At 38.7% G+C, this 144,179-nt stretch overlaps 1 protein-coding gene across 1 annotated transcript; it reads left to right on the top strand.

Annotated features, from left to right (window-relative positions):
- The first annotated feature begins 33,598 nt into the window (after positions 1-33,598).
- Rasef (RAS and EF-hand domain containing) lies at positions 33,599-105,759 on the top strand. The gene is made up of 17 exons (XM_006981407.4): positions 33,599-34,108; positions 53,867-54,013; positions 54,970-55,060; positions 64,188-64,283; positions 68,345-68,422; positions 72,986-73,101; positions 74,402-74,470; positions 75,963-76,047; positions 76,908-76,996; positions 79,447-79,681; positions 79,960-80,097; positions 80,189-80,333; positions 86,169-86,250; positions 87,457-87,571; positions 90,868-90,987; positions 95,296-95,372; positions 102,170-105,759. Exons 1-17 carry the CDS (start codon positions 33,768-33,770, stop codon positions 102,273-102,275), a joined length of 2,130 nt encoding a protein of 709 aa, XP_006981469.1. The 5' UTR covers positions 33,599-33,767; the 3' UTR covers positions 102,276-105,759.
- The last annotated feature ends 38,420 nt before the right edge of the window (positions 105,760-144,179 follow it).

The raw sequence follows: 144,179 nt of genomic DNA, 5'->3' as shown, positions 1-144,179 counted from the left end.
ATTTAGATGATAATTACTTGAGAAGCTGAAAGTAAGGCACATTCATTTGTGTTTGGGCAATTTTTCCCAAACTTTTCTGTAAATATCTGTAAGATAAATTTGGTTTATGATGTCACTTAGCTCCAGCTTTTTTCTGTTTAGTTATTGTTTGCATGACATGTCTATTGGCAAGAGTGGGGTATTGAAGTCATCCACAATTATTGGGTCATGGTCAGTATGTGATTTTATATGTAATACTGTTTCTTTTATAAACTTGGATACCCTTGTGTTTGGTGCATAAATGTTAAGAATTGCAATGTCCTCTTGGTGGCTTTTAAATTTAATGAGTATATAGTGTCTTTCCCTATATCTTCTGATTAGTTTTGCTTTGAAGTCTGTTTTGTCAGATGTTAATATGGCTACACTGGCTTTTTTCTTGGGTCATTTGCTTGGAGTATTTTTTCCATACCTTTCCCCTTAGGCAATGTCTATCCTTGAGGTAAGGTGTGTTTATTGGATGCTACAGAAGGGTGGATCTTGGTTTTGTACCCAATCTCTTAATCTGTGTCTTGGGAATTTTACTGGGGAATTGAAACCACTGATCTTGAAAATTATCAATGAACAGTTTTTGCTACTTCCTATTTTTGTGAAGCTTGTTTTTTCCCCCTCTTTGGATTTGCTGGTTTGAAATTATTTATTCTGTATCTTTTCTTGGGTGTGGTTAACCTCTTCATGTTGAAGTCTTTATTCTAGTGCCTTTTGTAGAGATGAATTTGTAAATAGATACTGTTTAAATTCAGCTTAGGGTAAAATGTCTTTCTTCTTCTGTTGTTGTTTGTTTTTGCTCTTTTGAGGGTCCTGCCACCGATCTCCCAAATAAATGCACATGGAGGCTTATTATTACTTATGAATGCTTGGCCTTAGCTTGGCATTTCCTTAACTTTAAATTAGCCTCATCTATCTTTTGCCTTGGGGGTTTTCCATTCTCTTACTTCTGAAAATCTTACTCTTACTCCATGTCTTGCTGTGTAGCTGGGTGGCTGGCTTCTAGAGTCCTCCTCCTTCTCTGGCTACTTATTCTTTCACTTCTCCATTTCTTTCTTCTTTTCTTCCCAGCTTTCTCTTCTATATATTTTCTCTGTCTGCCAGACCGGCCTATCTCTCTCTCCTGCCTTGCTATTGGCCACTCAGTTCTTTATTAGACTAGTCAGATGTTTTAGATAGGCAAAGTAACACAGATTCACAGAGCTAAACAAATGCAACATAAACAAAAGTAACACACCTTAAAATAATAGTCTACAACATTTTCCCATCTTTTGTGATTCAAAGTTTTGCTGGATGTAATAGCCTTGGATGGCATCTGTGGTCTCTTAGAGGATATAGAACATCTGTTAAGACCCCTCTATCTCTAACAGTCTCCATTGAAGTCAGGTGTTATTCTCTAAGGTCTGCCTTTACATGTTACTTGGTCTTTTTCCCTTGTAGCTTTTAATATTTCTTCTTTGTTCTGCATGTTTAGTGTTTTGGTATATATATATACATATATATATACATATATATATATACATATATACATATATATATATATACATATATATATATACTGTGGGGAATTTCTTTTCTGGTCTAGTCTTTTGGGTGTTCTGTATGCTTTTTGTTTCTTATTACACACTTCCTTATTTAGGTTAAGGAAATTTTTTTTTCTGTTTTTCTTGAAAACATTCTCTGTGCCTTTCACCTGTTTTTTTTTCTTCTTCCTGTATTCCTATTTTTCTAAAATTTATTCTTTTCATACTGTCCCTGATTACTTGGATTTTTTTGTGCCTGGTTCTTTTTTGGGGAAATGGCAATTAAAATTTTCTTTCCCCAAGGTATCCACTTCTTTACCTTGTTTTCCATGCCCGAGATTCTCTTTTCCGTGTCTTGTATTTGGTTGATGAGGCTTGTCTCTGAAGTTCCTGTTCAAGTTCTTATATTCTTCATTTACAGTTTAACATAGTTTGGTTTTCTTTATTGATTCTTTTCCCACTTTCTTGTCTTGAACAATTTTCTTCATTTCCCTCCACTGTTGGTTTTTGTTTTTATAGACTTCAACTTTATACAGTCTATTGGTGAAACTTTCATCTGAGTTTTCTATTCAACTTTCTGAAGGTTTTTTTTTTTTGGTGGGGGGTGCAGCATTTTGCTTTAGTGGTTCTATCTTTCCATTAAATTCTATTTTTACATCTTGAATTGTTTTCATTATTTTGTTTAACTGTGTCTGCAGTTTTATTTTGTGATTCATTCAAATCCTTTTTGGGATTCTTGAACATGTTTACAGCTACCATTTTGAAATCACCATCTTGTTTACTAGATAAGTTGCTTTTCTCAGGGAACATTACATTGTGGTTACTAATTTTGGGAGAAGATATGTTGTCTTGGTTATTCATGTTTGCTCTTTGCAATGGGACCTAGTATGGGTATCTAACCTCACCTGTGTTGAATGCATCTTTAGATCATTGTTTATTGTTAGTCCAACTTGTCAGATTACAGACCATCAGAATGACGTGTCGGGTTTAGTCATAGGCTACTTTGTATTGATGCACACATCGGGTATAAGTAATGGTCCCCACTGAGTTAAGGATAGGTGCAACTTCTGAACATAGGAATAAAACTTTTGTAGGGATAGATGATTCTCACTACTGATTGATCTGAGGTCTGTGAATGGCTCATTCCATTCTACAGATAGTACTTCTATGGCAGAGGTGTTGGCAATGCTCTGTGGCTATTGGACAAAGGAAGCCACATAGCCCTCAGGCTAAGGTGGGTGAGGTGGATGCTAGGTTGGGAGTTCCTATCTGGTGTCAGGTCTCTAAAATGTAACACAAGTCTGGGCAGGGCAGTCTGTACAGTGTCATTATGGATGGGGTGGCTGGTAGTCTGGTAGGCATATGCAGTGGCCCTGGTGGTTGTTTCCTTAGATGGTTATCACAGGATGTCCCACTGCTTTAGATGGTGTGTTATGTGGGATGACTGGTAGAACAGGGGGTGAGTGTACTGGTTCTGGGGGTCATTTTCTGGGGGTCAGAGTCACAAGTTGTTACGTGGTCCCAGGTAGCTTGGGTTCATGTGGTTGACTACCAGAGTTGCTAGTGGGTAGACTAGCTCTGGAGCCCTTATTTGGCATCATGTTTGCAAAGGGCCATGCAGTCTCTAGTGTCTGAGGTGTATGGCAGGTGGATAGGGAAGACCTTCCATCCTGAAAACATAGAGCCTAACTCAATAATTGGTAAGCACTAAGAGAGTGGTTATCAAATTTTTTCTGTTCCTTTAGTTATAGACAAGATGGCTCTCCACTAGATCATTGCCATCATGGCATGAGTCATGGCCAACTAAAGTGCTGGGAAGGATCAGTTCTCAGGTACAAGGCAAGCAAGTGCCTGTGGATTTATGGATGATACCACCTGCTCTATCACCTGAACATCAAAGGCCCAGTATGAGAAGGTGATGTACTATTGGAGTCAGAAAGAGAATCTTGGAGGTTGTGTTGACTTGCGGCTGGGTTGTGGATATCCACCACTTGGTCCATGGGATGACCTGTTAAGGTTAAATAAAGCATTTGGATTTTTAAAAATTAGACAAGGTAAGAACCTTAAAGCATATTTAAAGAAGAATCTATATAAGCTATAGGTTTTACTTCTTTATATAATGGCTATAAGTTAAAATTTATCTTAGAAATGGGAGATGCTAGTTTGTATAATATTAAGACTTAATAATATAGCCATTTCTATTCTATAGAGAGTAAGCTTATATAGATTTTGAGTAACTGTTGGTATTGTATTTTTGCATCAAAATGTTACATATAAGTGTACAAGTTCCTGAATGCAAAATAGGAAAATATGATAAGTATGTAATAAAAATACCCTAAAATTATTAAGTTGGAGAAAACTTTCAAAAGCTGTGAAATATATGTATCAAAAATTAATCCTGAAAAAAATATTGGTGGTTAACCTTACATTAAGATACAGGAAAGATCCTGTAGTAGTGGAGCATCATTTGCTAAACAGAAATCAGTGAAGTGGAGAAAGTTGAGAAAAATATTGAGAACCAGAAGAAGCAAGGTAGTAGCAAATAGGTTCCTACTGGAAGTCAGCAAATCCAAGTGATGGAGTTAGTTATTGGAAAGTATGCTTATTGCACTTAGAACATGGATTAGCTTGGGTAGGGACTGGAAGTTGTTTTTGTCAGGATGTCATGAAAAGGTTGTTCAGGCACAGTGTGATGCCAGACACGTTGGAGGTTGGACAACAAGGAACAATCACACAGATTTTCACATACGAAAATAATGTAAATGAATGGGTGAAAAGTAGTGAATTCTGAGCCAGGTGGCAGGTTACAGGACAAACCCACAAATGCCAAGTTCATAACACTTCCTAGACATGTTCCTCTTCTACTTGTATCTATTGTGCAAATAATGCCAGCAATTTATTGTTCTTTATATCTGCTTAAAATTTGTGTGTGTGTGTGTGTGTGTGTGTGTGTGTGTGTGTGTGTACGCACGCGTGCGCGAGCACATGCACATATCCCCCTCCTCGACCACACATGATGTGCATGTGGAGGACAGAAGACAACCTATGGGGATTCTCTTTCTGTCGTATAGGTTCTGAGAGTCAGACTCAGGTTACCAGACTTTATATCAAGTGCCCCCACCTCACAAACCTAGCCATTCTTTCTTTGATGTGAGGCTTCAGTTTACTTTTTAGGTATTTCCAGCTAAAGGCTTTGTAACCCTTAAGTTCAACATAACTTATAAACTGAAATTCTCAATAATGAAGACAATTTGGGGGGTCAACATAATTGAGGCACTGGGCAAAGGTTAGAAAATAATTAGTATAAGTAGGAATAGTTGATAAAAAAGCAGACTTATGAACTCTGATTTGATTTTGATAGCGTGAAATGCTCAAATTAGCAATAAAAAACTACAATGAAATCTCTTGCATTACTAATCCAGCCATTTTAGAATAGTGCCAGTCTTTCACAAATGGGGTCATTCACTATATTTTCCTACTGTTCCAAGCACATACTTGACTATTTTTTTTAAAATATTTTTTTAGCTTTGCGAAAATAATATAATTGAATCATCTCTCTCTTTCTTTTTCCTCTCTCGAAACCTTCCATCTATTCCTCCATGCTCTTTCTCAAATTCATGTCCTCTTTAGAATCATTTCTCACTTATTGTCTGTGCATGGCTTGTGTCCTGAGATGAAAGTCTTGCTGAAATGGATGAGAAGACACTTCTTTCCTTCCACCAGATCCAAAACTTGTCAGCAGTTTCACTTCTTGTCTTCCTGAGGAGAAGAATTCACACCAGGACACAGGTAGAATAAGCAGGTTGCCAAGGTTCATTTTTATCAGGAGGTAATCAAAAGCAAAGTACAGCCTCCAGAGTGGAGAGTGGATGGAACTGAGGAGCAGCAGCATGACTTGTTTCTAGTGTCTACCATTTATCTTCTAGGGCTGTCCAGAATGATCTACTTCCTGGAATAGAAATGGAATTTCATGGTTAAGTGTTCTTATTTGCAGTATAGTCTGTTACAATTAGATACAAGCACATGTATAAATATGTAACTGTTTGTAACAGTTGAGAAGTTTACTACTGAAAAGGGCAATGATATATCATATCATACATTGGTACCTACTAGAACCTGTTGGGAGCAGGTTTTTTTTTTTTTTTTTTTTTTTTTTTTTTCTCCCAATGCTTTCTCTTTACCATTATCTGGCCAGGGGTCAGGTTAGTTATCTTGTACCTAGCTGAAAGCCTTCTTATTTATTTTCCCCAGTGTTCCTGACCTCCCTGTTTTGACCCTAACATTTGTTTTAACTGTGACATTATCATTATCTGTGGTTGCCACCTCCTTGCTCTAACAATATCCTCCTGGATAAAAAGGCCATAAGTATGTGAGTATGAAGTGACACATAATTATTGCCAGAGGAGTCACTGGGTCACTGTTTCTGCTTTGAGGGCAGAGCTCACAAAACACAAGGTTCTCAGTGAGCCTGGCAACATCAGTGGTGTAACATGTTACCAATTTAAACACTTCCTGAATAGCAATCAAAATAAGAGCAAACTGAACTTCAACTAATCAAGCCAGCACACGCCCTTCACACACATTCCTCCTAACAGCAGTGTCACCATCACTGGGGAACTTTTTAGAAATTCAGTACATGTATCTTAGAAAGCTCACTCGGATATCTGTTCATGTTTGAGAAACGCTATACAAATGCTATACACTCAAAATTGAGATCAGAGCTCTAGCACACACTCTTCCTGGGTATTTCTTTTTTCACAAATCAGGGTAGAAAGTGGACTTTTCTGAAATTTATATGGAAACTATTGAGTCATTTCCACTCTCCCATTTTAAAGTCCTGAAGTGGTGGAGAAATCAAAACAGCAATAGATACTAAGACCAAACATCAATTATATTAATGATTTTGATTCATTTTACTTTAATCTCTTCTCTTCTCTCTCTCTCTCTCTCTCTCTCTCTCTCTCTCTCTCTCTCTCTCTCTCTCTCTCTCTCTATCTCGTGTGTGTGTGTGTGTGTGTGTGTGTGTGTGTGTGTGATGTATGTTGTGTAAGTGCAGTGTGCATGTGCATAGCATATGGAGTCAGGAAGACAACTTTTATGAGTTGGTTCTCTTCTTCTACCATTGTGTCCCTGGAATTGAATTGTGGCTAGCAGTCTTGAAGAGTGATTGTTTTAGCCCTCTTATTTTAGTCATTTGGAGGAATTTCTCTGACCACAATGTACTGTCATACTAAAAAAATAATTAGCAGTGACTAGGCTTGTAAATGGAAGTCCCTGTCTCCCCATAAAAGCTGCACTTTCTGCTGAACTTTTTTCTTTTTTTACTTATAATGTTCAAATAATGTTACTATTTAATAAACATGTTCACAAATTTGCATTCACTTCTTATTTTTCCCTTTTTATTAAAAATAAATTATTTTCTTTTTTCTTTTCTTTTTTTTTTTTCTGTTTTTCGAGACAGGGTTTCTCTGTGTAGCTTTGCGCCTTTCCTGGAACTTGCTTTGGAGACCAGGCTGGCCTCGAACTCACAGAGATCCGCCTGCCTCTGCCTCCCAAGTGCTGGAATTAAAGGCGTGCGCCACCACCGCCCAGCTAATAAATTATTTTCTTGTGATGATATTGTGTTTCCCAATATATTGTGAACCCTAATAAACTTATCTGGGATCAGAGAACAGAACAGCCAGAACAGACATAGAGGCCAGAAAATGGTGGCACACACACCTTTAATCCTAGCATTGGAAGCAGAGATCCATCTGGATCCCTGTGATTTCAAGGCCATACTGGAAACTGAGCCAGGCATGGCGGCACACACCTTTAATCCCAGGAAGTGATGGCAGGAAGCAGAAAGTTATATAAGGCATGAAAACCAGCAACTAGAGGTCTGGTTAAGCTTTTAGGCTTTTAGCAGCAGTTCAGCTGAGATCCATTTGGACAGTGGCTTCCAGTTTGAAGAAACAAGATCAGCTGAGAAGTTGGCAAGATGAGGCTAGCTGTGGCTTGTTCTGCTTCTTTGATCTTCTAACATTCACCCCAATAACTGGCACTGGGTTTGTTTTTATTAATAAGACCCTTTAAGATTCATGCTACATTTTCTCATACAATGCATCCTACTTATTAATTGATTAGAAAATTAATGATAGTGGAGAGGTTGGAATGTTGCAGTTCTGAAACCTATTTTCAGTTTATCTTGGCCTGTCTTCATCCCTCTTATTAACCATTCCTTGCCCACCTCTGTGTCTAACCTAACATTCATGTGACTGAAAGGTAAAACCCCTTGATATGTGTTAATTTTAACAGAACACCAGCTTCCACCATTCAAAAAGCTAAGAATATTTTCTAAGTACAGCATCCGAGGCCTGTGGCAGAAGTTTCCCTTCTTTGCTTTAACCAATCTACCTAATGCTTCCACCAATTTTTTTTTTTTTTTGGTTTTTTTCGAGACAGGGTTTTTCTGCATAGCTTTGTGCCTTTCCTAAACTCACTTGGTAGCCCAGGCTGGCCTTGAACTCACAGAAATCCGCCTGCCTCTGCCTCCCGAGTGCTGGGATTAAAGGTGTGCGCCACCACCGCCCGGCTCCACCAATGTATTTTTAAAATACATTAATTTATGAATTTTTTGTTCTGTCACTATAAAAACATCAAACTGTTACCATGTTGAAACATGGAATTTGGGTTGACCTGAATTTGTGTTTCTGGGCCATAGTCATTCATATATGATGCCAGAAAAAACTCTCCTTTATCCCTTGGTTAGTAAGAGTTGTGTTTTTGCGTCAACAGCTCATTTATAGGAGTCTAAGTGCCACATAGCCACAAGAAGTTACCATGACATTAAACATTGCTCCTGGGGTAATCTTTTACCCCGAAAACTCTTCAGAGTCCACCAATACCTAATCTCTCATCTTGAGTGTGAGATCAAGGGCTCTACACTGTAATAGTGTCAGGTACCTGGTGATACCAAGTTACTGTGTTTGGAGAACAGGAACAGGAAACAATATACTTCAGAGTTTAAATACTGACATGCTCTATTTCTGTAGTTGTATTGTTTTGATCTTTTTCCAAATAATACATTAGCAAAATACTATCTCACCAGGCTAAGGCTCATCCCTGTCACACATTTCACATCTCACATTGGGAGAGCTGTTTCCTGATTCAAAGCATGCATTCCTAAATACTGTAGCTCACAGTTAGAAAAGTAGTGTTTGTTTGTTTTTGTTGGTTTCATTTGATAAAGAAGTTTGAATTGGAAAAATGTCTTTCAAATATAGGAATTCACAATTTTTTTGTACTAGATTTTAGCTTGAACTCTTATACTATCTTGGTGGACAGTGAGAGAGTCCAACAAGAGTACATGGGTTCTAATAGTTAGCAAATGTCAGTTTTCCTTATTCAAGGTTAAGGATGCACAAATTTTATGTAAATGTAGTACTGGGAAGTCAAATGTTTACCATCCAAACATGCAAACAATATATAATTCTGAATACAATGTTATCAGAAAAAAAGCTGAGAGGCACTTCTATTTTCAAAAACTGCAAGAACACCAAAAAATTAAGAAAAATATATTTTAAGTGCACTTAATTGAAGTGCAAGGATATTAAAGATAGCAATTTCCCAGGTCAAGTGAAAGGGATACCATAAAAATCAATTGCATAAGCAATAAAGGGAGTCAGACTGAAGCCTTGTGATAGAGCACTAGCCTAGCATGTGGAGTTCCATGTACGATTTTCATTGCTTCCAAAACAAAAGGAAAAATTCAAAGAAGGGAGGACTGTAGCAAACCCGAACAGAGTAAGTGAAATTTTAAGTCTTCTTGAAAACTTCTATGAAAATCATAGATGAGGACAATCAGATAAAAGGAGAAAGTACAATGTTACAGGGCACAGAGGCCCGAGTAACTGGCCAGGGACATCCTTGGAAAGACACTGGAAGAATTAGAATTAAGGGAGAAAAAATCCTAATATGTGCATATGTAAGACTTCTGACTATGCTGGAGAGGAAATCAGCAAAGCCTTTTTTTCATATGTGTGTGTATGTGTGTGTGTATGTATGTATATGTGTGTGTGTGTATTTGTATTGAAAATAATTTTCATACAATATATTCAGATTATAGTTCCCTGCCCATTATTTTCCTTTAAATGGTGGTAAATTATATTCTGAAAATCATTTATGTTTTAAAAAACTGAATGCGAAATAAGAAGAACAGGGGACCAAGACATCTCTGCCTGGACTGCTCCAACTGCCCAACACTTCCATTCTCTAGTTAATAGACACAAGGTTTTAGAAGACAGGCTGTGAAAATGGGTTGCTATTGGATTTGGCATGTTGACATTGCCCACAGTCAGTGGCACTGTCTCAGGAATGATGACTATGGTTAACCTTAATGCTGCTCTTGATACCAGCTTCTGCCTCAGGAAAGCTGTAGCCAATGATGAAAACCACGGCAGATAAAGATTTCTGGAAGATAGACAATTTAAAGAAATTGAGCTTAAAATGGACACCTAATGTTTCTATATTAAACAAAAATCATTCACTTGAAAATAAAGTGGTTTTTAATACATAATTTGTGACTTATATGTTGTTTTATGCTGTAAAATTCTTAAAACTACATTCTTCATGGGTCAAAAACTGTGAAAAAGATCAAGATTATCTTTTAAATCCACCAGGGTTTGCTATGATTTTAATGGGATTTTGGATAAAGGTTGCAGAAAAAAAATAATGGTTTATTATGCAGCCCATTGTGGTACTTAATTTTATGTTAGTGTAATTTACTAATTTATGCCAAACATTTATTACATGACCATTAAGAACTAGCTTTCAAGAATAAATCATTCATTCAATTATGTATTCTGAAAGGGACATAGAGCTAGCCTGATACAGAAATAAATGGAAAATCATAAGTATTGGATTATATAGAAGACATACACACACATAGAGATTTTTACATAAATGTACTACCATGGGTATGATTTTTCATAAGCATTTCTAGTATTAATTCCTAACCTTCTAGGTTTAAAACCTATAAAGTCATAAAAGCTCTTTAATCACCCAAAACAACTTTGAAACTACCTTTTAAAATAATCCTTGGGCTTATTATTCCAGACTTCTTGAAATAAAAATCCTAAATCCTCACAAAGATTGGTTGGAACACAGAATGGACTTTTGTTGAAATCATAGACTGGATGGTGATGTGTCACACTATTCCAGGGAAGATATGAACAAAAATCTACTCTGTATCAAAAAGGGAACTGAGAAGAGACAAAAGTACAGGTAACACCTAGGTCTAACTTGGTAAACCAGTGAAATTTATTGGGGTAACTAAAAGGAACAGAAATGACTCAAAGACAACTGCATTACCAAAGCCAACCCAAAACATAGGTGATAGTTCACAAAAGATTTCTGCTAAATCAATGGGGTTGAGAGTGTCCTGCCCAGGCATTTCAGCTGTTTTCTGCTTCTTCCAAGGTAGTTTGGTTGATTTCTTTATGGTGATATTTTAATTGTACTGAAATGTGATTTTATTTGTATATTAATAAATAAAGTTGCCTGGGGGTCAGAGCTAATAGCAAGCCATAGCAGAAACTGGGTGGTGGTGGTGGTGGTGGTGGTGGTGCACGCCTTTAATCCCAGCTCTTGGGAGGCAGAGCTAGGCGGATCTCTGTGTGTTCAAGGATACAGCCAGCATGGAGACACACACCTTTAATCACAATACCAACCATAGAAGACCTGGAGGTCTGTACAGACTGGCAGTGACGAGGAGGTCATGTGGTTGGATTTACAACCAATGAGAAGGCAGAATAGAAAGTCTATAAAAAAGACAGACAGGAAGTAGCTCTCTTGTTGAAGAGGACAACAGCAGCAGTGACCTCTTGGGCTTTCATTTCTGCATTGGCTCTGTGTTTCTTATTTAACAAGACTGTTTATCTACATTTCTCAGTTACTTTTCTATTGCTGTGAAGAGACACAATGGCCAAAGCAACTTATAAAAGAACTAGTTTATTGGGGCTTGCTCATTGTTTTAGAGTGGTAAGTCCATGACCATCATGGTGGGGATCATGGCAGCAGGCAGACAGACATGATGCTGGAGGAGTAGCTGAGAGCTTAAATGTTGAGACAAAACTGTGAGACTGGGAAAGAAATAACTAGGAATGTCCTGGGCTTTTGAAGCCTCAAAACCTACCCTCAGTAACGTACCTCCTCCAACAAAGACACATCTCCTTATCCTTCCCTAACAGTTCCACACACTGTAGACTGAAGCGTTAATCTAATTAATCTCAGCAATAAAAAAATCAGGAGTCAGTTATTGAGGTAAGAACCTGAAAAATCAGAGAACACAGAGCATCTTTCAGTTGCTTCCTACCTCTTCCATTCCTCATTCCAAAATGGCTGAGATCCTCTCTCAGTCCCAACTTAGCACTTCCTGTCTCCTTTCTGTCTACAGTCCTACAAACCTCTATGGTCAGCTTGTGGCTAGCTCTGCCCTCTCACTCCAAGTAAGCTTTTATTTATTTATTTATTTATTTATTTATTTATTTATTTATTTATTTATTTATTTATTTATTTATTTATTCATTCATACATACATACATACATACATACATACATACATACAGGGTTTCTCCGCATAATTTTGGTGCCTGTCCTAGATCATGCTCTGTAGACCAGGCTGGCCTCAAACTCTGAGATCTGTCTGGCTCCGCCTCCTGAGTGCTGAGATTAAAGGCGTGTGCCACCACTGCGAGGCCCCAAGTAAGCTTTATTTGTCAGAACACAATCAAAATAGCAGGCAACAGTGGACCAAACATTCAAATATATGAGGCTATGAGGACCATTCTCATTCAAGCTACTACAGTTTTGATATCTGCTTGTTCCAAGCTGCTCAGCTTCTCTGAGAGGGTCTCTCACCAGTCCTTACCACTTATATATACTTCAGAAGGGATGGGACTAGTAAATCTGATCAGTTTTAGGTAGTTCCTAAAAGTATTTTGTTTGCTTCTTGGGATTAATGAGCAGGATGGGATACTGCACTTCCCCTTAGATCATCCTGTTGTTACATCTCACCTTTCACACACTGTATCTTTTTTTTTTTTTTAATTATTTTGAGACAGGGTTTTTCTGTGTAGCCCTGGCTGTTCTTGAGCTCACTTTGTAGACCAGACAGGCATTGAACATAGAGATCCACCTGCTTCTTCCTCCCAAGTGCTGGGATTAAAGGCATGTACCACTACCACCAGGCTAAAACCCTGTACCTTAATGAGCTTACTTCCAAGGTAGACTGTTTTATCTCATAGTATATTGCTACACAAAAGTCAGATCTGGCCCACTCCAAGTGTGTGTGTGTGTGTGTGTGTGTGTGTGTGTGTGTGTGTGTGTGTGTGTGTGTATTAGAGATTTTTTTTTAAAAAGTCAACTCATGTTTGATGTTCTTTTGGGAGTACCTAGAAGACAAAGTGAATGTATGTTTCTCTAGCAAAGGTTTGCTTTATTGTCTTGTCCTTTAATCACTAGCAACAAATAACCATGTTCAAAGAAATTCCTGACTAAGGATTTTTTCAGACTAAAGAGGTATTATATAAGACACAAAACCAAATGAAAACCAATATCTTTGTTAATAATTGGTAAAGAGAAGACAAATAATTCTGTGATGCTTTCCCATTGGGTTTTAAGCATGCTTTATTGTTTTCCTGAAGGTGGATCATTGAACAAACCCTTCCCTTCTTTGAACAAACCCAAGGTTCTAGTCTCTGACACTCTCAAAATACAAAGTGAGAAATATTCCATCACTTTTAATCTAAATCAAGGTGTTAAATCATGCAAATGGGAATTTCAAAAGTTTGTTGTGATAGTATGGGGCAGAATTGACAATCTCCTATTTTCAGCCTGTATGTGATGGTAGACATTCAACAATTTGGACAGAGTATGATTTGAGATATGTCATTGGTAGTCTGTTAGAGGAGTAAAATAAGTGCTTGACTTCAAATCAAGAGGCAAGGAGTGATAAGAACTATGAAGGGATGTTGTCCCACACTCCCAACTGATTATTAACCATGGGGAACTGTGTCTACTTTCAATTATTTTGATTGCTGTGAAATATAGTTGCTGTGATAGTCAATATCTTTCTACACTAGATGTCCTCTTTGCATAAGCTTATGTATGATGAGAATTTAATAATGTTAATTGCTAAAAACCAATGCCAACAGCAATTTGAATCACATAATCTTCTTTTAACATATAGTTATCCAAATAATGAAATTCTTCCAAGATGGTTGGTGAGTTCATTGTCAATAGGGATTTGTGGGTTCATAAAAAATGTTCATAATCCTGCCATACAAAATGGGCAGGAATATGGTGCAGGGAACACCACAAGGCTGACTTTGGAAGTTGATTTCTTGGAACTAAAGAGATTTAGTCTATTGAAGAAGCCTTAAACCTATTTTAGCATGAAGCAGAAAAACATTAAATCTCATTTCATGGGGAATTTATAGTGTTTCATCTGAGAACAAATGCCCAGAAATTTTATAAAGTGTTCTGAAGCTTTTATAGTGGTAGAAATGATCATTTTTGGTTAACAGATTACAGTCATGAGATATTGCCTTTAATTTTCAGAAATTTGAAATTCATCACTAATAAACTTTTTATAGAATGCTAACTAACTATTGTGTATAACAATAAGAAAAGCAAAAATGAAGAATTGTACAATTAATGTAAATTATTTTTATTTTGTATGAAGTTTCATTTCTTAATTAAGAAAGTGATCAAAACTTAGAGTATCTTCATAAAATCTCTCCCACAGGTGCTTTCTTTTAGAACAATAAATGAAAAATCATATTCTGTCAGAAATACCACCAAACAGATCTGTAATATGTGTCAAGTGTATGTAAGTTGGGGAGTATAGGCATTATTTGTTATATGCTTCCACATTACTGTTCATCATCCAAGGAAGTCAGAGAAGAAAGTCAAAAAGGACAGGAATCTGGAGGCAAGAGCTAATGAAGAAGCTATGAAGGTGTTTTTATTACTATAGCTCTATAGCAGAACTTGAGGTCAGGGATGGTAATGCCTCCAGAAGTTGCTTTATTGTACAGGATTATTTTAGCTATCCTGGGTTTTTTGTTTTTCCATATGAAGTTGAATATTTTTCTTTCAAGACCTGTGAAGAATTGTGTTGGGATTTTGATAGAAATTGCATTGAATCTATAGTTTGCTTTTGGTAAGATTGCCATTTTTACTATGTTAATCCTACCTATCCACGAGCATGGGTGATCTTTCATTTTCTGATATCTTCTTCTATTTCTTTCTTCAGATACTTGAAGTTCTTGTCATACACGTCTTTCACTTGCTTAGTTAGAGTTACCTGGGCTACAGAGCTTAAACAGAGAGTTCTCAACAGAAGAATTTCAAATGGCTGAAAGACATTCAAGGAATTCCTCAATATCCTTAGTCATCAGGGAAATATAAATAAAAAATGAGTCTGGGATACCATTTTACACCTGTCAGAATTGTTAAGATCAAAAACACTGATAACAGCTTATGTTGGAAAGGATGTGGAGCAAGGAGAACACTCCTCCACTGTTGGTGGGAATGCAAACTTGTACAGCCACTTTGGAAATCAGTATGGCGGTTTCTCAGAAAACTGGGAATCAATTTACCTCAAGACCCAGTGATACCACTCTTGAGCATATACCCAAGGTATGCTCAATCATACCACAAGGACACTTGACAACTATGTTCATAGCAGCATTATTTGTAATAGCTAGAACCTGGAAACAACCTCGATACCTCTCGCCTGAAGAATAGATAAAGAAAGCGTGGTACATATACATAATGGAGTACTACACAGCAGTAAAAAAAACAATGACATCAAGAAATTTTCAGGCAAATGGATAGAACTAGAAAAAAAATCATCCTGAATGAGGCAACCCAGACTCAGAAAGACAAACATTGTTATGTATTCACTCATAAGTGGATACTAGATGTAAAGCAAAGAATAACCAAACTACATCTCATGGCTCCAGAGAAGCTAGTTAACAAGGAGGACCCTATGGGGGATGCATGGATTAACTTGGGAAGGGAGAATAAATGAGATCTCCATGAGGAAACTGGGGATGTTAGGGGGGGAGCAATAGAGGGTAGGGGATGGGGGATAAGAACATAAGGGAGTGGAATGGTCGAGCTGGAACAGGGACAAAGTGGGAGAGCAATGAAGGAAATACCTTGATAGCGGGAGACTTCATGGGGATAGGGAGAAACCTGGTGCTAGGGAAGTTATCAGGAATCCAGAAGGATGACTCTAGCCTCAACTACTAGCAATAGTGGGGAGGGTACCTTAGCTGGCTTACCCCACTAATCATTTTGGTAAATACTCTAACTGTCATCATAGAGCCTTCATCCAGCAACTGACAGAAGCAGATTTAGAGATCCACAGCCAAGTACCAGGCTGAGCTCCAGAAGTCCAGTCGAAGAGAGGGAAGAGGGATTATATGAGCAAGGGACATCAAAATTATGATGAGGAAACTTAGAGATACAACCAAACCAAGCTAGTGGGAACTCATGAACTTTAGACCAACATCTGTGAAGCCTTCATGGGAATGGACTAGGCCCTCTGCATAATCAAGACAGTTGTTTAGCTTGATCTGCTTAAGGGAGCCCCTGGCAGTAGGACCAGTATCCATCCCTGGTGCATGAGCTGGCTGTTTTGGAGCCCATTACCTATTGGGGGGGCACCTTGCACAGCCTTGATGAAGAGGGAAAGGCTTGAACCTGCCTCAACTGAATGTAATAGGCCTTACCTTTTTGGAAGAGGGAATGGGGGGTGGGGGGGGGAGAGGAGGGAAGAGAAGGGAATCTGTGATTGGTATGTAAAATTATTTTAAAAATTCTTAATTAAAAAAAAAACAAAGAAGCCATTGAAACAATGCTGTTTATTAGCTTGCTCCATATGGCTTCCTTAGTCTGCATTCCTATAGCACCCAGGACCACAAGTCCAGGGGTGTTATCATCTACACTGGGCTGGGCCCTCCCACATCAGTCACTAATTAAGAAAAATACCCTACAGGATTTTCTACAACCCCATCTTATAGAGGTATTTTTTTTTTCAGTTGAGGTTCCTTCCTGTCAGATGACTTAAGCTTGTGCCAAGATGACATAAAACTAGCCAGTATTATGTACAATAGCAAATTAAGAAAGTAGCACCAACCTCAACAAAGGTGAAACCAGATGTCTACACCAACTTCAAACATTATAAGCTGCAAGTGCCTAAGTCCCAGTGCAAAAATAACATGATCAACCTAGATCAGATGTCAGCAAACCTATTGTGATAGGCACTGAGAGAAGGAATATATCTGAAACACAAGACTAAGACTTCAAAATAGTAATTATGAATATGTTCAAGAACATTAAAGATGATATGAATAAAGCACCTTAATGAAGGCCATGAAAACATAAACAGTTGAATGTCATATGAAAACAACTCAAGGCAAGAAAGTAGAATTTGTTTTGTTTTGTGTTGAGACAGAATCTATATAATTCTAACTGTCTATGTATATAGACCAGGCTGGCCTCAAACTTGCTGAAATCTGCCTGCTTCTGCAGTGCCTCTCATGAGTGCTAGGATTAAAGGCATGCACCATCACTGCCAGTGAAGGTACTGTTTAACAAAATGGAATCACTAAAGAAAACCTAAACTGAAATAAAGCTGGAAATGACAAACTTTGGAACTCAAACAAAAAGTTAAGAGGTAAACTTAATAACACATTAAAAGACATATAAGAGAGAATCTCAAGTCTTGAAGACAGGGTAGAGTAAATAGTGCAGTCGAAGAAAATGTTAAATTGAAAAAAAAAATGCAGGTAAAAACATCCAGGAAACCTGGGACACTGTAAAAGGCACAAATCTACAAAAATATAGGTACAGAGAAAGGAAAATAATCCCAGGTGAAAGACACAGAATATATTTTTAACACAATCGTAGAAGAAAATTTTCCCAATCTAGAGAAAGTGATACCTATCAGGGTAAAGAGTCATACAGAACATCAAATAAGAAGGAACAAAAAAGAAACTCTCCATGACACCTAATAATCAAATATAGGTAACAAAGAAACTATATTAAAAGCAGACCTATTACAACAACGCCTGACTTCCGTAGAGACTCTTAAAAATAGAAGGGCCAGGATGGATGCTCTATAAGCTCTGAGAGATCATAGATACCAGCTCAGACTACTATACCACCCAACATAGTTATCAATTACAATTAATGGAGAGAAAAATATTACACTGTAATAACAAATTTGATCAATTTTTACCAATCAATCAACCTCTATAAAAGACACTAACTATAAGGGAAACTTCAGGCTGAAGAGAAGCTTAACAACATAGAAGATGATAAGAGGAATAAATCTCAGAAAGTGAATCAAAAGAGAAAGAAAGTCAGAGGTGGATGGTAAGTCCATATTTCTGAATACACCATGGACAAATTTTAGAAACAGGCCTAGAGGCCTGTGAGCTGTATCTAACCCAAAAGCCACTAGCTTTCATGGTACCAGAAAACACCATAGAAGCTTCCATAAGAGGGAGAAAACAAATAGCCCTACTCAGTTATTATGGGTATGATAACTCGGTGCACCTTGGCAAACAACCAACAACTTTCTAATTGGACTTAAGACATGCTTAAGAAGAGGGAAATCATGTATAGTACTGGAGACCTAGTGAAGTACCCAGGGCTAGTAGAGTCATGGGTCTTAGACAAGAGCTTACAACTTCTATATTACTAAATCAGTCTAGTTCCAAATTCATTGTAAATATTTGTACTTACAGATAAGCACAGTTTTTAGCTCTCATCAAGAAAAATTCTCTTTTCAACAGACAAAAACTATTGTAGAAATCTTCAGCTGATCAAAATGTGGAGAAATAATCATTTAACTGATATGTCTTAACACCAATTGGCATGGGGAGAAAAACCTGACAGATTTCTAGATTTACTATCAATACTTCTCTCTCCTACAAACCCAGTTGGAATTTTTTTTTAAATGGAGTCCCTCAACTTTTAATTGGATTACCCTAATGGGACCAAGGTTCAGACCTAGTAGCCCTCTGACACCAGCAATACAGAAAACATAGAGTTACTATGATCTTTTCAGTACTTCCCATAAATATTGTAATTATGGTATCTCACTGAATTCCAGTGAGTCATTTGTCTCATGCCATCTAGGAAATTGAACCAATTATAAAAATTAAAATTCTTCTTAGTAAGCTTAAACTAAATTTTGCTGGATATTTTTGTTCTAACTTTTAATTAGAGGAAGTGATAATAACTTTTTCTTGGAATCTTAAATAAACATGATTATATTTATAATGATTATTCCATATTTTGGTGATAAAAACATCAGTAGAGCTACCAATTAGTACAAATGTCTAACATACATTGCTTTCTATTTACCAGTTTCTAATTATTTTACTATACTAGGCCACTAAATCCCAGCAGTCCTAAGATAGGTGTTGTTAGCATCATCTTCATGATGCTGACTAGAAACAACCTCCACATCAACCATACTTCTCAAAGGAAATAAAACAAACATTTCAGACTACTTGGATAAGCATGAAGGAATGTTTTCTGAGAAGTTTTACTTAGAAGTCTTACTCTTGCACATAGAAAAACCTTCCTGTTCTCATTCTTCATAGTCTATTGGAATAGTAGTGGATTTGACTTTAATTTTATCTATTTGTTCCTATTCATTTCCAACCCATACCTAAACAAAATATAAACCTCTGTGATTACACCAGAGACACAGACATACATTTCTGTGGCATGTGGATTTTCAGGACAAAAAAGAAGTGGTGATCTGTTTTCTTTTATGAAAGCAAAGTCAGTTATGTGAAGATCACATATAGGCAGATTGCATAGTTTTATACCATGTTGCTCTCAAGGTAGTCAGTTACCACAGCAAGTTTTCATCATTTCTAGATTAGATTATTATTCTCTGAAAGGAGCAGATCATGCTAAAATCACCTAGTTCTACTCAAGAGGGACCATGGCTTCAAGAGTTGTAGTAAAACAATGAGCCATGAGAGTGTGGTATCTGTCATACATTTACCAACTTGATCACTTTTCTATACATTTAACTATTAAAACATTACAGTTAGAACTACAAGGTATCTTACTTTGAATTCCCACTTGAGGTCATGGAGTGTTTCATTCAAGACGTGGAAATAAAGCATAAATGAATGGGACTAGGAGGGATGAACTAGATGATCCCTAAGAGAGTATGGTAGGGAAGGTGGTGTTGACATAGATTCAAGAAAATGGCCTAGATTTCAATGCCAGAATGATAGTGAGCACATGACAAAATAAATACTTAAGGCTAGATCATACTCACTTTTGTACATTAATTAGTGTGAGCTTGTACTTTAGAACCAAACCAAAATGGAAAAAAAACCTGCTTTACCTTTTAGCAGCATACTATTTTAAAAAAAGTTTTCCCTCTGAATATACTCTGCTGCATACCAGTGAAATCACATGCTGAGCTGGCTTACAAATTGATGGCAAGTTTTTTTAAAAAAAATTGTTTTTAGGACTTTATATCTTTATTTTTGAGATTGCATTTTAATTACAAAATTTCTACTTGACCTTTCCTCTTGTATACCCCTCCCCAATCTCCTTCAAATTTATAGCCTCTTTTTCATCAATTGCTGTTGCATATATGTGCATGTGTGTGCATGTATGTTCTTAAATATAAGCTGTTGAGTCCATATTATGTTACTTGTATTTATGTTTTCAGGGCTGTTTGGCACTTGCCAACCAATTGGTGTGCTCTTTCTTGGAGAGGGTCACCTCTCCCATTCCCAGTATTATTCAGTTGCCTATAGTTCTTTGTGTAGGACCCATGGGTTTTTCTCCATGAATTTGGAGTGTTTGTTGATGTTCTCCTTGTTCAGTCTTTGAGCAGTCATGTTGGTGAGACTTTAAGGGTATAGGATCTGATATTATCAGAAGACACAGTCTCACAGTAACCACCCTAACCCTCTGGCTTTTACAGTCTTTCTGCCCCCTCTTCTTCAATGTTCAGTGAGCTTTACATGTAGTTGTGTTTTGTAGATATAATACTGGGCTCTATAATTCTACATTTTGTTTGTGGTTTTCTGTAGTGGTCTCCATCTATTGCAAAGAGAAGTTTCCTTAATGAGGAGCAAAGACTATACTTATCTGTGGGCATAAGGACAAATGTTTATAGACTGTTGTTAGGAATTATGCTGGTTTAGTAAATTCGAAGTTTTAGATTCTCCTCCAATAACCATAATTTCACCAGCATTAATTATGACTGCCTTTTCACTACCAGGCATGGTATCCCTCTTGTGGAGCAGGTCTTAAGTCCAATTAGAGAGCAGCTGGCTACCATCAATGTATGTGTGCCACTACTGTACCCACAGGGTTATTGTGCTGAGCTTGTCATTGATGTGGTTCAAAGACATCATAGCTGTGCAAGACTGTTGGTGGCCTCCCTCCTTTGGAAGCTTGCACACCTCTGTCTTTTACTATAAAAGCCAGGCGGAGGTGGAACATGCCTTTAATCCCAGCACTAGGGAGGCAGAGCCAGGCAGATCTCTGTGAGTTCCAGACCAGCCTAGGCTACAGAATGAGTTTCAGGAAAAGTCTCAAAGCTACACAAAAAAACCCTGCCTCAAAGGGGGGGGGGAAGCTAGCCCTCAGCTAAGAAGTTTCAGCTGAGGGTCCTCTAGGTCCTTTTCTGAAGTGTATGGTGTGAAGACAAGTTTTTTCTGTTTTCTTTTTCTTTCTTTCTTTTTCTTTTTTTCCAAGACAGGGTTTCTCTGTATAGTTTTGGCACCTGCCCTGAATCTCGCTCTGTAGACCAGGCTGGCCTGGAATTCACAGAGATTCGCCTGGGTCTGCCTCGGGAGTGCTGGGATTAAAGGCGTGCGCCGCCGCCGCCGCCGCCGCCGCCGCCGCCGCCGCCGCCGCCGCCGCCGCCGCCGCCGCCGCCGCCGCCGCCGCCGCCGCCGCCACCGGCAACAAGTTCTTCTTCTTTCTTCTTCTTCTTCTTCTTCTTCTTCTTCTTCTTCTTCTTCTTCTTCTTCTTCTTCTTCTTCTTCTTCTTCTTCTTCTTCTTCTTCTTCTTCTTCTTCTTCTTCTTCTTCTTCTTCTTCTTCTTCTTCTTCTTCTTCTTCTTCTTTCTTCTTTAATTGAAAATAGATTCTTCTCTCATACAATACATCCTGATGAAAGTTTTCTCACCCTCCACTCATCCCATTCCCTCTACCTCCCCTCCCCTCTGGATCCACACTCTTCCATCTCTCTTCAGAAAACAGCAGGCCTCAAAGAGACAATAATCAAACAGGACAAAACAAAATACAGTAAGACAAGGCAAAAGCCCTCACACTAAGGCTAAACAAGGCAACTCAACAGAAGCAAAAGAGTCCCAAGAACAGGCTAATGAGTCAGACACACCTGTTCCCACAGTTAGGAGTCCCACAGAAAACACCAAGCTAACAGCCACAACACATATTCAGAGGACCTGCGGCAGACCCCTTCAGTCTCTGTGCTTGCTGCTTCAGTCTCTGGAAGCCAATATGTGCCCTGTTTAGTTGATTCTGCAGGCCATATTTTCTTGGTGTTCTCCATCCCCTCTGGTTCCTACAGACTTTCTTCCTACTCTCTCATGAGATTCCCTGAGTATCTTATTTCTTAGGGATGTAGGAGTGTTCTTGGAGCTATTGCTGGGGTGAATGGCAAAATTTATGTCAGTTTTGGAGAGAACATCCTTTCCTAGTAAGGGAATAGGACATAAGGGAAATAGGAGAAAGGAGTGGGAAAAGGAAAATCCTTGAAAGGAGCAAATGAAGGGTGGAGTTTGGAGAGGTAGGGTCAAGGTTTGTGTAAGGCATCAGAGGAACTGAGAGGGATTTTTAGAGTGGTCTTTAATTAGTTTTTAGATTTACACACCTTAAACTACTTTCTTGGACCCATAAATTATTTTCTCTAACTCTTATTACTTAATCTCTTATATTTTCAGATCTTCATATACTTTAAATTGCTTTCTTAGAACTGCATAATTTGGATCATTTATTTTTCCTTGACCTATAGAACTTACTTATCTGTTTCTCATAACCTTTAGAAACTCAGATCTTTCTTAGCGTAAAGCCTGCCATTGAGGTAAATGTTACATCTGAAATGGACTGACCAGGCAGCTGAGTGTTATTCTTAAAGCTACAGTTAGCCATCAACATCATCTGAGATCTGTGAAGGATAAATTTGAGTAGGAAGTATAATTTAAATGTTTTTTATAACAATTAAAATAACAAAGACTTACTTGACACTTGTTTGTGGCTTACATGGTTCACTGGGTGCATAACTCGTCAGTCTTTAGTTGTCAGATAAGAGCAGCTTTTAATCTTCAGTTGTCAGACAGAGCAGGGGGCCTTCACCTGTCAGAGCCAGTTTCAAGGAATTTTTCCTATCGAGGAAGAACTTGTGAAAATTGCCCTTTCTTTGATGACGCAGAGCACTTCAGTCATCCCAAGAGTGTCCACAGTTTGTGCAGGTTCCTGGCAGCAGGTGAGGCAAGGGGCAGTTCTGTCCAGTGGTTAGCATTACCACTGTCCAGCTGGAGTTCTCGGTGCAGTGTCCCATCTGTCTTCTTTGGAGACCTTAAAGTTTTATTGTTAGAAAGGGGTCTCTGTTTATGATGGGAAGTTTATATTTAATATTTTAAATGCCATATTAAGCAGGTTTCTGAAGAGTTTGAGGATGGAGTATTTATTAAGTATCCCTGGTTTTAGGTTTAACCTTGAAAACACATACAGAAGGCTAAGTAAAGCTTATTTTGGTAATTAATTATGATGATTAGAATACTTCTGAACACATTAAAGAACCTGATTATTTATTACATGGCTGACTAACTTGTGTGCCTTAATGATCTTTAGCAGTTTATAATAAGTTAGTGCAGTTTTATCCTTGTTAAGTTTGAGCCTTAAAAACTGATTTGAATTGGAGATCCTTTAACATCAAAATAAACCATAAATACACTACACTTTTACCATGACAAAATATACAGTTTTTATTTATTTATTTATTTTTTTATTATTATATGATTCAAGCTGAATGAAGTTTCATGACAGGAAAGGGTTAAGTTGGGAAAGTGGCTGTTGAGGAGGGAGAGAGCAGAGGGTGGTGTTAGATAACAAGGCCATAAAGTGTATTGTAGCTTTCTCGGTAATCAAAACTGGAGAATTTGTCTTCAGGAAGCGAAGCCTGAGGCAGAAGCCGCTGTTGACTGTGGCTATGACTGTGTAACCGTGGAGGCTGGGCTGACAGGAGCAAGCACACAAATCTGTAAGCCCATATGGGGACATTCTCGTGCAAACCGTCAGTGCAAAGGAGAAAGGACAAGAAATAAAATAAAGGCACATAGACCGGAAACAGAAAGGTATCTATCTTATCTTTAGATGACATGACTATACAAAGGAAAAATTTCCAATTTTCCTGAATTTTTGTAAGGATATAAGTGTGTCATTATAAAACAAGCAACTGAATTTTTATCCACTAGCAGCAGAAAATAAAATTTATGTTAAATGTTTAATGTCTCTTTATAGTGGCATTAAAATACCAGATATAATTAGAGATACATTTAGAAGGTCTACATCATAACCTACAGAGAACTGTTAAAGGGAAATAAAAAAATATTTAATGAACAAAATGGGTAATCCTTCTCACTGATTGGCAAACTTAATAGTACGATATCAATCCCCAAGCAATCTACAATGTTCAGGACAATCGGCAATACCAAGAAGATGTGTTTCATAGGAATCAGCAAAAATTTACCTCAAAAATTAAAAATAAGTACCTAGGGCCAGGGATATTCAAAACCACATTGTTCTCAGTGTGCACTTCATTCTCCTACTGCATGCAGATTCTCTTCAAAACCCACTCAATTTGCTGATGTACTGCAGTTGTGGGAGCGGTCACACTTGTGACTGCCAGTCTCGGTCCTCGTCACCACTGTCATTCACTGGTCTGAGCTGTGTCTTTGTCCTAGCACAGTAGCTCCCTTCTCCTAAGGCAACAGGGAAAAGGACTCTTCCATAGTCTAGTGAAATCACAGAACAGAAATGAGGTCCATGTACTTTCCACTGTATTTGGTTTCTCGCTCTCTTTTTTTTTCCATCCATGATTCATAACGTAAAATACGAATTCCTGACTCAACTGTGAAGGACAATTCTTTTTGCTACCATGGGGAAAAATCACACATTAACTCTGCATTATCATCACAAAATGCCATCAGAAGTTTGAATCTACCACTCCTGCTTCAGTTCCTTTAGTTCTAGTGATGAGTGTTATGCTTGTTGTGGTGGAGATGTGAAATGCTATTTAATACTGTTTGGAACATTGTAAAACTATCCATCACTAACATTTTCTACTTAACTTACTATCATTGTGTGTTTGTGCTGGTGGAGATAGACAAACCTATAGGCCACAGCATACATGTGGGGGTCAAGAGACAACTTTCAGGACCTACTTCAGTTTTTCCTTCCACTGTAGGATCTGGGGATCAAATATGGATTATCAGGCTTGTACAGCAAGAGCTTTTACCTGCTGAGCCATTTTATTACCCCAATACATATGTTGCTATACTACTAAGAGGTTTACTAAAGTTTTGCAATTGCTAACACACTCACAAACAATGTTAATATATTAATTACAGAAACAGAATGCTATCAAATGGAAAGGTCTATAATGTTTTATTTGAAAACTAGACCAGAAGCAAATGTCATGTAATTTTCATATTTGATAATTCTCAGCAGGGGTATAGTAGTATTAATTATTTTTCATGCTTTTAAACATATATACTTAAGCATGCATTCGTCTTTGTACATCTTCAACATTTTTCCTTTCAGTTCCTGGGAATGTTAAGTCATGAGCATATATTCTTGAGAAGTAAAACCCATACAGTGATGCAATTATTTCTGAGTATCCCTGGACTTACTGAGTAGTCTTTCCATGGTGGAGCATTTGTGGGATATTTAGTTTCATCTTAATTGGCATATTGGATCTTTCTAGGGCAGAGCTAGTGCAGAATTAAGTCCTTGTGTGAGAAAGGCTATTGTGACTAATGGAAACCCTACACTGTAGATTACAATGCATTTTCATTAAAAGCTTTTCCCACTTAGCAGCTAAAAAGCAGGTTTCCAGGGTGGTGTTCACTTCTGTTATGGGAAAGTGGGCTAATGTACCACAATGAATCACTTATTGTGACTCCCTACTTTTACTAACATAAACCTTCACAAAATACATTTTTAAGAACATTTATTCCATAGGAATTTATTTAAATAAAGACCAAATCAAACCCCAAACTAAAGGTTTTGGTAATAAAGTACAACTAGGAAATGTTAATAGTTTTATCTCATTCCAGAAAGGATTCAGTATAACTATTTTCCAAAATCTTTTGTGTTTACAGCATATTCTACCACAAAACTCTTTTTTCCCCAAGGGAATCTTTAAGAAACTTACTTTAAGTTTATTTCTGATTTGTTAATTCCTCCAACAGCCAGGGAGCAGGCTGTCCCTATAAATCACGGAGGTGACTTTGGCTGTCAAGGGGTCCTGTGTTACCTCCTATTCTTGGCTCATTGTTTTTGTTTGTAATACAGTAATAGAAAAACTTCTGTATCTTACTTGGCTTTCCTCACAGAGCACTGCTAGTAAAGTTCCAAGAGTTCCTGCAGCCTGTTACATGATATGACAAAAGAGGATGATAAACCTTGAACTTTTAAGAGACAGATTGCAATGAAACTGTGGGAACTGGATCGATCCTATTCCACTGACACTGATAAAGAGTGTAATGTAGTGAGAGAGAGAAGAAGCCAGATTTATCCTCCTAATAAAGGGCTAATAATTTAGTTACATGATAAATATGGCTAAGGGAGAAAGATTTGGATTTATACAGTAGGACTAGATTGCTGAGGACCTGGAATACCCATCTGAAGTGTTCCCTTGGTTCTCTATAATTAGAATACAATGGGATAAGTTTTGAGGTGAGGTGCCTTTTAAACCTTTGTATTATTGATATTTTCACCAGACGATTTTATGATGGGCTCAAGTTACTCTGAGCATTACAGAATATTCAGAGTACTTCTAGCCTATCTACTAGATTCTGGTATCATTTTCCTCTTCTCAAATTAAGACAAATATCAAAACTACTTCCAGGTAGTGCCAAATGTGCCAGGAAGAATAACACTGCCACATGATTGGGAACCATTAGTTGGTGAATAACAATAGCAAGTGCTTAAAAATGACTGTTCAGCTGTGGTAGTGTAATGACCTACAAGCCAAGCTGGATAAGATGGAGAATATATGTTAGTGGTTGTCACAGTGTCCTTGATATAAGCTGTTGTACAGTAATGGGCTACTGAGTAACACGTATCTTAATATCCATGACTTTGTGTGGTTCCATTTCACATTAACTTAGGTATTTCTTACATGACTTGTTCTGGTTTATGGAACAGCACCAACTATGACACATGCTGAAATGTAGAAAGCACTTGTGCATAGGGACTTACTGTTTTGGAATACTGCCACCGTGTGAATCAGCCAGTGCCAGCCTTCCAAAGGCACGGGCCAGCCACCACCCCATAATTCTCTCCACCTTACAGAAGTTTGGTAAATGACCAGAGACAACAAACACTAAAACCACCTTGCTAAACCCTTCCCACAAGGGTGACAAAGAATTTATGTACAAATAAATGGCTACTGTTTAAAATGACTATGTATTGGCTATGTTACTAGGAAATGATAAAAAACAAAACAAAACAAAACAAAAACTCATCTAGTTGGTCTGGAGGAGTAGGTTAATATTAGTGGAAACAAGATATTTGCACGTGACATTTGTGACAACACATTTTTTTTTAAAGATTTATTTATTTATTATGTATACAGTGTTTGTCTGCATGTATGCCTGCAGGCCAGAAGGGGGCGCCAGATGTCATTACAGATGGTTGTGAGCCACCATGTGGTTGCTGGGAATTGAACTCAGGACCTCTGGAAGAACAAGCAGTGCTCTTAACCTCTGATCCATCTCACCAGCCCTGGATGTGACATTTGTAATATATGTGTTTCTTGATGACTTTTTCATGAAAAGGCTGGGGGCAGGGAGAACAGGTCAAAGAAGACATGAAATACTGGGTGCTAATCATAAATGAAGTTCTCTGAACAATCTTTCATTAAACACTTCAACCTAAGCAGTGCAAAAACAACTCACTTGTCTTGAAAACACATCCATTGTTGAGTTTACAAAGAGTCAATTTACTCATCATAGGTGTAAAAGTTAAAAAGCATTACCAAGAGAGTCAGTTTTTACATTACATGGAAAAAAAATCAATTTTTAGAATAAACAGGAAAGTTCATGATATCAGTGCTTATGATAAAGCCCACTGCAACAATTATAACGCTCATTGATATATTAGGCTTCTGATCACATGTCACTACATTCAGTTAGAAAGGAGGCTGCTGAGACCAAACTTCTGATAGAATGGCTATCATCATTTATTAGCTACATTTGTGCATGACTGTATAATTCTTACACCTCAGGCAGTTCTTTGAGTGTGCACATAGCCAGTCTACCATTCAAAGAGGATCAATCCCTTTGAGTGTGGCTACACTCAGTGCACCAATTAAGGAAGAAGACTCTCTTAGAAGTCTAGCCTTGAGCTTTATGTTTAATCGTCTTTGTCCAGAAGGAATGTGCCAGCAGACCTCTCCACAATCTCCATGCTTTAAAAAAGTCCAGTGATAAATAATAAATTAATCCATCCTGAGCAAAAAACTTAAATACTGCGTATGATGGCTCACACTGACAACTTGATAGGATCTTGGTTCCTGAAGAGACAAGCCTCTGGCCATATCTGTGAGGGATTATCTAGATCAGATTAATTGAGGTGGGAAGATCCATTTTAAATATGGGTGGTACCATTCCATGGGCTGAAATCCTGCTTCTGGACTGAATGAAAAGGAGAGACAAGCAGAGCACAAGCGTGCATCTGTCTTTGATTCCTGACTGCAGATGCAGTCATGAACAGCTGCTTCAGGCTCTTACTGCTGTGCCCTCTCTACCATGATCGCCTGTGTCCCTTTGACCTGTAAACCATGAAAAATCCATCCTTCCTTAATTAGATTTTGTAAGGCATTCTGTTTGGCAATGCTGTGTAGCAGTTTCCTCTGAGACAGAAAAACTGCATCCTGCAGGGAAGCGCCTTAAAACAGAAAGTGAACAACTCAAAATAACTCTGGGACATTCCTAAAACTGATCATGTTTGCTAGGAACCTCCTAATGCAAGAAATCCATGGAATCTATTTAAAGGGTTGTGGTGACATTGTGGTCCCCAAAATATCGTGTACTCTAATAAACTTATCTGGGGTCAGAGAACGGAACAGCCTCTAGATAGACATAGAGGCCAGAAAATGGTGGCACTCACACCTTTAATCCTAGCATTCCAGAGGCAGAGGTCTGTCTGGATCTCTGTGAGTTCAAAGCCACACTGGAAACAGCCAGGCATGTTGACTTATGTCTTTAATCCCAGGAAGTGAGCCTTTAATCCCAGGAAGTGATGGCAGGAAGCAGAAAGGTATTTAAGGCATGAAGACAAGGAACTAGAGCCTGGTTAAGCTTTTAGGCTTTTAGCAGCAGTGCAGCTGAGATCCATTTGGATGAGGAAACAGGAGTTTTCAGTCTGAGGAAACAGGATCAGCTGAGGAATTGGCAAGGTGAGGTGGCTGTGGCTTGTTCTGCTTCTCTGATCTTCCAGCGTTCACCCCAATATCTGGCTTTGGGTTTGTTCTTATTAATAAGACCATTTAAGATTCGTGTTACAAAGGGTGATGGAATTTATTAGGGAAGAAAACTCGCTGAAGCATGGGAGATTTATCCTAGGGTCCTGGAAAGCTGAGTTATAGTCCCATGCTATATTCTTCCGCCTGGTCCGTCTCAGCCCACAAACCCATGAGGGAGAGAAAACAGCAGCATATGTGCATCTCAGGTCTTAAGGATAGCCAAGAGGCCATGCCCCAGGGTCATAGGCAGGTAGAGCAGTTACCTGCTATGTCTCTAGGGCTGTACTTCAGGATCATGGAACAGATATTCACTACAACCACCCTCCCAAGAGTAAACAATAGAGATAAATGAGAGTCATTCTCACGCAAGTCAAGCTATAAAAAGAAGCAGGCACCAGCCAAGTCTCCAGGAAGAGGGGTAGATAGCTGAGCCACCTGGTAGGAACACTCTCCAACCTAATGATTGCCTGTAGTTTTGCAATGTGATCCAGGTTTCCAATTCGGTGAGATGTCACTATTGCTAGAGTGAGCTTTGTTGATACAACTGTCTTTGAGCCATTTCTGCTCTTGTAAGCAACCCCTCATCCATGGTCTTAGTTAAGGTTTCTAATGCTGTGAAGAGACATCATGACCATGGCAAATCTCATAAAAGAAAATATTTAATTGGGGCTAGCTTACAGTTTAGTGGTTTAGTCCATTATCATCATGGAGAGTGACATGCAGGCAGACGTGATGCTGGCAAAGGAGACGGGAGTTCTACATCTTGACCCACAGGCAGCAGAAGCACCCAAGTGGCACACTATGAGAAGCATAGATCTCAAAGCCCACCACACAGTGACACACTTTGTCCAAGAAGGCCACACCTCCTAATAGTGCCACTCCCTTTAGGGGCCATTTTCTTTAAAACCACCACATTCATATTCCTATAAATAATCCCAATAAAACTCACTTGTTCACGAAGTTGAACTTTGTTGGTATCTATATTTTGGTCTGTTATGGGCTCCCTGTCTGGGGGTGAGTCAATGAGTGTGTTGTATTTCCCCAGGAAAAGTTATATGACTGGGAACATATCAAGTAACTAATCGAGAAAATTGGTACTGTTGCTGTGACCACGTTCATAGGGCTTTTGAAATGGCTTGTGAGTTGAATGTGAAAGAATTCGGAAGTATGGACTAGAAGAGCCCTTGAGTATAGCTTAGTGGATATTCTGGTGAAAGGTCATAAGACTAGAATACCAAGAGAACTGCAAACAGTGGAAGCCCACCTCAGGAGGTTTCACAAGAAACAGATTCTATCAGGAACTGAGCTAAGAGCCATTTATGTAATATTCTGGCAAAAAATCTGGCTGCCTTTTGCCTTTGCCTTGAGCACTTGATTGGAGAAAAATTACAGGCAAGGGACTAATCATTTGATAATGTCATGGCTATTGCTCAACATTTCCAGCTAAATCTCCAGCAGGAGAGCAAAAAGATAAGAAAAATGTGAATTTTGGAGTGGAAAGTTGTATGAGCTGGTTTAAAAGAGAGTGCAGATGACAAAACATCTGTCGTACTGAGGAGTTCAGCATCACGGAAAAGAAAGCCTGTGTCTGCAACGGAGCCATAGTAAAGGTCCCTGAGGGCCAGACCTTACCCAAGAAAGGTCCATATTATAAAGGAGAGAGAGCCTAAACTGAAACTATGACTTGAAGGAGTTCCCTGTTCATAAGCAACCACCTAAGGAAGTATTGTTGCTCATTGTTGGTGCACAGAAGCCCACACAGCTATGGCCTTAGGGATCCATGATCCAACCAGAGCTGGTAGTAGCACTTAGCATTGTCATCCACATTGTATGGATTCTACGGGCATGAAAGATGTAGGATTGAGATTGAGTCCAGTCCTGAATAGAAAAAAAGAAAGGAAGCTAAGTAGAAGCATTTACCTTTGTCTGCTTCCTAATAGTGGATGCAATAGAACCAGACCCATCCTGCTCCCGGTGCTACATCTACTCCGTCATGTTGGAATGTATACTCAGAAACTGTTAGCCAATAAACCCTTCTTTCCTTAACTCGCTTTTGTAAGTCACTTTGTCATGGTAACAGATAACTAATATACAGCATCACAATGAAAAGAGATGGTGATAAAATACAACCCTAACAGTAGAGGAAATTAATAACATGACTACTATGAAAGTAATCCAAATGTATTTTCATAGACCAGGAGCTTGAGAAACCTTTCAATGAGCCTTATGACAGACTGAGGGTTTCCTGGAAGTGGAAACCCAAGGAGAGTTTTTCTTTGTTGTTGTTATTATTATTATTTATTATGTGACTAGGTCTTGCTATGCAGCCAAAACTGGCCTTGAATTCATGGAAATCCTCCTTCTTCAGAATCCCTGGTGTTGGGATTAGAGGCTTGAGTAATTGCTTATCTGGGCAATAATGAAATGGCACAGTTTTAAAGACATGATGCATAAAGGAGTCAGTGTCAAGGAAACAACATTGTCAGTACAAATGTTTAAAACCAAAGGAATATGTAATATTCATATGTTTTGTTTAGAGAAAAAAAGGACAAAACCAAAATGGTTCTGCTCTTTGTTTAACCCTGTGACCTATAACAGTTGGTATAGTCCTGGCTCAAACATTAGGGGAGTAACCAGCCACCGTTTGATTGGATTTAAGGACCGCTCCATGAGATAGAACCCATACCTGACACTGCTAAAGGTGCCTAGAACCTACAACTACATAAAGCATGGGCTTAGGGAAACACCCACTACTCTTATTCTGCTAAAGGACATAACAATAAAATGACTCCTAATGATAAATTGCTATACTCACAGATCAGTGCTTTGCTCAGTCATCAGAGCAGCTGCATCTTGCAGTCGATAGTAATAACACAAGGACCCACAACTGAACAATGCACAGAGGGTGACTCTGGAGCATTCAGCCCTACATGGGATGACATTATTAAACCCCTCTCTTCAAGGTTTCCAGGAATCTATGTGGAGGTGGTGGCACAAATATTGTAAGGGGTAGTAGATGACTCCAAGGCAACAATGTGTTCCAGACACAATAGGACTAATGCGCAAATGAACTAACAAGACTGTGGCAGCCATGTTTATGCCCCATGAAATCGCAACACTGTAAAGCGGAAGTGGGTGCAAAGTCCCACCCCTAATCAAGAAACCATATGCAATTGCTAGCTGGTGGCAGATGGAAACTCAGTTTGCACCAATGGAGTGTCACTGGGTATATCAACCACACTGCAGTGCAGGCCACATGCCCAGGAGTACTTGGTCAGCACCAAACAAACTCCATGCCCCCCTGCCCTGCCCCGGGCTTTTTGTTGTGTTTTAGTATTTTTTCCTTACTATTTTTTGTTCCTTTGTTTGAGTATTTTGTTTGGTTGCTTTGTTTCTTGAGAAACACAGAGAGAAAGCATAAAGTTGGTGTGGAAGGTGGTGAGGAGGGGAGAGTAGGGAGAAGTTGGGGTATAATCAAAAATATATTATATAACTTTTTTTTCAATACAAACTTAAAAAGAAACCGGTCGTGGTGGCCCATGCCTTTAATCCCAGAACTTGGGAGGCAGAGGCAGGTGGATCTCTGTGAGTTCGAGGCCACCTGGTCTACAAATCAAGTTCCAGGACATCTAAGACTTAACGGAGAGATTCTCGAAAAGCAAAAAAGAAAGTAATAAAGTAAGGAAAAAAAACAGAATCCTAGTTCTAAGTGATTTGGGTATTAGTTTTCTCTAAAGCCGAGGAGTCACGGAATGACAAAAATTGTTTCAATTTAGGTATATGGAAGATCAATGTGACAATTCCAATTTCCGTAAAATTAGAGAAAGGTCTTATGGTCCTTTCTTCTTTAATTTTTAAAAAGTAAAGTTGTGTATAGGCAAAGTTATCATGTGTCTGGAATTAAGAGAAAATAAATACAATGCCAATAACTTTGGCCAGTTTGGAACTTATCCTTATCCACCTTTTCCCCTTTTGTCAGGGAGTTAGCACTCCATAGGCAGGCAGGCAGCATCCGTATTCAGGGTTCAGAAAAGGAGAAATTGCCTAACAGGCCTTTAAGATCTGGGCAGAGTGCCCCTAGTTTCTGCTAAGTCTCCAAAAGTCCCGAGGCCGAACAGAGAGACCGTCCAGCTGCTGCAGATGAAAGCCTGGGAGCCAAGCTGTGTCTTTGCTCCACCATAGGTGGAGCCGACCGGTTGGGAGGTGCCAAGTGGCACTCAGTAGCTCGGGGCAGCAATCTGGCGGCTGCAGCTGGAGGCAAGCGCCTCTCTCTGCCTGTGCCCCGCCTCATCCGGACATCCCCGCCCGCGGCAGGTGGGCAGGTGGCAGAACCGGCCCGACCTGCTCCTCTGGCCGAGCCCTGGAGCCCGGAGCCCGGCGGTGGCCAGCAGCGCCATGGAGGCGGACGCGGACCCCGAGGAGCTGGCCCGGCTGCGCTCGGTCTTCGCCGCCTACGACACGAAGGGCTCCGGGCGCCTGGAGCGTGCCGAGTTCGGCGCGCTGTGCGCCGAGCTGCACGTGGCTGAGGCCGAAGCGGAGGCGGTGTTCCTGGGGCTCGACACCGACCGCGATGGTGCCATCACCTTCCCGGAGTTCGCGCGCGGCTTCCGCGGAGCGTTCGGCCGGGACAGTGCCGAGTCCCAGGGCTTCTGGGACGCGGCAGAACCCGAGAGCCCGGGTCCGGCTTGGCGGGACTTCCACGAGCGCCTAGGAGACGAGGCCCGACTCATTCCCAGGTACGTGGTCCTGCGAGCGCTGGAGGCGGGCTCTATGCAATTGGGATACCCAATCTGTGAGTTGCTTTTTCTGTTCAACAACTGGTGGTGACTTTTCCGAAAAGGAAAAGAGATCTGGTGTTACTGGTAGGGAAGAAGTTCCCTGAGTGAGGTTTGAGCACTTCCTGAAAGGACCCTGGTGACTGACACCTGTAGCCTCCCTCTGAAGCGGCCAAGGCTGGCACACTCTTGGTGGCTCACCTGGCCTGACGGGTCACCCTACTGCTGCTTCCCAGCTGCACTCAGAGGCTAGCCTAGGCAGTTTGCCAGCTTGGCATACTAGACAAAAGTTGTGCATTTGTTGTTTGCTAAGGCCGAAAACGAAGCTGCAGTACCACTGGATACACATTCTCATTGATGTGCACTACATCACTCGTTTTATTTTAAGGATACCTTGGGAAGTAGGTTTATCTGTTTCTGACTGAACAAGAAAGAAACCTAGAAATTTAAATTCAGGAGCCTCAAGGGCCTTGCCGAGTTAATTAAAGTCAGAAAATTGATCCCAGGACTTCTCTGCTGAAAATTGTTTTTATTCAGTAAGTAAAATGAGACAGTCACACCATATATTCTCTGACTTTAATAAGAATAACTGATTTTCAAGTTATTAACTTTATTCTCAACGAGGGGAGGACTACAGGGCGATTTTAGGATCAGACCTTCACTCTCCTCTCGCTGTGTTTCTGCTTTTCTCTGGAAGTTTTTCTGCGTTGTGTTTATAATTTAGCTGCAGTCTTACTGAGCACTGGATGCTGTTAAGACCTGAAAGGCTGCATTTTAAGTGTCAGTTTCTGTATCTAAGACTTAGGTCTCAGAGAAAGGAGGCGTCGTGCTCCTTCAGATTGCTCCACAACACATGCTTTGTCATCCCAGTTTCTCTGGTTGATAAGGGAATTTTGTGCAGGGAGGCTGAGTGACTCACTGTGACATTATTTGAGAAACTGGGTGTGAGGGCTAATCCCTTGCATACACGTGGGGGAAAAACAAACTCCACAGTGTCTCACCCGGGGAAGGAGAAAAAAGAAAAACACTGTTGCTGCAGACTATGGCTTTTCTTTTAGCTGTCTTTCCAGCACATCTGGTTGTTTATTTATTTATTTTTATTAACGATTTAAGAACGAAGTAGGGAGAGATACTGTCTGTGTGTAGGTATGATCATGTTCCCCTTTTCCTGATTAGATTTCATCAGCAGACATATGACACTTAACCTCTCAATGATTATATTGACTTTTCTACAGTCAGTTGACAAACCAGGACTTAACTTAACTGGTGGATGATTATCATCATCCTTTCCAAAGGCTGTCAAAGGTCACTAAAGGTATCAGTGTCACCTGACAGACTTCTGTCCTAAGCCCTTCTTATGGAAAGTTAACAAGTACAATGTTTGCCTTTCTGTGCTGTTCACGGGAAAAAGAACCAAACTGAGTTGAGCCACCTGATTGTTGCCATGGCAGCAATAAACTGTTTTGGTAAGTTGGAGTGCTGGCACTCAACTTCCTCATACAGTGGTTCACTTTTTTCCTTTCTTCCATCTATTCTTGATTGAAAAACACAACAAAACAAAAACCTCACAGCTTTTTGTTATTGAAATTCTGCTGGATTAATATGGGCAAATTCATGCTACAAATGCTTTTGGGTGCCCCATAGATGCCAATGCTACCTTCGGCATTGTTTCACACCCCTGGAGAAAAAGAAAAGGAAGGATAACAAGTTCATATAGATATTTCTTTAAATTATTCAATGTCTTAAATATTTCTTTAAATAGTATGTAAAGACCGCTGGGCTATTTGCAGGAAACACAAATTGTTGACTGCTGTATCTGAGAATTTTCTTTGTTTTCTTTAGGATTAAAAAAATGATTTATTTTATTTTTAGTTATTTGTATCTGTCTGTGGGTATGTGCAGGTCTCCTCAGAGACTTGAGGTGTGTTAGAGATAGTTGTAAGCTGCCTGATGTGGGTGCTGGGAACCAAATTCAGTTCTTCTGGAAGAGCAGCCAGTGCTCTTATCTGCTGAGCCATCTCTCCAGCCCCAAAGTCTTGAATTTTCTAATCTTTAAGAAAAATGGTACTTGTTCATTTTACTATGTGACATATTGGAGTTGATTTGATATAAAATACTGTTTTCTTCTGCAGGAATAATGAACCCTCCAGGAAGATGTGGCATTCTAGCTTGTTCCCAAAATAATACTCTGTCTTATTTGATGGTGTACGCCCCCATGCCTGTCTTATAACAAAAATACACTAGATACAAGAATGTCCTTCCTATAGAGGTAAAACATGGTAGTACTGACTACTTTTACATTTCAGCAAATGCTTACTGATTTTACATTTACAAATGTTTTACATTCAGGCAAAATATTAAGTCATTTTTGGTTTAAACTCCACAATCCACAATAATTTTGAGGTTAGAAAAGAAATTAAATTGTACTGTTAAGGAATGTAAATGGCCTTTGTGATGTGGGTTAATACATGCATGAGTTTGTTTCCTCTTAGGAAACTGAGGAACTGTTTCCCTTACGCTCTGGAAGTTTGTGACCTGTAACCTTGCATCTGGCAGATATAAAGATAGAATATGGTCTCATAGCAGTGAAACCAGAACAGGAAGCAAAGTGAAGCAAGCACTTATGAAAGAGTTTAGTAGGTAGAGCGGTGCTAGGTCAAGGGAGGTTCTAGAGGTAGGGAGAGAAATGGCTGGGATGTGATGTCCAGGTATAGAGCAGACTTAGAATGCAGCCTAGAAAATTCCTGGAGCCTAGGTCATTATATTGGCGAAAAGGAGTTTTGTTGATTGAGTTCTTGGCTCTTGCATATGTAAAGAGAAATGATCCCAGGCTAGTTTTCACCATTCTTTGGGTAGAGCCCACCACTGCTTTTCAAACTTCTTGTGATACTGGTCCATACTGAATGAAGTAGACACCTCAGGAAGATTCTCGATTCCTGTTTCCCAGAGAAAGGAATTGACCAGAGATAGGTAGGTAGTAGCAGAAACAGAAAGAGTTTATTAGAAAAAGACATACTTCCAGGGGAGGAAAGTTTAGAAACTCAGTGACTGTTATGTAAAGAACTGAGGCTTTTATCTTAGATTTTTTGGGCTTTGGGAGTCATTAGCACAGGTTAAGCTTTCTTGTTCAAGCTGTGTTACATGTCCTTTTTGTTTAAATTGACTGATTCTTTGACAAATTCATACATTTATATAATACACTCTAGTCACATTATTTCCTCTAACCTGTCTTATCCTCCCCCACTCATCCTCTCCCCCTCCTATCACATCTCCATACCACTTTCAGGTATTTATTTTTGCTTTGTGATCCACTCGGTTTAACCAGGGATACTCATCTGGGAATGGATGTGAAGCTATGGCCTTTTCTGTTTGTTTGGATAAAAATCCAAAAGTAACTTAGGGAGGAAAGGTTCATTTCATCTTACACTTCTTAGGCTACAGTCCATCACTGAGGCAAACCAGGGAAGGAGCTCAAGGCAGTAACTGGACCAGGAGCCATGGAAGAGTGCTGCTTACTGGCTCACTCTACTGGCTTGCTCAGCCTGCTTTCATGTACACTTCAAACCCTAGGGGTGACACCCTCCACAGAGGGCTGGACTCTCCCACATCAATTGCCGGTTAAGAAAATGCCCCACTGTCTTTCCTATAGGCTAGTCTATGGAAGCATTTTCTTCTGTGATTTCCTCTTCTTAGTTAGCTGTGGATTGTGTCAAGTTGACAAAAACAAAAACCAACCAACCTAACAAACAAACAAACCAAAATTAAACCAGGACAAAAAAAAATCACCTACCAGGACAGCTCTCCACCGGAGCATGAGTAACTTACCAGTGGCTATATCACTGAAGACAATGATGTATTGTCTCCTCTTATTCCCCTGCCCCTCCCCCATAACCCTCAACTGTCATTGGTCCCCTAGTCAGAGTGAAGTCCTATAAACCCCTACGAGTCCCTTTGCACCTATGACTATATGTTTACTGGCCAGTATTGTGTAGAAACTATGCTGCTGTGAATTTGAGTGCCATAACCATGTCATGCCCATAAAACACTACTCTGTGACCCATTTTCCTATAGTTAAACTCTTATATTCTTTTGTCTTCTTTTAAGTGATGTGTACTGAACTTTGGAAGGGGAAATGCTGGTGTCTCATTTAATGCTGAGTACTCAGCACTCGCTATTCTTAGCACCTTGACCAAGTGTGAACTACATTAACAACTAGTCACTGCATAGAGAAGCTTCTTTAATCAAGGCTGAGGACAGCACTAATCTATGAATATAAAGATAAATATTTGAGAGGCAGTTTGACAATACGTCCATTTAACAAAATGTATTTGTAACTTTGGTGGTTTGATTAAGATGCCCCATTATCTTGGTCTCTGAATACTTGGTCCTCAGTTGGTGGTGCTGGTTGGGAGGTTTAGGAAGTATGACCTTGTTGAAGAAGGTATGTCATTGGAGGCAGCTTTGAGAGTTTGGAGACCCTTGCCATTTTGAGTTTATTCTTGAGGCTTCCTGCTTGGGCTTCAAGATGTGAGTTTTCAGCAGGTTGTTCCAGCTGCCTTGCCTTCCTCTTCTGCTCTGACATCATGAACTCTAACCCTCTGAAATCACATGCACAAATAAACTCTTCCATCTATAAAATGTCTTGGGCATGGTGCTCTAGTACAACAATAGAAAAGTAACAGGAATGAGTCAAGACTTTATCTGGGGAAGGAGGAGGACAGTACTTACAAAGAGAGGGAGGAAGATAACTGTATTGGTTACTTTTCTATTATAGTGATAAAGCACTCCATGACTAAGGTGACTTATAGAAGAAAGTGTGACCTGGACCAGCAGGTTGTTCTTCAGGGACAAGTTCCTAAGGGAGAGGGCTGGTGATGAGAAAATAAAGAAGATAAGAAAGTTGTGACCAGGAGATCTTGCATAAGTTGATGGCTTATACCAAGCAAGTTTATTAAGAAATAAAGCAACTTCTATATAGTTTTCAGGGGAAAAACTAGGATAGACTCACAGGAAGCTAGTCAAGCAATACTGTACAAAAGGAACACAGGATCTCAAGTGCATCACCAAATCAGGAACACAATGGCTTTGGAACCAATAACTTCATTCTCATCAGGGGAAAAATTCAGGTTCCCAGAACTGAAACCGTAACTCCTTTGAGGCCCTGGCCCCAGCCCCATTCTAGATATTGCTAAGTCTGCCCCTGGGCAAGAACACAGAACTAGCGCTCTCTTTGTTCTTTTATCAATGCCTCTGAGAAAGACTTGGATCAGCCCGGCTCCCAACAGAAGGGATTATTTAGTTCCAGAGTCTATCATGGCTGCAAAGCAAGCAGCAGACATGGTAGCCAGGGTAAAAGCTGAGGCCCCTTGTCTTGAACCAACCAGAGAAAGGACAACTGGTAATGGTGGGTAGATTTGAAACCACAAAGTTGGTCCTGAGTGACCTACTTTCTCCAGCAAGACCACACCTCTTAAACCTACTCAAACAGTACTACCAACTGGGGACCAATTATTCAAATAGCTGATCCTATAGGAACTTATCATTCAAACCACTACACAGAACAACAGAAGTAGGTTCGCCCCTAGTACCTATCACCTCTCCAGCTGTGGGCCTTTGACCATGTACACAGCTGTTTGAACACTTGGTCTCCAGCTGGGGGTGCTGTCTGAGTAGGTTTAGGGCGTTGATTCTTTTATTAGGGATGGGCTTCAGGTCTGATCAGAAATCAGTTGCTGATTCCCTTCAAATAGTTGTGCCATTGTTTCACCAATGAGCATCTCTTGCAAGCAAGTTGATATTCTAGACCACAGGGCATAAATCTGGGGAAGACTATTGCTGACTTTTCTCCCCCAGGGCCCGGGATAGTGACTTCCTACACTATGAAATCTGTAGAAAGTTTTCAGGTCAGTTCTAGCATGATTTCTTTGTATTCTGTGACCAAATGTGTGTTGTCTTCAACAACAGGATCACCCAGTTATGGTGAGCAACCAGTAGCAATGGCTATAACCTCCAAAGTTTGAGGGACCTCTATGGTATCATCTCATTAGCATCATACATCTCCATGGAGACATGTTAATTTTACTGCTGTAAGGAACTATAGTCACCTTCAGACAGTTTGGAGTGCCTTGCTCTTGAATTGCTTGTATTATTTCCTTCAACTGTTTGTTTTCACAGGCCTTATTTAGGCATTTGTTCATATCCTCTTTCATAGTATTGAATACTGTTTTTACCATTTCTCTCTTTTTAATTATTTTATTGAAATTTTTTATGCAATATATTTTGATCATTCCTCTTCCCTAATTCCCCCCAGATCTTTTCCACCTTCCTACCTACACAACTTTCTCTTTCTCTCTAAAAAGCAAAAAAGAAACAGAACAGCAAGAAAAAAATCAAGAAACATTAAAAAACTCTATAAAATCAAAATCAAAATAAATAAATAAAAGATCCATAAGATAAAAAACAATGTGAAAACAAAGGAAAATAAAACAAAAAACCCATAAAAATACCACTGGATTCATTTTTGGCCAACTACTCATGGACGTGGGGCCTTTCCTTGAAGTGTGGCTAATATATTCCGTGAGACTCCATTGGAGAAAACTAATTTTCCTTTTGCCAGTGGGTATGGATTGTAGATAGCTTCTTGGTTAGGGGTTGGACCCTGTGCCCACATACCACTCTCAGTACTGGGACCCTGTCTAGGAGGTCTTGTCCATGCTGCCACAGTCTCTGAGTTTGTATGTCAGTCCTGTTGTGTCCAGAAGACATCTTTTGCTTGGCTCTTACTGTCTTTCTGCCTCCTCTTCTTCATGGCTCCCTAGACCTTGAAGGGAGGGATTTGATGAAACCATCCCATTTAAGACTGGATGTTTCAAAGTTGCTCACTCTGTACATTGGCTTGTTGTGGCTGTCTGTGTTAATCCTCATCTATGTAAGAAGAAGCTTCTCTGATGTGGGTTGAGCAAGGCACTGATTTATGAGTCTAGCAGTGTGTCATTAAGAGTCATCTTTTTGCTATGCTCCTTTAATGGAGTAATTGTAGTAGTAGGTTTTCCATTAGGCACCAGTTACCTGCCAAAGTCTCAGATTCTTGGCCATTTTGGCAGTGCCAGGTAGGGGCTACATCTTAAGGAGTGGGCCTTAAGTCTAATAAAAAAAAGTGCTTGTGCCACTATTGCACTAGTATATCTTGCCGGCAGGTCACCGTTGTAGGTCACAGGGCTTGCAGCTGGGTGATACTGATAATTACTGTTTTCCTCTGGTAACATGTGGTATATTGTACCATAAATGCTCGTCAGTTGGGGTGATGCTTCTAGTTAGGCTTCAGTTGGAGTCTATGTCTTTGTACATATTAATAGTCACTGTCTTGTAATAATTGTTCTAGAAGTAATAATTATCTAGAAGTTCCTTTTTTTTCCAGAGAATATTTTAATGAGGTTGCTAGTTTGTGGAGGAGATATGTTGTCTTGTTTATTCATGTTGTTTGACTTTTTGTGATGGGTCTTAGGCATCTAGCATTTGGTTATTGATAGTGTTTTCTGGTCTGGATGTCTAGTCTCACATTTGTTGAGTGCTTGTTTGGATTCTTGTTTGCAGTTACTCCATATTGTCAGTTCGTGGTCCAACAAAATTGTGTTTGTTGTTCATTCTTCTGGCCACTGTGCATTGGTGTGGGAATGGGGTATCAGAAATCATCTCAGCATGGTGAGGGATAGGTACGAAATCTGAACCCAGGTTTAAACCTTCTGTGGGCTTAGAAGATTTCTGTAAATATCTTCAGAAGTTTGTGTGGGGCTTATCAGATTTTGTGGGTGATTCTGGAATTCATGATCCGCCAGCTCTGGGAGCTATCGTGGGTCTATGCTTTTATCCAAGCAGCGTGTAGCCCAGAAACCTCTTTTTTTGTTTTGTACTAGCAAAGGCTAAATCCACCATGCAGCTTAATGTGCCACTTGGAGCTCCATGAAATGCTGATGCAGGGCAGGTAGTAGATAGGGTAATCTGCTTTGGACTTTCTGATTCTCAGGTAATGAGAGACTTCAACCAGACTCCAAGATGAGGAGCTCCTTTTCGTTCCCTGTCTCAATGTTTTCTCCTGTTTTTCTATCCTACCTCTGCCTCAGGCTGTGTCTGTACACTTCTGTAACCAGAATACTCAAATAAACGGTGACAATCTAAAAGAAAGACTACACGATAAAAAGTCATGTTAGTTGCTTAAAATTCAAAATTCAGTATTCTAAAAACCTATAGATGTTTGAATAAAAATGAAAATATAAGATTTTGCTGTCTATTTTCTTTTTTTTTTTTTTAAGGTGAAGAAAGATTGAAGGAAGGAGGTGTGGGATTGTGGCTGCTTATTCATGGCAAGTAGAAAACTATGGCTCAAAAGGTGTCATCCAGTGTGACCTTCATCCATATACTACTACTTATGTGGCTTGCTTTCTGTGGATGCCACTCCAGGCATAAAAACCTTAACAGCCAGAATCTTTCTTTCTCTCTCCTCCTCCTTCCACACCCCCTCTGTGTGTGTATGTGTGTCACACACTTCAGCAAAGAGTTAAGTGATGTCAAAGGACCATGCATGCATGCATGCATTACCGCAGAGTAGTCCTAAGATTGGATATAGACTCATATGAGGCTTGAAATTGGGCTTACAGACAGCATTCGATTGATTCTGAGTGAAAATGTGAAGGTTTTGTGTTGATGTAAAAGGACAATGCATCACCTCTCTCTTGCAAGGTTACAGTGAGGTGACTTTAGGTTAAAGGTTGCAAACCTGTTATCCGGTTGGTAGAGTGGCTAAAATTAAAATAGGAACCCTTGAAAACTGAGGTTTGATTCCAGTTCCTGTGGTTAATATAACCATGCCCCAAGAAGCTGGTGAATTTGTTTCTGTGTAGTTAAGCCCCAGACAGCATTCAGTGACGTATGCTACTTTAAGATTAGTCTTTAGGGAGAAGTAGAACCTGTGTATGAGTAAATATACACTTGTCTACATTTCCTGTTCTGGCCTAGTGAGGAGTCTGGATGATTTTCAAGAATTCACTTGTTATAGAAGCAGGTCCAAACTGCTTGAGTCGGGGCGGAAGGCTGGAGACCCGGAAGGAGACTCTGGGAGGAGTGAAGGTCAACAGTGTGATTCTGTCTTATCTGGAGGTCAGCAGAGTGTGTTAAAGGCTTTGGCTGTTTGGTTGAGGTCCACCTCTCCACCATACGGGCAGAACCCGGTTTATTCAAAACCTGATCATGTGGTACAGAAATTATGTTTGCTTGCTGTCACTGTGGCAAGATACTGAAAATGAGGATATTTAATATACTTTAAATAATATGATTTTATTGGAATACTGTTTCCTAATCTGACAAATTTTTCTTATTGTAGGCAGTTTTATAAAATGGTTCTATTCAAAGTGTTTCTTAAAAGAATGTTATTTCTGACATATGTAAAGATATCCAAGGTAGTGCAGGTGTGTGTAATCCCAGGTGCTCAGGACGGAGGCATCTCAGCCATGTAAACTCTGGATGTCCTTCCCCATGTTTGAGTCTCATTCTCTGTGGAGGAGGGTCTTCTTCAGTGTGATCCTGTTCTGCTGTGCTGTTTTCATAGTACTGCTTGCAGTGTTGATAGCTACATAATTATGATTATTACTGTTACTGTGATTATTAAATTAAAATTTGCAGACATTAGCAGTTGACTGCTCTCTGCAGATGAGACTGTTTTTGACTAAAGAGCACTCCTGTTGAAGTGTAATTGCAGAAGGAATGAGCATGCTCTTAGCACTTTTTTTCTTTTGGTCTGAAAACCTGTGGTGACATGTACGTGCACAGGAACCCCTGGTTGCCACTACGGCAATCTTTGCTGTCCTTCAAAGTCCTTTTGTGATAAACACTTACTTATTTTAACTTCTGTAAGAAAAGACTTGTTAAAGAAAGTGTCTTCATTTATTATTCTTAGGTTTAATCATACTTAGATTCTTCAAAATTGTTGATACCTTAGGTTCATTCTAGTCTGTTATGGAATATAACTGAATATAAATCAAATCAGTGAAAAATAAGGAGACCCATCAAAACATCAGTTGAGATATGTTCAATTTTAAAGAGTGAACTTCAGAATTAAATTTCATCAATAAGCTCCCCTCATTAGTATGTTTAGTTCTTTACTCTCTTTTTGTTTCCAATTTGCTCAAGATTTTTAAATTGATTAATGCTTTTCAACTACTTTTGAAAAAATATAATAAAGCTTAGGAGACTCTACAGAAATAGATGCTATCTGAGCTGGTTTACTGGGTTATTCTGCAAAGATGTAAATAGACCCAAAAAAAGGTCAGTCCAGTGACTAAAAAAGGGTCACACTTTGATCCTATTATTGTGTGTGAAGAGTAAAAACTCTGTGAGTCTGTGTTCTCATTGGGTACAATATCCAGACTGCTTGGTCACAGCTTTTACCGCATCACCTCCAGGTACATTTCTGCTTCACAGAGATCTTGTCTTCATTAGTAATTTTGTTAATTGGATGCATTTATGGGGTAAAGCCTGCTAACGTAGAACACATAAAACATATGTATAGTATATAATGATCAAATCAGAGAGTTAATAATTCAGCCTCCTTAAATATTAGAAGAGTTGATCAACACTCAGAGGTGTGATAATTTTAACACACGCATACTCTGTGTGCTGATCAAATTATAGAGAGCATTTCCATCTTCTTTTCATTACTTTGTGTCGGGAGCCTTCACGTTCCTCTTTTCAGGTTACTCATAAATTCCCTAACAATTTGTCCTGAGCTATAACCTCCTGTTTTGCTATAGAACATTAGAAATTTCCATTTTTATCTATGTGAGTACCAGTTTTTCAATCATCTTCTGGCACTCACTTTTTGCACCCTCCTCAACCTGTGTTTATTATTATACTATCTATAATATCAGGGGTTTTTAATGAACCTAGATGTCCATCAATCTCTAGCTAATGTAAAAATATGGTATGTATATGTAGTGGAGTACTATCAATTTATGAAAATGAATGTAGTCCTGTCTTTTGAAAAATAAGGATACAGATAAAGACTATATGTTTCCCCATTGATTTCTTAATTTACTAAAAATATTTTATTCATTATTATTATTATTATTATATTAGTGTGTGTGTGTGTATGTGTGTGTGTGTGTGTGTGTGTGTGTGTGTGTAGATGAGAGGACAGCTTTGGGAGTCAGTTCTTTCCTTCAACTATGAGCCATCTATCACCATAGCAGCATTTTTCATGAAGTTGGATGTTTCACTTTGGCATAATGAACTTCTGAACACTTTGCTTTAATTCCATTCAGTGGATGGAATAGATAAATCCATTTTGGAATTAGCACACATGAGTTTTTGAAACATCTTATGCCCCCAGAAAACCAGCTCATTGACTTCTGTGAAGTTTTGTCTCTTTCTGGAGAGCACATTAATAGTTTTCACCTCATTCTTTACATCTGTACAAGAACATCTGAAACCAGAAATGCATGGAATTGAGAGTGGCAGTCCCTTGATCTTGTGAAATAGTCACACTTTGTAGGGAGTTTATCAGTGAACCTCTAAGACTTAGATAATATTGTTTCTTCAGATTTACATTTCTACTTTTCATGTCATTAAAGATACCACCACAGGACACTGTTGTGGAGAATAAGTGTTGACTGAAGTTTTGTTTTAAAATACATTTTGTTTCTGGGAGTCTTCAGGCATAGCAAAATCATAGCACACATCTGCTTTCCCTTCTATTTATCCTGCTTGGACTTAATATGTTCCATTTGATGAGTGGTATTCATCTGTCTGTTACTATCGACTAAGTCTGTATTGTTTTTCTAGCTGTCCTCAATGACCCTTTTTGGCACCAGCATTACGTTCATGATTTATTTAATCATTCCATCCTCTTCTTTGTTGTGACAGTAAAGCTGATGAGCAGTTAGGACTTTATCAATTTTTTGGAAAAAGGGAAATTTGATGATGGTTATTTGTTTGTTTGTTTGTTTATTTATTTATTTATTTATTTATTTATTTTTATTAAAAGATTGTCTTGGTTAAAGTTTCTATTCCTGCAACAAAACACCATGACTAACAAGCAAGTTGGGGAGGAAAGAGTTACGTGGGCTTACACTTTAGCATTGCTGTTCATCACTGAAGGAAGTCAGGACAAGAACTCAAACAGGCCAGGATTCCGGAGGCAAAAGCTGATATAGAGGCTATGCAGGGGTGTTGCTTACTGGCTTGCTTCCCAAGGTTTGCTGAGCCCACCTTCTTATAGAACTCAGGCCCAGAGGCCCAGAGATGGCACCACCCACCTCGGCTGGATCCTCCCCCATTGATCACTAAATGAGAAAATGCCTTACAGCTGGATCTCAAGGAGGCCTTTCTTCAACTGAGACTAATTCCTCTGATGACTCTAACTCATGTCAAGTTGACACACAAAACCAGCCAGTAAAGAGATTAAACTTTTTGTTTGTTTTAGTTAGTCTTTTGGTATTAGAAGGGTTTATTGCAGAATATAAATGCATTACCACTTAATTAAAACATAACTTGTAAATTTAAACAGTGTGAGTACTGACTGAATCACTGAAGGCAGAGCACTGAATACTCAGTTGCTCAGGGTCAGGACAGCCTCTTCCTGCCTTCTGTGCTTGATACCTATAATGTCCCAGCTTTTCTGGACATTACTTGAGTCCTGAAGGAGCTGTCTGTCTCCTTCTTTTGTTTAAATCTAGTTATTTTATTAACCAGGAGCAGGAAACAATATTTACACTGTGAACTTCAGTCAAGGCTTGACTGTACAGCACACATAAGCGTCAGTTCTACTGTTAAACCCACTGTCCCACTGTGTGGTTGAGGGAGCTGAAGTAAGAGAGGTTAGGTGTTGGCTCTTGCTCATAAAGCTATGATGGTGGAGGATGAATTCAAGTCTCCCTGAGCTCTATTGCACATGCTGCATACTGTTCATCATGACGTCAGAAGATACCAGTGCCTCCTCTAAACCTGTAGCATATTGCCTTCTGTTCTTTCTATTTTACTGTTTTCATTGGCAAACTCACCAATATTAAAGTCAGTGGTTTTGAATAGGAAGCCATTTACAATCTGAATTCTTCCTACTTCAGTGACTCTAGTTAATTTTCTTATCTTCCAGTAACTTTGCATATTAAAACTTTTTGGAGAATGAGACCCAGATAAGTACTTAGGTATTTAAAATGTGTCACAACACATCTGGAATTTTAACTGCCAGAGATATATCTGGGCAAGGGGCCCTGGATGAGACCTTGGCTTAATACTTGGTTTAATACAAAACAAAGCCAGGGAAGCCCAACTCCCTGGAGTGGCTCATCTTGGTGGGCCATGTAATTAATGGTCTTTGGGTTTATATTAATTTCTGCTTCAAACAGAACTATATGAAGGTAGGTATACAGATTGTTTTTGTGGTTCAACTTGAAACAAGCTAGTCAAGAGAGAGGAAGGCGCTTAAATTGAAGAATTGCCTCCATGAGATACAGCTGTGTTGTGGGATGGTCTGTATGTCAAATTGCTCTGATTGGTCAATAAATAAAACACTGATTGGCCAGTGGCCAGGCAGGAAGTAGGTGAGACAAGGAGAGAGGAGAATTCTGAGAAGCGGAAGGCTGAGGCAGGGAGACACTGCAGCCACCGCCAGGACAAGCAGCATGTAAAGACGCCGGTAAGCCACCAGCCACGTGGCACGGTATAGATTTATAGAAATGGGTTAGTTTAAGATGTAAGAACAGTTAGCAAGAAGCCTGCCACGGCCATACAGTTTATAAGTAATATAAGCATCTGAGTGATTATTTTATACGTGGATTGTGGGACTGCGGGGTTTGGTGGAACCTGGAGAGAAGCCCTCCAGCAACACAGCTGTAAGGCATTTTTCTCATTTAGTGATCAATGAGGGAGGGCCCAGCTGATGGTGGGTGGTACCATCCCTGGGCTGCTAGTCCTGGGTTCTATAAGAAGGTGGGTTGAGCAGGCCAGGGGAAGCAAGCCAGTAGGCAGCACCTCTCCACAACCTCTGCGTCAGCTCCTGTCTCCAGGATCTTGCCCTGTTTGAGTTCCTGTCTTGACATCCTTCAGTGATGAACAGCAATGTTGAAGTGTAAGCCAAATGAATCCTTTCCTCCCTGACTTGCTTTTTGCTCACTGTGTTTGGTTGCAGCAGGAGAAACCCTAACTAAGACAATGGCAGTAGTTAACAGACTATTCTGATCATGCTGTCTCTCCCACTGCTTCTTTCAGTGGCTTCTGGTACTCTTAGAACTCTATCCTCCATCTCTGTCTTTGGGGTGCATTCTGGTTGTGTGTGCTCTGGTTCCTGCTAACTCCTCTATTCCTTATTTGATGCTGAAGGATGGACATCTCTCTTGCCTCCACACTCTTTCCCTGAAGCATTGGACTCACTCTTTTCTAGAGGGATGAGGTACTTTTTTCTTTCTGTGATGTAAAGACCTAGTTCCTGCTTGGAGAACAACACTCTGGAGCCAAACAGACTGAGCTGGAAACTTTTTTTTTCTTTATTTTTTGAGACTATATCATATAAAACCCAGTCTGGCTCCTAACTAATTATATAGTCCAGGATGCCTTGACTTTCTGATCCTATTTTCACCTCCTAAGTGTTGGAATTATTGGTGTGTGTTACCACATCCAGTTTATGTGGTGCTGAGGATTGAACCCATAGCTTTGTACACCTTTGACAAATCCCTGACATAAGAAGTAGGGTAGATGAGGATCCAGGCCATTCTTATATAATAGATGATTGTATAACATACACATTTTCTATCAGTGGTGGATTTTTTTTATAATCTATGTATATATCTCACTATAAATTTTTCCTAGAACTTTAAGGCATGAATCAGAAAATAACCCAATGGGATTCATGTTACTATAATTTGTTCCCACTTTAGACATTTACAGAAAGTGAAGGACCTGTTGAGACTTCTGCAATGGAATGTTTCACTGTTGTGCAGTTAGCTGGTAAATGACTCCAGAGAATGATTTCTCTGACAGATTACTACCACATAGTATATTTTTAGATTTTTGTACTCCACTAGTGTAAATGATACAAGTAAAGACATGAATTGTCCTGTTCTGTAATGGAGTTACTTAGGATGATCACATAGAAGAAGAGATTTTTGTTGTTGATTTACTATTCTTGAATAATGTGGATCATTCTTGCAACCAGAATTTGTCCTGAGCTCTAATGGGAGGAGTGATGACAGGTTTGAGTATCTTAAATCATCATATAAAGTGACTTACTATTATGAGTTCATTAATAATACTTGAACAGTTTTTTTTTTTTTTTTTTTTGAGACAGGGTTTCTCTGTGTAGCTTTTCCTGGAACTCACTCGGTAGCCCAGGCTGGCCTCAAACTCACAGAGATCTGCCTGGCTGGGATTAAAGGCGTGTGCCACCACCACCCAGCACTTGAACAGTTTTTAAGAATCAAGATTAGCTTCTGAATGGATTGAGCAATGGATTTCTTCTTTATTTAGAAGAAAAAGTCCTAAGAAATTTAACAGAAACAGGGATATATATATATATTTGGCTATGCCTAATTAAGCAGCATAGTTAAGTTGTAACTCGTGTCATACAGTGTTTTAAAGTTCTATCGATTAATTTTGAATCCCATTTCTTCTGCCAAAGTTCAGGTATTTAGCAGAACTGAGAAGCAGTAGGAGGTTAGTGGTTAATTATGAGGTCTCTAACACAAAACAGAATTTCAATTCTGTCATTTAATCTCTGTGTCCTTGGGTCTTATGGGATGCCCAGGCATTTGTAGCATCAAGCACCACACTTAGTTTAAACAACAGGACATTCTCATAATTATAGATTCTAAAATTTGACACCAGGGGACCAGTAGGGTCAGTTTGTCCTGGGCCTTTATTCTGGACTTAGAGCTGCCATCTTCCCTTAAGTCTTCATGCAGTCTTCTCTTTATATATGTCGGTATCTAATCTCCTCTTTCTATAAGATCACCAGTAAGACTGGGTTAGAACTCATCATAATGATTCATTTTTAACTTAATTCCTTCCTTAAAGACTCTTTAAGTATAATTATATTAGAGTCTGAATTCCTGGTAGTAGGGTTTCAGTACATGAATTTGGGGCATTGGGACGATGATTTATCTCATAACAGGCCCCTATCTCTGCCTGATTTGTAAAATGAGTTAATAAAAATACTTTTTGTGGGTGTTGTGAACATTCCAATAGATGATGTACTCACGTTATGTGGCAATAAATTGGGATCTGCTGGGTAGGCATAAAGAGACCCACTTCTTCTGCACCATAGCCAAAGCTCATCTTGATTGATGGGTTGCATCCTTTGACATTAACATCAGGAACAATGCAGTTTGGCTCCCCTTCTAGCACAAGTGGAGAGTCAGGCCTTCTGGTTTTATCACAGTATGTGGCTGGGTAGGACAGTAGCAGAGGTTTTTTTTTTTTTTTTGCTTTGAAGAACATTTATTCTAATTCTTCCTGCTTGCCTTTCTACTTTGCTGCATTCCTGCCTGTTGTAGATAATGGTGGCTTTGTAGAAAGAAGGCAGAGATTAATTACTTCTCAGATAAGCTTTATTAGAAGAATTTCAGCATCACAGCCTGTAGTGGAAGGACACACATTCAGGTCCAGATAAAAGCTTCATTATGAAAGACAGCTGTCAAGGATAGTGTTGATGGGATCCTGAAGGGAAAGAGCCTTCATTTCTCTCCAGGTCTAAAGAACAAGGAGAATTATAGCACAGTGGGATCTTGAAGGAAAAGGTAGACCTTCAGGTCCAAAGAACAAAAGGGGATTTCTTGCTTTCACAGGATTTCAAGGGCAGGTGGGGAGATGGATAAGTTCCATACCATGTAACCCAGCCTAGATGTAAAAGTCACAAGATGCTGATAAAGTAAAGTAATAATGCAAGTTTGTCTTGGGTCTAGGAGCAGATGGTCTGCAGCTGCCCGAGGGAGAGAATGAACTCTGTGAGAACTGTAAGGTCACTGAACACCTTGTTCTCAGCCCTGTCTAGGGAGAGAGCCTGTAACCTGACCCACTGTTCCTGTCTCTCCCCCCCACCAATCAACCTTCAGTCCTTGTCCTTCTTTTGTTTCCCTTTAACTAAAATAATAATAATTTACAATTGAGCTAGAATGGCCTTGATTGAACTCATGATCCTTCTGCATTAGCTTCCAAAGTTGTTCTTCTGACCTCTGTGAGCACCAGGCATGCATGGATGAGAGCAAAACATTCATATACATAAAATAATAAATAAGAACATCTAAAACAAACATGAAAACAGACTGCCCTTGAGAGACTCTTGCCAAAATGAATGGAGAAGATGGTGTGAGTTCTGTGTTCAGGGTATTTGAATGATATGTGATCATCACACCGGGTACTGTGGATGGCTGTGAAAGGATTATGAGCTTCCTGGTTTCTTGTCCTGCCCAGTAGTGTTTCTAGTGTAAGATGTGCTCATCAAGAGTAATCTCTCTATATTAGGGTCAGGAGACAGTGGATCTTTCACATTGTTGAGAGAGTGACTATCAAATCACAGTGGAAGATCATCAAGTATAAGAAATAACCAAGTGCTGCTGCTGATTATTCAATAATATAGTGTATATGAAAGGATCTACCTTTTTTGAGTACTCTCTATCCCTAGCATTTTTAATCTTGATGAAAATTGATAATTCTTTCAGGTTGGTGTTGTGATAAGTTACTTCAGACCTAAGGAATTACCTATTTTTCCAAACCCTGGTGTATCTTTTAGCTGGTATATATGTTATTTCCTTAAAAAAAGAATTCCTGTTACTGTCATGTGTTCTCACAGTCACAGTTCCTGTAAAATTATAACACTCCTTGCCCTGAATAAGAAGTAAGGATAGATTTCAGTGTCCCTGATGTACCATAAGGATACCAGCCCACAGCCTATCTGTTGAGAAAAATGTTGGTACTGGTAGAAAGTCGAATGATTATTAAATCCACCCAAAGTATGTGTCTTAGTTAGGTTACTATTGCTGTGATGAAGCATTGTGACTAAAGGCAAATTGGGGAAGAAAGGGTTTATTTCACTTACAGTACCACATAACAGTTCATCATCAAAAGCAGTGAGGTAAGGAACTAAGCAGGGCTGGAACGTGGAGGCAAGAGCTGATGCAGAGGTAGTGGAGAGGTGCTACTTACTGTCTTTCTCTGCATGGCTTGCTCATCCTGCTTTCTTATATAATCCAGGACCACCTGCCCAGGGGTGGTCCCACCCACAATGGGCTGGACTCTCCCACATAAACTACTAAGGAAATGTTTTACAGGCTTTCCTATAGCCAGACTGTATACTGAGTCATTTTCTCAATTGAGGGCTCCTTCTCTCCAGTGACTGTAGCTTGGGTCAACTTGACATAAAATTAGCCAGCACAATATATATTTCTATAAAGACATAAAAGGGTGATTTACATGAAAACCACATTCACTTCCACTTAGGGCAGTAGCTGATGATCTTTGAGGCTGGAATTCCATTAGCTGTCCTATCACCTCTTTTCTTCTACTAGGTATTGAAATACATGATAGCTCTAGGCCATGAATTGTTTCAGAATGGAGGCTGACTGTCAAATAGATAGATGATAGAAAGATAGAAAGACAGAAGGATAGATAGAAAGATAGATAGAAAGGTAGAAAGATAGAAAAATAGAAAGAAAGAAAGAAAGAAAGAAAGAAAGAAAGGTAGATAGATAGATAGATAGATAGATAGATAGATAGATAGATAGATAGATAGATAGATATGAAGCATTATCAGAGGGCTGGAACTTGGAGCCTCATCCCTGACTCTGGGGAATAAAAAAGGGCTAAAAGTTGAGTTTGACTTTTGGTTATAAGAGTGTGCTTAGGGAACTTCTGTGTCTGTGAATACATCAAAGTGTTCACACTTTAGCAGCATGAGTGGCATAGCCAAGGCATGAAAATTCTGTGGCCCCTCTATACCCTTCCCATTTTGCTATTCTTTATAATAAGCTGTTAAAAGGAAGTAAATATTTTCCTGAGTTCCATGAGCCATTTTAACATACTCATGGGAACTGCTGATTTGTAGCTGATTAGTTCGAAATAGGCATCACTTGGACAGGTGACTGTTGCCTGAAGGGGGGCAAAATTGTAGATTGGAGCCCTTAGCCAGGGAACTTGTGCCAACTTTCAGTAGTTATTAATTAAGTAAAAAATTTGAACATCTAATTGTTGTCTGAAAAATAGAAAATTGATTGGTATGAGAAAGCTCCAAATTTTTAGTGTTTGAAGAACTAGGAAGAAAAAAAATGTGTGAATGTATCCACAAATGTGAATTTGCCTGAAGTAATTTTGACTGACCACAAAATAATAGGTATATCCATTCTAAGTTCAAAGATTAATGCACATCTTGTTAGGGATTGGAGAAGCAGAATTTGGTAACCAATTCACTTTTCTTTAAAGTTCATTACTACTCAATTTTTAGCAGGTAAAATAAATAATTCTTCATCCTAACTCCCTTTCCTTGCATTTGCCCTGGATTTCCCACTCGCCGTCTTCTGACATGGAGAACCCCAAAGGCTCTCTGCCTTCTCTGTTATCTTTATTCCAGATCAGTCTATGGATATTAAAATCCTTCTGGTTTCTTTTTTAGTTATCTATCTCATCCCTGTACATTTTCTATTTTACTTTTAAACTGATACCATTTAATTTTAATATTTTTGGCAGAAAAGAACAAGTTAGTACCCTGTACCAGAACATCAATCTTGTGGAGCCAAGATTAATCCAGCCATATGAACATGTGATAAGAAACTTTCTCCGTGAGATCAAACTCCAGAGCACAGAAATGGAAAACTTGGCCATTGCAGTGAAGAGGTATCAATCTGCTTCCTTTCTGAGGACACACAGGGTCCTTTTACTTGTTCTGTGACCAGAGTTGTAAAGGAACTGAATAGCAGTGATGTTGTGATACAAGTGGTTTTCCTGAAACTTTTGGAACCCAGAACATTCTAGAATATTCCACATAGGGTAAGTTGTATTAGGTAGTAATTGCAGGGTCAAACAGCAATCTGTTGGTTGGTCATTGCCATCCTATATTGTCAACTCCTCAAAATTGACAATTTCATCCTGAAAAAATCATACTGTGCCTTCTCCCCAGCCATTTGACCCAAACAGGAAACTTCACCAAAGGAAACTTGACCAAAACAGAGGTAGGCAGACTCTGAAGCCAAGCTAGGTAAAGACCTTGCCAGCAGATTTCCTGTTCTTTCCAGGTCTCAGCCCTGAGTCTTCAAAAGAGTGATAAAGATGCACCCTTTGGGGTCATGAGTTCCAGTACTCGATATCTTGGGTAGAGTACAAGATTTTTCCTAGCAGATAATTTTAATCTCTGGAACTGTAAGAGACTGATTAGAAACAGTTGCTGAAATTGATCCTTCTGCCTTTAACTATAGCCTATACGATTGTGAAGTTTAGATAATGGAATTTTAAAATTATATCTAATAGTCTATTGCCATAAAGTTCTTTCATTTGTCCAGTTTTGTCACTCAGTTATGGCAATAAGATGTTCACATTTGCTGACAGTCTCCCAGAAATTTGCTGTCTTTAGCTATTGTTTATCTCAGCCTAATATTTAATCTATTTCAGTTGTTTAATGTCATTTTACACCCAAATAGTCATGTTGGCAACCTTAGTTTATCACATAGAAGGACTAGGAAACATCATGTAGAATACTAACCTTATCTATACAATGTGAAGCCTGAAGCTGATGAGTTTTAAGTTTCTTTTTACAATTTTCAACCTAAGTATACAATGAACCTTTTGAATTTCAGAGCTCAAGACAAGGCAGCCATTCAACTGAGTGAGCTGGAAGAGGAAATGGATCAGAGGATTCATGCAGTAGAAAATGAGACCCGGAAAGATGTGAGTTTGTGGGTTGGCCATTTATTCATTTGGCAGATCTTTAGGGAGCACCTTTCATTGTGGAGCTCTGGATACTTCTCTTGATGACAAAGCTTGGGGACAGTAGGCTTTACTACTTAGTACCCTATATCAAAATGGCAACCTTCTAGATTTTGAGTAGAGAAAGGATTTTTATAACCAGAAGTGTTTTGTGGCCTCAAGTTAAAGAGATACAGAGATTGTAATTAAGTATGCCGAGGACATACCTCTCCAGTACTAATAATGCTCATGTGAGTGGGAGAGGAGTCAGCTTACATGCAAGGGCAGAGGTCTCTTTGAAATGCATGGCATGGAGTGGAGGACTGGAGTCAGATTTGGTGAGAAGACGGCTGGACATCTATGTGTATGTTGTTCTCACTACCAAACTTCAAATTTCAATTGCAGTTAATTTAAAATCCTGTCTCCTAACTGTGGTGTTTTGTGATGGAATCTTATTGTTACTGGGATTCTTAAGTGGAAAGTTACATGATATCTTTAGTGATTTCCTCAGGAGAGGTGTGTTTTTCAGTATAAAATATGTTTGGGCAGTTGATGTTTGCTGAAAGCAGAAAATATACATATTTTCTTTGAGTAGGTAATATTAGGATGTAAAATTCTACTTTTGTGTTGAGAGGCAATAAAAGTGTAGTCCCCAGTGCTGGCATCAAGCAGACATAAGTCTATGTGCTGACTTGGCCCTTACCAAGGCCAGGTGGTACTAGTAGAGTAATCTCTCCTGTGAGTCTTTGCCCTGCCACCTGTCATCCTCAAGGAAGATTAGTCATGGTGACGTATGTAAAGTACTGAGAAGCGTTGCCTTTGATAGGCACAGCCATGGCTGTTACTATCTTTTTCTGTGCCTTCTTTGTTTCCTTTCAGATAATTTATCTTACTTGTATTTACCACACACATAGTTCCCTTTGAGTATCTTTATTGTCCTATCTCTTTAAAAATATTTTTATTAATTCTTTGAGAATTTCATACAATGTACTTTGATTATATTCACCACTCCTCAGATCCTCCCAGATCTATTGGCCTTTCTCTACCTGCTCTACTGCATGTTATTCCCATTTTCTCTTAATCCCATGTTTGCCCGGTTTATGCTACCCAAATTCTTGCTGGGCCAATTGTTATTATAGCTCACAGAGTTCACATCTGAGTAAGACTGATGATGATTTTTTGACTCTGGTAGTGTTCATAGCACCTTCCACAGTCTGATCAGTGTTCATTTGTATGTGTTTAAATCTGCTTATTCTAGTACGGTTGAAAGCAGCAGTGGTTTGTCCGTTTTGTGCTGAACACACTTGTGCTTTGCCAAAGCCAGCTAATTGTGTTTGTGTAAGCTTCCTCTTTTGTCCTGGCTCTGCTCTGTCCCTGGGTCAGTGATGCACTGTGTCCACAGCTGTTGTTTCATAGTGAGTCTTGAAGTCCAGTGGTTTCAGTCCTTGATTTCATTCCTTTACAGAGTTGCTTTACCTGTTTAATTTTTCCATAGAACCAACATATTGATATTCAAAAGCAAATCTAAAACAACATTCTACTGAGGGCTTGACTACCCAGTCATTTGTAGGTTAAGATAGGGCACTGACATTGTAACAGTACTGAGTACTCTAATCTATAAATGAACCATTCTCTAGTTCTCCCTTCTCAGAAGTGTTTAATAGTCTTCAGTGTGCAGATACTATATATGATTTGCTTCTAATAGTTCTATTTTGATGGTATTGAAAATTATATATATTGAATATTGTACTGGAAATACACACATACATAAAATGTATATTCAGTAACTTCTGATGTATTCTAGCAGTTTTTTGGGGATTGATAATAGCAAAATATATGAATAAAGACAATTTTTTGTTTTGTTTTTTGAGACAGGGTTTCTCTGTGTAGTTTTGGTGCCTGTCCTGGATTTCGCTCTGTAGACCAGGCTGGCCTCAAACTCATAGAGATCTGCCTGGCTCTGTCTCGTGAGTGCTGGGATTAAAGGCATGCACCACTGCCATCTAGCATGAATAAAGACAATTTTACTTCTCTTCTGGATAATGTTTTCTTGTTTTACTGTCTATGATATATTATATTCCATCTGTAATGATGAATTCTGTTTGCTAAATTTTATTATATATGTGTCTGTGGATGCATAATTACATCTCATTAAGAGATAATTATTTAGTTTTGTGGTGCTGGGAATGATCTGCTATATTTATCAGAGCAGAATTGACCATTTTTATGGGTTCATGTTTGGATACATAGGAGGTAAGCAGCTCAGTTCACTGTCCAGTTAGGCAGTATTTTATCATACCATTTATCATTTCTGGCACTGATAGTTCATGGTAAGGCCCAGGGACCATTAGGAGTTAGGCATTATTATTTTTTTTTTTATAAAAAAATCACAAAGCTGTTGGGTTAGGTGACTAGCAATTGGGGTCTGGTTACTGCAAGTGGGGGATTTTGCTTTTTATATTTTGGCTTTTTTTGGTCAATGACATCATTTTTATTAAGAAAATATTAAAAGATAGTGAACAGCAATTCTTAATGTCTATCATTGATTAATTTTTCCTTAATGTACTTCAGTGTTTTCTGAGATTTTCTGCATTAAACATCAATAATTTTATTATTTTAAAAGAAGTTTAAAATATGATTACATCATATACCCCTTTCTTTTTTCTCTGTCAAACTCCTACCATGTCCCCAACCATCATTTCCTCTCAAATTCTTCTTTAATTGTTACTGTTACATGTATGTGCATTAATATATAAATACAACATGCTGAGTCTGCTTAGTGTTGCTCATATGTATACAAATCTTGTATGTATACAGGTTTCTGGGCTGACTGCTTGGTATTAGATAACAGTTAAAGGTCTCATCCCCAAGGAAGACTAATTCTCTCCTTCATCATTCCTTAGTTGTTTTTTGTCTAGAGTTTTTTTTAAATTTTTATTTTATTTTATTTATTTATTTATTTTTTTTTTGTGTCTCCCTTTGATCTTAGCATGCTTATTGGTGTTGTCCTTGTTCCAGTTTTGTTCAGGTCATGATGGTGTTGCAATATCATGGTTGTAGCTTCTCTGTCTTTCTAGGAGATATACTCTCTCAGCAGATTTCCCATTCTTCTGGTTTTTACAATATTTCTTTTCCCTCTTTTGAGATGATCCCTGTAGCAGGAAGTTTCTCTGGTCCTAACCAGACACTGGTTGGAATCACTCTCTACCACTCATGTCTCCTTGGTCCCAAGTAAACACACAGAGGCTTATATTATTTAAAAACTGTATGGCCTAATGGTTCAGGCTTCTCGCTAGCTAGCTCTTACAACTTAACTCTGCTCCTTTCTATTAATTTATATATTGCCACGTGGCTTCGTGGCTTACTGTTACTTTCACATCTTGCTTCTTGTAGTGGCTCGTAGCATCTGCCCCACTCTCCTTTCTTCTCCTGTCTCCAGTTTGAATGTACTGCCTAACATTATTCTGCCTCATCATTGGCCAAACAGCTTTATTTATCAACCAATCAAAGCAACATATATTCAGACTGTACAGAAAGATATCCCACATCAGACATCCCACAGCAGATCCCTGAGCTGTACATTCATGAGTTGTGCTTTACGGGTATCCGTTGTGACTGGGCACTTCACAATCGATTGTTCTCTGTATTTTGACCAGTTATGGTTTTCCACACTGGTCTTCAGCTGCAAAGAGGTGCTTCTTTGATGTGGGGGAGTGGGCTTGGGGTGTGAGGGGAGGCAGTAGCTACACTTATTTTTGGCTATTAGGATGAGTATTTAGAATGCAGTTAGGAATAATGCTGGTTTAGTAAAGTGGTAAAAAGGTTCTTTTCTAAGGTCCATGACCTCACAAGCCCTGGGTAGTTGGATAAGTCTCCAGTACAAAACATGATTTTCCTGCTGTTGAGTGGCCCATAAGTACAATTAGACAGCTTTTGGTACCACCAACATATTTGTGCCACAACTGTACCTTTAAAGATATCATGCCATGGTGGTCATGTTTGTGGTATATAGTTGAGTAGGACTTTGGTTGCATCTCTTCCTTGGCAGCTTGTATCGCAATATCTGGTATTATGAAAGTTATTCCCTTCATAAATCCAGTTACACTGAACTTGATAGTTGAGGTCTTTGATCCACTTGGACTTAAGTTATGTGCATGGTGACACATATGAATCTATTTGCAGTCTTCTTCATGTTGACATCCAGTTATGCCAGCACCATTTGCTGAAGATGCTTTCTTTTTTCCGTGGTACAGTTTTGGCTTCTTTGTCAAAAATCAGATGTTCATAGGTGTGTGGATTAATGTCAGGGTCTTCAATTTGATTCCATTGGTCCATGTGTCAGTTTTTATGCCAGTACCAAGCTGTTTTTATTATTATAGCTCTATAGTAGAGCCTGAGATCAGTGATTGTGATGCCTCCAGAGGTTGTTTTATTGTACAGGATTGTTTTAGCTATCCTGGGTTTTTTGTTTTTCCATATGAAGTTGAGTATTGTTTTTTTCAGGACTGTGAAGAATTGTGTTGGGATTTTGATGGGGATTGCACCCTAAGAGGGACACATAGATAGCCCAGTGAAGGAGAAATAGATGAGATCTACATGAGCAAACTGGGAGTGGGGGGAAAATGAAGAGCAAAGAATGGGGGATGAGAACATAAGGAAATGGGAGGGTCAAGCTGGAACAGGGACAGAGTGGGAGAGCAAGCAAAGAGATACCATGATAAATGAAGACATCATGGGGATAGGAAGAGGCAGAGTGCTGGGTAAGTTCTCAGGAATCCACAAGGATGACCCCAGCTTAGACTACCGGCAATGGTCGAGAGGGTGTCTGGACTGGTCTACTCTGTTGACCGGACTAGTGAATACCCTAACTGTCATCACAGAGCCTTCATCCAGTGACTGATGGAAGCAGATGCAGAGATCCACAGCTGGGCACCAGACTGAGCTCCAGGAATCCAATTGATGAGAGAGAGGAGGGATTCTGTGGGCAGGAGATGTCAAGATCATGATAGGAAAATGTGCAGAGATGACCAGCCATACTATTGGAAACCCATGAACTGTGGATTAATAGCTGTGGAGCCCCCACAGGACAAGACTGGGCCCTCTGGATATGGGAGACAGTCATTTAGCTTGAAATGTTTTGGGGGGGGGCAGGCAGGGGGATCGGGATCTGTCCCTGGTGCATGGGCAGGCTTTATAGAGCCCAGTGTCTAGGGTGTGACACCTTGCACAGCCTTGGTGCAGAGGGCAGGGTCTTAGACCTGCCTCAGCTGAGTGTGCCAGGCTCTTCTAACTCCCCATGGGAGACCTTGACTTTGAAAATGTGGGGATGGGGCATGGGTTGTGGGGGAAGGCTGGGGGGGTGGGAATAGGGAAGGGGGGGTGTATCTGTGTTTGGTATGTAAAGTGAATAGAAAATTTTTTAATAATAAAAAAAGAAAAAATAAAATAGTAACCTACCAAAAAATGTTATTCCCCAGGGAAAAACATTTTTGGGTTATAGGCCTATACAAAGTGTATGGCATCTTCAGTAGTAAGAACTTACATAAAACTCTAGGAGGCAACCAAGGGCAACACAATAGCCCATGTTGATTTTGGAGTCTTTTGGACTCCCCTAACTTGAAAGAAGGCTTTTCATTCCTGGTATTGAAGATTTTGTTAATTCATGGCTCTTGTGGAGAGCATTGTAAGCCCAAGTGACATATTGAAGATTTAAGGTTTATATGTATACATATGCATCTATATGTATTATATGTCCTTTTTGATAAATAAAGGCTAATGATTCTTATGTTTTCCCCCCAAAAGTTGTAGCGTTATTTTGCCTCCCTCTTTCCTGCTGTATTGACTTTCTTTCTCTTCTTCAATTAAAGCCTCCACCATTTTTCCCATTTTTCCCATTTATGTCACTTGTAGATTGCTATTCTCCTCTCCAGTGCCAACTCCTGCCCTTTTGGTACATTTTTCCTTTCCTAGTTTCTGTGATTATTTCAGGCTAAATACTCACATCTGAAGATTTGGATCTCGGAATGACACATGAGAGAGAACATGCACTTTTTTTTTGTGTGTCTGGGTTACCTCACTCAATATAATCTTTTCTACTTCCATCCACTTACCTGCAGATTTCATGATTTCACCTTTTATTACAGTTGAGTAGTATTCCATCCTGTATATGAATCACATTTTCACTCCTTATTGATTCCTCAGTTGAAGGATATTTAGGTTGTTTCTTTTTCCTATCTATTGTGACTAGAATATCAGTGCACATAGCTAAGCAAGTATCTGTGGGGTCAAGTCCTTTGGGCATATGCTAAAGAATGGAATGGGCTATGTGTAGAATTATTTTAGTTTTTTGTTAATTTTCTGTACTGATTTCCATATAGGCTATACTGTTTGCAGTCCCAATAACAATGAATGAGGGCTCTGTTTTCTTTACATCTGCTCCAGCATTTATTGTTTGTTGGTAGTTGTGCTTATCTTAGCCATTGTGATTTGGGTCTAATGAAATCTCAGAGTTGTTCTGAATTGCATTTTCCTAATTTCTAAGGATAGTGAACATTTTTTCTTAGATATTGTTATATATATAGTTTTCAGTTTTTGAATGTGTCGTCTTCTGACTCTTTGTTTTTTGAGTCTATACCAATATCCTGGATGTCTGAAGCAACAAAGGGACCCTCATTGTCCCCTGAGCTGACTTTTGATGGTGCTGTATACAGGTGAACCTTTACTCAAGTTACCACCTGACTTCCTTAGGATATGCACGTCGGTTCAGTAGTTCTTTACCCTTAACTTTGGTATTCAATTCACTTTTGCTTAGTGAAGCCAATTCCAGTGCAAAGAGGTTTAAAAACATTTACTTATTTTTATTTTGTGTGTATAAATGTCTCGCTTGCATGTATTTCTTTGTGCTGTGTGCATGCCTGGTGCCCATGGAGACCAGAAAAGAGCATGAGATCCCCTGGAACTGGAGGTACAAATAGTTGTGATCTGCCATGTGTGTGGTAGGAACCAAATTCAGGTCCTCTGCAAAAGCAACTAGTACCCTTAACTGCTCAGCCATTTCTCCAGCCCCAATACCTGGATTATTTGATGTCTATGTTGACTCTATAGGAGTTACCAGGGGAGTTCCAAAGTAATGCTAAAAACCAAATAGCTACAGGGTTTGAATTGGCTATATTCTAATGGTCAGCAGTAGACAAGAATGTCGACTGAAATGACCATTTGTTTTAATTAACAAGGATTTATTGATTATGCCAGGGATGATCTTAAAGGAATATCTTTAGCTGAATGGCTTGGGAGAATTGACTTAATGACACTAACTGAGAAGGAGATGTTTGTGTCATACTTTGTGGAAGATGTTATGCCTTGATTAGCAAGAGCACAGCTCCTGGTAAGACAATCACAAACATCCCTCAAGGATTAACTACCATTGCGAATGAGTTAACAACAGCAATAAAAATGATTAAAACAATCTGAAAATAGGACCAATAAGAGTAAAAGAGAGAAAAGCGACTTGAAAGAAATAAATTGCCATTGTTCATTTTAAGTATGGGGATCACTTAGAGTTCAACAGAGCTATAGATAAGTAGGAGGAGATGGATCCTGTCACCCCTAGCTGTCCAGTGGCACCTGTTCATATCAAAACTCTTTAAGAGTTGGGAAGTTACACATAATCTGATAAGTGACTGAGTCTAAGATCAGAAAAGGGCAGTCTCAAGCTCTAAATTATTCATCAGAAAAGGCTTTGTGCATTAAACCAATTAAGATGGTGAATTTTTTAAGGGGGCAAGTCAGCCTATGTAAGAAGAGGACAGGAATTTCCCATCATCTGGGGACTTAAAAAAAAATCACCGTATTGAGCCAAATCAGCACACTAGCTATTTTTGCCTTTCCTTTATGTTAGTGTCTCTTTCTGCAGAATTGTATATTATTAAAAACTGCTTTGTTGTCACTAGAGCCTTGGATTTGTTCTTTTATTCCCAACAAGCTGTGATCTAGCCTGACCTGGCCTGACCATAAACTTGTCTTGCAGCTTCAAGGGGGAGGGGCTGCAAGGTCACAGCACAGCTAATCAGCTTTGTCTTGCAAGTCCACTCCCGGTGGGAAAATGAGTGACTTGGTTTGCTTTTCTCCTGTTCCTGCAGGTGCTTGCCTGTCTCTTTGTCATAAGGGACAAACTACAGGGGGACTTAGTGGCTTTTGGGACAGAGAGAGACAGCTAATGGATCCGTAATATAAAAGTCCTGTTCCAAAAGACCGTCATGGGGTCTTTATTGTCTTTTGTAGATCCCTTATATGTTACTCAACTTTTTCACAGACTCTGTTTTCCAGCATGTAGCCAGCAGCTTGGAAAGTTTCCAGTCTTCTACCCAAGCCCATTCCTCCTACCTCGGTAGAGATGTCTGCATAGCAGTCCCTGCGCCCTCTGGTGTGCCTTTTTGTCACTGTCATCTACAAGGAAACTCAATGGGACACATCGGAGTGTGCAACACACAGTCATGTGAACCGGTGTCTCCACTCCCATCATTAATGCCTGGGGATGTTGTAGCCACCTTTCTTGGTGTTAGTGCATTTCATCATGTTGACTCAAGGACAAAACCACCTAATAACATTTCTCAGACTATACCCCTGTTAAGGAACTCTCCCAGCCTATCACAGTTGCTGCATAGACATTTATGATGATGTGATTTGAATTCAGGTAAAAGGAAAAGGATAGGACAACAGGTCACTGGCTGTGCCTTCCTGAGTACTGAGCCATCATAGGATGTATGTGTTCACTGCATCCCATAGCTGTGCTATATCTTTTGAGAGCAATGGTTAACTGATTCACTGGTATGCTGTGGTATTATCATGGTGCTACAGTCTTAGAGACTGCACATCAGGATGATGTGCGAATCTTGACGTTCTGTAGTTCTTCTGTTTTTGTAGGTCTCAAGTCCAGCACTCCTGCACACCTAAAACATCCTGGTGTCCTTCTGCCATCAAATCTCACCCTTCCTGTTTAGGAGCATTTTTGTCAGCTTAGCTTGATATGAAATAATTCATGTCTATGAGAATTTGAAGGCCATTTAAGAGACAGAAATTACCTAAATGATGTCTTTCATTTTCCCTCTAGGAAAAACGCAAAGCAGAGGAAGCCCTCAGTGACCTCAGACGTCAGTATGAAACAGAAGTGGGAGACCTACAGGTGACCATTAAAAAGTTAAAAAAGGTATGTACATGGCATATAGACATTCTGGAAATAGCTTTAGTATCTCACTGTGTCTAAGACATTGAAAATGAAAAACATTTAGAATTATGTTGAAGCAGAAGAAAGAACTCCTTGGGAGACTCTGATTTTTAAAGCCCCCTCCCCGTAGTTCTTCTAGATCTTGGACCATCTGACTTATAACATGGGAATAATAAAATGCCTTATCCTTGAACAGTTCATCAAACCCACTTCTTTACTTTTCATTCACCAAATGCTTTGAGGGAATCCCTTGCATCCAGAGGAAAGTGTGTTCCTTATTGAAACCTTGTCTGGCTATCTCAGGTATCCCTGTGTTCTTAGCTTACTACAATGTGCATAGCAGATATTTAGTAAATATTAAGTGAAATAAAAATTGTCTTTTAAGTAGAAAGTTCCGGGCCTAACAATCACCTGATCATTGAGAAGTAAGAAAAAGAATTGTGGAAACATGAGCAAAAGTATATTTGATTACTGATATTCTCCCTCTTGGTTCCAATGAACAGATCCTTTGTACTCTCAGATATGCTTCTACATGTTAGTCAGTGACTCTGGAGTATGGCCATGGGACAGGGAGTTTTGTAGCCCTTACCAGCTTCTGTGGTGCAGATACTTGTAGTATTATTGACATCATGCTATCAAATTCACATCCCCATATGCAGAAGTAAACTCTCACCTGTCACTATAAGATGGATCTATCTCAGAATTAAGCTCACATCTTATATGTGGTTGTTTCCACAAGTAGTGGGGATAGCTTAAGTAAACAGAACTAAAAATTAAATAATTCAGTAGCATTAGAGGTCCATTAAGGGAAAGCCACTTCCTTCTGGTCAAGAGCATACAATCTATTTAACTTAACTTGTATAGGAACCTACCATTCTGTGCTACCTAAAACATTAAGAATTAATCCAGTGCAAAGCTACACAGAGAAACCCTGTCTCGAAAAACCAAAAAAAAAAAAAAAAAAAGAATTAATCCAGTTGGGCCAGGGAGTCTCCTGGTTTAAGGGATCACCCTTCAGGAAGGTGGATTCACCTAATGCCATGCTAAAGAGATGGGAGGACTGATTAACCGTTTAATATAAGATAATGGAGTTATCCTTCCCAGAAACTGCCTTCTGTTCATTGCTTACTGAGTGGCATCCATGGAGCTTCCTTTCCTCTGCCAGCTTTTCTTAACTACTCAGGAAAGCATAACTTTTGTTTTCTTCCATGTCTGTTCTAGGCATGCTTTTCCCAACGCAGTCTAAGACCTTCTTACTCTTTCTCTCAACGCCTCCCCACCACATTTTTGCCATGTGGCACTTGTCTGCATTGTGGCTGACCTCCATTGATGAATATACCAGTCTTACCCCAAAGGGCATACCTTCCTTTTAAACATCGTTCTTCCCTGAGCAGCTGCAAAAATTAAGGCTTACCTGTCTAAGATTTTTCCTTTAAATTATAGTAAAATTGTCCTTTTGTTTCTTTTTGAGTCTCTTATTTAATTTGTTTGTCATTGAGACTAAGACCCTCAACAGGGGAGCCATATTTCCCCAGTAACATGTGGCACCCCAGATGAGACTGCCCTTAACATAAGCATCACTAGCAGTTAAGAAAAGTTAAGTTACAGTTAACTTGCCATTGTAACCCATGATCATCTCAGTCTCTGCAGTGGCTGAGAATCATCTAGGAGTTCTCTATAAAGCAATTAAACCATGATTATCTTATATGTAGTTGTTTTAAATAATAACTAGACCATCATACTATGAATAGATTCCAGAATTATGCATCAGCTTATCCATGGACTCTTCTAGTCATTGTCTTCATTTATTTTTATGAGTTCCCAGCTCTTTACATTGCAAGGATAGATGTGGAAATTGTTACCTGATATAACATATGAGGTCCTAACAGTGAGAGATCATAAGTGAGGATGATGAGGTCTGACCTGAGTCCTCACTGAAATTATACCATTTTTTCCGTATAACACATAGAAGTATTTCTTAATATTTTCAATCCTTAACTTCTCATTTAAAACATAGTTTTAATAATGAATTATCCTGACTAACTGTAGTAATTGGTATTTTATTGACTGTAATTTATTAAGATCATTCACAGAATTTGAAATGCTAAATATGAATTCACTTTTGAGGATCGTATTAAATGAGGACTAAGTTCCAGATAGGATGAATGGCCTTCTCAAAATTATATAGCTGGTAGAATCTGTGTTTCTTTCCTTTTAGACTTCTTGCCCACCTGGTAGTATGCTTGCTGCATAGAACAGTAAAAATATTTATCAGAGAGAATGTTAAGTGCTCTCAAATTATAAAGAAAATACTTTAAAGAGTATTATGACTGCCATTATTTTTGACAATTATTCTGAGAGTCTTAGGTTTTTTCCTTCATAATTTTCTTCTGTGACGTCATAATGCATCTCTCTTTTTATTAGATATATTATGATAACAAATTTTAAGTTCAAATTATACTACAGGCATCGTAATAGAAAACAACACAGGAGTGGCGTATTGAAGGACACACAGATCAATGGACTAAAGTACCTGGAAATAGATCCACAAAGCTACAACCATCTGATTCTCATACAGGTGCTAATATTGGAGAATCAACAGCCTTTCTTAGCAAGTGGTGCTAAGTAAACTAGATAAACACATGTAGAAGGCTGGATCCAGATCTGCTGCCTGCTCTGGAGGAGAGTCAACACAAAGGGTATATGAAAAGAAAGCAATCTAGCAGAAGGCAATGCCTGGAAAATGAGACAGTCTTCACCAGACAACAAACCCAGTTAATATGCATCTGTCAGTCACAGTTAGTCACATGGAAGTCTTGTCACATGATAGCTTCTGGCAAGATGGGTAATGCTCATAGGTAAAGCACATGAGCATGATGAAATCTGGTAAGTCTTTTGGCTAGTGCAGAAGCCCTCTGTTTGAGGACACCTGCAAACAAAACCTCACAGATCTGGGAAGTTACTTCTTCATAGTCAAGTCTTTTTGTTTTTGTTTGCAGTGCTAAGAAAATGTGGTACTTTGCCCCCCCTTTTTGACATTTCTTTTTGAGACGTAGTCTTGATCTATTTCTCAGGTTGGCCTTGAATTCATTGTGTATCCTAGGCTGGCTCTAAACTTATGCTCTTCCTACCTGTTCCTTCCAATTCTGGGTTCACAGTTGTATACCACCACAGCTGACTCATGGGAAAGTTATTTTTATTTTAGATATTCTTGAATTCTGGTATGAATGTATCAGCCAAGAAGCAGACCTCATGTATACACATTTATAGTTTATTCTCTCTCTGTGCATGTCTAGCTTCACATCATGCTTACGTGCTTAGATATTAGTGATTTCATTTATTATTGTAAGCATTTTTAAAGATCACTATGAAGAAAACAGAAGAGTCTGACATTAACACTCTTAATTTTTTTTTAAAATTTATAGCTGATTGTTGTAGCAGGAATCTTAACAGGTCTTATTAAAGGAAAAACACAGAGCCAAATGCAGAGTTAAAAGCCCAAGATTGTGGTAATGAACACCTTTGTTTTTAGTACTCATCTGTATGTCCAGCACTTGAAAGGTAGGATTGTCTGGAGTTCAAAGCCAGCCTCAGTAAGTAAGCAAAATTGAGGCCAGCCTGTATGATATGAGGCTATCTCAATCAACAATAAAAAAAATTCCCACACTCAAACAGGAGGTAAGACTATTACAAAGTAAAACAAAGTGTTAAGCATACAGGATGAAAGAGGATGCCCATATTCTTTTAGCAAATAAGGAAAGCAAGGATTGGGTTGTTTTATTATGGAGTGGTTTCCAAAATGACTTTTGCAGTGCTTTAAAGAAAATACATTTAATAATAAAAGTCCCTCTCCAATTGTTTGTATTATTTTAAAAAAATCTTTTATATTATAGATTTTGTCATTTAGTGATTTGTAAAGCCCTAAGATGTTAAAAATTGAAAACTGCTAAAGTTCCCACATTAATATTAAAGAATATCTTTAATCTTCACCAAAATGCTTCTAAATGAGTTTCCAAATACCTATCTTTTGTTTGCTCTTTCAGCTTGAAGAACAGTCAAGACACATAAGTCAAAAGCAAGATGTGACAGCATTAAAGAAACAAATTTATGATTTAACAATGGTAAGAATCACCCTTCACTGGAAGAAATTTATTTCCTTTTAGATAGTGTCTTTGTTATTTTTCTCTAAGTATGAGAAAGCACCGTGACCAAAAGCAACTTGGGGAGGAAAGTGCATTCCATCCGACAGCTCTCAAGCAACAGTCCATCACCGGGGAAGCCAGGGTGGGAAGAGAAGCAAAAACCAAGGCAGAACACTGCTTACTGCTTTATGCCCATGGCTTGCTTTCTTACATCGCTAGGACCACCTGCCCAGGATGTCACCATGCACTGTGGGCCCATCCACATCTATCATTAATTAAGAAAATGCCCAACAGATTTTCCTCTACTCCAGTCTGATGTAGGTGTTTTCTCAGTTGAGATTACCTATCACCAAATGACTAACTTGTATCAAGTTGACAGAAAATGAACTAACACAGACAACATGTACATATGCATGCTATTTGTTGTTTCTGTGATTCTAGAATAAAGGTTTTAAGAGAAACTAATAGTATAATTACAGAAAAATCTATTTGAGTAACTATATTATAAGAGGGGTTTTCTCTCAATTAAATACCACTTATGAGTAGTTTTTTTTTCTAAAGTTAATTTATTTAAAGTAATGTGCACACGGTGTTGAATGCTATCTTACTTTGGTTAACTCCATGCCTTTAGAAGTATCCCTGCTTTTGTACGTGTGATTGTGTGATTTCCCCTGCCTTCAGCTTTTCTCTAGGACTTTTCTATATGTTCCTGTTTCTGTTTGTTTTCTCTGTTGCAAAAATCAGTAACATTTACCTCTTCTTTGGTTTTATTTTATATTACTCTCAAATATTAAAAGTGTTTTGTTTACTCTGACTCTTGAGCTGGGATTGCATAGCTTTCTATCTAGTTAGTTATCATTATCTTACTTAGGAGAGACTTTTCCTAGCCTCACAGTCTCAGCCGTTCCTGACGTTGCTGCATCGTTGTTGCCTTTATTTGGTGTAGCATGAATCTTAAAAGGTCTTATTAATAAAAACAAACCCGGAGCCAGGTATTGGGGTGAATGCTGGAAGATCAGAGAAAAGAACCAGCCACAGCTAACCTCACCTTGCCAATTCCTCAGTTGATCTCGTTTCCTCAAACTGGAAGCCTCTGTGTCCTCATCCAAATGGATCTCAGCTGCACTGCTGCTAAAAGCTTAAAAGCTTAACCAGGCTCTAGTTCCTGGTCTTCACGCCTTATATACCTTTCTGTTTCTTGCCATCACTTCCTGGGATTAAAGGCATGTGTCACCATGCCTGGCTGTTTTCAGTTTGGCTTTGAACTCACAGAGATGCAGATGGATCTCTGCCTCCAGAATGCTAGGATTAAAGGTGTGTGTGTGCCACCATTTTCTGGCCTCTATGTCTATCTAATGGCTGTTCTGTCCTCTGACCACAGATAAGTTTATTAGGATGCACAATATATTGGGGAAACACAATATATTACCACAATCTGGATCATGACTTTCATGAAGAGTTGCTTGCTTTCTTGGATTCTCTGACTCTGTTCCTGGCATCTTGTTTTAAAGGATTCTTAGTTAGGGTTATTATTACTATGATGAAATACCATGACCAAAAATGACTTGGGAAGAGTTTATTTCACACAATTGTTTTGTATAACAGTTTATCAAAAGCAGTGAGGGCAAGAAATCAAGTAGGGTAGGAATGTGGAGTCAGGATCTGATGCAGAGGGCATGGGGGAGTGCTGCTAATTAGTTTGCTTCCTCTGTGTTCCTCAGCCTGCTTTCTTTCTTTCTTTCTTTCTTTCTTTCTTTCTTTCTTTCTTTCTTTCTTTCTTTCTTTCTTTCTTTCTTTCTTTCTTTCTTTCTTTCTTTCTTTCTTTCTTTCTTTCTTTTTATTTAATAGAGCCCAGAACTACAGGCCAGGAGTAAGCCCACCCACAATGGGCTGTGCTCTCCCACATCAATCACCAATTAAGAAAATGTCTGCCACGCTTGCCTATAGCCAGATCCAATAACTGCAACTTGTGTCAAGTTCTTGTAGAACTAGGTGGTACAAATATACTCAACCATCTTTGTTATGTCACCATTACTGTAAAGTTCTTTATTTTCCCTTGAAAATATTGATTTTGGAGGTCATGAAATGACACTTTTGATTGGATTGTTTTCATCTTGATATATATATATATATATATATATATATATATATATATATATATATATATATATATATAAAATGTACTGTATATCTATCTATCTATCTATCTATCTATCTATCTATCTATCTATCTATCTATCTATCTACCTACCTACCTATCTATCATCTATGCCTATAGGCAAGCCTGTCAGACATTTTCTTAATTGGTGATTGATATGGGAAGGCAGAGTCCATTGTGGGTGAGCTTATTCCTAGGCTGTGGTCCTGAATTTTTTTACTTCATTATAACATAATACTTCCTTAAATGAATTACACTCAGTGTTTCTTATTTCTGGAAAAAATGAAGCAGTACATAACTCTCACACTCTTAACTTTCCCTGTTCTTCAAATATTCTTGTTCAAAGAACCAATTATTGATTCAAATATTGTATATTGTTAAAGTTTAAAAAATTTAAATTCTTAACATCATTCTTTATTTTTGTATGTGGCATTTGTTACTAAACTATGATAGACCAGTGCTGGTCACTATACCTTTGATATGTTATTGGAGACAGACAGACAGAGAGACAGACAGACACAGACACAGACACAGACACACACACACACACACACACACACACACACACACACACACACACACATTTTCTTGAAAGTTTGTCTAAATGACTAAGTGAGTAGAAATACTATGTAGATCAGATTGGCCTCAAACTCACAGAGATCCACCTGTCTCCACCTCCTCAGTGTTGGAATTAAAGACAAGTGCTACCATGCACAGTTCATTTTAATTTATTTTCCCTGCCCTCTCCTTTTAAAGTATTTATTTATGTTTACTTTCTGTATATGGATATTTTTCCTGGATGTATGTCTCTGCACCATATGTGTTCCTGGTGCTCATAAAGGCCAAGAGAGGGCATTGGATCCCCTGGAACTGGAGTTACTGATGATTGGGAGTCACCATGTGGGTTCTGCGAATAGAACGCAGATCCTCTGGAAGAGCAACAAGTATCCTTTACTCCCGAGCCACCTCGCTAGCCCCCTAGCTCCACTTTCCATTCTACCTTGATATGGCCACTTGGCCTCTTTTGTTTTCTTCTGCAGGACCTCCTAAGCATTTGTTTTTAAAATGTTGCTTTGGTGCATTTTATTACCATGATTAAATACTGGAGGCAGGCTTCCTTTATAAGGAAAAGGTTTTATTTATTTCAGAGTTGTAGGGATTCAAGAGCATGGGACAGTGTCAGCTTAGCTTCACTGTGGACCTCTTAGTAGACAGCTGGAGTATGGATCCAGAAGGGTAAACAGGGAGCAGCAACTGACCTCCCAAAATCACTTCCATGGACAGCACCTCAACTGACCTAAGGAACACCTACTTGGCTTTTCTTCTTAAAAGGTTCTGTGCCACTTCTACACCTGGAAACTTGGGGAAAAGCTTTGTGGTGGGGGGGTACACTCTTTTTTTTTAATTAAGGCATTTTTAAATTCATTTTACATACCAATCACAGATCCCCTTCTCCTCCCTTCTCCTGCCCCTCCCACCTCCCCCCCAACCCACCCCCCATACCCTCCTGCAACAAGGAAAGGTCTCCCAATGGGAGTCCACAGAGCCTGGTGCATTCAACTGAGGCAGGTACAAGCCCCTCCCCCTGCATCAAGGTTGTGCAAGGTGTCCCACCATAGGTAGTGGGTTCAAAAAGGCCAGGTCATGCACCAGCGATGGATCCTGATGCCACTGCCAGGGGGCCCCTTAAACAGATCAAGCTATACAACTGTCTCCCTTATGCAGAGGGCCTAGTCTAATCCCATTATTATATTTGCACATTACCCATCATCTTTCCCAATTCTTCTTTGGGGTGGCACCCATCATCTAGTCTCCCATTTCTAGAAATGTTTTAAGTCATTTGGCTATTCATGATCCCCTCTTCCAAAAAAATGGTTTTTTTCCAATGTAATTTCATGTTCATGAGGTTTTCTGGGAAGGGGAAATAGACCATCTCTGTGCACAGTCAACTATTTGAACCACAAGTGTCCAATGATTTCTCTTTTAAAGAAAAATGTAAAATTTAATAACTATACCTGTCTATTAATAATTACATTTTTAAACAAATTAATGATAGTATTTGTTATTAAAAGCAACCAGTGTAACTAATTTTGGGAAGGTGTTTATATATTTCATCTTGATTAATTTTCTAATAATATGAGGGCATTATTACCAGACCTTGTTTATTATAATTTGGGACAGATGTCAGGTACAAAATGAAAAACCATTTTAAACTTTTATAATGTACAATATCTGAGTATATACGTGGTTCTTTTAACAGGAAGATGTGAAAAATTGAAGAAAGGCAGGACCTTTATTTGTATGGGGTTATACTACGTACTGCTTCATTTTTCTAGAAGCAAGAAACCCTGAGTCTAATGTCCCTCGTGGTTCATTTTCTTTAGGAAAATCAAAAACTCAAGAAAGACCTTTTGGAAGCCCAGACAAATGTAGCCTTCCTTCAGAGTGAACTAGATGCTTTGAAAAGTGATTTTGCCGACCAGAGTCTGAATTCTGAACGGTAGGAAACTATTCATAATAGATAGTCATTCATTAACTTTGGGAAAAATTATATATATCTATATATATTTCTAATTATGGTACATTTAATGACAAATTTCCGTGTGTGTGTGTGTGTGTGTGTGTGTGTGTGTGTGTGTGTGTGTGTGTATGTGTGTGTATGCATGCTTAATCTTTTTAAAAGAGTAACTATTTGATTATTTGCCTCTTAGGATAGTGCAGGACTTAAAAAATGTTTGGTTTAGGGGGACTGGGAAGAAAATACTGTGTAAATACAATCTTCTGTTAAAAGTGCTTTTCAAATAGGAAAGCTGATGTAAATCATAAGGATGAGAGTTATTAATTATTCAGGACATTTGGTTAGAGGTTTGGTGTTAATAACTTAGAACCTCTCATAATCAGAGTCAGGCATTCTGTGTGAGAGATACAGATGTATACATATACAGAGAGTAAATTTGGGCATTTAGGGGAAATGGTTTTATTTATTTTCAAACTTCAATCAGAATTAAGGCTTTGTAGTATTAAACTGTACAACTTTTACTGGATATGTTCTTTCTGGATTGTGAGTTCAGCACATATAAAATAAAAGCAACATATACTGCTGCCCTTTAAAACTTTCAAGTTCAGTTGGGAAAGCCAAGACAAAAAGTTAAGCAGCATGCACTGAGGGCCAGCAGTAATACCATTAGCAACAGCATGCTGGGAAACTGCTTTGTTTCAGCCTGTTTTAAGGAAACACAGGAGGTGAATACTGGAGCAAAGGTTAGCTTATGTTGGACCAAGGACAAGAGGACCCAGTGGCAGTAATATTTACTGACGCAACTAACATTGCCATCAACCAAGAACATCCTTAGCACATTATTAGTGTTTATGCCTTCATCCACAGACTATCCTATCTTGTAGGAACCTTTATTATCTCCACATCACAGATAGAAAAAAAAAGTCTTACAGTTGTTATAGGTAAGAGGAAAGTCAGAGAAACAATGTAATAGAGAAGAAAGACTGGCTTGGGAAGAAATGATCAGAATGTTGGACAAAAAATGGTTTGATTGGAAACACATTTAAAAACATACTAAAAGCTGGTAAGTTTACAGACATTCTGAAAGGGCCCAGAATTTTTGACTTAGGAACTTAGATTTCTATATGCAATTGAGTTTTACCTTAGCATCAAAGGACAGGTTTTTACAGATGAAGCGTGGTAGCTTGTATGGATTGGAAGCTAGTGCTGGGATTTGCTGTGCCTCATGCTCATACCTGCTGTCTCATCTCTCCTCACTGAAACCCTACATACAATTTTGCAGGGATCTGGAAATCATCCGAGAGTACACAGAAGATCGCAGTAGTCTTGAGAGGCAAATTGAAATCCTCCAGTAAGTTCTCATATGAAATGCTCATTGCATTTTAGCTAATGTTTGTGTTACACGTGGCACATGTTTTATTAACAGTCTGCCATGTCCATGGTTCAGGTCACTGTTTGTTCTCACTGCAGTACATTTGGCATGTCCACTTCACTTCCTGACTCATCTGCCTCTAACTAAATTACTCCAATGCAGTCTAGTTCTCAAGGTCCCTCTATGTCAGAAAAGTATATGTCAAACATCTATCTGTATTATGCCTCCGTAAGGAATTCAGTCTTCACCTTCTTTGCTCTCTACTGCATATCTGGAGAGCTCCCCACATCCTCATGTGAATGGGACCATCAGATAGTATTTAGTCATTCTTTCTCACTTTGTTATGCTGACTGCAGATATACTTTTTTTTTTTTTAGTTTTCTTTTCTTTGTTTCCTGAAAAAAGATTTCCTAAGAAATTCTATCCTATCAACTTTACAACTAAGTTGTAGTAATTCCATCTTCTGAGGACCTTTCTCAGGAAATCTTGATATTCCCTCATTTGTTTCACTTACACAGTATATTCTTTGGTTTTCAGTTTACTAAATGGCCTGGGCAAATGTTTCTAGTTTTTAATGTTCATTAACTTTCTATGGTGTAAAGTGCAGAAGTCACTTTTTATATAGTCTTATTAATTCATTCACTTGTTAACTCATACAGTATATTTCTCTGTATGAAAGTTAACAGCTTTCATGAGTGAGGAACCCCTGGAACTGAGGACAGAATAGTGAGAAGCAGAGAAAAAAACCTCTCTGCTTATGCATCTAGTAAAGAGGAAGACAGAAGCTGGTTACTCATAGAAACAAATGTGACAGATATCACCAAATGAGAGGTATGACAGAGGAAAAGTGCATTCTCCCCATGGAGAGCTATGGAAGGTCAATAAAGTGCTCGTGGTGGGAGTGATAACAGGCTTGATATGAAGGATGAAGTGGCTATAAACAGGAAAATTAGATAGTCTATGAGACAGGGACTCTGTGATCCTCATTTTTTTTTTAGCCAAGAAAAGCAGATATTAAATGACTTTCATGATATCCCATGAAGTAATTACTTAAGTTTGTATTTATACCCCAGTCAGTCTGAGATCAGTAACTAAGTGTATGCTTGATACTGAAATACTATCAGGGTGTAAAGAGAAGGAGATGCAGGAATAGCCAGCATGCTATAGCATGTTGCATCAGTGCTTGGGGCTGAGTTGTGTGAACTGGGAGAACAGCGACTTGCATTAAGCCTATTGGCACAGGAATTATCTAAGCAAATTTATTCTTAAAATTCTCCCAGGCCTTCAGGAAAGAGAGCTAATCAATTTAGTTATTGCATTTTGTATCTGTTTCTGGGATTCAAAGGGAAATAGAAGTTTACAAAATGTGTGACATATCTGTACATTGTGAATGTCACTGCCTGAAAAGAGAGTGGGAGCATTGATCCCCTAGTACTTCCCTTGTCTGTTTGTCAACTTCTTTCCTATACAGAACAGCTAACCGGAAGCTGCATGACAGTAATGATGGCCTCAGGAGTGCACTGGAAAACACTTACAGCAAGCTCAACAGATCCTTGGTATGCGATGTCATCTTACAAGATAGTCTGTTCTTTCTCATGATCATATGTTTTGGCATAGGAAAACCATGTGATATTTTAGAATAACTTTACATTGATCTTATGATGAGACACTCTTAACATAAAGTAAAAATTTTTAAATTAAAAATGTTTTGCCCATTTGTAGAAATAAATGCAATGATGTTAACCAAACTCTTAAATTATATATTCTAAGAGACTAGAGAAAGTTGCTGAACATGTGATTTTAGCCTTGGAGGGTTTAATAATATTAGAGCTAGTTAGAAGGAAAGCAAAATAGAAGAAACAATGGGAAATCTTGTGATCATAAAAATAAAAAAAAATGTTTCCAGGAAAGAAGAGGCAGCTAGTTTATCTTCCCTATAGCAGATTCTTGCAAGAATGAAGGCCTTGGGTTTTGGATTTTAAACCCTCTGGTAGGAAACAAGTTTCCTCAGATTGCATTTGCAATGAAGCCTCTTATGGCATTTTTGTGACGCAGCTTTAGGCAGGAGAGTCTAGGACCATATTAGGATGCAGAATAGTTACTCAACAAAATTATGCTTCCAGAAGAGACAAATAAGATGTTGTGGGGTCCTGGCAAATCTGAGGAGCTAGCAGACTCTTGTGGAATGTGCATTAGAGCTGTGTAAGAGAAAAGACTGATCAGGAAGAGAAACTATGTCTGTTATCTTTGCTGAAACTTTCCAAATGATGTTTTCATGTTTATATTTGCTCATGTGGGAGTCATAGACTTTTTATTTGGAGTTATTTTGGGAGTTAAATTGCATGGGTTTGCATAAACACATATATCTGTGGTAGAGAAAATGTCTGCATACTAAACAAGTATTTGTGTATTACAGCGTATAAATAACATATCACCGGGAAATACAATTTCTAGAAGCAGTCCTAAATTTAATCACCATTCTTCTCAACCATTGGCCTATGACAGGTATGTAGCACCTGCTTCTGTTATTATCTGAGTTGTACTTTGAGGTTGAAAGACAAATTATCTTCGAGCTGAATTAAAATAAGGAAATATATTTAAGTAATAATTTATATTTATTATGATCTAACAATGTTCATAAGTTCAAAAAAGAAGAAACAGTAAACATATTTCATAGAGGGCAGTTATTTTCTCAATGTGCTTTGATTTATTGTGTGTATATTCACCATTCTCATCCTTAATCATGTCCTAGTTTGTTACATTATGGATGGTGATTGTTTTGAGCCTTTTGTCACGATCTGTCAGTGTTTAATATTAAAAAAAAGTAGAAAATGTGACTAGGTTTATCAGTTACTAAATATCAAAACATCCACCAAGATATATCAAAAATTAGAATTGAAGTTGCAATAATTAGAATTTAACTTGACTCTTAAGAGATCAAATAATAAACAGTGATTATTTGTGCGTGTGTGTGTGTGTGTGTGTTTGTGTGTGTGTGCGCGCGCGCGTGCGCGCGCGCATGGATGTTCATGTCCAACATTGGTAGCTAAAAGTTAAGTTTGTGTTATGTCAAAGTGTTCAAAAAAAGGAAAAAGGATACATTAAAGTTTCCTGTGTGTTTGAAGCTTTCTAACTCAGGTTTGTCCCCTTTTGTATGTAGGGGGAGTACTTTCAGTATAAATAAGTATGTTCTTAGTATCCAGATATTGCCTGAGTTTTTCTTGGGGATATGTGGACATCAAGGAAAGGCTACAGTTCCATACTAGTCCAGTTTGATAAACCAGTAAATTTATAGGGCTTACTTACAGGAACAGGAGGGACCCCAAACAACAGTGTCACTGGAGAGTCCCATTCAAGCATGGATGATGATCTGATCCCCCTCCTGATGATGCTCTTCATTCTCTCCTTTTTGGGGATTGTCATCAGGTTCAATATTGGGAAAGTTATGCAATAGCTGCTCAGATTTCAAGTTGATCATGATCAATAGTGCTCCACCAAACTTGGTGTGATGCTGCCACCGGGACAGTCCCTCACTACACAACAATAGTGCTCCACCACACCTGGTGAAAGCTGATGCTCTTGCTTCCATTGGAAAGTCCCTCACTACAGACTGCCTGTGTAAAAACATGGTCCCGGTTTTTGTTTGTTGATTTATTAATTTTATAAAATGTGGCTTACTTATTTGTAAGTAGTTGAAATATGCTATTACTAAAATACATATTTTTAAAATATGCAGATTTGATGCTACTTTTCTGGACTATAATAGTTAAGAGCAGTTCTCAGCAAGATGTAGAGGAAAGCATAAAAAACAAAATTACTTCAGAAATCTCATGATTTATTCTTGAAAGAACGATGCCACAGATGAGGCTCTGGTACTGGAATAAGAGTTCCTCTATAGTATATTTTAAGAGACAGTGCCTTCATCACATCATCAGGACCACAGTGAGGCAAAGACAGCTTTGTCTGCTCCTCATTCTGAACACAACTAGAAACCACTGTGGCCTATATAGATCTTCCTTCCTGATGGTTAATGATATATGAAGTTAACAGGGTGCTTTTCTTTTATATGGTAATATAAAAACTCTGATTGCTTGCAAAAAAATCTTGAGGCTTGGGCTATTGACTGTTGACTTTTCCTCATAGAAGGAGGGGATAGAGAGGGTCATTGGACCTTCACCTTTGCTGTCATTGTCCTGTAACCAGTTATACGTGTTTTACCCTAATTGCACACGGCCTTGAGTCTTGGGGAGAGGCTGGAGTACATATGTATTGGGAAGACTAAGAGAGGGAGCTCTATTTGTGCAACTGTGGGGAAGCCATCCTCCACACTGGGTGAGACTTTCCTGTGCAGCTGTTTTGGGCCCATTCACATTCTGGTCAGTAAACCCTCACCCATGCTCTGTATGTATACACAATAAACTCATTGGTTTTCCAGGGCAAACTTTGGTAAAATTGAACTTAGTTTTGTCATTAGGGCTTTGGATGAGGGTAGTCTTTGCCTAATTGCCTCTCCTCTTTCCCAAGGGAAAAATTTCCTAACACCCTGTCTTGAAAACAAACAAACAAACAAATGGAATAACAAATAGAAAAGAGTTACAATCTAGAAATAGACAAACTATTCCAAATATGGTCAAACTGTACAATAGTAAAAAAGATCTTGTGTTCTAGGGATATTTTATTAGTGTAAGATTGTATTTGTATCTAGGGTACTCATTTTTTGTATCAGGAAATAGATCAGCCAATTTAAAAGAATTATATGTATAAGGTTTCACATTTGAGGACTTTTGTCATCACAGATTATTGCACAAAATGAACTGATTGCACTTTACACTTCCTCTCCTATGCCAAAGGAACATCATGTATCTCCTGGCAAGTGACAATGTTGTCAGCCTGTCCCTTTGTGCTCTTGTACATTGTGAACTCCTTGGTAAAGTTGTCTCCTCTTTTATCACAAGGTCATTCCATTCTTCATATGCAGATGAGGATTGTGACTCTTTGGCTCTCTGTGATCCTCTGCAGAAGATGAATTATGAAGTTGACAGCTTGCCTGAGAGTTGTTTTGACAGTGGCTTGTCTACTCTGAGAGACTCCAATGAGTGTGACTCTGAGATGGACTACAAGCATCAGAGAGGATTTCAGAGTTTACATGGAACACAGGAGGGCCTTGGGGGAGATGCATCAGACACAGATGTAAGTTAGAAACCATGGCACTCTGATGCTTTCCTTTGACTAAAATCTTGACCATGTTTTATGGGAATCTGTCTTAACAGCACATAACCTGTTCTGTTAAGGTCATTATAATGGATTTTTCCCTACCAACCTAGGGAGGAATTCTCAAAGATTTGCCTTAAGAGGAGGTTTGTTCAATAATCACACTGATAGTAGACTCAGTAGCATAGTTTTATTTTTCTTTGGTGTGTGATGCATGTGTGAGAGACTTGATTTTTAATTGTTATTTTTTTTGATAGGTTCCTGATATAAGAGATGAAGAAGCATTTGATTCTGAAAGTGTGGCCTCTGTCTTACACTGGAAGCCACGGGGTTCTGTTGGTGAAGGCAGCACTGGTAGTTCCTCCAGAAAACCCATCTCAGCTCTTTCACTTCAAGTAGGTATCATCTGAGACTCTTTTCTTCATGGCATGTTACTTAACATGAAAAACGGCTCCCATCATCACCTGTGTGGCTGTTTCCTTCTAGACAGACATGGTGGACAATAACTCCAAACCCATATCTCAGAAGGCTTACAAGATTGTGCTTGCCGGAGATGCTGCCGTGGGGAAGTCCAGCTTCCTCATGAGACTCTGCAAGAATGAATTTCAAGGGAACACAAGTGCAACCCTAGGTATGGCTCTTACCTCCAGTGATAGCAAAATTACCATCTCTAGCTTGATTTCTTTTCTTTCAGAATTATATGCACAGATACACAGATTAAAAAACCTACATATTCATTCAGGTATACAGACACTGTGTGTGTTTATGTGTGTGCCATCATGGTAGAACAATCCTTTATTTTCACCAAAATCTAATAAAGAAATTGACTGACAGTGGGAATCTTTGTAGACAGTGGGATCAAACAAATCCTACTAAGACATAGTTTATTCTTTAATTCCACACTTATTTTTCAAGCCTTTTGTGGAGCACCTGGCACTGCTAAAGTGCTGAGGTGCACAGTGAAGAAAGCTAAGTGAAGCTCAACTTTCAAGGAACTTTCACCCCAGTGGAAATAAGTGGACCAAAATGAATTTTAAAAATGATATGTGGAAAGAAGTGTGTATTTCCATTGTTGGCTAGGGACAGCGAGCCTTCTGACCCTTAATTTTATGTTAAGAACTCAATAACCATGGAAAATTTGAGATTAAGTCAAATTCAAATTTGTTGTGTTCCTTTCCATATGTCCAGAAGAAAATGAGTTTATGTAGCAATAATTTTTCTTTTTCTTTCCTTTCTTTCTTTTGGCCTTTCTTAGTCTTTTTAATCTTATTGTATTAGTTAAGGTTTTTATTGCTGTGAAGAGACACCATAATCACAACAACTCTTATGAGGAAAATATTTAATTGAGGGAACTAGAGGTTCAGTCCATTATCATCATGGTGTAGAGCATGGTGGTATGCAGATGTCATGCTGGCTACTTCTTGGCTGGCAGGCAACAGGAAGTCAATTGACTGTAACACTGAGGGAAGCTTGATCAAAAGAGACCTTAAAGTTTGCCCCAACAATGACATACTTCCTCCACCAAGGCCAAACCTCCTAATAGTGCCACTCCCCTTGGGGACTTTTTTTTTCAAACCAACAAATATATTTTTTGGTTAAATTTTTTTAAATCATATCTTCCCCTCCCTTAACTACTTCCAGATACTTCTATTGCCCTACCCACCCAATTTCATCTTCTCCCTACTTCCCTCCCTCCCTCCTCCCCCCCCCCTCTCTCTCTCTCTGTGTGTGTGTGTGTGTGTGTGTGTGTGTGTGTGTGTAAAAGCCATGGAGTTCTATTGTGTTGAGTTACTACTCCTGGGCAGAGGCCTTCCCTGGAGTGTGGGTCATATATGCAGTAACACTCAATTGTAGAAAACTGATTTTCCCTTCACCAATAGATATTGATCACAAGTATCTTCATTGTTAAGAGTAGGAACCCTTGTCTAGTTCTCTCACTGCTGCGACCCCATCTGGCTTGAAACTATGTAGATCCCATGCCTGCTAATGTAATCTCTGTCAGTTCATATGTTCATCAGCCCTTTTGTCTCTGGAAGACACTATTTTCTTGGAGTCATCCATCCAATATGGCTCCTAAAATCTTTTTTTGCCTCCCCTTCCACATAGATTAATGAGCCTGGATCTCTTTTAGGACTGAGTGCTCCAAAATCTCTCACTCTCTGTGTCTTGTCCAGTTGTGGGTCTTTGTGTTAATTCCCATTTACTGTAACAAGAAGCTTCTCTGGTGTAGGGTAAGCAAGACACTTATATGTAGGTATAGCACTACGTCCTCAGGAGTCATTTTATTGTTATGTTACTTTAGCATATTGAAAGTGTAAAAGCAAACAATCACATAGAAGGGAAAACATGGAATATTTGTTTTTGAGGGCCTGGGTTATCTCACTCAGGATTATATATTTCTAGAGCCAACTGTTTGCCTATGAATTTAATAAGTTCAATTTTCATAATAGCTAAATAATATTCCATTATGTAAATGTATGTGATTTTAATTACCTATCCCTCAGTTGAAAGACATTTGGCCTGTTTCCAAATTCTGCTTCTTATGAATAGAACAGCAAAGAACATGTATGAGCAAGTATCTCTGTAGTAGGATATAGAGTTCTTTGGTTATATGCCTAATAATGGTATAGCTCTGTCTTGAGGAAGATCTGTTCCCAGCTTCCTGAACAACCACTACATTGATTTCCATAATAATGGCTGTACAAGTTTGCACTCCAAACAACAATGAATAAGTATTCCCCTTTCCCTGTATCCTTATCAATATCAGCTAACATTTGTTTTATTGGTCTTAACCATTCTGACTGGATAAGAGAAATCTCAAAGTAGTTCTCATTTACTGTTTTCTGATGGCCTAGGATATTGAACATGTCCTTAAATAATTCTCAGCCATTTGCATTTCATCTTTTGAGAACTTTCTGCTTCATTCTGTATCCCATATTTTAATTGAGTTGTTTTCTTGATATTCAGTTATTTTTAATTCTTTATATAGTCTAGATATTAATCTCCTATCAGATATATAATTGGTAAGGATTTTTTCTCATTATGTGGGCAAAAATGGCAGTGTTCTTACAGTACAGAAGCTTTTCATGAGGTCTTATTGTTAATTGTTGGTCTAAAGGACTGTGTTGTTGATACCATGTTCCGAAATCCTTTCCTGTGCCACTGAAGTCATGCTTACTCCCCATCTACTCTTCTATCAATGTGGGGTATCTGGTTTTATGCTAAGCTTCTTAATCCATTTGGAGTGAATTTTGTACAGGGTAATAGTATGGATCTATTTGCAATCTTCTACATGTAGCTATCCAGGTTGACCAGCACCATTTGTTGAAGATGCTGTCTTTCCCCCAGTATGTATTTTTGGTTTCTTTATCAAACATCAGATTTCCATAGGTGTGTGGACTTATTCAGTTCAATTTCATTCATCAATGTATTTATTTTTATGCTAATAACATCCTGTTTTTCTTTGTTGTTGTTCATTTTTTTCCTCTGTTTAGACATGTTTTTTAATACTGTAGCTCCAGCATGATTTGAGATTGGAGATAGTGTTACTTCCAGCAGTTCTTTTATTATTCATAATTATTTTAGAGATCTTATGTTTTTGTGTTTGTATATGAAGTTGAAGACTATATTTTCATTTTCAATTTCTGTGAAGAATTGTGTTGGAATATTGGTAGGCATTGCATTTAATCTGTAGATTGCTTTTGGTAGAATGGCCTTTGTTACAATACTCCCACCCATACAAGAATGTCAGAGGTATTTGCATTTTCTAATATCTTCTTCAATTTATTTCTTCAATGCCTTAAAGATTTTATTGTACAAGTGCTTGCTTACTTAAAGTTATCCAAAGATTTTTTTTTGAGGCTGTGGTGAAAGGTACTGTTTCCTTGATTTCTTTCTCAGTCTGTTTTTCATTTGGATGTAAGATATTGGGCAGTGTGTGTGTGTGTGTGTGTGTGTGTGTGTGTGTGTGTGTGTGTGTGTATGTATTTTGTGTCTTGCGTCTTTGCTCCTTAGCTGTATTAGTTTCCTGGTGGAATTTTTAGGGTAACTTACCTACACTATCATAACAGCTGCAAATAAAGATACTTATGACTTCTTTTCTTATTTGAATGCCCTTGATGTCCTTAATTTGTCTTATTGCTCTAGGTAAGATTTCAAGTCCTATACTAAATGTATATAAAGAGAATAGACATCCTTGTCTTGTTTCTGATTTTAGTGGAAATGCTTTGTGTTTTTCACTGTTGAGGATGTATATTTGATGCAAATTTCTTTTATTATATTGAGAAATGTACCTTGTATTCCTAATGTCCCCAAGACTTTTATCACAGGTAGGTGTATTATTTCAAAGTCTTTTTCTGCATCAAATGAGATGATCATGTAGTAGATTATGTTCTTTGATTTATATATTGTTAACTATCTTGAATCTTTGGGATGAAGCCAGCCCGATCATGATGGATAGCTAATCTCTTTGATGTATTCTTGAATTCAGTTTGCAAGTCTTTTCTTGAGAAATTTTGCATTTAGATTCATAATAGATATTGGAGTATTTCAGTCTGAAAAGATTCACTACACCCAAGAGGCCAAAATGAATAAATGATCCCTGAACATTATAATATATCAGAGTGGGGGTAGGACACAAAGCAATTCTCAACAGATATCAGAAAGTTGAAATAACATCTTGCATCTTCTCTGACTGTCATGGCTTAAGGATACTGACCACAACAGCAACAGCAAAACAGGAAGTATACAAACTGATGGAAACTGAACAAGTCAGCACTCAATGAAAATTGGATGAAGGCATGAATCAAGAAAGAAACACCTTTTAGAATAGAATGAAAATAAAAACACAACATACCTAAATCTCTGGGACACAGTCAAGGCAGTTCTAGGAGGCAAGTTCATAGCACTAAGTGCCTACATCATATACTAGGAGAGATCTCATAATAATAACTTAACAACATACCTGAAAGCTATAGAAAAAAATAGAAAATATCCAAAATAGAAGAGAAGAAATAATCGAATTGAGGGCTGAAATCAGTGAAATAGAAACAACAGTATCAAAAATACAAATTCAGTGAATGAAGAGTTGGTTCTTTGAGAAAATCAACAAGATTGACAAATCTGTAGCCAAATTAGCCAAAGATGAAAAGAGAGATGATCCAAATTTTAAAAAGAGGGGAAAGCAAGAGATTACAGTAGACACCAAGATAACTTAGAGAATAATAAATTTAAAAATCTGAATTCCAGGGCTAGGAAGACATCTGGATGTCTTCTGAAACATTGAGAAGCATGTACTGCTCTTGCAGAGGGCCCAAGTTCTGTTCCTAGCACCCATATCAGACAGTTCATACTTCCCTGTTAACTTCAGCGCCAGGGTATCCTACACTCCTTCTTGACATCTATAGGCACTCACACACAAATGAAATAATATGTAAATATCATAAAATTAAAAAAAACTTTATTCCACCAAACTGAAAAACCTAAAAGAAATGGATGAATAATTTCATATATACAATCTACCAAAGTTAAATCAAGATGAAGTAAACAATTTAAAGACTCCTAGAACCCCTAGTGAAATAGTAACAGTAATTACAATCTCCCAACCACAAACAGTCCAGAGTCAAGTTAATTCGGTAAAGAATTCTACCAGATCTTCAAAGAACTAACGCCAATACTCCTTAAATTATTCCACAAAATAGAAACTGAGGGAGCATTTCCTAATTCTTCTTACCACTATTACCCTGATAACAAAACTACACAAACAACAACAAAATGAAAATTTTAGTGTCACTTTTTCCAAATTTACATAATAAACACTAGAAGGTGTCTGAAGTATACTAATTATCATTTACTTTTCTTCATCTAAGGAGTTATTTAGACAATCAGAAATGATAAACCAAATTGATTGCCTACACCACATTGGACATATCTGTAAATTTATAGTTCTCTGATAAACACTTTAAGAAAACAAAAGTGAAATTTCACTTCAATTTAATTTATAAAATAACTAAAGTATTGTTTTGGTTGCTAGAGACCATGACATACATGTGTATATGAGTTTGTATGTTTGTGTGTGTGTTTATCACACACATATTCACACACACAAAAATATACATGTATATGTGAGTACAATAGTCATATGTGAGCATCCATGTACATATACATATAATGTTATATGCATACATATGCTTGTATAAATAACATGCACATAACATACATTTTAATAGTTTTGCATGTACACATATAGGATTGAGTTCAGACATCTAGGAAAAAAGAACTGAGATTGCTCTATTCCATAGAGTCAGTTGTACCTTAGGTCAGTGAGAATGCAGATAGTACATCCATATCTACATATGTAAATTGACTTATTAGAAGCTTGTTCTTTGAAGGCCAAGTGCATTTCTTTCTACTTTGGCTTTGGCTTTAGACAAAACTTACAGAATTATCTGTGCTATTTCTATTTCAGGAGTTGATTTCCAGATGAAAACTCTGATTGTAGATGGTGAACGAACAGTTCTTCAGCTCTGGGATACAGCTGGGCAAGAGAGGCAAGTGCTTTTCATAGTGTTTTGAAGGAAAGAATACAAATAAAAGCCTCATAGGGTTGACTATACTATTTATATTCAAAATATATTACTGTGCTTGAAGATTCGTATTTGTAATTGTAAGGTATATGTAATACCAATAAAGCTTATCTTTCCAACATCTCCTCCCATATATTTGTATCATTTGTAAGAGAAGAGAGTCTTTGATCTTCTTTTGAGCTGATGTTTGGTTGTGGCTGCATGCTTTGCCTTGGAGAGGAGGCAATATTTCTGAATACAGTGTCACTGTGAGGGGTACTTAGTTTTGAAGCACTACGTGATGGTCAAGCAGACCCTACCCAATATACTTAATTGAAGAGCAATTGTTACACAAGATAAGTGGCAGATAAACTTCTGGTCATGCCATATCTTAGATTTCTTGCCAATGACCAGAAGTATGAAGCATAAATTTTAATTTTATCTAACTCACTGTGGGTCAAAATTTTCTCAGTTGTGCAATGAGTATGTTTGAAAGCCTGGGTCTGTACTGTTCATTGCACTAAGATTCAGTGATGATCATGGAGACACAATTTGCCCTTGGTCACTGCAAATATTACCTCACTGTTTTCCCCATTTTGGGCCTCTTAGAGATTAGGCCATAGGCAAAAACCAGCATACATCTAGGTTCCTCTGTTCCTACTCTTTAATATATTACCTCCTTTCATTTAAAACACAAAGCAAACACAAAAACCTCCTCCTGCCTTTCAGAACACAATTCTCCAGCAGACTGGGCATTCAACCATTTTGCATAATTGTGTCTTTGCACATATGTATATGGGAAGGTCCACAGGTACATGCAAAGGACATAGCTCAATATCAGATTTTTTTTTCAGTCACTCACTGCCTGGTTTTTGAGACAAGTATTTGGTTTCCCATGTCTGTTTGCTGGTTTCTGGGGATGAACATTTTTTCATTATGCTTTCACCATTGTTGGGGTTAAAGTTTATGGTTAGGAGACATTCTTGGAATTTTCAGATGGTGAAAAGGATGGGCTTTCTCAATGATCACTAGACCTTTCTGAAAGAAGTTTATCGGCAGTCTTTGCTATTAAGGCTTTTCTTTGTTGGAATTGGTTATAGAAAATAAAAGCTAAAGGGCATATGGGAGATGAAGTGCAAGGCAAGGACCAGATGACAGGTTGATGCTGAGCTTTTGCTTTGTCTTTTCCAGATTCAGAAGTATTGCCAAGTCTTACTTCAGAAAAGCAGATGGAGTCCTACTGCTGTATGATGTTACTTGTGAAAAAAGCTTTCTGAATGTACGAGAATGGGTGGATATGGTTGAGGTAAGGATTATAATGAAGAAACAGAAGATGCAAAGGAGTCGTGGACTGTCTTAAGAAATGCCATTGCTTTTTGGTTTGTTTGTTTGTTGTTGCTGGTGTGAACGTGATTAGGAGCCACTGATCTGTGCTCTCAGGAAGACTGACAATTTCCAGTGTCAATTGGCAACCTTTCCAAGATGGATTCTCAAGTTGAAGACACTTCTGCAAGTAGCTTCTGGAAACAATTTTTGGATTCTTTGCTAGATAAAACATAGGAATCCTGTGTAATGAAGTGGAAACATGGACACCCAGAAAAGCAACTTTTACAAACATGGAAGTAGTGGGGTTGCATATACAGTGTGTCAGGAATTTTAGAAACAGCTGAGACACTACTGGGATGTTAACAGGGCTAAGATCCAAAGTTAAGATTATTCTAGTTGTCATGTGGAAATATTTAGAAATCACAAGATGTCTTGGAAATATGAATTGGCATTTTTAACATGTGGGATGGGTGCCTTTTATGTCAAGATGACTGTGTCTCCACTTTAGGACCTTTCATATCATTTGGTTTCACGGTCAGAATTTGTAAAAGTACTGTTTACTGCCAGTTGTTACTAACAACAGGGTACTCTCCAGAAAGTACAAACTACTGGTAAATAATACTTCTCAAGTAAGTAATACCAGCTGTATTTTAAACATATTAAGTTACAGGCTGAATACTAGTGTTGTCTGATCTCAAGTGTGCCTGTGAATTAATGTTTGCTTCCTGAGTACAGAATTTATGGAAAATATGTTGTGTGATTGGAATAATTCTTTGATGGCGAAACATAAATATGTCTTGTTTTATCAAAGTACCATATCTTAAAGTCACTATGAATGCAGTTAAAATTATTCACATTTATGTAATATTTTACTTGATAAAATTATCAATATATTACATTTATTTCTCTAACATCTGAAAAAATAAGAAACAAGCAATTTTTACATATTGTGAGAAATCTGAGGCATAGAAAGTATATGATACTGCTTGTTTTCATAATACTAGTATGTAGGGATGGAATGGAGTCATAACCTCTTGACTCAACATTAGCCAGTACTTTGATACAATAGTGAGTTACAAATGAATAGCAGTTGCCTTGAAACTAAAGGAAACCTAAGGAGCTTGTCTCTGCAAGAGAGCCTTCTATGGAATAGAACTCAGTGGTCTAGAGCACTGAGTCCTGTGCCAAACATCTTATCATTAATATTTGGGGCTTAGTCTCCATTTTCAGGCTTTGTGTATGCTGAAGAAAATGCTCAGAAAATGGTAATTCAAAAGGCAAGGTCAGCCAATGAGGAAATATCCTTACATTAAGTGAGACACTGCAGATGCATATTACAAATGAGCTTTTCAACCACCCATATCACTTTCTCATGGCACCAGAAAAGGAAGAAAATTGTATTCAAGATGAATCACATTGCATTTGAATTTCACTATAGAAAAAGAATGGCCAGAAAGAGACTTCCCCATGGCTCTTCCTAAGATGAGGGACTGAAATGACACAGCCCCTATTAATTGGCTTAAAGAGAGTGTCACCATTGCTAGTTGCAGACATGGATAAGACAGCAAACTAAAGGAATTGTACAGCGAGTAAATGGTGTGCAGGAAGTGGCAGGGATTGCAGAAGAATAGCAAAGGTGGAGCCCAGGCCTGTGATGAGGCAACAGGACCAAGGGGACCTCACAGAGAAAGTAGTGTTTACATCTGTACTTGAAAGGATGCTACATTCTATTTATATGACTTTAGGAAGTTATTTAGTCAGTGTGGGGGCCCAGAGAGGCTCCCTAGTAAGGCCTTACTCAAGATCAGAAAGTCTGAGCTTCCTTTACCCAGAAGGTCTGCATAATAGGAATATTTGGCCAAAGGTGTGGTTACCAGGTGTTACCTCGACCTTGAGAGGGGGAGGTCTTTTGCTCCTCCCCTTGCTGATGTATATAAAAAGCCCATCATGAATAAACTCAGGACTGCTGGGTATTGACCCAGGGCCCCTCAAAGCTATTGTGTGTCTCTATCTTTCTCTCCATCTACTACTATATTTCCTATCTAGCATCTTTCAATTCCTCACTCCCCTCTTCAAGGGATCCTTTAATAGGTCACAACTTGACCTCAACACTGGGCCCCAACAGATACTCAGCTCCTTGGCTAGTAGTGTGACTATTTGTTTGTCTTCACCATGAATCTTGAAGAGATCACTAGAGAAGATGAACATCTGAATGTGTGGAACAACAATTATGGAGGAGGGCTATGTGCTCCTTACTCTCCTTCACATTAAATACACTTTTATGCCTTAAGTCAAAGATGAATGTCAAATATAATCTCATGTTTGTCTTTATGTCTTGACCCTGTATGAGAAACATACAAAACGACTGAGCATGTCATTTAAGCACTGCAAAGTTTAATTTCCAAGTGTTTGTTGTGGGATGGCTGCTTATTGTAGCTAGGAACCAGAAATGTGTGTTTCTGTTCTGTCATGCATATCACATTTTTTATTTACATCACAGCCTTACAAGTTGAAATATGCTCTATGAGACCCTTACCTCCAGACATGGGCTCCTGGCCTCACTAGTGGTTCTGAGATCCTGTAGAAGTCTGCACACACTGATTGGATGGCTTTGGAATATATGACTTATGACTATTTTCTTTGTTGTAAACTAGAGTAGTGAGTGTGAACTTTGCACCCCAGTCTTCTACTAGGATAAATGAAGGATGATTTACAATTTGCACCTGGGATAAAGCAGTTGCTGTAGAATGAATACTGTTTTAAGGAGAAGGTGTTACCCTACATTATGTGGACATTCCAACTGAACAGAGTTCTGTGGTCATGCCACTGGGTTGTATAGTGATTGTAGTATACTGTGCACTGTGCATACGACTAGTCTCATACCCTTTACCTTTTTTACTATCCAAGAGTGGAACATTGCCTAAGTGGGGCAATACAGCCACATTGGGACCTTCCTTTCAGCTTTACATGTTCTTACTTCATTTCTCTGAATTGCAGACTTCTCATTTGCAAGTGAGGAGGAAGGTTAATTGTACTTCAAGGCATGTTGAGTTTTAAAAATATTATTTTTAATGTAAGCAATTTGATTGTTGCAATTAGCAGTAAGACATAGATAATCAAACTAGCTATGTATTCTGTTCTACATCTATAAATGATTATGGATAATAAATTTGGCACCTTTAGACAAATGGACAATGGCACCTACTGGTACCATTGTGACAGCACTATAATTGGTTCAGTGTTTGATGTATGTCCACTTCTTTTCCTTCCTGGTAGGATGGAGCCCACAGACCTGTTCCTATCATGTTAGTAGGAAACAAGGCTGATCTTCGTGATACTGCTAGTGCCGCGAAACATATGTGTATCTCAGCATATCTTGGAGAAAAACTGGCCATGGTAAGAGTGGGGTGTGTCCAAAATGAGACAATATCATGGTGGATCATTGTTCTCAGAATTGAAAGCAGTCCTTCCCTGTGTAGTTCACTGCACTGAGACTGTCCTCACCCCATGTTGTATCTCACCCTATATTGTACACTGTGTTAGAGACAGTCCTCATGCTTATGTAGTCCATTGTTTTGGACACAACCCTTACTCCAGTGTACTTTACTGTGCTGTACACAATCTTCATCTCTGTCTCACACTTTGTTAGAGATAATTATTACCTTTAGTAGTTCGCTATGTTATACACAGTCCTCATGCTGTGTAGTTGGCTGTTGTAGGGACAGTTCATATCGGTCTACTTCACTGAGAGTGTGAGTTGAGAAAGTCATCTTCTCTTCTCTAGTTCCTTATGTTTGAGAAAGTACTTTCCCCCTGTGTAGTTCATTGTGTTGGAGATGTTTCTCTTCCTATGTTGTTAACAATTTTGGACACAAATCTTATCATTATGTAGTTCACTATACTGGAGACATTTCTTACCCTATATATTGCATTGTTGGAAACAGCTCTCACTCATATTGTGTACTTCAACATGGTAAACACAGTTTGTGGTGATATTGTGTCCCCCAATATATTGTGCACTCTCATAAACTTATCTGGGGTCAGAGAACAGAACAGCCACTAGATAGACATAGAGGCCAGAGAATGGTGGCGCGCGTGTGCGCGCGCACACACACACACACACACACACACACACACACACACACACACCTTTAATCCTAGCATTCCGGAGGCAGAGATCCATCTGCATCTCTGTTGAGTTCAGAGCCACACTGAAAACAGCCAGGCATGGTAACACACGCCTTTAATCCCAGGAAGTGATGGCAGGAAGCAGAAAGGTATATAAGGCATGAGGACCAGGGACTAACGTCTTGTTAAGCTTTTAAGCTTTTAGCAGCAGTTCAGCTGAGATCCATTCTGATGTGGGCCCAGAGGCTTCCAGTTTGAGGAAACAAAATCAGCTGAGAAGTTATGGAGGTGAGGTTAGCTGTGGCTTATTCTGCTTCTCTGATCTTTCAGAATTCACCCCAATACCTGGCTCTCAAGTGTTTTTTATTAATAAGACCATTTAAGATTCGTGTTGTAAAAGTTCACATCTCTGTGTAGCTGACTGTGTTGAAGATCTTCAACTTGTGTAGTTCCTGTGTTGAAGACAGTCTTCATCTCTATTTATTTCAGTGTGTTGGAGACAGTCCTTATCCTGCATAATTGACTGTGTTATGAACTATCCTTACCTTGTGTTGAACTAGCCCTTAATTTGTATGATTGACTGTGTTAGATACAGTCCTCATCTTGTGTATTAATACATAGTAGTGGAAGACTGTGTCCAACACCTTGTGTTGGACCCAATCTCCTACCCCTTGTCCTACACTTTATTGGAGATAGTTTTCACTTTGAGTAGTTGCACACAGTCCTCACATTGCATGGTTTTAGGGACACTTCATACTTGTCTACTTCATGCCTTACCCCTTGTAGTTCACTATGCTTTATTCCTCACCACTGTATATTACACTGTTCAGAGTCGGAGCCTGTAGTTGTTGGTGTTGGACAATATCCTCATCCTGTGTAGTTGACTATTTCTGGGATAGTTCTCACTCTGTGTAGTTCTTTTTGTTGGAGACAGTTCTCATGCCTACATAGTTCACTGTAGTGGATTAAGTCATCACTCCTGTGTCTGGCTGTTTTAAGGAGAGTCTTCACCCTGTGTGATTGACTCTGTTGGGAACAATCCTCACTCCTTATTCTTCAGGAGACAGGGTCATTCCTTCCTCTTTGTATCATTCACTTTGTTAGTACAGTGGTTACCCATATTGTTCTCTGACTTGGGAACAATGAATTTCACTTTGTTGAAGACAGTCCTTTGCCTGCATACTTTACTCTCAGGAGTACAATCTTTTCTTCTATATATTTACTCATTTTGATCTCCAACATGACACTTACCTCTTTCATTCATATGCCAGGAGTTTTCCCTGTAGCCTCTTTAGACCTAGGATCTTGGCCTGGCATCTGTTAGCGCCAATCTGAATTCTCAAGTTGCTTCCTTGTGCATCTTTTGACTTACTCTTGAAAGCCTCAAGATTTACTTTGCTTCTTCCTGACATATATAACCATAAAGAATACTGTTTGTACTACACATGTGTATTTGTGATTTGTATAGATTTCTTTTTGTCAGTTTGCTTATGTAAACCTAGTAGAATGTTTTTTTCTGTCAGTGCTACAGAGTAGCTACCAAATCCTTCCTTTACACTTTATGGTGATATTTAATCCTCACCCAAGGATGTTGCATCCATAATTGTCCTTTATTGAAAGAATCTGTCTCCATCTTGCTTTACAATGGCATACATATATAACTGTTAGAATTGTGGCAAGTGCAAAAAATAAAAAATAAAAACCAAAAAACTGTGGGGTTTTATGACAGGGATACCTAATAGATGCTTTTCAGAAGTAGAAACAACTTAATGACTATCAAAGAATCTAATACAAAAATAGGAGCTGAAGTGAGGTTGGCAACCTAGCTCTTAGGAAGAGCAAGTGTGAAAATCCTGAGATCAGTTGGAATTTAGGCCACTGGAGAAATACAGGGAAGGGCCAGGTACCTAGAGAATTATGGGGTAAAGATATGATATAAGGTAAAGCTTGAAGATCGCCTCAACTTGAGATTAAGCAGTGTATGGTTGGCTGTGGAAAAGCATTTGAATATTGCCTCAAAAAGGATGAGAGTCATTTGAAGGTTAGAAGCAGAGGAGCAACTAACTATGCAAGGGCAGCTAAGGGAGTTGTCTGTGCAATATTTCACTTGAGCAATGCAGGAGCTCTGTACTCTGATGGAAGAAGCTGAGATTATGATGGAAGAAGCCTTGGCCACTGGACCAAGCAAACACACCCTTTTTCCCTCACCAAGACAAGGTCTTGCTATGTAAACAAGGACTTCCAATTGACCTGATACTGCTAACATTCTTTTGATAGATATGTAATTCTTAAATGACTACCTTAAACTGTCATTTTCATCTGTCTCGAATTTTTGAAGAGAATATGTGGTGTTATGCGCTTGATTATTGTAAATGAAATTATACCACGAATTGTTAGAAGGTCTTATTAATAAAAACAAACCCAGGGCCTGGTATTGGAGTGAATGCTGGAAGATCAGAGAAGCAGAACAAGCCACAGTCACTTCACCTTGCTAATTCCTCGGCTGATCCTGTTTCCTCAGACTGGATGCCTCTCAGCTGAACTGCTTCTCAAAAGACTGAAAGCTTAACCAGGCTAGTTCCTGGTCCTTATACCTTATATACCTTTCTGCTTTCTGCCATCACTTCCTGGGATTAAAGGCTCATTTCCTGGGATTAAAGACATGAGTCAACATGCCTGGCTGTTTCCAGTGTGGCTTTAAACTCACAGAGATCCAGATGGATCTCTGCCTCCCAAGTGATAGGATTAAAGGCATGTGTGCCACCATTTTCTGGCCTCTGTATTTAGTGGCTGTTCTGTTCCCTGATCCCAGATAAGTTTATAGGGTATACAATATTTTGGGGAACACAATATCACCACATGAAATTTTGCATTTTTTAAATATAAAATAAAAATCTTCAGATCAGGAACTATTCCTAGTATTATTGTGTTTAGGCTGGTTTATTTTGTTTGTTTGGGGTAGAGTCACATATAACAGGCTAGATTTGGAAGTCTGCTTCACTTGCCTAGTGCTGGTATTCCAGGCACACTCCACTCCATATATATATATATATTGTTTTTCTAGACAGGGTTTCTCTTTGTAGCACTGGTTGCCTGGAACTCACTCTATATACCAGGCTGACCTCAAACTTGGAGATCAACCTGCCTTTGCTTCCAAAGTGTGCCACTGTAACACAAATTGCTAAACAGTTTTATTAATAAAAAAACCCAGAGCCAGATATTGGGTAAGAGCTGAAAGATCATCGAGGCAGAGCAGCAAGCCACTAGTTCTTACCCCTACGAAACTCTCTGCCAAAAGAGAGGGAGCTCCTATCTCCACCCCACCTTATCATTTCCTCTCTCCACCCCACTCTAACACTTCCTGTCTGTCTGTACAGACCTCCAAACCTCTGTGGTTAACTAGTAGCTAGCTCCTCCTTCTTATGTTCAGGCAAGCTTTATTTGTTAGAGCACAAATAAAAATATCACCACATGCTACCATACTTGGCTAGGAAAAAATGTTTTTAATTTAATAACTCAAGTATCAGGAAATCTAACCAAAGCCTTCACTGAACTGTGTGTACTTATTTTCTACAGACCTATGGGGCATTATTCTGTGAAACCAGTGCCAAAGATGGCTCCAATGTGGTTGAAGCTGTTCTCCATCTTGCTCGGTAAAGTTTGCCTTGTGTTTAGAAAAAACAATTTTTCACTGACCTAATGGATATGTCAAATTCCTTCCTAATAGCATGTAGTTAAAATATCTCCTGTAGAACATAGTTCTGTCTTCCATGGTAAAGAAAACAGTATATGTATCTATTATAAAAACTAGTAATTCTGCTTGTTCATTGTCGACATTGGCTAAATATTTTTATTACTGAACAAAAGAGATGTAGCTGCAGTATTTTTTGAACATTTTGTAAAATATCACCATGAAAGGTGATACTTGACTTATAGAGTCATCTCCTGAAACCAAAATTTAAACACAACAGGCTGTTATTAGCCTAATTGTTAGGAAATTTTGCTGATCAACTAGGGTAAAAATAGCAAATTACATATCATACCATTTGGAATCACTGTCTGAATTGCTCACTTTGTAATTATTAAAAGAAGGCAGTGGTGTGGAGAATACATAACATTTCACATGTGGATTAGAATAAAACTCATCATTAGAAGATTTACATAAAAACATGTATGTCAGTTCTTCAGGTATTAGATATGCCAGTACTATTTCCCTGATTCATATTTTCTGCTTGGTGTGTTCCTTGGTCAGGTTTCTGTCAACTTAATGCAGATATTGTCATTTGAAAAAGGGAACCTCAACTGAGACAGTACTCCCACCAGATTGATCTGTGGGCAAACCTCTGGGACATTTTCTTTATTAATGATTGATTTGGTGCAACTCTGCATACTACCACCCCTGGCCATTTGGTCCCCCTGGCCATTTGGTCCCCCTGGCCATTTGGTCCTGGGCCATATAAGAAAATAAGCTGAGCAAGCCATGAAGGGAAAACTAGCAAGCAACATTTCTCCATGGTATCTGCTTCAGTTTCTGCTTCCAGGTCACTGTCCTGTCTCCCATGATGGTCTGTGGCATGGAACTGTAAGCTCAAAAAAATTATTTCCTCCCCAGGTTCCTTTTGGTCATGCTGTTTTATCACAGTAATAGTAACCCTAAGATAGAAATTTGTACCAAAGAGTGGACTATTGCCAGGACAGACCTAACCACATTGTTTTGGGCCGATTGTGAAAGGATTATGGAACTGAACTTAAGGCAAGAAAAATCTTTGATGTTCAGAACTTAATGAGTTATTCTGTGGGAGTTTTGAAGAGAAAATTGAGAGATACAAAAAAAATACAGATGATAGGCACTTGGATTTTGAAGTGTCAGAGGGAAGTTTTGGAGTTCTTCAAAGACTTTATTGGGACTCTTCATGTGATATTTTGAATGGAGACTATATAATCCTTGTCAGCTGGGGCTGAATCAGCTGTGTTTGAGAAGAGACCAGAAGCACTAAAATGGAATCTTTGCTTTTTTGGGACTATCAACACTGGTCAGCTGGAGCTGATAAATTAGTGATGACTACTAAGAGACAAGTACTACTAAGATAAAATCTTCTGTGTTTCCTTAGGGTCAGCATACAAAAGCCCTGGTCCATAGGTGGGTTGAGGCTGTATTTCACACTTATAGCCAAACTTGGTGATGTCTCCCAGGTGGTACTGGGTTTTTAAGGAATGAAAGGGTCATGGAGAGCAGCTGAGGCTTGGTATTGTGAGAGGCCATGTGAGGCCATTGGTGAGGGTGCAGACTCACCTGCAGTTAAATCCCCAGGATTGAAGGGATTGGAGAGAAATTTAAGCTTGGTACCATGTGGCAGGCAGGGTCCCTAAAGTAAGTTCAGAAGCATTTGTTTGGAAAAATGGAGCTCAGTTGCACAGAGACTCAGCATTTTTGAGATGCCAGTACCATGGAGTCACATCAAAAACCAAAGCACCTTCAGCTTGTAGCTGGCCTCAGCCTATGAGCCACACTGTTTGTGTGTGATAGAGCTTAGACTGGGCACATAACTTTGAAGCCCAGAGGAATGGGTTTCATAAATCAAACACTGAACTTTTCCTGTGGCTTTGCTTTGATCTAATTGTGACTGCCCTGGTTCTTCCATGTTGGAGTAGAAAAGTATGTAAATTATTTTTTGTTTACAGGATTCTACAGTTAAGAGATTTGGAATTTTAAAGAGACTTTGAGTATATCATAGAAACTTTGAATTTTGAAATTTGCGTTTGAATTTAAAGACTTTGGTATTTTAAAAGTTGAAATGTTTTATATTGTAATACTAATATTGAGATCTTGAAAACGAACAAGAAAGGAAAGGTTATGATTTAACAGTAGTGTGTTTGTGTTTCAAGTTGAGAATGAGTCAATTTTCCTTATTAGTTTTTTTTGTCCACCTGACACAAGGTAGACTTGCCTGGTAAGAGAAAAGCACAGTCGAGAAAATGCCTCCATAGACTACATGGTAAGCAAGCATGTGGAGTGCTGTCTTTATGAGTGACTAACTTGAGGGGGCACAACCCACTGTGTGTGGTGTCACTCCTGGGCAAGTGGTCCTGCGGTGGATAAGAGAGCAGGTTGAGAAAACCGTGGGGTGCAAGCCAGTAAGCAGTGTTCTCTGGCTCCTGTTTCAGTTTCTGCCTCCAGTTTCTTCACCTGACTTGTTTGGCTGATGGACTGTGGTGTGGAATTGTAGGCTAAAATAAGCCCTTTCCTCCCCAAGTAACACTTGTTCATGGTTTTCTGTAAGAGCAACAGAAACCTTAACTAAGGCAGTCTGTCACTAATGGAAGCATAATTTCTTGCTGTAATGAAGGAGTTATGTATCTACTAAAAGGGAAAAAAATCCACAAAATTTAAATAAGGACAGTATTCTCTAATTGTAGACAAACAACTACATAGTTTTCTGCATGCAGTTCTTTTTCTGGTGATTTTTGAATTCGTGTAAGAATAATTAGTGTGAAAACTGACCTCTGGTTTTCCTTGCTACATTTTAATTGGTGACATAGATTTATAGCACCTGGTAAGTCAGACTCTGATCAGAATGCTTGGAGTGTGATCTAGGAACAGATGACTACCCTGACTTGAAAAAATGAGTAAACAGGCCTCAGGTCTTCCATAGGTCCAAGAAACATCTGTTTGTGGCAAGGAACAGCAGGTGTCCTGGGCTCAGACTTAGTGTCATTGAACAGTTTGGGCATTAACAATGGTCTAAGGACTCCCACCTCAGCCAAGGAAATAATCTGCTTAAAACAAAAAGCAACATTGACATTATATGTAACCTAGAATAGGCAGAAACAAGCACAGAGTCTTGTGAACATGTGGGGTTTTGCTTTGTTTTGACCTGAGCTAATGTTACTGTTGGCAGAAAGCAGCCATTGCCACACTTTTATCTGCTAAGTCAAATGATGACTCTGTGCTTTTGGGACCATTGGGAGCATCAATTTCTGTGTCTAAATAAGTTACATATAGTGAAGGAAAGAACCCACACTCCTTAGAGTGTTGCTGGGCCAAGGTTTAGTAAGAGCTGGCATTGTACTCGGTCTCAGTTTCTACACTTGTGACATGTTGTCATGATGACCAAAACATGTTTAATTGTGGAGCATTTCAATTATTTTTTTAAATTATGTATGCCTATCTGGTAAAATCTATGCAATATTCTCAAACCTGTAAAACTCAAAAATCTGAAAATTTCTGGGCACAAGCATTCAGCGAAGAAATACTTATACCCTATAAGTGGCAACAAGCTGCTGCCTCCATATTGGAAGGGAGTGACAAAGTGAGACTCGAAGTTCATTCTTCACAAAAAAGCTTTATTTATTTATTATTATCATATTTAGTAGTAGTAATGTAATAGTATTAATTATACATGTCATACATGAGTGCTTATATATGTGTGTGTGTGCATATGTGTGTTTGTGAGTGTGGACATGCACATGCCATGGTATACATGTGTAGAGTTGACTCTCTTCCACCTTCACTTGGGCCCTGGGGATCAATCTTAAGTTCTCAGGCCTGTATGAAGGTGCTGTACTTCTGAGCTATGGTACGGGCTCTCAAAGTCCACTCCTAAATGCAAGCTCTGGAGTCATCTGTACATTTCTGCTTTATTGCAGACCTCTCTAATCTGTACAATTAGAAAGAGGACTGAATAAAATGGCCTCAAAGGTACTTTCCAATGTTAGAAGTCTGTATTTCTGTGAAATGGCCTTCATTCTATTAAATAAGGTCACAATTTAGTGCTCAGTTGTCTTGTGGGGCCATAGTAAAGTCACAAGGATAGAGTATCTTAGTCATATCCCAACTATAGGTTCAAGTCTTTTTATGTAAAAAGAAAGGAAAGACCATTGCTGTTTGGTCTTATGTGAGCTGCTGTTTACAGTGTAGCATGGATACTAGCTTTACTTAAACAGCTGGTGTTCAAGGCTGGAGAGATGGTTTATTGGTTATTAGCACTTTCTGCTCTTTCATAGGACCTGGGCTCAGTTATTCATGTGCTGGTATACAGCTGTCTGTAACTCTGGTTCCAGGGGATCTGATGACTTCTTCTGGGTTCCACCAGCACTAGGCACATGTGTGCACCAGCATATGCTTACAAAATACTCATAAATAAACAAAAAACAAAATAAGTCTTTTTTCCCCCTCAAGACAGGGTTTCTCTGTGCAGCTCTGGAGTCTGTCCTAGAACTCACTTTGTAGACCAGGCTGGCCATGAACTCAGAGAAATCTGGCTACCTCTGCCTCCCAAGTGCTGGGATTAAAGGCATGCGACACCACAGCCTAGCAAGTTTATAAAAACCAACAACTGGTGAGCAAAGACATTTTGATGGAATGGTCATCTCAGTCCTGTGACAGTCAGGCCATAGCTGTTTAGTAGGCTTTTAGGCTATTAAATCAGACAGACTTCTTATGAGTCACTTACTGTTGTGCTATTGTTGTTATAACTTTAATTGACCTGGCTTAGACCTCTAGTTTTTTTTTTTTTTGTTTTTTTTTTTTGTTTTTTTTTTTATCAGTATGTCCTTAACATAGGACATACCTGCATTTTTGGTATATTCAAGAAACTGAAGGCCAGATGAAAGCTGTCGGTGCATATATTCCCCTTAATATTTATTTGCAGGCCTAATAATATGTGCATTATTATGAAGACTTGATGTGTATACAGCCCTGTACTAGATTCAGTAAGATATTAGCATAGCTAATAAAATGAAAGTGTAAAAGTTGGAGCCATAATACACAGCTTCAATTAAAGCCTAGTCACATAAGTCAGTCTTGATTCAATTCCAGTGCCAGTGGCTTTTGAGAATCTTTGATTCATTAGTGTTTGCATGTCTCTTGAATCTATACTTCACTTTCTCCTTCTCTTGAAACTAGTTGAGTATTACAAATTCCTACTTAGGTGCAAATGTTTGTGCCTCAGATTTCCTCCATCATCACTTTATTTTATATATATATAATATATATATATATATATATATATATATATATATATATATATATATATTTGTTTGTTTGCCTGATTTTGCTCTTTCATTTTTTTCCCCCAGTGCTGGAAAGGGCCTTGTGTGGACAACTTCTCCACCACTGTGATACACTCTAGTTCTATAATATTTATAACAAAAACTGCAGTTTCTGGTTTTGCTCATAGTCTATACCTTGTACTTTACATAGAGTGTAAGGTGTCCAGGCTCTTTCCCATAAGCCTCATGGCCTCACTTTACCTACATCTCTACTTGAATCCACTTTTTTTTTTGAAAATTTATAATAATTTATAGACACAGCAATCTTTCTGTCTAGCACTATCCAAGTTCTTTTAGGCCTTAGCCATTGTGCATGCTGTTTCTGAATCTAGAATTCCCCTGCTGAAGTGACACCAGGTGAATGTCACTTCTTTTTTTAAAATTAATTTAATATTTTTTAGAGAATTTCATACTTGAATACTACCTTTGCCTTATTTATAATATTCCTTCTTCCTGCTCCAACTCCTCCCATGTCCTCCTGACTCCCTCTCAAATCCATGTCTTCTTTAGTTGTTTTTACACACACACACACACACACATACACACACACACACCTGCTGAGCCCTTTTCATGTTGTTTTTATATAAATGTATTTAGCAACGACCACATGGGGTTGGATAACCTATCATGGAGTTCATCCCACCTCAAGATGAAGAGATATAGGCATTCAATGGCTCCTAAGAAAGGGAATCCCTCAATTTTTTTAAAAAAGAGGCCGTCTTAGTTAATTTTCTATTGCTGTGATAAAACACCATGACAAGGGCAACTTGTAGAAGGAAGAATTTTAGGAAGCTTATTGTTCCAGAGGCTTAAGAGCCCATTATCATCATCACAGCAAGGATGTGTGGCAGCAGGTAGGGATGGTGACTGGAGATGGAAATGGAGCTGAGTGCTCTCATGTCCAATCTTAAACAGGAAGCAGAGAGCAAACATAGAATGGTACCCAGGTACCATTTTGAAACCTCAAATACTGCTTAGAGTGACATCCTCCAGCAGAATCCTCCACCTCTAAATTTACATAAGCAGCACTACCATCTAGGGACTACGTTTTCACATGCTTGAGAATATGGGGCACATTTAATTCAAACAATCCCAGGGGTTCTTCAGTATCAGCATCTCTGAGGAGGACCTTGGTTCCTAGAAGACACTATACAGGTGTATTAAGTACAAACCTGTGACCCTGTAATTGTTTATCTAGATATCAATCTCTCCCTCTGAGCTTTTGTAGCTGACAACCTGTAATTTAGATATAGATGAGACATTTTTTTTTTAAATGGTAAAATTATCAAGGCTTTGTATTTGGAAACTATGATAATTTTCCGTTGTCCTGTAATTAATCTCCACAGGTAAGTAAACAAATAGCTTAGTTCAGCTGTAATCTTTTTCTCCCATCTCCCAGGGAAGTGAAGAAAAGGACAGAGGATGATGACAGCAGATCCATTACCAGTCTAGCTGGGTCCACATCCAAAAAGTCACTGCAGATGAAGAACTGTTGCAATGGCTAAGCTCCGACTGTCTTCAGTTCATAAAGTCCTTGTTTCTAGAATACTGATTGTGGGACACTGGTTCTCAATGGAGTGGTGCGTCACACAACACCAGCCTATGAAGAATCACAGCCTGGCAAATTAAGCTGTGCTTGCCTCTTCTCAGGAACCTCGGGCTTTCTTTGTTCTATCTCAGTGAGTTATTTGGGATGTCTGCCCCTATAGATCACGAAGAGAAAATGTGTTAATGTTTTTAATATGATATGGCAAAATAAAATTACATTCTCAGAACAAAACTATTGAGAACCCACTTATAAAATTGCTTCATAAGAAAACCAACTTTGTAGTTAACCTGTGACAGTGTTTACTTAAAAATTTCAACACAAATGCATAATACTTTGTTTTATGAAATTCAGTGTTTTAATACAAAGAACAATGGGACGGGTAGTATATTATGTATTATATCTTTAAACTATGGGTGGTATAAGGTAGCATGAGTATTTTCATTTGGAAAATCGGCTTTGCTATTCCCTAGTGTGATAATGTTGGGTATGTCTAGGCCACATTAGATCTCTTCCCCTCTGTAAAACAAGGAGTTAGTCTCCAGTGCCTCTTGGATTCTCTAGCATTTTAAGAAGCAGGAAGAGCACAGTTGTTCATTTACTAAGAACCCTGTTAAGCATACCTTTTGATAATGAGGTATTGGTCTTTTTAAATTTCTGAAGTAAGACTAGAATTTATTTGAGAAATTAGAATTATTTTAGACTCCAATGTAAATAAAAAATACTTATCATGAATAAATGAAGGTACGTTTGAAAAAATGTGTATAACAAGAAAATACAATTTCAAGACTACTTGTTAAGTCTGTGGTTTAAATTGTATGTGAAAATTTTAGTGAAGTTATGTATAATACATACTACTGAATGAACAATGCCACAAAAATATATTCCACTTAATAGCTGCCAGAGGCTGCGGGTAGTTGGTACTAATGACCAATGTGCATATGCCTTCTTAGGAGTATGGCCACAGTCTTCTGAAATTAGGTGGGCAGTAGTAGTGGCATAATTTTAAATCTGGAAATTTTGTATTTGGAAAGGATTAATTTTATGAATGTGAAATATGTTTCATAGAAAATACAATGGTACCTAAGGTAACAATATTTTACCAGATGAATATATTGATACTTTTTCACATTGCCCTGTGATTTAGAGCATTATCTACAGCATAGTGCCAATTCCTCAGCCCCTAACTCCAATCATTAATTTCCTTCTTCATGAACAATGGGAGATTGTTATTAGACATGGCTTTGGAAAGTGCTGCATTTAAAGGAGAATTGGCTGTAAAAAGGTGAGGCTGACCTTTAGATAATGTGACTTGTGACTACTCATCATCCAGGACATGATTAGTCTTGCTTTTCTCCTGGAATTTGCAGTGCCTCCCACTCCTTCTGACAAAAATGTTTTTAAGAGGCAAAGGCCTCACTATCTTAGCCAGGATGGGCCAGCAAAAGGGGTTTCCAGTAGCCTGAGCCGATTAGATTATTCTTAGCAAGAGACTTAAATATTTTGGTTCATCCAGCTCTAGGTTTTGAATAGCTTATCCAGAACATAAATAATACTGGTTACTTATGTAAATTGTATTATGTATGTTCAAACATTTCTTTCTTTTTTCTTTTTTTTTTGAATTAAAACAATTCCCTGGACTGGCAACTTGTCTCAGGAAGTAAAAGTACTTGTTGCCCAAGCTTGCTAACCCCAAATTTGTGCCTGAACTTGTAGTGGCAGGGAAAACTGAACTCCTGAAAGTGGTTCTCTGACCTTCACACATGTGTGCCATAATGACCAAATGACACGTGTACACATATACACAGAGCAATAAATACTTCTTTTTAAATAACATTTTTTTTAAACAACCTTTTGTGCCTTTGATTTTTGTTATCAAACTTCAACTTTTTTGAGCTTCATTTTTTTCCTAATTGGGAATTGACTAGGTACAGTTATTCCCCAAAGCCACATACCTTATCCCAAATAAGAAAATTCAATCTTCAGTAACTACAAATGAATGGCTATTTTATGTTTAGTGGTTTGCAGCCCCAGTTAATAGGTTACATTTCTGATCAAGAAGAATACTTTGTGAGAAATTGACACAGATGGCAAGTGTGAGTAGTGATTATTTTTATAACACGTGACACTGTTAAGTTTGCCATTAGTGTGTACCTTACAGACTGAGGATCCTAGACAAGGGTGAATCTTACATATTATTAAATGATACACGTGTGGCACTCACTGAATAGACTCTGTTAGCATGTGTGTTACCATGTTTTCTTTATTTCCCTCACATACATATATTTTTTTGCTTCTATACTCTTTAAAAACACAAAAGGGTGTATTGTTAATATAGTAGTTCTGTCTGGGGTTTTGCCTCTGGTTGCGGGGCCAGAACAGCTGTGTTGACCAGAATGTTGTCTAGGTAACTTGAACAACAAGTCAACATCTTCAGTGATCTGAATATAAAATATTCAAATTAGAGGTTTTTATCTCTGCTTAACAAACTTGTTTAAGGAAAAGCAATTCAAAACTATTTTTTAGCTGACTTTCTGGGAAACTATATTTTGATCTCTCAAAAGTGTTCCCAAATTTAAAGTATATTTTAAGAAAGGACAAAATAAGCCGGGCGTTGGTGGCGCACGCCTTTAATCCCAGCACTTGGGAGGCAGAGCCAGGCGGATCTCTGTGAGTTCGAGGCCAGCCTGGACTACCAAGTGAGTTCCAGGAAAGGCGCAAAGCTACACAGAGAAACCCTGTCTCGAAAAACCAAAAAAAAAAAAAAAAAAAAAAAAAAAAAAAGAAAGGACAAAATATTTTCAGTTTAAGCTTACTTTGAAATATTCGCACATTTCTTTCAAGTAACTTATATTGCATCCATTTTTCCTTAGACAACTTTTAAAATCACAATGATGATATATATATCTTTTAAGTGCACTTTAACATATTAGATAATATTTTAATTTCATTATGGAAAATAATGTTGGAAAAGTAGGCATTTTTTCACTGTTACCTTCGAGGCCTGTTCATTCTCATAATTTATTTTTCTTTATATGGTATTTTACAACATTTGATTTTTAGTACTATGTGTAATTTGAATAAATACAGACTGTCCTCCCTCCTCTAAAGATAAAGTTGAGGTTAAGGGTAAAGATTTATTTTCATATTTATATAGTGATTAGCCTCAGAATATTTTTTTAGGCTTTTGTTGTATATATATGTATAAGAAATTATGTATATGGCAGGTAAGCAACTGAGAACTGAATGAGTGTTATATGGTTTTGATGTTTATGGTTTACATTTTTCATAGTTTGAGCTGTGTTTGATTTATGCTATTTGTATATTTTCAAACCATCAATAATGATACCACAAAGTATAATTGCATAGCCATGCAAATATCTAAGGAGCTACAAAATTTGTGCCTTGTACATGCAATAAAGTGTTCTTATTTTGGCCCCTGAGCAGTTTCCTGAGCTTTCCTGTGAGGATTCTGAAGTGTCTGCAGGAGACGGTGTTTCTGAAGCCCTCGTCGTCATTTTGGGGCATGGCATTCCTGCAGTGGGAGAAAAAACATGGGTGAATGTGTAGCAGTTGGTGCCTCAGAAGAGGGCAACAGGGAGGTCATTGAGGACACTCGAAGACCAGTAGTGGGGATTTTGTAATAGCATTACTGGATGTGCTATATCCATTCTTTCTAAGAACATTTCTGGAGAATTTCATGTATTTGCACCGTATTTACATTTTTACTCCCTCTCTTCCCTTTGACTTCCCCCATGTCCTCTCCACTTCATGGCAACTTTCATGGACTCTTTTGTTTCAGTTATTTTTACACACAAACACTCCTGTTGAGTTTGTGGAGTGTTGCTTTTCTGTGTACACACTTTTAGAGCCAAACATTTGGTATTGGATAACCTATCAGGTTACTCATCCCTTGAGAAGACTGAATCTCCCTCTCTCGGCAGTTATTAATAGTCTATAGCTTTTACCTATGGGTGGGGCCTTGTGAGATTTCATCCACCCATATTGAGATGTCAACTGGTGGTGTCATTGTGACAATCTTGTTCAGATAATTATGACATTAAGAGTTAATGGGAAGAATTTCCTGTCATATCTAGAAAACACAATCTTGCAGCAGACAATCTGGACCTCTAGAGTTTGTAGTCCTTCCATCCCTCTTCTGAAATGTTCTCTGAGCCTTAGGTGTAAGGCTTGTATTATGTGTGTATCAATTGGGGAGCAGTTGTTCTCTACATTTTGCCTTATTATGGATTTTTGTCATGGTTTCTATCTGCTGTGAAAAGATGCTTCTTTGATGAATGGTGAGATGTATATTCTGTGAATATAAGGATAGGTATTTAGAATGTAGTTGGGAATTATACGGGTTTAGGAACATGGTGGTTAAAAAAAAAAAGCATCGGCCGGGCGGTGGTGGTGCACGCCTTTAATCCCAGCACTCGGGAGTCAGAGGCAGGCGAATCTCGGTGAGTTCGAGGCCAGCCTGGTTTATAAAGTGAGTTCCAGGAAAGGCACAAAGCTACACAGAGAAACCCTGTCTCGAAAAACCAAAAAAAAAAAAAGAAAGAAAGAAAAAGAAAAAGAAAAAAATCGATTTCCTGGAGTCACATATGGTTCTAAGCTGTCATGTGGGTGCTGGGAACCAAACCAATGCTCTGCAAAGCAACAAGTGATCTTAATGATTGTACTGAGCCATCCCTCCAGCCCCTGATGGCGTGTATAGCTTGTTTTCTGTTTTTGTTTATTTGTTTGAAGTTCTGGAAAGCAACCAAAGGCAGTATATGAAGTCCTTTAGACCGCCCTGACCAGCGATTTGAAGAAAAGTTCCCCATGTTTGGAACAGGGGATTTTATTACATAGTCTATGGCTTTGGGTGGAGCATTGTTACCCCACATGATGTAATTTTATTAAAAAATATATATGCACATGTACATATCTATGTAATTTTAAATAAACTGTCTATGGCCTTTTCAATCTTCATCTGTCTTCTTTATTCTTCCTCTCTTTCCCTGAGTTAATAAAGTTTCATTAGCTTTTGTGTTTAAATGACACAATTTTGGGATATTATACCCAATAGAATATGGTATAGGGAGTAATCAAAGAGGAGGAAATGGTTAGGGAGAAACAAAGATATGAAGATCAGAATGGAAAGATATGAATGGAATCACTACCAGGGTCTGATCTCCACTGACAAGTGACTGATAGATCAAGCAGTGAAGGGATGAAAAAAAATGATAACACTTTGACTGAAACCTCAAGTCTATAAGACATTCAAAATCCTGGTACATAATGGGATTTACTAAGTGGAAAGTAACCTTTATGTTTATACTACATCAAGTAGTCAAAAATTTACAAAGGAGTAAGTCCCCAAGGAAGCATGTCATTTGCATGCTTTGAAATAATGTTCTTTTCAGATTTTGAATTTAAGCTATATTTTCATATCTGAAAATAAAAGAGGAGTTACAAAATACTTGTAATTAAAGAGTAAAAATCTTTCATGTGCAAAATTCTAGGACTAACATTTTTCTTTATTTTCTGCATTTTTAAAATTTGTCAACTTTTTTTTTATGAATTTATCTCGTTATTTTTCTATAGTGAGAGAACTTAGTTAAAAATCTTTTAACTTGTGACTTCTATGACAGTCCATCAGCCACATTGGTAGGGAACAAGAAGGACAGATAAGGGGCACCTCTCTGATTTATAATACCACATTTGCACTTCATATTATAGAAAGGAATCTAGATGTTGCTAAAGATGGTCCTGTTCTGAGTTAACTTTTCACAAGTGGAGAACAATGCAATATTATGGGATGTCTTTCTGTATGCTGTGAATATATGTTGTTCTGATTGGTTGATAAATAAAGCTGTATTGGCCTATGTCAGGGCAGGATGGAACCAGGTGGGCAAATCCAAGAGAGAGAGTGGGAGGAGAAAGGAGAGGAAGGAGATGCCAACTGCTGCCAGGAGAAGCAAGCCACAGCCATGTGGCAACTTATAGATTATATAAATGGGTTAAGTTATGAGAGCTAGCTAGCAAGAACCCTGTCTTAGGCCATGCAATTGACAATTAATATTAAGCCTCTGAATGATTATTTTATAAGCTGCCATGGGACAGCAGGGGCCAGGTGGGACCGGAGGAATGCGGGACCATGGGGCCTGGGCAGGACCATAGAAACCTTCCGATTACAATGAGAGGCTTACCAGCCATGGCCTTGGTATATGTGAACCTTCCCCTATACAGAGAGAAACAATAATGAGGAAAAGTACAAGAGGTGTGCTTGGACACAGTCAAAAGAATGACGCACCGTGAACAATGCCTTGGAGAACTATGAGAAGTTCCAGTGAAAAGGCAGAGGGCCTTCTACCTCAGGTGCATTTTGTTCCCTGGATCATTTTTGGATGTGATTACATGCTTCCAGTTACATTTACATTTAATTTATAGGATATGTTCATTTATTTTTGGATTTCAGAACATAGCTATAGCACTCAATCTGGTCAGTGTACCCTGAATCTGGATATGGCCTTCTGCTTTGCTTTCATGCTTTCCCAGATATAATCTATAGTGCGTGCCAGGCAATTGTGTCTAAATTGGTCTGTATTGAGAAAGTTCTGGGAAAGGGCCGCTTTGTTAATATTTAATGCGTGCTTATTGGCATTCGTTTACATTTTTTCTAATCATATTTTTTGAACTCAAGCAACCTTCCATAGATCATTGTATTCTTTGTTTCATTCTTATATAAAAGCACACTGAAACTGAAGTAAGTTTGTCTACAGCATTAGATTGTAGTCCATTTCATTCTTTCAGGTCCTCAGAGCCAAGGTCCAGCAGACAAGATCCTCATGGGTCAGCTAAAAGTCGACAGAAGTGTAAGAGAGAAGCATCATCACCTTGGATCTAAGATCTGACTGGCTACATGAACAGAGGAAAGAAGCATACTTTGGAGTGATTGGCTGCCTTTCTTTCTGTTCCCAACATTATTCTCCAAATGAAGATGAGATGGAAGACAGATCTTTAGAATGTTAATCTTCTGTCTTCTCAAATTCCTAGTTCTTTGAATAAAGAAAATTCAAGGACTGAATTTCTCTCTCTGATTACTGGGTCGATAATGATAGACAACATGATTTCCAGTTTTCCAGTTACAATACTGTGTCATTTGACTTAAATATTTTTAAAATTATTTTTACTTTTGAGATTATAATATAACAACATTTTCCCTTCCATCTCCCTCCAAGCAATCTCTTATATTCCTCATGGCCTCTTTTTTTCATTAATTGTTGGTATATGTATATGTATTGTATTATTCAAGGTTCTCCAAAGGAACAGAACTGATAGAATAAATATATGCACATCTATCTATCTATCTATCTATCTATCTATCTATCTATCTATCTATCTATCTATCTATTTATTTATAAATATATAAAGGGGATTTAGTATAGTGCCTCACAGCCTGTTGTCTAACTTGTGTAACAATGGCTGTCTACCAACAGAAAGTCTAAGAATTCAGTACTTATTCATTCCATGAAACTGTACATCATGGCTGATCTTCAATTATGGCTGAGGAGGTAAGCTTTAATGCCAGTGAGTAAATGAACTTGCCAACAAGTGAGAGAGCAAGCAGTCAAAGAGTGAAACTTCCTTTTTCTATGTCCCTTATAGAGGCTGCCACAAGAAGGTGTGGCCCAAATTAAAGGTGGATATTCCCACCTCAAAACATATGGATTGAAGGTGTGTTTTCTCACCTCAAAAGACACAGATTAAAAGTGAATCTTTCCACTTCAAGTGATTTAATTAAGAAAATATCTCTCACAGGTGTACCTAGGAGTTTGTTACAGATGTAGTCAAGTTAACAACCAAGAATAGAAACCACATGAGTATATATTTCTAAATATAACCTATTCAACCTTTATAATGTTAGATATTACCTGACTGTTTGGTATTAGATAATAAATTGCTGTGTTCTTCCCTGAGAAAGACTATTCCTCCAATTTTCAACATTTCTTAGTTGCCTATAGTTATTTGGGTAGGGTTAAGGCTTTGTGGAGTTTTTCCTAGTTGGCATGTCTATCGGTGATGTTCTTGTTCAACTTATTTTTAGGAAGTCATGTCAATGAGATTTTATGGATGTAGCTTTTGATATTACTAGGAGACACAGTCTCACAGCAAATACCCTGATCCTCTGGCTCTTAAAATTTTTACTCCCACTTTTCTGTAATGTTCCCTGAGCCTTAGTTATGGGAGTGGTTTATGAATATATCCACTGGGACTAGACTCCCAAACTCTGCATTTTATTGTTTGTGCTTTTCTGTAGTGGTCTCCATCTGTTGCAAAGAGAAGTTTCCTTTATGAGGTGTGAGTATATTTATCAGTGGATATAAGGACAAATATTTGGAGTACAGTTAGGAATTATACTAGTTTAGTAAATTAGTACTTGTAGGTTTTCCAAAATCTATAACTTCACTAGCACCGAGTAGTTAACTAGGATTCCAGTACCAGGCATATTTTCCTTACTGTGGAACATGTCCAATTAGAGACCTGTTGGTTACCACCAAAGTATGTGTCATAGTCATTGTTCTATTACTATGAAGAGACACCATGACCACAGAAGTTCTTAGAAAAGAAAGCATTTAAACAGTAGTTTGATACAGTTCAAAGGTTTAGTCCATTATCATCTTGGTGAAAAACATGGTGGCATGCAGTCAGGCATGGTACTGGAGAAGTAGCTAATAGTTCTATATCGTGATCATAGGCAGCAGGAAGGGACTCTGGGCATGGCATGGGTTTTTGAAACTTCAAACTCCACCCCCAGTGACACACTTTCTCCAACCAAACTATATCTTCTAATCCTTTCAGGTAATACCACTCCCTGGTGAAGGCAGATTTTTTTTTCTGTCCCACCTGCCTGCTCCCAAATAACCACACAGAGACTTATTATTAATTATGAATGCTCAGACAATAGCCTAGGCTTGTTTCTAACTAGCTCTTATGACTTAACCCATTTCTATTAATTTATTTTCTGTCTCATGGCTTTGTTACCTTTACTCTCTACTGTCCATGCTGCTTTTCTGTTTTTCTTCTGTGCCTGGCTGCTGACTCTGCTTTCTTCCCAGCATTCTCTCTGCCCTGAAAATCCTGCCTAGTTTAGGTTTTTATTAAACCAATCACAGTGACGAATCTTCACCATGTAAAGGTATATTCCACAACACCCTGGTAACTAACCATTCAAATATATGAACCTATGAGGACCATTCTTACCCTTAGGGTTTTCATTCAATGCTCATTGTTAATGTGGTTCATCGACATCATAGCTGGGTAAGACTGTTAGTTGCTTACCTTTTTTTTTTTGAATCTTGCATGGCTCTTTTTGGTACTCTGCAAACTTTTCCTCCTAGAGAACTATTCAGGTCCACTCCAACTCAGGGGCCTCTGGGCCTTATTTTTAATTGTGTGCTTTCTTCTGCAATAGGAACTTGCATTCGTCTTTGTCTTCTCCCAGTTGATTGTTTCTTTAGCTGAGCAGAAACATTTTAGTTTTATGTAGTCCCACTTGTCATTTGTTGGCCTTAGTTCTTGGGCAATCGGAGTCTCATTCCAAATGTCCTTTTTTACACCTGTATCATGTAGAGTACTGCCTATGTTTTCCTTTAGCAGTTTCAGTGTTTCAGGTTTCATGTTTAGGTCTTTGATCCATACAGAGTTACTTTTTTGTACAAGTGATAGATAAAGACCTAATTTCATTCTCCTTCATGTGGGTATCCAGTTTTCTCAGCACCATTTGTTTCTTGAAGATGTTGGTTTGTTTGTTTTGTTTTATTTTGTTTTGCTGTTGTTGTTTCTTTCATGTTTTTGGTGTCTTTGTCAAATATTAAGTGGCTCAAACTATGTATAGTCATGTTTAGATCTTCAACTTTGTTCCATTGGTCTACATGTTTTTGTGCCAGGATCATATTGTTTTAATTTCTATGTCCCTGTAATATATCTTAACATATGGAACAGTAATCCCTCCAGCATTTTTTTTGCTCATAATTGTTTTGAGTATCTGTGGCCTTTTATTACTCAATGTAAATTTTAGAATAGTTTTATTATAATTATAATTTATAATTATATTCAAAGAAATATATTTATTTCTTTGAAGCATCTGATATGGATTTTGATTGAGATTACATTGAATCTATAATTAACTTTTGTTAAAATGGTCATTTTTTTAAAATGCTAATTTTACCAACGTATGAGCATGGGATGTTTTCCATTTTCTAGTGTCTTTTTGTCTCTTTCTTCAAAGGTTTAAAGTTATTATTATAAAGGTCCTTTACTTCCTTGATTATGTTTATTTCTAGATATTTCATTTTTTTGAGGCTGTTTTGAGAGGGAATGTATCCATGTTGTCTTTCTTTGTATTTTTATTGTTGATATGTAGACAAGCTATTGATTTGTGCAGGTTGATTCTGCATCCTAATACATTGCTGAATTTATCATTTCTAGAATTTTTTGATAGAATTTTTGAGATCTCTAACATATAGACTCATGTCATATGCATATAGGGATAATTTGACTTCTTTTCTCCCTATTTGTATCCCTTTAATTTCCTTCTTGCATTATTGCTCCAACTTGAACTTGAACACAATATTAAAAAGGAGTGGAAATAGTGGATATCAGTTCCTCTCTTCTCTTTCCTCCATCCAACCCCTCTTTTGTCCTCTCATTTGAATTCTTCCCATCCCTTCATCTCCCTTGAACTTGACAGTCCCTTTTTATTTGTGATGATTGCATATAGATAGATGATGGATAGATAAATAGATATTCACAAATATATAAACACAAATACTTAGTTTTTTTGCTTGTGTGTATGTGATTTCAGGGCTGACCAATTTGTATTCAACAATAGGCTTGTCCTTGAGAGAGGCTGACTCTCCCTTTCTTGGCAATCATTATTTACCTGTAGTTCTTTGCCTTAGGGTGGTGGTTTTAGTTCATAGAGTTGTTTATCAATTCAGGTGTTGGATTCTTTTTTTATTTTTTATTTTTATTATTATCTTTTATTTTTTGTATCTTCCTATCAATGTTTTTCTGAACATTTCCTAACTTTGTGCCACATCCATGATAGGGATGAGGATCCTTTGGGGGAAAGTCTTGCAGACATTTTCAGTGTGATTTTTAGGGGCAAAATAATTATCTTTAATTTTCACAGGTATGTTTTTGTGGATTACATAAGAAACAGATAACCCTTTAGGTAAAGTCCAGAAAATAGTGTAGTGTCTAGTTTGTGGCACAGCTCTTGCCTATCCATTGACTGATCACTGAATCAGTTAACATTTATTGAGCTCCAATATTTCCTGAGTAACGTTATAAACAGTGGCAGTATCGCTTGGATCAAAAAAAAAAAAAATCCCGTCACTTCAGTTTCCTGACATTCCAAAGAACTCAGAAAAAAAATGGCAGAGAAAATGGAAGTCTTTACAAGTTATTTAGAGCAGAGGGAGAAAGACATCTAACTGCATTCCCAGCAGGCCTATGGCCATCATTCAGTTTACCAAAAATTGTGAGACAAAATCCATAACATCTGTAAATATAGCAGTGAAGTAATCTAACCAGTGCTTTCCCTTGGATTAGGGCATGGGCCTTGTTTTCAGCTTTCCTTAATTTATAAGTCTTACTTTATAATCTGCTTTTGCTTGATAGTGTTGTCTCCTCACTGACAGTTACAGATGAGTAAGAGCATGATGAAGCCTGGCATCTCTGCCTTTACTCTGTGCCTCTTTTGCTTTGTATCAGACTTCCACTTGATTCCACATAGTCCTGTTAATCTCAATGAATGTCTGTCTACCTAACTTATTCTGTATCCCTTCAGGCCTAAAGGAACAGTAAATGCATTTGTCAGAGTTTCTACAGTTAAAGTCTGGACTGGCACAGCCATAATAAGCTAGTACTAGACACCTGTCTTCAATGAAACAATTAAAATACAAGTAATAGTGACAATCTGAGAAAGGAGATTTTTTTTTTCCTCAGTGTGGTAGTATTGGGATGAGGAATGAATAAAATGGTCCAGTGACCCCTCCTCCTATTCCACACATATACATCTTGGAGTCATAACATATAGGTTTAAGTGGAGTATAAGTAGTATATATAACTAATCAGTTCTGTAAAGATGGGGCATTGACCACTATCTGACAAAGAGACCCATGACTGTCTCCAGTTTGCTCTGCAAAGTGGTCTGACAAATTGTAAGCATTTTGTCAATCCTCTTTTAGAGACAAGTTTTTCTTCTGGCACCTGACTGCAGCCTTGTCCATTTTGAGAATGAGACTAGCTAAATTTAAGGTTAAACAGGTCCACTGATGCAGTAATCTGATAGCCAGGGAAGAAAACGAATGTCTCTGTAGAATGCCTGCCAGGAAAGATGCATTGCCATTGCCATATACCTGCATTCACCTTGCATTTCAGAGAAAGCCGAAACTCCCAGAATTAGCTATTGCTTAGACGGAGTACCTACCTATAAGGGAGAGTCTGGACTTGCAGCAACAATAATCATTTTATAAGAACCAGCATATTCCCCCAGCAACAATAACAGGAAGGACTTATTCAGTATCTTTCACAAGTACACCTGAGAAAATGATGTCATATTGCCTGGTCATAAGTTACTCCATATTTTGTAAACAGTAGTTTTTCAAATTGTACCTTGCCCCGAGAGATACCATTCTACAAGCAATATCTGACTCCATTTTGAAGATAGAGAATGAAGTTGCACCTTGATGGGTATTTAAACACCAGCATCTGCCCAGCACCATCCACAGGGTATAGACTGGTAAATAACTTACTCCTCAAGCTGACTAGTTTTATGCTGACATAAACTAGAGTCATTTGTGAAGCAGGAACTTAAACTGAGAAAATACCTCTATCAGACTGACCTATGGGCAAGCCTGTGGATCATTGCCTTCATCACTGAAGATTGGTGTGGGAGGGCCAAGTCCATTGTTGGTGGTGACATCCCTAGGCTGGTGGTCCTGGCTGCTATAATAAAGCAGAGTAAGCAAGCCATGAAGAGAAAGCCAGTTAGCAGCGTTCCTCCATGACCTTTGCATCAGTTCCTGCCTCCAAGTTCAGTCATGATGTTTTATTATAGCCATGGAAACTCTAAGACAGAAGTTGGTACCAGGGTCATGAAGTATAAACCCCCAAAAACCTGCCTCCAGTAATGTACTTTCTCCCACAAGGTTCCACTTTCTAAAAGTTTCATAATCTCACTAACGAGATTACCAATGGGAAAGCAAATACTCAAGTTTATGAGCATTGTAGACATTTCTCATTCAAGCAACCAAAATCTACATAGGTATAGTCCTATAGTCCTTTGAGAACAGCAAGTAAGGACAGGTAACATCTATAATGACATGTATGTTACACTCTCAAAACAGGGATTGATTTCAAGAAAGACAATGAAGAAAAGAGAGATAAAGTCATCTTTCTTGACATTTTATTTATTTATCTATCTAGTTATTTATTTATGGATTGATTGATTTTTAACTTAATTCTATTGGAAAAATTGTTATATAATATATTTTAAATGTATTTTCCCTCCCACAATTGTGGTTGATATACTGTGCATCCCAATAAACTTATCTGGGGGTGAGAACAGAACAACCACTATATTAAACATAGAGGTTAGGCAGTGGTAGCACATGCCTTTAATCCTAGTATTCAGGAGACAGAGATCTGTCTGGATCTCTGTGAATTCAAAGCCACACTGGGGGGCCGGGCGGTGGTGGCACACACCTTTAATCTCAGCACTCGGGAGGCAAAGCCAGGCAGATCTCTGTGAGTTCGAGGTCAGCCTGGGTTACCAAGTGAGTCCCAGGAAAGGCGCAAAGCTACACAGAGAAACCCTGTCTCGGAAAAAAACAAAAAACAAACAAACAAACAACAACAACAAAAAAAAACCATCAAAGCCACACTGGGAACAGAGCCAGGCCTGGTGGCACATACATTTAATCCCAGCACTTGAGATCTCATGTCTTTACTTGGGAAGGACACGTGCCTTTAATCCTAGGAAGTAATATGGTAGGATGTAGAAAGGTATATAAGGCGTGAGGATACAGGAACTCACACTCTTAAGGCATGAAGATTAGGAATTAGAGGCTTTTAAGCAGTTCAGTTGAGACCCTCAGGGGTAAGGATTCAGAGGCTTTCAGTCTGAGGATTTATGGAAACACTATCAGCTGAGGAGTTGGGGAGACCTTTTAGTAATTCGTTTTACACACAGTTCCTCCCAGGTCTTCACCACCTCCCTACACAGCCAAATTTATGTTCTTTCTTTCCTGTCTCCCTTTTGAAAGATAGAAAAAACAAAAGAAGGAAAGAAATAAAGAAAAGCATGTTAAAAAAAAAAGCCCTCACAAAACCAGACATTAAAATAAATAAGTGAAAGACCAATAAGAAAAAAAAAGTCCAAGAAAAGCAAAATGAGACAAAAAAATATACAAAAACACCACTGAGTTATTTTTATGTTAACAAACTACTCCTGGACACAAGGCTTTTCCTGAAGTGTGGTTAATATACCCAATGAGACTCCACTGGAGGAAACTGACTTTCCCTTTGCCAGTAGGTATCAGTTTCAGATAACTCCTAGGTAGGGGTGGGAGCCCATGCCTTCTTCTCCTTCTCAGTGTTGTGACCCCATCTGAATTGAACCTGTGCAGACCTTGTGCATGCTGCCAGAGTCTCCATGAGTTTTTATGTGCACCAGTCCTGTTGGGACTAAAAGGCAGGCATTTGTTTCCATGGAGCCATTCATTACCTTGGGATTTTACCTTTCCATGTCCTCTTCTGTCTAGTTCACTGAGCTCTGAGGAGAGATGTAGTGGGTATTGTGGTGGTAATCTAATTGTATTGAAATATTATTTTGATTTGTACTGAAATATTAATTTGATTGTATGTTAATAAATAAAGTTGTCTGGGGGTCAGAGCTATTAGAGCCATAGCAAGAGTGTGGCGGTGGTGGCACATGCCTTTAATCCCATAGATATCTGTGTGTTCAGGGTCAGAGCTATTAGAGCCATAGCAAGAGTGTGGCGGTGGTGGCACACGCCTTTAATCCCATAAGATCTCTGTGTGTTCAGGGATACAGCCAGCATTGGAGACATATGCCTTTAAGACCTAGGGGGCTGTACATTCAGACAGTGACGAGGCAGTCATGTGTTTGGGTTTACAACCAATGAGAAGGCAGAACAACATACTTTAAAAATACGAACCGAGAGGAAGTAGGGCTCTTTTCGCGAAGCTGGGATAGCAGGAGGAAGGGTGAGATTTTAGCTCTGAGCTCTGACCTCTCGGCTTTCTCTTTTACATTGTTTCTGTGTTTCTTATTTAATAAGACGGTTGGTTACATCTACAGGGTATCCATTCCAACATTGATCTGGAAGTTCCAACCCCCATTGAGGCTTCAGTAACTGTCACGCCTACAAGGTGGGGCCAAGAGAGGACCTTGAAGACCTGAGATCCAGATCAATCTCTGTTGATTCCTGGACCGTGGACACTGGAGGTAGACCGAGCAGAGTTCTCCACAGAACACTGTCAGACTGCGCTGCGTCTTTCCCAGACCCTGCAACCTACCTGTCACGTCATTTGTAAGTTACATCACTAAATAAATCTCCCTTTTAACTACGTGGAGTGGCCTTAATAATTTCACCATTAGAGAGAGGTTTGATAAAGAAATTTGATTTAAGACTGAGTGTTCCAAAATCTTTCTTTATCTCTCCCCCACCTCTCTCTCTGCATATTGTCCAGTTGTGGGTCTCTGTGTTAATTCTCATCTACTGAAAGAAGATTTCTGATCAGGACTGAGCAAGCCACTGATCTACTGGTGGCGACAACACATATGCTATAGAACATGGAGAAGTCAAGCTAGTGCCTAGCTAGAAGCTTCATCCCTACTGAGCAGTGCACATTGTATTGAGAGGTACTGCACCTTACTGGAGGATAAAGGTAATTATTAATATCTCCCAGCTATAAACCCTGTGTACTAAAATAGTAACCAGCCTGCAAGATATACAGCTGCAAAAATGTTACAGGTGTAACCAACCAGTTTCTGAATAGATTTAAGGCTCATTCCATGAGATGAAAGCCAGGCTTGACATTGGTGAAGAGTCCAACATTCTGAGACTAGATAGTTCATTGACCTAGGTGAAAACATAACGCTATTATTATGTTAAAGGAACAGAGCGATCAAATGACTCCTAATGACATGTTGCTATATAGCCATAGACATTAACAATCTTTAGATTTAAATAGTAATTGTGCTTTCTCTCCAAGAACTGAAGGTCAACATTTCAATTACCAAAGGAATGATAGTGTTTTTTAGGTTTTTGTTTTGACTTTTATTGGAATATTTGTCCAAGATGATTAGGCTTGAAGAAATCAGAGAGAACAAGAAAGTTTTATCTGAATTCATTGCTATGGGAAAAAATTTTCCATTTCCTTTGTAGCCGCTTTGAAAGATTAAATAAAAGTGAAATCAGTTAAGAGAAACACGGAGAGGATAGGGAGATGGACTGTCCATAATCAAATAGGGACAGTTACCTTGCCTTATAGTCCAAGGGATACTTGGAGTTAGACCCTTAATTGAATGTTTTCCAACTAGAACCTCAGAAAGCTCTTAGTGGGGTGATCCAATTTTAAAATTACCAGCCTGTTAATAGGCAATTTAATATTTGTCAACTGTGAATTTTGAAGACATTTCTATGTCAGAAAAAAGTGAATAGGAAGAAGTAGAGGCAGCACAGCAGAAGCCACCCTTGTCAGGGGTATCTGCATCAGTGTTTCTGGAGCTTCCCCCACTTTGCCATGCACTGTTCCACTAGGGATTCCTTTTAGACATACTTTCCTAATCATTCTACTCCCTTCAAATTTTAATGCCACAGATATATTTCACGTCTTTTACAGGCATATCTGTGCTTTATACACTAAAGAAGACTCCCTGTCCACTTCCACTTCCCCACAAAGACTATTTTCCCCTTGGAGCCAATTGAGCCCCGATTGATAATTTATAATTTGGATAAGAAGTGAACTCAGAAATCTTGGAGTTACGACAGTTTATTGGTATAGCACAGCCTTTCTATGAACTTCATTTTTTGCCATTTTCAGATTTTGTGATATTTAGATACTCTCTGAAACCTTAAATATATTCTCTAGGAATTGGTATTAAGTAAACAATCAAGACCAAGACAAAATAAAGCCCAGCCAAGTAAAGCATGTTGGTCTCTAAAACTGACTTCTCTCTTGCCTGTTTAATCCAGTTTACTTGACTTATCTGTAGCCCTTAAGAATTCTTGTTGGTCCTGACCTTGGATTTCTCCCTCTATTCATCCCCACTAGTCTCCTTTGTCCTGAGAACTCTTTTGAAATTTGCTTTTCCAGCATCCATTGCTTGAGGTAGCAGTATGACTGCCCTGTCCCTTAGCAACTTTACCAGCTAGAGTTTACCATCTTGTGGACAGGCCTGTCATGTTAACAGACTCATGTACCTCACAGTTTCAGAAAGTACCTGGGTGCAGGAGGAATGTTCTACCTAATTGGTCATAGCATAGATACATAAGCAGGGATGTCAGCAACAACTTTTTACTTTTGTTGGTCCTAGAGAACTTGTTTTCTTATTCCATTTTTCTTCATTCACTGATTTGTTGATTCTTTTGTTCATTTATTCATTCAATTCATCTGAACAAAAGAAAGAAAATCTGTAGTTCAATAGACTTTAGTATTAAGAATGGACCTGGAAGCTTCATATACCTCAATTATTTCCACATTTCTGGATAGTTTAGCTTATTATTATATCTGACTAACCTGAAGTTTAATAATTATTTTTTCCAGGTGAGTATGTAGCATACACAATGGCAACTTGGGGAGTTGGGTGGTTTTCAGTGATCTCTTGTTCACATTCACCTTCCAGAATGTTTGCCAGGTACAACAGACACTTAGTTTAACAACCATTGCAGATGAGATTTGTTTCTCCTGGCTGAGGGGTTTTTCTATTTTAACAGTAAGATTCTTATTATTAAAGTATTTCAGAGTTCTTATCTTCTCCGAAGATGTCTTACGGGAAAAAAAAAAAAGGCCTGTACACCATTAACTCCCACCAGATATCTTGGGTAAGATAATAAATCCTTCCCAGAACCTCATCAATATAAAAAAGACTTTGGTTTTGGATTATGTCTCAGAAATGCCTTCAATTATCCTATTCAAATATTTACTGAATATATACCTCAGACGTGAGATACTAATTGACTTCAGAAAACCCATTTTTGTCTAATGTATAGTATGGAGAGGCACATTTAACAGTGGTGAGAGAAGGAAATATCTTTTGAAGTGTCTGAGATATGACTGATGGTTCCAGTTCCAATCAGAGAGCAATCTAGGAGAAAAACCTTCTGAGTTCCAGAACAGTAATTACAGTTTATGACTATCATCAAAAGCTATGCAACCTCATTTGACTGGTCATCCAAGAAGTCAAGAAAGGGCAGGCGGTGGCGACAGACAGTGATGCCATATTGAACATGGCACTAAACAAAAGATTTGTTACTTGGACTGTTCCATGGAAAGTGTTCTTGGAGTTTATAAGAGACAGACAATCTGGATTTAGACCCAGGCTGTTTCCCTCTGTGCCTCACAATCCCATCTGTAAAGTGGTGACATACAGTATCTATCACATGAGCTGGGTTGAAACTGAGTCAAGTCCTAAAATCTCCTAGAAATATAGTAAATATTATAAAACAGGAGCAGTTATCTTAGTGGTGGTTAAGTCACTCATTCTCAAAGGTCTATATTTCCCAGGAGTAGGAATGTTAACTTAATTTTTGAGTTCTGCACTTGTGTGCGTAATAAAATTTTTATTTTACAGAATACTTAGTAACTTCGTAGCTTTTTCTGTTATTATTTTCACACACTTTAAAAAAATCTCTAATAAATTATTCAAACAAAGGGAACTACATGTTTGTAATATACTTAGTGTATATGTGCTCCCAGATTCAAACAGGAGCCCATCATCATTTGGCTTATAATGTGATAATGTTTCTCTACTGTAGTCATATTAAAATTTTTTTCTCACAATTTTATCCTTTTTTCTCTCAGATACAATTAATAATTGTCTTCCCAAAGGCTACCCAAATGATCTTTCCTAGACCAGTGTTTATTGCATTAATAGTTTTGAAAAAATGATTCATCATGAAATGCATTTTCCTAGTGTTTCCTAAAATGTCCCGTGTTTACTAAAATCCTTTGTCTTCAAGTGAAAGTAACACTGAGTGAATAATTTCCATTGCAGATGGAAGGTCCTGCTTTCATTTCATGTAACTCAAGGCTGCATCTCCTATGAAAGCACCGCGCAAGTTCTTCACTAGCATCGCTAGGTGGCAGTGCAGCATAACATGATGTTCCCTGGGCCTTCGTGGGTTCCCCTTTCCTCTCACTGTTGGCAGCAGAGGCTAGATTGGCATGGGGAAGATAATCATTAAAAATAAATGCAATAAAAAGAAGTAGGTTATTATAGTGGAGCACTGGAATTGCTTTAGTTAGAAGTATATCAATTTCCCATTAAATGTTGATTGGGCAGAGTTTGCTATTAGGCTGCAAACATTTGTTAGAGGTTAAAAACTCAGTCTTGTTCCCTGTTTTTTTTTCTTGCTAAGTTTGATTTTAGATTTTGGGTTTTTTTTTTTTTTTGATGTAGCATGTAAAGGTAGATGGATTTGTTTTGCTCCAGGTGATTCATAATCGTTTTTGTCACACTGAAGTGCACTGTGACCCAGTGACATACTGCAACTTCATTGGCCACATCAGAGAGTTTGTCCTTATTAGGACTTCCAATTTAAGTTCTGAAAAAGTCACTTGTGGAAGCAGAAGAAAAATGATTAATAACTATTGCTTAGTGACAAAAAAAATCCAGTTATTGTTAGCATCAACCTCTGCCTCAACTCTACCTGAGGTCAATGTCTTCCCCACATCTTCATTTTTTTTAAATTGAGAATATATTCTTCTCTTATAGTATATCCTGATTATAGTTTTCCCTCACTATACTCCTCCCAGTTCCTCCCTTCCTCCCCTCTCCTCTGGATCTAATCTCTTTCTGTCTCTCATAAGAAAAGAACAGGCTTCTAAATAAGAGATAACAGCCATGCCCTCTGCATAATCGAGAGAGTTGTGTAGCTTGGTCTGTTTAAGGGGACCCTGGCAGTTGGACCAGGATCTATCCTTGGTGCATAAATTGGCATTTTGGAGCCCATTACTTGTGGTTGATATATTGTGTATTCTAATAAACTTATCTGAGGGTCAGAGAACAGAACAGCCACTAGATTAGACACAGGGGTCAGAAAATGGTGGCACACATGTCTTTAATCCTATCACTTGGGAAGCAGAGATCTGCCTGGATCTCAGTGAGTTCAAGGCCATACTAGGAACAGAGCCAGGTGTGGTGATACATACCTTTACTCCCAGCACTTGAGATCTCATGTCTTTGATTGGGAAAGACACAAACCTTTAATTCCCAGGAAGTGATGGCAGGAGGCAGAAATGTATGTAAGGCATGAGGACCAGGAATTAGAGGCTTTTTTAGGCTTTTAAGCTTTTAGCAGTAGTTCAGCTGAGATCCATTTGGATGAGGACTCAGAGGCTTCCAGTTTGAGGAAACAGGATCAGCTGAGAAGTTGGTCAGGTGAGATTAGCTGTTTCTTGTTCTGCTTCTCTGACCTTTCAGAATTCACCCCAATACCTGGCTCCTCGGGTTTGTTTTTGTTAATGAGATCTTTTAAGATTCGTGTTACAATTAGCTATGATGGGACATCTTGCACTGACTTGATGCAGGGGGGAGGGGCTTGGAACTGCCTCAACTGAATGTTACAAGCTTTGCTGACTCCCCATGGGAGGCCTTACCTTTTCAGAGGAGGGGATGTAGAGAGGGGTGGTGGGGAAGCCTGGGGGGGAGTGGGAGGAGGGGTGAGAGGGGGATCTGTGGTTGGTATATAAAATGAATAATAAAAATTTCTTAGTAAAGAAAAAGAGATAACAGCCAAACTTGACAAAAATATATAATAAGATGAAGCAAAGGCTTTCATATTGAAATTGGACATGGCAACTCAACAGGAAGAAAAGAGTCCCAGGAGCAAACAGTAGTGTCAGAGATCCACTTATTCTCATAGTCAGGAGTCCCATAAAAATACTAAACTAATAGCTATATTATATATGCAGAGGACCTGCTGGAGAACCATGTAAGACTTATACTTGTTGCTTCAGTCTTTGTGAGCTCATATGTGCCTTGCTTAGTTGATTCAGAGGGTGTGTTCTCCTTGTGTCCTCCATCTTCTCTGATACTTAACGATCCTTCTGACTCTTCTTCTATGAGATTCTATGAGCTCTGAGGAGAGAGATTTGATGGAGACCTCCAATTTAGACTATCTCTCCTCATATTATCTGGCTGTGGGTCACTGCATCTGTTCCTATCTGCTGCTAGAGGAAGCCTCTCTGATAATGACTGGATAAGTCATTGACATACTAGCATAGCAGAATAACATTAGGAATCTATTTATTTATTTATGCATTTATTTATTTATTTAGACCAGTCCTGTTTGGTGTTACCCTACATCTCTGGGCTATCTCTGGCTCTTGGTTCCCCAAGCAGTGTCAGTAATGGGTTCCTTCTTGGGCAGTGGGCCTTAAGTCAGATCAAACAGTGGTTGGCTACCCCCACAAGTTCTGTGCCACCATTGCTCTCTCATATTTTGCAGGCTGGACAGATTGCAGCTATAGGCCAAAGGTTTTGTGGTTGGGTTGTTGTCCACATTTCATTTTCAGTAGCCTGCCCAGTACCTTCAAGTGCCAAAAAGTCTAGAGTATAGGGATGAAAGCTTCATGTATGCACTAGTTCAGCTTCTCTATGTCCAAGGAGTTGTATGGATATTGTCCTTGGCAATTGGGCCTCTTCTGTCAGAAAGAGCAACCCTTTTTCTTAGCATCAGTCTTGGTTGTTTGGGGATTTCCATGGGATCTGCTTGGTCAACAACTCAATTGAATATAACCCTTTTTCCACCGGAAGTCTTGCCTGGCAACAAGAGATGACCAGTTGAGACTCCATATCTCCCATTAATAGGAGCCCTCACTAGGATCACTTTCATAGATTCAAGGAAGCTTCCACTGCACTAGATTTCCACACCCTCTCGGAAAAATAAAGACAGCAAAGAATAATCAAACCGAGGGCTGAAATCAGCAAAATAGAAACAGAATACAAAGAACAAGAAACAAGAGTTGGTTCTTCGAGAAAATAAAAAAAGATAGACGAACTTTAATCCAAACCAACTAAAGTATAGAGAAAGCATATCCAAATTAACAAAATTAGAAACTAAAAGGGGGACCTAACAACAGGCATGAAAAAAAAAATCCAGAGACTCAAAAGGGCTTACTTTAAAATCTTATACCTAACAAAATTGGAAACGCTAGAAGAAATAAATGATTTTCTTGATAGATACCACTTATCGAAGTTAAATCAAGACCAAAGAAGTAATTTAAATAGATGTATACCCTCTAGTGAAATAGAAACAGTCAATATTCTCCCAATGACACCAACAACGAAAAAAGCCCATGGTCAGATGATTTTCATGCAAAATTCTACCAGAATTTCAAAGAAAAGTTAACACCAATACTTCTCAAATTATTCCACAAAATAGAAACAGATGAAACATCGCCCAATACATTTTATGAGGCCACAGTTACCCTGATTCCCTGCATATCCTGTGACTACATTTTCTTCCACTGCCAGTGAGAAGTCATTTTCTGAGGACATGAATATCCATGTATCAAGGCAGACAGTCTGAATTTGGTGTGAAAACAACAACTGATTCAGCTTACCAGGATGTAGTTCTTATGTAACACCTGTGATTGGGTTCTCAAGGGCAGTGCTTTGTGATATTACTGAAAACTTAGTAAGTAAAACTATGCCTATAGTCTGTGTTCTTTGGCCTTCTGTCATATGCTGTGTCTAGAACAAAATCACTGAGTTGCTCCCTTCCTCACCTCACACAACCCCACCCACCGACCCTGCCAATAACGCCATTGTTCAGAGCTAACTACATAGCCCTACATCTTTGCAAAGAAGTGGGAAGACTACAGGCAGACATCACAACCTCTCTCTAAGTCATCTTAGCTCTGCATTATAAGTTTCTGTGGTTGGAGATGGGGATCATCTTTTTCCCTTTTGAATGACATCACCAATAACATCAAATGCATGTTAAATCCTCAGAAACTAAATTGAGGAGGCAGTTTTATGAGTCCCAGACCCCCATCAAAACAGAACCTTGTGAATCACTTCTCTTTTATTATGGGTAAAGTCAGTTGCTCCTCATCTCTGCTTTAGCTGTGCTCTGCTCACACTGATGGTTTTGTGTGGATCACAGAGAGATGTGTTGCTTCTTTACTTCCTCTAATACAGAACATCCTCCTTGATAACAAGCTTATTTTTTATTCATCTTTGTGCTTTTTGATGAAGTCCAAACCAGTATGTGAGGCAGGATGAAAAGCCAGAAAACTGAGGGAGCATGGGAGAATTTGGCTTGGCTTTCCTGCTGACAGTCACAGAACCAGTAAATCTCAAAGATGACTGACAGATAAAGTTGCCTACAGAGACTATATGCTGCCTCCTAAAGCCATCTGTGTCCGCTTGAGTCCAGAATAACTAGAAATATTGCGTTCTAACACTCTACTCAGATTCCTAAAGCCTTTACTGACCTAGACCCAGAGTGATTTGAAACCACCCATTTTGACACTTCTCTTCCCTTACATCAATTTTGACAATCTCTTCAGAACACTTGCCCTTGTAAAGTACACTGTTTGAACATTGTGAAAAAAGCACAAGGAGCTCTTAGCACCCATTAGAGATGTAGCTGGAGACCCAAGAAAATCCTATATATGCCTATTGTAAAGGTAACTAAGGGCAACTCTCTCTTAAGAAGTCACACCTGGATATGTCTTATTCTCTTCCTGAGCATCTCTTTGTATTAAGCCCCATGCTTAACATCTGTGCTTAAAATGTCTTTTAATAAAGTTGAACTCTGCTTCATCTCAACTGATAATGACACTCTTTTCTGTGGCAACAAAAATTCTGGTTTGCCTGAGTGGAGCTTCCTAAGAAGAGAAAAAATTATCTAGGTTATGATGGTGACACCATGAAACTGTGTCTCCGACCCTGTTGCCGTTGACAGTACATATAGGGTAAAATAATAAATGGATAGAAAAAGTTAATCCATAAAAACACTGATAGAAATATTATTGAGAATAGATCTGGGTTCTATGTTCAGCTCTAAACATAAAAATAAAGCAAAATTTTTTAGAGTACATAAGATGCTCAGCAACTTGTGACTTTCGATTCCTGTAGTAATTCTGTGAAGCAGGTAGATAAGGGTGGTTTTGAACAGGAACCAAATAACTTTCTCTTTCTGCTGCCATTGTTTTTATTTTATTTTTAAACAGTGTCTCCTTATATAGCTTGGGCTGGTCATGAACTCATAGTCCTCATTCATTAGCATCCGCAGAACTATGATCACAAGGTGTACCATGGGTCCATATTAGCTACCAAATAATTGAGTTGTCCTTCCAGTCCTCTTTGAAGAATTGTACATGTGCACTAATATCCTGCAGTGCCATAAATCCTCATTGGAAAATTTTTATGAGGAAAACATAATTTAAAATAAAATTTGGGAGCTAGGCATGGTGATGCATGCCTTTAACCCTAGCACTCCAGAGGCAGAGGCACGTGAATCTCTGGGTTTGGGGTCAGCCCAGTCTACAAAATGGATTCTAGGAAAGCCAGGGCTATTACACAGAAAAACCCTGTCTTGAAAAATGAAACAAAAATAGCTAGCTAGATGCAAATGTGGAGCTGGAGAGATAGCTTTGATTGTAAGAGTACTGGCTGCTCTTCAAAAGGACCCAGGTTTGATTCCTAACATATTGGAGAAATTATTTTGGCCACTCCACGTAGTTAAAAGGATATTTATTTAATGGTGTAACTCACAAATTAAGTGAAAGGTAGGTCTCAGGGTCTTGGGAAGGTGTATTGCAGTCCAGCGGTGTTCTCCGGAGCTCTGCACAGTTCACCCTCACCGTTCAGCGTCCCTGTACAGAGAGAGCGCACAGAGAGAGCGCACAGAGAGAGCTCTGGCCCATCCAGCTCTAGGGTCTCCAGGCGCCTCCCCTCACCCCGCCTTGTAGGCGTGACAGTTGCCAGAGTCTCAGTGGGGGTTGGAACATCCAGATCCAAGCTGGAATGGCTACCCACTACACTAACACCCACATGGCAGCTCATGACTCTGTCAGTCTACCTCTAAGGGATATGATGCCTTCTTCTGGCCTCTGAATGCAGTGCACACAAATGGCATACAGACATATTTAGTCAACAAGCCCATATACATAAAATAAAATAAAAATATGATTGAAAGAAACATTTACTCTGTAAAGTACTGCCAACTTGGAGTGAAGGTATCTGTGGATGGTGGGAGATCTCGGTCCTATTTCTGCAAATTGCACAATTTTGAACATGTCTTGTCATGTGTATGAGCCCAAATCTAAAATCTGTAAGTAAAGAGCAAGTCTGATCATTGCTTTTGGCTTTATATTGTATACAGGACACCTTGTTGAAATAAAGCTAGCTCATTAGGTCCAGAGGATCCCAGATAATTCAATCCAGTGATTATTCCTGCTAATGTTTTGGGGCTGGTCCATGAAGCACATTTTGTTGCCAGAAGTTACATGACTACTGAGGCTTTCTACTATCTTATTTTGTATTTTAAAAGTCTTGAAGTGTTTAATTTCAATGATCAAAAGAAAATATAAAATAATTGATCTTGTTATCTGAATATAGTACTACATGATCATTTACCCCAACACCTATTCTCCCATTATCCATCACTCTCTCTGAGCTTCTCTGGATATTCTTTAGAACTGTTAATCCTAGTGGAACTGGAAGTATCAATGCTTGAAATATTTGACTACGATTGGTTCAAGAACTGTTTAAAGGGTTCAAATTCAGAAATATGCAACCAAATGTATTCCTGGACTTTGGAGACAAAATAACTTGTTCTTGGTAGACTTGAACTCAAAATGGTTAGAGTTGCATTGGCCCAGAAAAAGATTTTCGGAACCAAATGGCAATAGCACGTGCACTAAGAACAACAATTAATAAATGGTGCCTCAAAAAACTGTAAAGCTTCTTATGGCAAAGGACATCATCATTTAGAAAAAGCAATAGGCTACAGAACGTGATAATATTTATTAACTATACACCTCATATCTAATGAGGCTAATATCTGAAATATGTAAGGAACTAAAAAAATCTGGAAATCAATGAAACAAATAACCCAATTTAAAAATGGGGCAGAGATTTGAACAGAAAGTTCTCAAAAGAATAAATGCAAATGGGTAAGAAACACTTGAAGAAATGGTAACATTCCCTTAATCATCAGGGAAATGCAAATAAAGTTACTCTGAGATTTCATCTTATACCTGTCAGAACAGCCACTATCTATGAAACAAATGATAGCTCATGCTGACAAAATTGTAAAGTAAGTAAATCAGTATGCTCACCCACTGATGGTGGGAGTGCAAGCTTGTATAGCCACTACAGAAATCAGTGTTGTTGTTCCTCGGGAAGCTGGAGTAATCCAATTGATGGGTGATCAAGTCCCCAAAATCAAATGTGGTATATATTCACTTATATGTTAGCCTTTAAATCCTGAATTAGCAGGGTACAATCTACATAACCAGAAGATAGGTACAAAGAAAGGGAGTAGGCATGAGTAGTGAATTTTCTTAGGAAGGGGAAATAGAAGAGGTAGTTAGAGATTGATGAGCAGAGTACTGGAACAGGAGGATAAAGTTGAGAGAAGAGTGGACGAGGGAGTAAATGAGGAAATATGGGGAGAGACATCTATAACTAAGGACCAGTTACGAGGGTGAATGAACACCTAATGCAGTAGAAGCTTCCTAAAATATGTACACATATGAAGGCAATATAAATGAAATCACTAAATAACAGGGGAGACAAAGCCCTAACTGGACATCTTCTATCACCAAATGTAACTTCCCATTCCAGGGATGGGTTGCAGCTAATCGAGCTTTGTCCAGAAAGGCCCCATAGGTACCCATAAACAACACAGGCTGTTGCCAGGACTATTGGTTGTTCTCCCACAAACTGCTAGTAGGCCTTTTTGCTAAACACAACACCTATACAACTCACTGAACACGAAAAAGTTGAGGTGGTGCCTACTTCAAGCCTTCACTCCTGCTGACTGGTGTTCATAGTTCTAGAAGACACTCTGAAATAATGGAACAATCCTTGTGGGGAAAGTAACCAACCACCATCTGATTTAAGGCCCACTCCATGAGATGGAACCAATCCTTGACACTGCTTGGGTGGCCAAGAACCTGAGAGTAGGTAGGATACGGACCTAAGGGCAAGCCAAATACTATTGTAATGCTAAAAGAATGTAGCAATAAAATGACTCCCAATGACATTCTGCTATACTCTGTTGGTTTGAATATTAAGTCAACTCCACGTAGTTAAAAGGGAGGTTTATTTTGTAGGGTAACTTACAAGTGAAGGGATAGGTAACAGGGTCTGGTAAAGGTGAAGCACAGTCCAGGAAGGTTCTCCGGAGAACTCTGCTCGGTCTACCTCCAGCGTCCAGGATCCAGGAACCAAGAGACCTGGCCCATCTGGATCTCAGGTCTTCAGGGGTCCTCTCGGCTCCAACTCGTAGGTGTGACAGTTACCAAAGCCTCAATGGGGGTGGTACTTCCAGGTCAAAGCTGGACTGGCTACCCACTACAATACTCATAGATCAGTGTCTTGCTCTGCCATCATCAGAGAAACTTCCTTCTTTAGTGGATGGGAACAAATACAGAGACCTGCAGCTGCACAGTGTCAAGAGTGTGAGAGATCTCAGAATACTCAGTCCTGAATTGGACATCTGTATCAATCCCTCCTCTCAGGGCTCAGGGAACCCTGAGGCAGAGGAGGTGGAAAGATTGTAAGAGACAGATGGGGTGGAGGACACAAAGGAAACATGGCAATCTAAACACAGCAGGACTGCTACATATATGAACTCAGAGACTGTGGCAGCATGCACAGGGCCTGCATAGATCTGGGATAGATGGGGTCTCAGCACTCAGGGTGGACAGGAAGGGGCTACAAGCCCACATCCCTAATCTAGAAGCTATCATCAATTGGTACCATTCACAAATGAAAATTAATTTTCTCCAATGGTGTCTCACTGGGTATATAAACCACACTTAAGGGCAGGCCCCATGCCCAACCATGGATGCCCAACACAGAATGCTCTTAATGGCATCTTTGGAGTTTCTTTGTCTCATAATGCTTTGTCAGGGCTTTATTCTTATTTATTTATTTGTTTATTTTTGCCTTAGAGTTCTTTTGTGTATATGTTATGTGTCCTGCCTAGTTTGTGTCAACTTGACACATGCTAAAGTCATCTGAAATGAGAGTTTCAATTCGGAAAATATCTCTCTATAAGATAGGGCTGCAGGCAAGCCAGTGGGCATTTTCTTAATTAGTGATTGATGTAGGAGGGCCCAGCCCATTGTGGGTGCTGCTATCTCTGGGCAGGTGGTTCTGGATTCTATAAGAAAGCAGGCTGAGCAAGCCAGTTAACAGCACACCTCCATGGCCTCTGCATCAGCTCCTGCCTCTAGGTTCCTGCCCTGTTTGAGTTCCTGTCCTGACTTCATTTGATGATAAAGTGCTATGAAAGTGTAAGATAAATAAGCCCATTCCTCCTCAATCTGCTTTTGGTCATGGTGTGTCATCACAGCAATAGAAATCCTAACTAAGACATTATGGTTTTCATTTTTCTTTTTAAAATAGGATTTTGGTGTTGTGAACATGTGTTTCTCTGTGTCTGTAAGTACTTCCTTTGCTCTTTTTCTTCTATCTCTTTTTGTTTTTATTGTTGTTGTTATGTATTTTTCTAATGAGAGAGAGAGAGAAAGGAGAGAGAGAGAGAGAGAGAGAGAGAGAGAGAGAGAGAGAGAGAGAGAGAGAGAGAGAGAGAGTGTTGCCAGAGGGCTTCTCTCCAGGTTCCCCAAGCCCCGCAGTCCCACAATCCACATATAAAATAATCACTCAGACGCTTATATCACTTATAAACTGTATGGCCGTGGCAGGCTTCTTGCTAACTGTTCTTTTATCTTAAATTAACCCATTTTTATAAATCTATACCTTGCCACGTGGCTGGTGGCTTCCCAGTGTCTTCACATGCTGCTTCTCCTGGCGGTGGCTGCAGTGTCTCTCCTCCTTCTTCCTGTTTCCCCAATTCTTCTCTCTCTTTGTCCCGCCTATACTTCCTGCCTGGTCACTGGCCATCAGAGTTTTATTTATATAGAGTGATATCCACAGGAGAGAGAGAGAGAGAGAGAGAGAGAGAGAGAGAGAGAGAGAGAGAGAGAAAGGGTAAGGACTAAGATGGGAGAGGAGGTGGGAGGAATTATGAGAGGGGAAACTGTAATCAGAATATATTATATGAGAACAATCTATTTTTAGTAAAAGAAAAATAGAAAAATAGATGAATAGAATTACATATTTATTATGCCCCACTGTCATAGTTGTGGAAAGTACCCACAGAGACAATGGAACCAAGGGATGGAGGGAGAGAAGGAAACTATTAGGCAAATATTTGCCTTTCTTATAAAAGTCTCAACCATATATGTTGAGGTAAATTTATTGACAAGTGTGTGTTTTTGCTTGTGCATGTGTTTGTGTGTGTGTGTGTGTGTGCACATACTTCACATGTATGATTAACCAATGTATGTACTGCTTACCAACTATGTGCTAAGAGCCTTGGGACCTGGAATCTATTATCAACACTGGATAATAGACAGAAATGAAAATTCATGTCAGAATTCCAGGTGAGGACCATCACTAAATGTAGCATGAATCTTAAAAGTTCTTGTTAATAAAATCAAACCCGGGGCCAGTTATTGGGGGTGAAATGCTGGATGGTCAGAGAGACAGAACAAGCCACAGCTACCTCACCTCGCTGGATCCTTAGCTGGTCTTGTTTCCTCAGACTGGAGGCCTCTGAGTCCTCATCTCCGAATGGCTCTCAGCTGAACTGTGCTGCTAGAAGCCTGAAAGCTTAACCAGCCAAATGCTTCACCAGCCAAATGCTTCTAGTTTCTGATCCTCACGCCTTATATACCTTTCTGCTTTCTACCACCACTCCCTGGGATTAAAGGCTTGCTTTCTGAGATTAAAGGTGTGAGTCACCATGCTTGGTTGTATCCTTGAACACATGGATATCACTGCTTATCTTAAGTATCTAGTGGCTTTTCTGTTCTCTGACCCCAGATAAGTTTATTAAGGTACACAATATTTTGGGGAACACAATACCACCACATTTCCTCTCTTTTTGTCTAAAATTAAAAAAGCTTATAACTAATACAAGAAAAATTATATCCAGTAAGTATATACAATATACACAGTCAAGATTACATTAACGATGTCTAGTCCATTAACATTTGACAGATTCAGGCAAAAAAACTCCATTATATATATTAACAATGTCCAGTCCAGTAACATTTGATAAACTCAGACAAAAATTTTCATTACTTACCTTATTTAAAACAAGTAGTTCCCTTTTAAAAGTAGGTTCCATAATCTCCCTTTTTATCTTATCATATCCATATTCTCTCTCTTTCCTTTTCATAATAGATTCAGTAGTCTACCTTTTGCCATTTTTATAACTTCCCCTTTTCCTTTTCAGTGTAGATTCAGTGACCTGCCTATTTATCCTATTATTTCTTTATCGTTTTTCTCAGAGTAGATTCGATGATCTATCTCAACTAAAGGCCAAGTAGAAGCATTGAAGTAGTTCAGAGGTATAAACTGGAAGAAAGCTACAGAATCACACTGTAGATCAAAGGTCACAGACTGAGAACTTGAAGGGCAAGAATGGGATCTACAAAGAGGCCTTGAACTGCTGGGTGATGACTTGGGGTCTCTTTTACATGGCAGTTCTGGACTCAGTAGCAGGTGAGGAAGTAGTCACAAGTTGTGACAATGGAAGGGGATACAGGAGTCTGAACTGTCCACACAGGCCATCACAAGGCAGAGAAATAAAAGAAAAATTGACACCGGTTATGGTTTGGAAACCGCTTCCACCACCCCTCCTCCTAATTACTGCCATGTCTGTATCTGGTTCCTCATTTGTTGTCCTGACAGACGCAGTAATCACAAATTGCCACTTGAGACTGGAAAATGATTATGCATGTCACAGATGAATTCTGTTTAGGACAAAAGACTTCACTTTGACCCGAAGCAAAAGCGATTTAAATTTTATTAAGGAAGGAGACAAACTACCCCATAAGACATTTGTGTGATCAAAAGGAAATCACCCTATAAAAGGTTCAGTTACACATGTCCATTAAATGGCTTCCTGGTGATTCTAAAATACCTTAAAGGTAAAGAGCATAACAACTCTCCATTTATGGGAATCATCCCCAAATGTTAAAATGGATTTTCTAGACTGCCGTGAGATCTGTTTTTCCCATTTGGGAACAAGCCACGTTTCTCCCTAACCCACCGCATATGGGTGCTTCAGTGCATTCTGAAATCCATGTTCCTGTGACTGCTTTTGTCATGCTTTGGTAATTCTGGAGCATTTATCCATGTCATAGCATGGCCTTCTGCTCTACTGTTTACAGAGCCCTCACGCCTCAGTGAATTTGCTTGATGGGGATGGAGACAAATTGCTGCTTAGTATACTGTATGTCTTTAAATGAATATTTATAGCACACAAAAGAACAGGCATTTAAAGAAGGATGTAATCATTTGGAGGCTGAGAGCTAAGTATCCATAGTCTAACATGATTTGTATTATATGTCCCACCACTAGTCTATGTGGCATGTTGTACTATATTAATTTATTCAATAGCTTATGAATATTGATATATTGGTTTTTTATTAAAGGAAAATATACACCATCAACTATAATTCTAAACTTTTTCTTATTTTTTTATTCTTTATATATATTACCACAGTTTCTTCTACCCAAGTCCTCCCAGTCTTCCCCCACCTCACTTCTCCCCTTGATCCACTCCTGCTCAATTACCCTCCAAAAAGAAAGAAAGAAAGAAAGAAAGAAAGAAAGAAAGAAAGAAAGAAAGAAAGGAAGGAAGGAAGGAAAGAAAGAAAAGAATCCTCCCAGGAATATCAACCAAGCAAGACATAACAAATTACAATAAGACTAGACAGCAACCTTCATATCAAGGCTGGGTGAGGTGACCCAGCAGGAGGAAAAGGATCCAAGCTCAGACGAAAGAGTCAGAGATACTCCCCGCCCCCATACACACACTCTCACTATTAGGGGTCCCTCAAGAACACCAAGCTACACAACCATTTTATATATATATATATATATATATATATATATATATATATATATATATATATATATATATATATATATATATATATATATGGTTCAGATGCATACAGGCTTGGAGATTGTCACTTCAGTCTCTGTGAGCCGCTATGAGACCTGCTTAGTTGATTTTGTGGGTTGTGTTATCATGGTGTCCTTGACCTGTCTGACTCCTAGAAACCTTCCCTCTCTTCTTCAGGGGTCCCTTGGCTTTCTTAGTGTTTGGCTGTGGGTTTCTGCATCTTCTCCTATTAGTTGCTGGATGATGCCTTTCTGATGAAAACTGGTCTAGGCATCAATCTATGAGGATAGCAGAATATCATTAGGACTCATTCCATTAACTTTTTTTTTTTGACTATTTTATTTGTCTCTATCCTGGGTATCTGGGCTGAGCAGCCTTTGGTTCCTGGCCATCCATGCTGTGTTAGGCATGGGCTCCCTCTAGTGGTGTGGGCCTCAAGTCAGACTGGTCACTGTTTGGTGATGCCCACAAGTTCTGTGCCACTATTACCCAAGCACATCTTGTAGTCAGGGAATATTGTAGGTCGAAGGTTATGTGGCTAGGTTGATGTTCCAATCCCACTGCAGGGATCCTTGTCTGGTTATTAGATGATAATTCCAAATTCCTATGTTGGATTAGTTATTCTATAATAGTAACTTGTGTATACAAAGATGTAGGTATGAGGATATTCTGAGTAAGAAAGTTTTTAGTATGAGTAGTGAGATTAAAGTTTCATCAAAAGAAGTAAATATTACATGTATAATCATAAGAGGATATAATAGAGTTTCTTAAAAGTAATAAAATAGGTTTACATTGGCTGGTCAAGAATTATTTACAAAGGCAAAGACATTCATAATAGGTATATTTGATGTATAACCAATTTTATTAAAATAGTAATATAGAAAACAAATATAACTTGTTAACAAATATAACAAATTATTATCATAAAAATTTCCATATAATTTTATTTGAAAATTTATTTATAGTAAGAAACACAAAATGAATTTTTATAAGGGAGTCTAGCTTGGTATATATAACAATGACTCCAGTTTATCATTCATTAAATACCTGTCATCAAAAAGTGAACTATAGATACAATTTAAACAGTTCCTATTGATGCTTATGGGATGATATAATATAGGCTTCATTATGATAGAAATCTGTGAGTGGAGGTTCGGTAAGACATGTAGAGACAATCATTTGAAAGTGGGAAAAAGGAAAGATCAGCAGGGGTCAGATATTTCTGCAGCCCATGGAGATGGAAGAGATCCTCTAGGTGTTTCTCAAAATCTAATAAGTCTTATAATAAAAAAACTTGGAGCCAGATATTGGGGTAAATGCTGAAAAATCAGAGAGACAAAGGAACAAGCCACAGCTGCTTCTCACCTCACCAACTCCACGAATCCTCTGACTGAATCTCTGAGTCCTCTGACGAAAGGTCCCAAATACTGGTAGCAAAGGCATGAGATCTCAAGTGCTGGGATTAAAGGTGTGTGATTCCCAAGTACTGAGATTAAAGGTGTGTGTCACCACTGCCTGGCTGTTTCTTTTCTAGACTGAATCAATCTCATGTAGTCCAGGGCGGCTTTGAAATCACAGAGATCCAGATCTCTACCTCCCAAGTGCTAGGATTAAAGATGTGTGGCACCACTGCTTGGCCTCTGTGTTAAATCTAGTGGCTTGTTCTGTCCTTTGATCTTCAGTCAAATTTTATTAGGATACACAATATATCCCCACAGATAGAAGAGATCCTCTAGGGAGAGGGACAAGATGAATCCAAGGCCCTACACAGCCTTTCAACATGTGGGCTTACTTTCTAGATTAAGGCTTATGGCATTCAAATCTTGAGACATGGCCGTCATTACTTTGGAAGACTAAATTACATTTTAACTGAACATTAACTTTAGAACCCTGAAATAGATGTGCCTTTACTGGTTAAATCTATGACTGTATGATATGATTATAATGTGGATGTGACTGTGTAGTGTGATCTTAGTATGGATATAACTGTGCAGTATGTGATCCTGTTGTGTGTGTAAATGTGTATATTGTATGAACCTAATGTTGGTGTGACTGCTCGGTGTGATCCTGGTGTAGTTGTGATTGTACTGTGTGATCCTGGTGTGGGTGTGATTGAACAATGTCATATTAGTGTAAGTTTTATTGTGCAGTATGATTCTCGTGTGGAACTAACTCTTCAGTGTGCTCTCCAGTGTGTCTCCATGTATATGTTACTAGTGTCATCACACACACACACACACACACACACACACACACACACACACACACACACATTCATACACACAAAAACAAACCAAAACCAAAACCAAATCAAACAAAACCCCCAACAGGTCTAACCTTAAAGGGAATAAGATATATTTTATTCTACAGCTAAATTTGAGTAACAATGGTACAGAAAGACATATTTAGATATCCCATTTCTAATTTAGGGTTTCCATTGCTGTAGTAAAACATTATGAGCAAAATAACTTTCAGGAGGAAAGGGTTTATTTCATATTACGGTTTGTAGTCTATCATCCAGAGAAGTTAGGGAAAGAACTCAAGGCAGGAACCCAGAATCAGGAACTGATGCCGAGGCCACTGAGGAGTGCTGCTTGCTGGCTTGCTCTGTATGGGTTGCTCAGCCTGGTTTCTTACAGCACAGGACCAGGAACCTAGGGTTATCACTGCTTTCAGTGAGCTGAGCCCTCCTGGGCCAATCATCAATCAAGAAGGTAATGCACTATAGGCCTGTCCACAGGCCAATCTGCTAGAGGCATTTTCTCCATTTAGGTTCCTGCTTCCTAAATGGCCCCAGCTGTGTCAAGTTAGCATAAAACTAACTAGCAGACTCCAAATTCCATATATTAAGATGGAAGCAGTTTCATGAAATTTACAGTTTTGCAGAACAAAAGAATATAAATCAAAGCAAGTTTAAAATACACTGGCGAGTATGACAAAGAGGTGCTTACAGCAAAATGGGGGAAGATTTTCTATAGGACTTGGATGGTGTATAATGACAACCTTAGCTTTTGGGTAGATGAAAGCAAAGGTCTGCAATGTTAATAGATTCCAAGAAGCTTTTATAATTTAGTCATAGGGTGTTAGTTTTGTCACAGAGATGGGTAATAAATGGCTATTTAGGGTGTTAAAGCTTGCCAGAGATAATGCAATTTGCCCCTGAACCTTCCATATTCCAAATTCTCCACATTGCTGTAATTGTAATCAGTCAATCAGTCTTTGCAGACACTTTGCAGACTCAGGTTTTTTCCAGGAATTGTTATTGATACTACAGTAGTGTAATGTAGGTATGGCTGAGCAGTGTGATACTGGTATGGGGGTGATTGTACATTGTGATCCTAGTGTGATTGTATTCCATATTTTGGTGTGACTGAAGTGTGATTCAAATGAGTGTGCCTGTACACTGTGATCTAATACTGGTGTGGCTATATAATAAGAACAAATCTGATTATGAATGTACAGTGAATGCTAGTGTGAGTTTGACTGTATAGTGTGATCCTAGTGTGAATGTAAGTTTGTATTGGGATTGTATTATGAATGTGACTGTACAATGAGAACAAATATGTTGTTTTTATCAAAATCTCAATCGTTTGATTTTACCAATAGACACTTGGGAGCCAGATGCTGTTAAGAAAGCCTGCCATCTCAGAGAGGCAGAAATAGTACCCGCTGACCTTCTTACTCCTATGACACCCCAGAAAAAGACTGTTCTGCTACTCTATCTCAAACAATACTCCTCAAACTCAATGACCCTCCTTTCTACTTCCTGTGTGTCTCTCTGTCTTGCTTGTCTCTCTCTGTGACTCCCTCTTGCTCTCTATTGTTGCTGGAGGGCTTCTCTCCAGGTTCCACCAAGCCCCGCAGTCCCACAATCCATGTATAGAATAATCACTCAGACGCTTACATTACTTATAAACTGTATGGCCGTGGCAGGCTTCTTGCTAACTGTTCTTATAGCTTAAATTAATCCATTTCCATAAATCTATACCTTGCCATGTGGCTCATGGCTTACCGGCATCTTCACATGCTGCTTGTCCTGGCAGTGGCTAGCAGTGACTCCCTCCACTTTCCTGTTCTTTCTTTTTTCCTCTCTGTTAGTCCAGCCTATACTTCCTGCCTAGCCACTGGCCAATCAGTGTTTTATTTACTGACCAATCAGAGCAACAGATTTGACATACAGACCATCCCACAGCACTCTATGTATTTTTTTTCTGTTCATTTCCTGTCAACTGGTTGCTGTGGGATATTTGTACACTGTGTGAAGGTATACTTTTTGATGTAATAAAAACATGAATGGCAAATAGCTAGACCGGAGGTAATGGTGGGACTTCTGGGCAGAGAGAAGTAGGAGGAGATAATCGAGGCACAGAGGAAATGCCAATAAGACATGGAGAGAGTCAGACATACAGAATGAAAACAAGGTAAAAGCCACATGCTAGAATGTAGATTAATTAAAGCAGGTTAACTTAGATTATATGAGCTAGTGGCACAGGCCTAAGCTAAGGCTGAGCTTTCATAATTAATAATAAGTCTCCATGTCATTACTTGTGAGCTGGTGACACAAAGTAAAGTCTGACTATAATTGGTCACTTACTCTACCCCTTGACCTATGATTGATTTTATTTAATCCTGTTTTTGGTAATCAAGCAAAAAGCTCTTGGAGTAAAGGTGTGTATTAGAGTTGAGTTATATCACAACTAGAAACATGTTTTTCCAGCATTAACGCAATCTCAGGGTTCACAGTGTGAACAAAGATCCTGCAACACTTCCCCTTTTTGTCTAAATAAAAATGAAAGGTTTTAACTCAAACTATCTTAAAACTACTTAAAAATAATAAATCTATTTATAATAATGAAGCTATTCCTGCTAATCTTTCCACAATGTCCAGCTTTGTTGTATTTGGCAGTCTTAGTATTAAGCATTTTTGAGTTCAAAGTTCTGTAAAATGTTCATGTCAGTCTCATTGTTGGGAACAGGCAAAAGCACCTTGTCCTAAGTACTGCCATTTTGACTTCAGACTCCATTTTACCTTAATGGTGAACAAATTTCAGATTCAACAAAGTCAACAAAGAATGGCGTATCAAGTTGAAGCAGGACCAAGCTCCTCCCCCTGCATCAAGGCTGGGTGAGGCAACCCATCATGGGGACTAGGTTCCCAAAAGCCAGCTCAAGTGTGAGGGATAGGTTCTGATCCCATTGCTTGGAGCTCTACAAACAGACCAAGCTACATAACTGTCACCCACATGCAGAGGACCTAGGTCAGCCCCATGTAGGCTCTCTAGCTGTCAGTCCAGAGTCTGTGAGCTCCCACGCGCTCCGATTACCTGTCTTTGTGGATTTCCCCATCATGACCATGACCCTTCTCTCTCCTTTTTAATAGGAGTCCTGGAGCTGGGCCTGGTGCTTGGCTGTGGATCTCTGCATCTGCTTCCACCAGTTACTGGATGAAAGCTCTCTGATGACATTTAGGGTAGCCACCAGTCTGATTACAGGAGAAAGCCAGTTCAGATACCTTCTCCACTACTGCTAGGAGTCTCAACTGGGGTCATCCTTATACATTCCTGGGAGTTTCCTTGGCACCAGGTTTCTCCCTAACCCTAAAATTTCCCCACATTATGATATCTCCTTCATTATTCTCTTACTCCATCTGACCCCCCAACCTGCCCAACCTGATCCCTCCTATTCCTATCCTATCATCACCATCCCCCACACTCTGCCCCCAGTTTACCCAGGAGATCTCTTCTATTTCCCATTCCCAGGGAAATCCATGCACCCCTCCTTGGGCCCTCCTTGTTATGTATATTATCTGGGGCTGTGGATTATAGCCTGGTTATCCTTTACTTTACAGGGGTAATGTCTACTTATGAATAAGTAAATACTGTAATTGTATGTTTTTTCTAGTCCCACCCGGGTCCTTATGGTCCCACGTTTCTCTGGTCCCGTCTGGTCTGTAGTCTCGCAGCCACATATAAAATAATTAGCATTTCCCCTTTCTAATAAAAAAGGAAGGTTTCAACTTTAACATATTAAAATTACATATAATAGAACAACAATTCTCGCTCATATAAACCCTCCTCTTTCTCACTAATTAGACTCCTGGAGCTCCACCCGGGACCTAGCTATGGATCTCTGCATCCAGATCCCTCAGTCGTTGGATGGGGTTTCTGGCGCGACTATTAGGGTGTTTGGCCATCCCATCACCAGAGTAGGTCAGTTCCAGCTGTCTCTCGACCATTGCCAGCAGTCTATTGTGAGGGTATCTTTGTGGATTTCTGTGGGCCTCTCTAGCACTTTGTTTCTTCCTTTTCTCATGTGGTCTTCATTTACCATGGTCTCCTATTCCTTGTTCTCCCTCTCTTTTCTTGATCCAGCTGGGATATCCTCTCCCACAGGCTCTCTTTCCCTTGACCCTCGCCCTTCATTACTCCCACTCATGTCCAGGTTGTTCATGTAGAAAACATAAACATTTTAAATGCCATATTTAGCTGATCTCCAAAAGGTTGAAGGACCACAATCTATTAAGTACATCTGGAGTACACAAACTTAGTTTCTAGTTATCTACTTCAGACTAACCTGAAAACACGTACAGGAAGTCAGATGAAGCTTATTTCTAGAATTAATAGTACTCTGTATGACTACTAATATCCCAATAATAATTTTATATATGTATAATAATCTTATAGATTTTGAGGTAATATCTATGCCTTAAGAAAAGTTTTAAAGAGTCAAAATGGAATCAAAGCATTATGAGATTAATGCCAAGAAAATAGTCTCAATTTTGGTTTTCTTCTGGCCCATACCAGGAGGCTCTTATGACATGAGACAGAGATTTTGGATTTTTCTTTAACAACCATGTGTGGGTTTAGAGAAGGAGAGAGCCACACTCCAATTCGAAAGCCAGCTTGGATTTTTAATTAAATTGAGACCACAAAAATACCATTTGCCTTTTTTGTTTGTAGAGAGAAGCAAAAACAAGCATTCGGGAAGATTTATGAAATTCTACCCCTTTGTAGGTAGGCTATACTATTTGGCCAATTTACTTTTTCTTGGGACATTTTCTCTTGATGATTTGTCCCTTCTACTTCAGGTCTCACTTGTTCAGTGGTCACCTGATTCTTTCATTGGATGCTTTTATTCTCCTGGAAAGAAAAACAAAACAAAATCCTTTTTCAGCCCTAACTTTGGGGAGTTCCCTTTTTGGCAGATTATATCTTGGTAAAGGAAAAATGTTTTTTTTTTTTTTTTGGCAACAGAGAAAGTATTGTCTCTTAATCAAAAAACTTTTTTTTTTCCATACTTGGTCAAATGAAAGGCATTTGTTAGTTTTATTAGTTAGTTTGGATTGAATGACTTAGCTATTTGATAAACTATCACCTCTCCTAATCAAGAGTTCCCACTTGTTCAAATCTGATCTTTATCAATCTTGATGGTATCCATAGCTTTTCTTCTCATGTGGAAACAAAAACAAAACCTCTTCCCCAGCATAACACATACCCTGGTTTCTATTCTGAGGTCCATTGTAGCAAAATTGTAGCAAGTCTTTCTCTGTCCCACCAGCCATCTCCCAAATCATGACACAGAGACTTATTATTAATTATGAAAGCTTAGCTGGTAGCTTAGGCTTGTTTTTTTTGCAAGGTGTAATAACTTAAATTAGTCCATTTCTATTAATCTATGTGCTGCTCTGAGGCTCATTTACCTCATCTGCCTACTGGCCATCTTGCTTTTCTTCTTCTTCTTCTTCTTCTTCTTCTTCTTCTTCTTCTTCTTCTTCTTCTTCTTCTTCTTCTTCTTCTTCTTCTTCTTCCTCCTCCTCCTCCTCCTCCTCCTCCTCCTCCTCCTCCTCCTCCTCCTCCTCTTCTTCTTCTTCTTCTTCTCTTCCCCTCCTCCTCCCCTCCCCCTCCCCCTCCTCCTCCTCCTTCTCCCTCCTTCTTCCCAGTGTCCTCTATGCCTGGAAAATTTGCCTAGCTGTTAGCCATTTAGCTTCTTATTAAACCAATCATGGTGACATATCTTCACAGGGTACAAAAAGATTATTCCAGAACAGTCAACCCATCTTTAAAATACTTAGGTTGATTTAATTCAATAGTGTTTTTCTATTATCCAATGTTTCTTCACAGCTGTTGCTGCTTTTTTATTAGCATTTAAAAAATTTAGAGTTAATAAAGCACTGTGTAATCTATATCTGAGGGTCTTTATTATCTCTTTCTTTATTAAGCATATCTTTAAAGTCGACACTCAAAGTCCCTCCCTACTCCTTCCTGTGTATCTCTCTGTCCAATTTCTGGACTCCTTACTCTCCATGACTACTTTCTGTCAACTAGTTGCTGGCTCTATTTCCTGACCCAAGTTTGATTTTAATTAATGCAGTCTCAGGGTTCATAGCATGATCAAACATCCCACAACAACTAACACCCTGGATCAATCTACTGTGGTTTCAGTTCTTCAAGAGCTTTGTGAAAACTCACAGGAGGATCATTTGTTTGTTCCTATTTCATTTGAGTTCCATCTTCCAGGTTTCAGCCTTGAGTTCCTGCTCTCACTTCCCTATTTGATGGACTACTAGCTGTAAGATGAAATACACACTTTCCCCCACAAGATGATTGTAGTCATGATGTTTTACCACAGTAATAAAGCCTTAACTAAGACAACTACTGATCCAAGCTTAGTAATGTACATGGTAAAAGATAGAGATGAGATTGAGTTTATATTTCCGAGAGGAAAAACACACACACACACACACACACACACACACACACACACACACACACACAGAGCAATGTTTCATTTAAATGCAGAGCAGTTTGACATATCCAACTCACACTAGCTGAAATCATTTAATATAACTTACCTGAGACTTTTAAGAAAATGTTAGACACTTTTGAAACATCATTAGGTTGATCCTTTTATGTGTCTCTGTGTGTGGAGGGGTAGTAGTTAGTTACAAAGTTGTCAAGGCTAGCAGTCAATCTGTGTTATATTTTAATGTGCTGACTGGAAAGTAAGCTCTTTGGAGTGTGAAAGGAGTGGATAATCTCGAGAAGTGTAATGATGGAGGTGGTTTGCTCTTCTGTTGGTTTTCTCTTGTTTAAGGGAATTTGTTATTTTGAATAGGAAGACTATAGTTAAATTTCATTATGCTTTCAGATTCTTGTAAACAGCTCACAGAACTTTAACTCTATGCAAGATGATACTATAATTAAGGATCTGGGGACTTTGAAAGTAAGCATTAGCTCTTCCTTACACACATTTAGCTGGGACTTTTCTGTCTACTGTATTTCTTTCATAATAACAGTGTGGGAAGTTTTCCATTGAATTGAGTTTTCTTCTTTGGAAGAATTTATGTGCTAAGTGATCACATCATCTCATGATGAACTAGGAAT

This window comes from Peromyscus maniculatus, chromosome 2, assembly GCF_049852395.1.
Source record: "Peromyscus maniculatus bairdii isolate BWxNUB_F1_BW_parent chromosome 2, HU_Pman_BW_mat_3.1, whole genome shotgun sequence".
NCBI classification, from domain to species: Eukaryota; Metazoa; Chordata; class Mammalia; order Rodentia; family Cricetidae; genus Peromyscus; species Peromyscus maniculatus.
The sequence above is the reverse complement of the archived record's forward strand: the minus strand, read 5'-3'. Positions and strand labels throughout refer to the sequence as shown.

Bases quoted from the DNA above. Each gene is read 5' to 3' on its own strand.
- Rasef (XM_006981407.4), top strand. From the start codon at position 33,768: ATGGAGGCGGACGCGGACCCCGAGGAGCTGGCCCGGCTGCGCTCGGTC. The intron at 74,471-75,962 runs GTAAGTTCTCAT...TTTCCTATACAG, and splicing joins AGGCAAATTGAAATCCTCCA to AACAGCTAACCGGAAGCTGC. The intron at 80,334-86,168 runs GTATGGCTCTTA...TTTCTATTTCAG, and splicing joins GAACACAAGTGCAACCCTAG to GAGTTGATTTCCAGATGAAA.